This window comes from Mchenga conophoros, linkage group LG3 (assembly GCF_057382185.1).
Source record: "Mchenga conophoros isolate Kocher_MC1m ecotype Shallow Benthic linkage group LG3, M_conophoros_male_GT1.1, whole genome shotgun sequence".
In the NCBI taxonomy this organism is placed as follows: Eukaryota; Metazoa; Chordata; class Actinopteri; order Cichliformes; family Cichlidae; genus Mchenga; species Mchenga conophoros.
Window position 1 is genome coordinate 25,825,166 of NC_140528.1, and position 134,196 is coordinate 25,959,361.

At 40.2% G+C, this 134,196-nt stretch overlaps 4 protein-coding genes, 4 long non-coding RNA genes, 18 other non-coding genes and 1 pseudogene across 26 annotated transcripts; 14 read left to right on the forward strand and 13 right to left on the reverse strand.

Moving 5' to 3' along the window:
- Window positions 1-629: 629 nt before the first annotated feature.
- On the reverse strand, window positions 630-33,350 carry LOC146577872 (Fc receptor-like protein 5). The gene is made up of 11 exons (XM_085268486.1): window positions 33,314-33,350; window positions 32,187-32,222; window positions 31,656-31,922; window positions 31,017-31,280; window positions 8,851-9,117; window positions 2,182-2,457; window positions 2,000-2,101; window positions 1,901-1,916; window positions 1,060-1,127; window positions 885-935; window positions 630-783 (listed from the first exon to the last, which is right to left on the reverse strand). Exons 1-11 carry the CDS (start codon window positions 33,348-33,350, stop codon window positions 749-751), a joined length of 1,419 nt encoding a protein of 472 aa, XP_085124612.1. The 3' UTR covers window positions 630-748.
- LOC146577873 (uncharacterized) lies at window positions 13,894-14,889 on the reverse strand (annotated as a pseudogene).
- On the reverse strand, window positions 27,832-28,879 carry LOC146577874 (uncharacterized). Its single transcript, XR_014891458.1, has 3 exons — window positions 28,822-28,879; window positions 28,298-28,357; window positions 27,832-28,163 (listed from the first exon to the last, which is right to left on the reverse strand). It is a non-coding gene; the product is annotated as an uncharacterized LOC146577874 (long non-coding RNA).
- Window positions 33,351-40,421: 7,071 nt separating the features above from the next.
- LOC146577875 (uncharacterized) lies at window positions 40,422-51,173 on the reverse strand. Its single transcript, XM_085269424.1, has 8 exons — window positions 51,051-51,173; window positions 50,235-50,540; window positions 49,083-49,358; window positions 48,901-49,005; window positions 48,811-48,826; window positions 48,664-48,731; window positions 40,559-40,609; window positions 40,422-40,456 (listed from the first exon to the last, which is right to left on the reverse strand). The coding sequence occupies exons 1-8, from the start codon at window positions 51,118-51,120 to the stop codon at window positions 40,422-40,424; spliced, it is 927 nt and encodes a 308-aa protein (XP_085125550.1). The 5' UTR covers window positions 51,121-51,173.
- A 20,039-nt stretch (window positions 51,174-71,212) lies between these two features.
- Window positions 71,213-100,812, reverse strand: LOC146577876 (uncharacterized). Its single transcript, XM_085267730.1, has 11 exons — window positions 100,776-100,812; window positions 98,836-98,871; window positions 98,285-98,551; window positions 97,508-97,771; window positions 75,422-75,688; window positions 72,097-72,201; window positions 71,933-71,948; window positions 71,747-71,832; window positions 71,528-71,578; window positions 71,390-71,446; window positions 71,213-71,304 (listed from the first exon to the last, which is right to left on the reverse strand). The coding sequence occupies exons 1-11, from the start codon at window positions 100,810-100,812 to the stop codon at window positions 71,213-71,215; spliced, it is 1,278 nt and encodes a 425-aa protein (XP_085123856.1).
- Window positions 93,161-93,899, reverse strand: LOC146577877 (uncharacterized). The gene is made up of 3 exons (XR_014891460.1): window positions 93,824-93,899; window positions 93,522-93,572; window positions 93,161-93,181 (listed from the first exon to the last, which is right to left on the reverse strand). It is a non-coding gene; the product is annotated as an uncharacterized LOC146577877 (long non-coding RNA).
- Window positions 100,813-103,656: 2,844 nt separating the features above from the next.
- Window positions 103,657-109,052, forward strand: LOC146577878 (uncharacterized). Its single transcript, XR_014891455.1, has 3 exons — window positions 103,657-103,852; window positions 108,412-108,500; window positions 108,682-109,052. It is a non-coding gene; the product is annotated as an uncharacterized LOC146577878 (long non-coding RNA).
- Window positions 109,053-109,092: 40 nt separating this feature from the next.
- LOC146577879 (uncharacterized) lies at window positions 109,093-111,337 on the reverse strand. The gene is made up of 3 exons (XR_014891457.1): window positions 111,263-111,337; window positions 109,998-110,092; window positions 109,093-109,862 (listed from the first exon to the last, which is right to left on the reverse strand). It is a non-coding gene; the product is annotated as an uncharacterized LOC146577879 (long non-coding RNA).
- Window positions 111,338-111,398: 61 nt separating this feature from the next.
- LOC146577880 (prolyl-tRNA synthetase associated domain-containing protein 1-like) lies at window positions 111,399-113,100 on the forward strand (the record flags this gene model as incomplete). The annotated part of the gene is made up of 4 exons (XM_085267731.1): window positions 111,399-111,512; window positions 112,387-112,512; window positions 112,586-112,675; window positions 112,761-113,100. Coding segments are annotated over 4 exons (543 nt in total), but the record flags the coding sequence as incomplete, so codon positions are not given.
- Window positions 113,101-113,686: 586 nt separating this feature from the next.
- Window positions 113,687-113,760, forward strand: trnat-agu (transfer RNA threonine (anticodon AGU)). The gene has a single exon. It is a non-coding gene; the product is annotated as a tRNA-Thr (tRNA).
- Window positions 113,761-115,628: 1,868 nt separating this feature from the next.
- Window positions 115,629-115,702, reverse strand: trnat-cgu (transfer RNA threonine (anticodon CGU)). Its single transcript has one exon. It is a non-coding gene; the product is annotated as a tRNA-Thr (tRNA).
- A 110-nt stretch (window positions 115,703-115,812) lies between these two features.
- Window positions 115,813-115,886, forward strand: trnat-ugu (transfer RNA threonine (anticodon UGU)). Its single transcript has one exon. It is a non-coding gene; the product is annotated as a tRNA-Thr (tRNA).
- A 3,258-nt stretch (window positions 115,887-119,144) lies between these two features.
- Window positions 119,145-119,218, forward strand: trnat-agu (transfer RNA threonine (anticodon AGU)). The gene has a single exon. It is a non-coding gene; the product is annotated as a tRNA-Thr (tRNA).
- Window positions 119,219-120,161: 943 nt separating this feature from the next.
- On the reverse strand, window positions 120,162-120,235 carry trnat-cgu (transfer RNA threonine (anticodon CGU)). The gene has a single exon. It is a non-coding gene; the product is annotated as a tRNA-Thr (tRNA).
- A 110-nt stretch (window positions 120,236-120,345) lies between these two features.
- On the forward strand, window positions 120,346-120,419 carry trnat-ugu (transfer RNA threonine (anticodon UGU)). Its single transcript has one exon. It is a non-coding gene; the product is annotated as a tRNA-Thr (tRNA).
- A 1,984-nt stretch (window positions 120,420-122,403) lies between these two features.
- Window positions 122,404-122,477, forward strand: trnat-agu (transfer RNA threonine (anticodon AGU)). Its single transcript has one exon. It is a non-coding gene; the product is annotated as a tRNA-Thr (tRNA).
- A 943-nt stretch (window positions 122,478-123,420) lies between these two features.
- On the reverse strand, window positions 123,421-123,494 carry trnat-cgu (transfer RNA threonine (anticodon CGU)). Its single transcript has one exon. It is a non-coding gene; the product is annotated as a tRNA-Thr (tRNA).
- Window positions 123,495-123,604: 110 nt separating this feature from the next.
- On the forward strand, window positions 123,605-123,678 carry trnat-ugu (transfer RNA threonine (anticodon UGU)). The gene has a single exon. It is a non-coding gene; the product is annotated as a tRNA-Thr (tRNA).
- A 1,984-nt stretch (window positions 123,679-125,662) lies between these two features.
- On the forward strand, window positions 125,663-125,736 carry trnat-agu (transfer RNA threonine (anticodon AGU)). The gene has a single exon. It is a non-coding gene; the product is annotated as a tRNA-Thr (tRNA).
- A 943-nt stretch (window positions 125,737-126,679) lies between these two features.
- Window positions 126,680-126,753, reverse strand: trnat-cgu (transfer RNA threonine (anticodon CGU)). Its single transcript has one exon. It is a non-coding gene; the product is annotated as a tRNA-Thr (tRNA).
- Window positions 126,754-126,863: 110 nt separating this feature from the next.
- trnat-ugu (transfer RNA threonine (anticodon UGU)) lies at window positions 126,864-126,937 on the forward strand. The gene has a single exon. It is a non-coding gene; the product is annotated as a tRNA-Thr (tRNA).
- A 1,984-nt stretch (window positions 126,938-128,921) lies between these two features.
- Window positions 128,922-128,995, forward strand: trnat-agu (transfer RNA threonine (anticodon AGU)). The gene has a single exon. It is a non-coding gene; the product is annotated as a tRNA-Thr (tRNA).
- Window positions 128,996-129,938: 943 nt separating this feature from the next.
- trnat-cgu (transfer RNA threonine (anticodon CGU)) lies at window positions 129,939-130,012 on the reverse strand. Its single transcript has one exon. It is a non-coding gene; the product is annotated as a tRNA-Thr (tRNA).
- A 110-nt stretch (window positions 130,013-130,122) lies between these two features.
- On the forward strand, window positions 130,123-130,196 carry trnat-ugu (transfer RNA threonine (anticodon UGU)). The gene has a single exon. It is a non-coding gene; the product is annotated as a tRNA-Thr (tRNA).
- A 1,984-nt stretch (window positions 130,197-132,180) lies between these two features.
- On the forward strand, window positions 132,181-132,254 carry trnat-agu (transfer RNA threonine (anticodon AGU)). Its single transcript has one exon. It is a non-coding gene; the product is annotated as a tRNA-Thr (tRNA).
- A 943-nt stretch (window positions 132,255-133,197) lies between these two features.
- trnat-cgu (transfer RNA threonine (anticodon CGU)) lies at window positions 133,198-133,271 on the reverse strand. Its single transcript has one exon. It is a non-coding gene; the product is annotated as a tRNA-Thr (tRNA).
- A 110-nt stretch (window positions 133,272-133,381) lies between these two features.
- trnat-ugu (transfer RNA threonine (anticodon UGU)) lies at window positions 133,382-133,455 on the forward strand. The gene has a single exon. It is a non-coding gene; the product is annotated as a tRNA-Thr (tRNA).
- The last annotated feature ends 741 nt before the right edge of the window (window positions 133,456-134,196 follow it).

A 134,196-nucleotide genomic window follows, 5' to 3' on the forward strand; every position in this document is an offset into this window, starting at 1 on the left:
TAAAAAGAAGACAAACTTACATAATTTGTAAAGGTTTACAGAAATTTACATTTTAAACATTATAGTTTTCACTAGTTTTGTTAACAGTGGATTTTAACTAAATAAGCAGTCAAACGGACAGATGTGAGCAAATGCCAGAAAAGTTTTTTTTTTCTTTTTCAATTTATTGTTTCCTCTCAGAGATTCATAAGATAATTCAAACCAGGTCATATGAAACAGACAGGCTTACATGCAACTTTATACATTAAAAATGGTGTTATACCTTCAATGTTACAATGAGCTGTTTGTAATTATCCTCTTAAATCATCCAGTTTAAAAAAAAAAAAATAGTGGTCTTTACAGTGGAAGCTAATCAAAAGCTGTTTTCTTGTATGTGTGTCAGTGTTAAAGGTAAACTTGCACATAAACCACTATATTGGACACTGATGTGTCTCTCCATACCCTACAACCCACTGGTTGTTTAATGTACTATAGATGTATGACGTGTTACATTGTAATTATTGTTTTTTAACCCCTTCATGCATGAATTATGACAACCTCATTTAAGATTTGTTTCTTAAGTATTTTTATGCATCTTTTCATGCCTAAAGATGCATAAAAATACATAAGAAACAAATCCTGATTGAGGTTGTCATAATTCGTGCATGAAGGGGTTAAATAGGATGATTTGATATAATAATTGATAAAATAATTATATTTAAAATGAGGCACCCAAAAAATACCACAGACATGCAGAACTGCAGCTCGTCTAGTCTGATTTGATGCACTGTATTTGTGATCCACCTGAAATACAGTAAGAATAGTTTAAGAATAGTTTAAGAATGTCACAAATGAAATCCCAGAGTTCCCATTTATTACTTTGATGGCTCATCATTGTACTGTACTTGGTCCAGCATCTTCAGATCCTCTAACTGTCTCATAAACACAACGATCACCTGCAAGTTAATAACAGTTCAGTCAAAGTCACAATAATTAACATCTCCAAATGATCTAACATTGAATAATTCCTGAAGAATATAATATGACTGATGAAAGCAAGTAAACAGTGTTAGACCTGACCGTGGGAAAGAGCCGAGTACACATGCTGTTGATTTTCTTCCTGGATGATTGTTTCAGACTGTGTGAGCCTGAAATAATTAAAATATTTTTTATTAGTAGAATAAAAGTAGTTTTTAAATTCCTGCTGTTAATGAGTTTCAGCAACTGTAACGTCTGTGTTGGAGACGGTGTGGAGCGTGGGCCCACATGCAAACATAAGGCCGAGCTGCATTGAAAAACAATACAGAAACCTGAAACACAAAACCTTGAACTGGGAAAGAGAGACCTGAAAAAAACAAAAACAAAAAAACTGGGACTTGGGAGGTAAGAAGAAAGAGGAGAACAGAGGACTAAATAGACACAGATAATTCAATTCAATTTTTCAATTCAATTTTATTTATATAGCGCCAAATCACAACATAAGTCACCTCAAGGCGCTTCATAGATACAGAGAAAAACCCAACAATCATATGACCCCCTATGAGCAAGCACTTTGGCAACAGTGGGAAGGAAAAACTCCCTTTTAACAGGAAGAAACCTCTGGCAGAACCAGGCTCAGGGAGGGGCGGGGCCATCTGCTGCGACCGGTTGGGGTGAGGGGATGGGAAACAGGAGGGAACACAGATATGAGAACATAACTGAGTCGATGTGACACATGGTACACAGGAGAGGCACAGCATCAAAGCCTAAAGACTAGAAATCACAATCCTAAAGATAACTTATAGGGAGCTAGAAATACAGACGCCTATACCATGAAACACACAAAATCAAAGAATATGAGCTAAAAAGAAACAAAAAAAAACAAAACAACACACCAGAAACACAAACACCGGGGCCCCAAACCCAGGACCATGATACCAACCTTTTGTGACACAGACCTGTAAAAAACAAAACAGAAAGTATTATGAGATTCGGAGATTAGGAGAACAGTTTTAATAGTAGCATTAACAAGAAATCTTACCCTTTGACTTTATGCAGTAAAGCAGAAAGAGCAACAGTAGAGTGATCAATCCAGTAAACAGCCCAGCAATGAACATGAGAAGAGAAGAAGAACAGCTGTCCTCTGAAATCACAAACAGTAATAATAAATTATATAAACAGAGCAGTTACATGTATTCACAACCTCAGTCACTCTCCACATACCTGTTTCTTTTCTGTGTGAATGATCTTTGCTGCACTTCACTGTGTGAAATGCAGACTTCTCACTGACATGATTGGAAACTGTGCAGGTGACATTGGTCTCTCCATCCTGCTCCCTCATGATGTATTGTTGCCTGGGACCAGTTAGTGTTTGGTTTCCCACAATCCACTTGTAGCTGACATCACCAGTTGTGCTGCACTCCAGCAGAACTTTACATGATTCATTTGAGGGAATCCTGGTAGAACTGATTTTAATGACAGGCTGTTTAGTTATGGGCTCTAATGAGAAAACAGAAGGAGAGAGAGTCTGTGTCAGGTCACATGTTGCATCACAGATTAAAGTAGATGTTTGTTCAGTTCTGCAAATGTATAATATAAAATTAGGCCTACCAATGACAACAAACTTCATTAAATCCAAACAATTATTGTTCACTACTATATCAGCTGGTCACAAAAATACAAAATATAAAATAATATAAAATAGTATTATACAAAATCCTTATTTAACATTAATACATTAAGGTGGCTGAGAATTACATGATTCATCACAAGCCTCCTAGGTAGAATTGATTTTTATGACAGGCTGCTTAGTTATGGGCTCTAATGAGAAAACAGAAGGAGAGAGAGAGTCTGTGTCAGGTCACATTTTGCATCACATATTAAAGTAGATGTTTGTTCAGAGTACTGCAAATCCATTATATAAAATTAGGCCAGTCAATAACAATAAACTTCATTAAATCCAAACAATTATTGTTCATTACTGTGTCATCTGGTCAAATCTAGTTTAAACGTAAAAAAAAAAAAAAAAGCTGAAAAATACACCAAGCTATAAATAATAAAATCTAAAAAACAAAGACAAAAAGATATCATGTTATTATAAAAATCATCAAAAAAGAGAAAAGAAGGAAATAACAATAATACATTTTATTTATAGGCACCTTTAAAGAGCCTCAAGGTCACAGGTACATCAATACAGCAAAATAAAAACATAAAGTATACAATTAAAATCACAACTAATCAAGGTAAATATAGACTAACATCAAGTTATAATGAAGAGTAGTTCTGAACAGGTGGGGTTTGAGACATTATTTAAAAGTAGAATGAAAGTGACTTCCTGATCGTTAGATAATTGGTGATGAAAAACAAATAGTGTAGCTACAGTGGCTTGCAAAAGTATTTGCCCCCCCTTGAACTTTTCCATATTTTTTCACATTACAGCCACAAACATGAATCAATTTTATTGGAGTGCCGCGTGAAAGACCAATACAAAGTGGTGTACACGTGAGAAGTGGAACGAAAATCATACATGATTCCAAACATTTTTTACAAATAAATAACTGAAAAGTGGGGTGTGCGTAATTATTCAGCCCCCTTTGGTCTGAGTGCAGTCAGTTGCCCATAGATATTGGCTGATGAGTGCTAATGACTAAATAGAGTGCACCTGTGTGTAATCTAATGTCAGTACAAAGACAGTTGCTCTGTGACGGCCTCAGAGGTTGTCTAACAGAATATTGGGAGCAACAACACCAAGAAGTCCAAAGAAGTAAGTAAAAAAGTAAGTAAAATTTATTTATATAGAACACACCGGAAAGGTCAGAGATAAAGTTATTGAGAAATTTAAAGCAGGCTTAGGCTACAAAAAGATTTCCCAAGCCTTGAACATCCCACGAGCACTGTTCAAGCCATCATTCAGAAATGAAGGAGTATGGCACAACTGTAAACCTACCAAGACAAGGCCGTCCACCTAAACCACATGTGTCAAAGTCAAGGCCACATCCGGCCTGCGAGATCATTTTATATAGATGTACTATTATTGTTATGCATGGCCCGGCGATATGAGGCGCTAATATTAAACAAACTACAGATCCCATAATGCAGCGCTGCAGCCTCCTTGCTGAACGCTAGGCTAACTGGGAACATTCCGGCGCCAATCAAGTCAAACTTCTGTGTATAGAGATTGACAGACCACGTGACTTTTGCGCATTGCATGCCGGGAACTCGTGGCAAAACAATCCAAGTACCTGCATCAAAAGCAAACATTTGCAGCACTGCAAAACGTTCATTCTCCGGTTCCAATACCTTCTTGCTTTTTCTTTGCTCCCCAAAAAAGGTATGTACAAAACAAAGGAGAACAATGCCGGTCCGTACAAAGACAGACTTAATGAAAAGTCAAAGAAAGATACGAGGAAAAAAATCAAAGGAGTGAAAGTGTTAGATCCTTACGAGCACACAGAGTGGACAAACCACGTTCGCGTGCTGCCCAACTTTCACCACGCTAATTATACGGTTCTTGGAGTGAGTGCATACACTCATGAAGTTTAGTAACTTCAGGTCACTGCAACAAGCCCAGGTACAGTTTACCGACGGATGGGTACGGGACCTTGAAATGCACCGTGTAGAACGAAAGACCATACGTATCATAAGTTTACCAGTCTCACAAATCATCTTCATAAATACACATTCGTTAACCGTTTATTAATGGGAACTTTGAGCTAAACGGTAATTAATTAGTAGTAGAAATAATTTCTGGTACGTGTTACAGAAATGTAGCAGTGACAATGATATTGTATGCTGTAATCGTACTGGGCAATTAGTGATACAAAAAAACTGTTTTATCCTGTGAATAAAAGTATGTTTTTGTCAGTGTACCATAATAACAGAAGCGAAACGCAATATTGTGTCAGGACAATTTACTATTTATGCACAATAAACAAAGGAGCATAGCGTGACAACTTCTGTTCAGCGCCAAACTTGCTTGTAACCTATATCACCAATTATGTTAAGAAAAATGACGTATTAACTACTACAAAACACTAACCTTTGTGGGAATGCTTGGAGCAGACTAACCTGTGAGCTGGAGTGTTCTGGGACATTATATTTGGTCTTTGAATGGCTGCAATCCAGGCCATCCGTCGCGTCTTTGTTACTTCGGAAACACAGCTTGAACAATTTCTCTTCAACGACGTAATCCGATAACAACTGTTCTCTTTACCTTTCGGCTTCCCGTGGCTGTCATGCGACCGGCTATTGCAGTTAACAATACAACAGCTTCTTGCCATTTTTTGTTTCTTTTTATCGCTGTGTAACCGATTTCAATTGAAAGCCTGTGTGCGCTAGTACCTCTTGCCACGACTTCCCAGAATCCTTTGCGGTTTTACCCCTGAATGACGTCACATTTTCAATCTCTATTGCGAAGCTAGCTGCTGACAATGGTGGAGAGAAAAGTTGATTCTGAAAGCAGAGCCTATCAGCGCCAATGGGTGACTGAATATATGTTTACAGACATTGCTGGTAAACCCGTGTGTCTTATTAGTGGAGCTAATGTGGATGTAATTAAGGAATTTAATTTAAGACGGCACTACGAGACAAAACGTCAGGATGAGCTGAAAAACCTAAATGCAGAGCAGAAACTACAGAAAGTAGAAGAGCTAAAGAAGAGTCTGACATTTCAGCAGACGTTTTTCACCAGAGCAAAATCACAAAGTGAAGCTGTTGTGAAAGCAAGTTTTATTGTAGAAGAGTTGCATGATGAAGGTGTGCGATGTCTTGTGTCCAGACAAAACGCAGATTTTGGCAAATGTGAGGCTGAGCAGAAACACGATTGCTGATCGGGTTTGTGAGATGGCCACTGATTTAAGAACACAGTTGTGTGAAAGAAGCAAAAACTTTATTGCATACTCTCTTGCTGTGGATGAAAATACAGACATGATGGATATTGTACAGCTTCATCCGTGGAGAGGAAATATTGAACATTAAATTGTGGGACAACGACAGGAAAATACATTTTTTAAAACTTATGTCAAAGTGTAACCGACATGAAATTGCCCTGGGACAAACTTGTTGGACTTACAACAGATGGAGCGCCGGTGTTGTGCGGTGAAAAAAGTGGACTAGTCAGCAGGATGCGAGTAAAGATGCAGGAGGAGAACTGTACCGGTGAGTTAACAGCATATCACTGCATCACACACCAGGAAACGCTGTGTGGTAAAGTCCTAAAAATGGAGCATGTAATGATCACCGTAACGCAGACCGTAAATTTTATCTGAGCTAAAGGTTTAAATCACCGTCAACTGCAGTCTTTTATGTGGGAAATATATTCAGAGTTTGCTGACATTCCTCATCATACAGAGATCCGTTGGCTGAGTTGGGATAAAAATTCTCAATCGAGTTTTTGAGCTCAGCAAGGAAATCTGTCAGTTCATGGACATGACATGTATGATGCGGTGAAGGCATTTCAAGTGACGCTGTCACAAATGCACCAGTGCGACCTGCCTCACTTTGTTGAACCAAGTCAGCGGACTTTGCTGAACTGCACCTGTGCAGATTCAGATGGAGCTGCGGTGTAATGATACACTCGAGGGAAAGTACGACACTGAATGGCCCGAAGAGTTTATTAGTTCCATTCCTGAAGCAATGCCCAGCTCCGTCTACATGCGGCTCCAACCTTGTGTATGCTTTCATTTACTTTTTCTGGGGTTTTTGGCAGCATGTTCATATTTCTAACTTGCATAATTTTGACAGGATATATTTTTATGAAGAGCAAAATATTTAAAGTTAAAGTTTTTTTTAAAAGTTTATTTAATCTGGAATAATATTCCTGTCTGTTTTTATTCATATTTATGTATAAAATACATTGTTTTAGTGTTCAATAAATCTTTATCTTGTTTGGCCCACGACCTAAAGTGTGCCTTGAGTTTTGACACCCCTGACCTAAACTCACAGGCCGAACAAGGAGAGCGCTGATCAGAAATGCAGCCAAGAGGCCCATGGTGACTCTGGACGAGCTGCAGAGATCCACAGCTCAGGTGGGGGAATCTGTCCATAGGACAACTATTAGTCGTGCACTGCACAAAGTTGGCCTTTATGGAAGAGTGGCAAGAAGAAAGCCATTGCTAACAGAAAACCATAAGAAGTCCCGTTTGCAGTTTGCCACAAGCCATGTGGGGGACACAGCAAACATGTGGAAGAAGGTGCTCTGGTCAGATGAGACCTAAATGGAACTTTTTGGCCAAAATGCTAAACGCTATGTGTGGCGGAAAACTAAGACTGCACATCACTTTGAACACACCATCCCCACTGTCAAATATGGTGGTGGCAGCATCATGCTCTGGGGGTGCTTCTCTTCAGCAGGGACAGGAAGCTGGTCAGAGTTGATGGGAAGATGGATGGAGCCAAATACAGGGCAATCTTGGAAGAAAACCTCTTGGAGTCTGCAAAAGACTTGAGACTGGGGCGGAGGTTCACCTTCCAGCAGGACAACGACCCTAAACATAAAGCCAGGGCAACAATGGGATGGTTTAAAACAAAACATATCCATGTGTTAGAATGGCCCAGTCAAAGTCCAGATCTAAATCCAATCGAGAATCTGTGGCAAGATCTGAAAACTGCTGTTCACAAACGCTGTCCATCTAATTTGATTGAGCTGGAGCTGTTTTGCAAAGAAGAATGGGCAAGGATTTCAGTCTCTAGATGTGCAAAGCTGGCAGAGACATGCCGTAAAAGACTGGCAGCTGGAATTGCAGCAAAAGGTGGTTCTACAGAGTATTGACTCAGGGGGCTGAATAATCACACACACCCCACTTTTCAGTTATTTATTTGTAAAAAATGTTTGGAATCATGTATGATTTTCGTTCCACTTCTCACGTGTACACCACTTTGTATTGGTCTTTCATGTGGAATTCCAATAAAATTGATTCATGTTTGTGGCTGTAATGTGACAAAATGTGGAAAAGTTCAGCCAAATACTTTTGCAAGCCACTGTAAATGAGCTCAGCTTCTGTGTACAGTAATAATCGAATATCACACTAGATTTGACGCCAGGCGACTGTGGAATGGACTGCGCTGCATCACTGACAACAAGAACGAAAACACAGGCAATGTTCAGCCCACCGCATCTCTCACAGACGAGCTTAACAACTTCTACGCTCGTTTTGATGCAGACAACAAAAAGCAGATCCTCTTCCCTCAGGAAGACAGTGAGGCTGTAACTCTAACACTCAAAACAGAAGATGTGAGATGGTCAATCCTCACAAAGCTGTTCCTTGTTACCATCTGACAGGTGTTACAGGAGTCTGTCTGCTCAGACTACAAGACTTAAAAACAGTTTTTACCACCAAGTTTTTACTATTCGACACCTCAACCACAACACTTAAACACACACAACACACTCAACAGGAGACAGAAACTGTCCTACAATTTCACAGGTACATACTACACTCTGCACTGGTCACCTCATTTTTATTAGTATTTTCATAAAAATAAAAACCCTTATTCCATGCAATACTGTACTAACTGCCACTCAAAAATGTTGTACTGCTCAGTTTCACTCCTGCCACTTTATCCCCATCCCAAACTGAAACTGATTTGTCTGTGAGTCCTTAATAAACTGGCCACTCTTTAGGGTGTTTTATTATCTTAATATGCTAGCCTCCTGTTGTAGCTGTCTGCAGGTGACTGGGGGTGCTGAGGATGGTAGCAATAATCACAGTCACAGAGTAGCATTATTTTTGATGTTTTTTCTTGATCATTGCTTCTTGTTAAATATATAGATAGATAGATACACACACACACACACACACACACACACACACACACACACACACACACACACATCTCTCTCTTTCTCTCTCTGTGTGAGTGAATGTATATTTCAAACTAAATGACTGAACTCACTGGTTTTCTCAATGGTGACATCATCACTTCTATCAGTGTAGTAAACTGGGTTTCCTCTTGTTCCTCTGCAGCGGTAGATTCCTCCTTCAGATACTCTGATATCTCTGTTTTGTTGATCTCTGATTTGAACTTCAGAGGTTGTTTGGGTTCGTCTGAACCACTCATATTTCCATCCATCAGAGCTCTGCACAGAGCAGGTCAGTGTCACACTGCCCCCTACTGGTATGATTGTTGTTCCTGCTGTCAGTGTGGCCCTGGGTCTATATGCTGTTGTGATAGAGGAAGAAACACAATGATGCATTAAAATGTCTCTTCCTCATGTTTTGGTTTAGATAACAGAAACATCTTCACTTTAAACTTCATGAAGCTTTTGATGTTTCTTATTTTCCTTTAGAAATGTAATTAAATTTAATTTCATTCATAATTGCTGTTGTTAAAACTCACACACCTGCTAATGATAGATTACAGAGTCTGTCAGTATTGTAACACTGACTTTACTATGAACGAAGTAACAGGTACAGTGATCTTGGTTAAAGTTCAAATTTCAGTGACAAATTTAATTAAATGTTCTCTATTTTATAATTCAGTTGAGTATTTGAACAGGGATCATACATTTGTGCTGTCGGTCACTGAAGACTTACCTAATACAGTTATAGAGACAGTATTACTGTTCTTTATATGATGTGAGCTCACCAAGCTACCAGAGCACTGATATTCACCACTGTCACGTGTAGATATAATTTCTAATCTGAAGTCTTTGTCTGTGTTGTAGGCCACAAATTTTCGACCGTCCTTCTTGATTTCGTAATACCAGTCAGTGTCTTCTCCTTCATTCATGTCACATTTGAAGGTAACAAACTCTCCAATGAAAAAACTGGACCAGCTGGGTTCAATAGTTAACACAGCATCTAGAATCCAACACAACCACAAAGTTAACAAACACTTTTATGCATCTGTGACAGTATGTCACAGATGCATACACAGACACTGTTCATATATTGTTCATATATATATTTTACTATTCAAAACACAAACTGTGTTTATATTCATAAAATTATAAATTAGTGATGAACAATGAAATGAAAACAACAATGTGAAGTGCTTAAGACTGATAACGCAGTTAAGATGAATCTTTACTGAATAAATAAAAAAGAAAGAAACAAGAAAAGTAAAACTTTTCAGTCACCTTGAGCATGTCCAGTGCAGAGTAGCGTACAGAGCACTACAATAAAGAAAGAAATGTCAGACATTATCAAAGTGGTGACACTCAACTATGTGTGTGTAGGTTGTCAATCATACAGATCATGTTAGTGTGTTTGTGTCATACTTGAGTGTCTAAGGAGCTCGGTGAGAAAGTGACTGGACTTCTTTAGGATTCCTGAAGGTGTTTCATGTCTTTTCCAAGAAGCTTCTTCAGTTCTAAAACCAAATGGTGGAGAATCCCAGGTATTTAAACCCTAGTGGTGGAATCCCTTAAGAAGGCCGTTAACTCAATATTGATCCTGTGCCTCATCACATGAGCCAAGGTGTGAATAACAGTGTGGGTCATTGTCACTGGAGGTTTGACTTTTCTTTCTTTTTTTAAAAAATCTTGTCCTATCTGACAAGTCTTTGCAATGTGAAATACGATCTGAATAATTTTCTGTCAAACACAGCTATAAATTTTCTCCAAGCTCCCCTGGTTCATGTTTATTTGTTTATATTTTCTTCATACTTATTAGTTTTATTTCAGCTATAACATTCTATCTATCTATCTATCTATCTATCTATCTATATATTACTGTGGTGTGTGTGTGTGAGTGAGAGTGAGAGGCTGACAAGTCTGGTATGTATGTTTCTGTGTCAAGAAATGTACTTGATAATGAGGGTAGGAAGTCACAATAACACGCAGACAGAGATGGGAGAACTGTGCTATTTTCAGCCCTCAAGACTACCGAAGACCTGAGAGGTTTCAAAATTATTTTGAGGCCTTGCTTCACCCTATTATGTGGCCTTCTGACAACACCTGATGCTAGATGGGAGTACGGATTCAGGCTCCTCGGAAGGGATCTCAAAAATGCATTGTAGGTGGCAGACTGTAAGGGATGCCATGACTAGAGTTTAAATAGCTGCATTCCCCATGTTTTGGTTTTAGAACTGTAAAAACTTCTCGGTTGAGAGGTGAAACATCTCCACAAAACTTCAAGTTGTCTTCTTTCCAAGCTCTGTAGAAACTCAAATATCGTAGACACATGCCCAGAACTGATCAACCCATGGCGGAGAGCAGAGAGAGCATCAAAAGGGTAGAAAACCCAACACTAGAAATTTTATTGTGATAAACCTAACCAAGGAAGGTAAAAATAATCTAAAAAATGGCAAAATAGCTTTTGATAAAAGACTGAAACACCCTGTTAAGTTGAGGCATACAATGATGTGTCTCTCTGGTAAAGTTTCCAGGCTGCCACCCCTCAAGACTTTCTCCATTTGAATGAATGCATAATCAGGGATTGTAACTTCTAGTCCTTTTATTGAATCATAAATAAAACACTTGGAGTTTTACTGGTGTCTACTAAGATTTGTGACATTTTGTATTAAGATGTAAAATTAATATTCAATTAAATTCGCTGATGGAGAAACAAACCTTTCTTAGATAAACTAAAGCAGCTCCACTCTTATCTGAGTCAGTGCACTAAAATCTAATCCAGTCTACAAACAACCATGTTGGTAACAAACATGAGAGTCCTCTGATCACATGACCTGCAATGGTACAAATGACTGATGCTCTGTTCTTCTTACTAAAACATGTTTATGGATCAGTATGAATCAAACAATAGGAGTCAGTGATGTACTCACAGAATAGGCCCAGCTCACAGAGCAAAGTGGCTCCCATCCTCACATCCAGCAGTGACACGTCTGAAAACTTCTACAACTTTCTGTAAAGAGAGAGAGTGAAGCAGCAGCACAGCAGATACCAAAGAACTGAGAAGGAAATAAAGAGTTTTTTTTTACTTCTTCTCTCTGCTTCCTTCCTTTTCAACAGAACTAACACTCTTTAACAAGATCTGACCACAGCATGACGTGTTTATACTCTTTTATATTTATTTCAATTTTCATCTCTCCAGGGTGTATCCCACGTCTCATCCTAAAACAGCTTTGATCGGCTCCGAATCATCTGAGACGCTCAACTTTATAAACAATTAAGAAAATATTTAAAATAAAGTATTTCATTACACTAATGCAGATTTTTTTTAACATGAAAGTGTGGTTTGCTGATAAATTCACCCACATGACGTGAGCAAGCTCAAGCTAAACAGAAATAGTGTCGTTAACCAGAAGTAGGCATGAGGCAAGAGGAAGTCTTTCCCCCTCTCTCAGATTATATCTCTGTTACTTTAAAAGTGCTGCTGTGTTTATGGTGATGTCAGTTGGGCTGAGTTGCTGAGGCTCATGGGTCATGGTTTTGAAATCAAATAAACTTTAAACATGTGACAAAGGTGTAAGTGTGGCATGCTAAACTTCAATGCCACATCAGTGCCAAAGTTTCACACTTTGTACTTTATAATTTACAGAAGAAAAGGAAGAAAATGCAAAAAAAAAGTAAAAGCGCAATGTTGCTTCAGCCGCATTTACACCTCTTTATTTGTATTTATTTATTACTATTATTTTTAAATGGGTAACTACTATACACAGAGCACAGCCACTTAGCAGTGGGTGTTTCCCTTTTTCACACTCTGAAAACCTTTTACAGTTTTTTCTGTAGCAGGCATCATAAGGACATTTTGAAATGAGAATCGGTTAGTACAGTCACTTTGCACAAAGACTTGTAGCACTGCCGTATGCCAATGAGAAACACACCAATACCATTGATGTAAAAATACTGAAATTGTTACTTTACAGAATTGCTAGACGAGCAGATGCTGGGGCAGAGGAAGCATGTTCACTGCAGACCAAGAAACCCATATAGTCAATATGGCGATTGCAAATAATCCTATACTTGGAAATAAACACTTGTGTTTGTTTTGATGTGTTTGAATAAACACCAGTACTTGAAGTTTGGATCCCTCTATGCTTATGGATCTATGACAGAAGTATGAGCTCAAACTGACATAGCCTATTGTGCACAGAGAAAGCAAAAGCCAGATGTGTTTTGTATTCATACCATCAGCGTGCAGTTGGCGCATTGTGTGCTTAGTAGATGGCTTGTGTGTACTGTTTGATACGGGAACACCATTTTTACAAAGGTGTGAAGAGTTAATCTAGCTGTGTTTGCTTTTGCAAGAGAACTACAATGTTTTGATTATTGGGTGACAGGTTTTCTTATTTGTGTGGAGAGTTTTGCAAAATTAGCCAATAGTTACAAAAAAAAAAAATGTGCTCAAGCAATCAGAAAAAACTGTAATGATCAAGTATTTATGACATCCCAATATTCCTGTCTTTCGAAGTAAACATTGGGCTTGTTTGATCACAGAATGAAGGGAAGTGTTTAATGCACTATTAGCAGCTATATACAGTTTTTCTCAAATGCTAAAACACATGTCACAAACGTTACCACCAGGTCCCCCAATGTCCAAACACAACACCCTTATCTAAAGCTACATAAACACAACCACACCTTCCCACTGCAAAACTCAAACTCCCACACCAAGAGAGCAGCTCGAAGCTGTCAAAACTGTAAACACTATACACAGCATTACACACTACAGCAAAACAATTGAAAACACAATGCTCAATTTGTGAGAAGGTTCTTTGGTTCATAACTGCCAATGCATATTTTTATAAACTGTACAGTAACGGATCGTCATAGAACCCTGCAGAGGATTAGGCATTTAGATTTGTGAGTTTCACATGAAGACTATAAATCTATAAAAACATCCTGCATGTATGTACACTACTGTAACACAACTCAATGCAAAAACAGAATCTATCGCACACAACAGTACTCTCGGAAACATGATCAGGGTGTGAAGTCTTTTTTATTGTCTACACGGTCATTTTACAGTATTACACACAGTCATCATGTCGCCGAGCTGCATTGGGCCACATCACAGGCTATATTGTCCCTTGCTAGGCACCGCGGGAAAAACGCCCTGGAATGGCGAATCCATCCCTGGAAGGCCTCCACTGGGATGTCAGCACAGGCCAGCTCCATTGCCCGTACGAGGTTCTCTCTTGTGTATGGCTGTCTGTCATACACCTTCCATCTCCATGATGAGAAGAACTCCTCTATAGGGTTCAGGAAAGGGGAGTAGGGTGGCAGACAGACGTTTAAAAAGTGGTCACTGTTGGTGGTGAACCACTCTGATTTGGTGTGTTTTGTGGAAGCGGACGTTGTCTCAAATGATCACATACATGTGATGTGCTAGCCTAGGATGGTGTTGTTGACGGTCCAGGAGGATGTCTTTTAGCTCCTCTAGGAAGGTGAGGAGACGTTGGGTGTTGTAAGACCCAAGGACAGCATGCCGGTGGACAAGCCCCTCCGTACCCATAGCTGCACAAAGGGTAATATTACCCCCCCGTTGGCCAGGAACCTCAGTGATGGCTCTTTGACCAATGATGTTACGGCCTCTTCGCCTTAGTTTCTGGAGGTTGAAGCCAGCCTCATCCAGGAAGAGGTACTCATGGGGTCTGGCCATCGCGTCCAACTGCATTATCCTCTGTGAACATGGAAAAGCATACAGGTGTTCAGAACGGTCAATCAGGTAGCACAGTATTGTCCAGAAGTAATGTAGGCCACTAAGCAACACAGTATGTCCACTAACTGTACTGTGGACATGGATGTATACGTATTTGCACATACTCGTAACGTTGTCCTATGTGTCGCGCAGAGTTGCGCTCAAAGGGAACCCTGTAGACCTGTTTCATCCTCATCTGTTGGCGCCGGAGAACTCGGTCTATTGTGGACACGCTGACAGCATCAATGTTCTCAAAGTTTACATTATCTGCAATGACTTTGTCTCTGATCTCTCGGAGTCTAATGCAGTTGTTCTCACGGACCATATCTGCAATGAGGGTTTCTTGTGCCGCTGTGAATATGGCAACCCTCCCACCTCTATGTGGCATTCCTTCAGCTCTAAAGAAAGAAACATGTGTTGTCAGTTGACTGATTTATATGTAAAACTACATGTAAAGTAACAGACCACTTTCACAGGCCTGTAAAACTGTAGTGTGACAAAGAAAGCAATAGCGTACTATACCTGTTGTGTTGTCTAAATGCCTTGATAATGGTGGCCACGGTGAACCTACTCAGGTTTGGATGTACTCTTCGTCCCGCTTCAGCCATTGTCATGCCATGGACAATGACATGATCAATTACTGTTGCTCGCATATCATCTGTTATGATGGTGCGAGGTTGTCTTCTTCTCCCACCTGGACCTTCTCTCTCTTGTTGGCCTCCTTCTCTTCCTCCTCTACTCCGAACTCCTCTTCTTCTTCTTCTTCTTCTTAGGCCTTCACCTCTTCTTCCTCTGATCTCAACCCCTCTTCCTCTTTGGCCTGCAGCTCTTCTCCTTCCGCACGCTCAAATGCCTTCATCCATTGTGATTGTTTGGCATCTTCACCAAACTATGCTTTTATAGGTGGGGTCACATCATTAGCAACAGGTGTCTTCAATTTTGAGTCGTTGTGTGTAGTGACTGACGCCAGGTGTGTTCCCTGTGTTCAAAGATTGGTGACTGTGGCAAGCATTTTGCATCACATGGGCTTTCATTTGAGAATATGAGCAGAGTTGTTTTGCAACATGTGTTTTAGCAAGGAAAAATGTGTTTAGATTTATGAGTACAGAGGGTTGTGTTTTGTGAATTGTGTCTTCATGTGACATGTGTTTATGGTACTGGAATATGGTGGCTACATTTAGTAAATGTGTTTAGACTACTGGGCCCTATTTCAGGAAGCCGGTTTAGTGCAAACTCTGAGTAAGTATACGCTGAGTTAACGAAAACTCTGGGTTTTCGGTTTCACAAAGCGAGTTTAGATTAATTCTGAGCGAGTTACTATGACGACACACTCCATGAAGCTAACCTGCCCCCTAGCAGGTTTACTTCAACTAACCTTGACTTTCTCCGCCTCTTTGTCGGAAACCTGACTGTAGGAAGTGTCAGACATGGCGTGCCCCTTCCTTGAAGAGCCAGTAGATGTTGAAGCCCAAATTCTCCGCAGAGCTCTCCGCCGGGAGAGAGTGATTAGAGCGCGTTTGGACATTTTATCATTTCCTGATGATTTCCTGTGTGAACGTTACCGTTTTTCAGCACAATCTATAAGTTATTTGAATAACATCCTCAGGCCTAATATTGCTCATGTGACACATCGCGGACGTTCTCTCAGTTCTGTACATATTATTTGTATTGCACTTCGGTTTTTTGCAAACGGGAGCTTTCTGTATAATATTGGTGACGCTGAGCACGTTTCCAAGGCTACCGTCTGTCGGGCAGTCAGGAATGTTACAGTTGCACTGAAACGTCTCCTGTACTCGTCTGTGGTGTTCCCCGGTCATAGACCCACAAGATTTATCAAAGAGGGATGCCACAAAATTGCAGGTATCAGGATGAACGAAACTTAATTCATGATGTGGTGATACTTGAACTACTACTTAAATTTTACATTTATTCTCACGGTTCCCAGGCGTGATTGGCTGTATAGATGGCACTCACATTCCAATCATTGCTCCTTCAGTAAATGAAGGAGACTATGTGAACAGGAAGTCTTTCCACAGCATTAATGTACAGGTACATAGTTCCCTGTAGCATTTCAAACTAACAAATTATTTCATTATAGTAATGGATGCTAATTTGTGTTCTCTGCACTGTGAAGATCATATGTGATGCTGCCAACATTATCACAAATGTGGAAGCCAACTGCTCAGCCTCTGTGAGTGGTGGTGGTGGAGGACCTCCACCTGTTTTTCGGGCCTCCGCTTTTTTTCTAGTGGCTATAACGGGCCACATTTGAGCATACAGAGTAAGCAAATATGTACTTGTAATGCTCAGATAATTTCAATAAGTGCTTACAGAGGGGAAATTAATGTAGCCTCTAACTGCAATTGATTTACATGGGACAAACAGACCAAGCACTATGGCTCATAATACAATTACACCTTACCTGTTTGGACTATATTTTTATATTTCATTTTTACTTGCTGCCAGGAACGTTTGGGGCCTGTTGGGTTGCACCTGCGCTCACATCTCATCACAAAATAAAATGTATAAAATAAAAAATAAAATAAAATATAATAAAATAACGTGTTAAATGGGTGGAAATCCCTAGATCAATGTTTAAATTAACACTCACGCATTGACTCTGTCGGCTATGTTTTGCCATGCATGCTCCCTTTCTTTTGCAGCTGAGGCTGTGTTACTTTTTTTCTGCAAAATTTGCATGTTATCGCCCACCCCCGTGACATCACGCTCCAAAGCCCTATACTGCCATCAGAATTTCGGCCTCAAGCGCTGTACAATACATTGACTGCGCCTTCTTTCCCTCCGACTCCATGGTGACTCGCTTAATCTGTGCTCCACTAATCAGGGCTTTATGTATCCTCGTGCGCGCGCTTAACTTGGGGTTAAAGCAACTCCGCGTTGACTGAACTAATTGTTATCAGCCTTTCTGAAACCGAATATTCCGAGTTGGACAGTTCGGGGGTTATTCAACCCTGAGTATCGTTTTTCACTCTGAGTTTTCTAAACCGGCTTCCTGAAATAGGGCCCTGTTGTCTACATCAGCGGTCCCCAACCTTTTTTGCGCCACGGACCGGTTTATGCCCGACAATATTTTCACGGACCGGCCTTTAAGGTGTCGCGGATAAATACAACAAAATAAAACTAGTACCGGTACCGAAAAAAAGAAAATTTATTCATAACACACGTGAAAAGACCAAGGAAAACCGAGTAAACGATAAAAACAATAACAAAATAACGCTGAAAACCGATAAAACCCCTGAAAACTATACATTTCACACCTGAGCCTCATCTCTCTAGGCCCGGTACCAAACGACTCACGGACCGGTACTGGTCCGAGGCCCGGGGGTTGGGGACCATTGGTCTACATGGTGTGTCTGTGTTATCGTTAAGTCAAAGTTAAAGTCAAAGTAAATTTTATTGTCATCTCTGCTATATACAGTTCAGTATATAGAGAGATGAGAGGTCGAGGCTCCAGTTCCATACAGTGCAAAAGAACAACAATAAGTATAGGAGGAGTAAGAATAAGAAGAATAAATATATATACAGTTTGAGACTGAGGGAAAGGGACTAAATATACACTTTGAGGTAAAAGGGTTAAAAGCAGTCTAAAATTTACAATTCAGATTTAAAGTGACTTTGAAGTGGTTTAAAATGACCAACATAGCTTTACAGTTTATAATGTGAAATAAAGTGATCAACATGAGCAGGATTCCTGAGAGTAGGATTGTCCATAGAGCAGCATCTGTATTTACTAAGGCAGTGGTATGTGGAGTCCCATAGAGTTTGTTAGTGGTTTGTGTGGGTGTGTGTGGTGAGGGGGAGTGGGGGAGCTGGTAGTTTAGGAGTCTGATGGCTTGTGGGAAAAAGCTATCTCACAGTCTGGAGGATCAGGCCCCAATGCTGCGATAGCATCTGCTGGATGGGAGGAGGGAAAAGAGTCCGTGTGAGAGGTGTGAGGGGTCACGCACGATGCTGGAGGCCTTACTGATGCAGCGCTTGTGAAAGATGTCCTGTAGCAGAGGGAGAGATGTTCCGATGATCTTGGCAGCTGCTTTGACGATCCGATGTAGCTGACTGAGGTTTTTGCAGTTTCCAAACCACACGGGGATGCAGCTGGTCAGAACGCTCTCTATGGTGCCCCTGTGGAACATGGTGAGGATGGGAGGAGGGAAGTTGGCCCGATTCAGGCGTCTCACGAAGTGGAGGCGCTGCTGGGCCATTTTTGGTGATGGAGGTGGTGTTAGTAGTCCAGGTGAGGTCGTCTGAGACGTGAACTCCCAGGAACTTGGTGCTGTTAACAGTCTCTACCGTGGAACTGTGGATGCTGAGTGGTGTGTGGGTGTGGCGAGTCTTCCTGAAGTCAAAGATAATCTCCTTGGTTTTGTCCACATTCAGTGACAGGTTGTTTTCACTGCACCAGGATGCCAGCTGCTGAACCATATCTCTGTTAGTAGAACAAATTAAGAAACAGCACAATATGGGAGGATTATTAAAAAACTTATGAATTATGAATAATAAGCCCCAGAAACCTTACTTACTTGTAAGTAAGGTTTGTATTTTCTTTTCTTAATTTGTTGGTGTTTTCTAGGATTTATATTAGCATGACACAGCCCTAACAACATCTAGTCCTGGCATAGCATAGCTTTTGCACAGAGGAGTTCCTGTATTTTTGAATGTGATTTTTGGTCATTTAGCTGCAGATACTGAGATCAGAAGGTCAGCACAGTTAGAACATCATCTTTAAAAGGTCTTATTTGTTTGTTTTAAGCATGCTTGTGGGTAGTTTACCTGTGTTAAGTCTCCACACGAACCACAGCCTACACTATTAAAAGTCTCATCATGCAAGCACAGACACAGACTGCAGAAAACAAGAACACATGCACATTTTCTTGTTATTTTCCATACATAACCAAGCGCTTTTTTGGTGTAAGGGATATTAACACACACTTGTCCATGCAAGTCATTGTATTCCTCTTATCCATCCCTTTTGCAGACTGTATGTACATGCAGTATATGCAAACAGGGTCCTGTGAGGTTGGATATTCAGCAGTCACTGGGGTTTAATGCTTCCTGCTGAATTGTTAATATATAGTTACTCTAAACTCTGATGGTGCTTTCACATCTAGCTCATATACAGTAAATACAGAGGTTTTACTGCTAATGCAGAGGAGGAATGACTTTTAAAGACGAGGGATGGCTATTTTTTGATGCAAGTAGCATTTTGTGGTAGTCTTAAACATTTAGGCAACTCTCTTCAAAGTAATATATTTGTTACAGTAAACACGCAATGCTGTAATACAGTATTATATGTAACTTTGAGATTTAATGTGTTCTATTTGCCTACTTTAATCTTGTATATCAGGCCAGCTTATGCCTGATTTGTCTGTTTCTGTGTTAATAGAAACTTCCCCCACTCAACACAGTCTCTGGTTTTTTTCTGTGCTTACATGTGAAAGCACAGTTTGACAGAAGGAAACAGACCTCGTCCCTCTTTCCACAGCGACGGTTGGTGGTCAACGTTCTTATTGCAGCTACTTCGTTCACAGCATAGTGTTGCTACTCTGGGTTTGTTGTACGATATACTTTTTTACATGCTTATAAGCTTATAGTGCTTCTCATACAGTACAATTCTATGCAGTAATTGTTTTGACAGGAATGGGGATGTGGACGTGTTTGTAGATGTGTGGATTCAAGTGTTGCTTCTATTATGTTTAGAGTAGATATAAAAAAAAATTTAAGGAAAAGAAAAGAAAAAACAACAACAAGATATATTCATTAGAAAGGACAATGTAACTGATTATAGTGCTATCAAAAAAGCTGTGAGTCAGACACTAGCAACAGAAGCATTTCCTGATTATCTCCACTGTAGTAGCAGCACTGGCAAAAAGTGCTGAGCTCACAGCACAGAGGGCAGCTGCAGGTTTTGCCCATGAATTTGTGGTTGTGCCATTTTCTTTTCTTTCAGAGCACTATAGCTTTGACCATCACAAATTTCCCACGTGTGGGACTAATAAAGGTTATCTTATCTTAGACTATTGTTGTGTTAAAGTATATATTGTGATTATATATATATATATATTATTATTGCTACTAATAAACAACCGACTTTAACAAATACATTTTTTTCTAATTCCTTCCTGAACGTCTGACATTTAATTTCCACAAGTTCAGTTTGTTTATTTTCTGTTTTGTTTTTTGTTTTTGTTTTTTTGGGGGGGAGGGGGGAGGGTATTCATTTGTTGGTCTATTTTTATGCCAAAGTTACAAGATTATTAGTTATTCTTTTCCATATAGAAGTAGCAACATTAAAAATATCATTAGTAGAGCCATATTGTGTAATGATTTTTCCCATATTTAAATATATACGTTATGCCAGATCATTTATATTATAAATGTTACTTCACAGAAATTGTTTTTATTCTATAAATATACTTTTTTGTTGTTCTTGTTCTTGTTCTTGGATGAAGAATCACATTTTCCATACTATAACAAGAGGATAATGTTGTTGGCAGGCCATTTTTATCTCACTCCCTGACTTATAAATTGAGCAGTGCCTGGGTACACCAGGGTACACCTGGCCACTGCTCCACACAGAAAGGCCCTGGCCTGATGGTGGAACTGAACTCAGGGCCTTCTTGCTGTGAGGCAACAGTGCTAACTACCTTGCTGTCCTTTCACAAATACCCTTTCAGATGTGAAGACTTCCAGTGGAAAACGCGTCATTCATAAAAACGTTGGCGATACTGTGGAGCTTTCATCAGGCTTACCAACTGAAGGTGTGACCGTGGCAACGTGGAGATATGGAGGAATAAATGTTGCAGACAAAGATGTGGGTGTTTTTGAAAAATCTCCATTTAAGGACAGATCAGAGCTGAACCCTGAAGCCTTTCCTTTAACAGTGAGAAAACTGACTCTTCAAGATTCTGGTGATTTCATGTTTATCTCAGGCTTGAATAACAAGCAAAGGCCTTCAGTCACCATCACTCTGCAAATTCATGGTAAGACATGTTTCTTTATTATTAAAAAAGCATTTTGATAACTTTGATTTGTGAGTGGTTAATACATGATTTCCTATTATCTTAATAAGCTGGCTCTTCAACCTTTCTTTAGTTTGTATTCTTATTTGCTTTCTTTTCTGTGTATTCTCAGCCGACATTACATGATATTGTTAAATATTGATTCTGTGTAATGCTATTTAAACTGTTTTATTTTATATTTTGACCTTTGTGTCCTTATACTGATACCTGTAAATCTGTGTAAAATCCAATGTGACATTTTAAAAATAGTTTGTCATTCTTTTTTTTTTTTTCACTTTTTGTCTTTCAATGATCCTTTTACTTAAAAAATAATAATGACAATGAAAACATGTGAGATAAAAGCTATTTTATATATTTGATCCAATAGGAAATCCAATGGATTATACAGTGGCTTGCAAAAGTATTCGGCTGAACTTTTCCACAGTTTTTCACATCACAGCCACAAATATGAATCAATTTTATTGGAATTCCACGTGAAAGACCAACACAAAGTGGTGTACACGTGAGAAGTGGAACCAAAATCATACATGATTCCAAACATTTTTTACAAATAAATACCTGAAAAGTGGGGTGTGTGTGATTATTCAGCCCCCTGAGTCAATACTTTGTAGAACCACCTTTTGCTGCAATTCCAGCTGCCAGTCTTTTAGGGTATGTCTCTGCCAGCTTTGCACATCTAGAGACTGAAATCCTTGCCCATTCTTCTTTGCAAAACAGCTCCAGCTCAGTCAGATTAGATGGACAGCGTTTGTGAACAGCAGTTTTCAGATCTTGCCACAGATTCTCGATTGGATTTAGATCTGGACTTTGACTGGGCCGTTCTAACACATGGATATGTTTTGTTTTAAACCATCCCATTGTTGCCCTGGCTTTATGTTTAGGGTTGTTGTCCTGCTGGAAGGTGAACCTCCGCCCCAGTCTCAAGTCTTTTGCAGACTCCAAGAGGTTTTCTTCCAGGATTGCCCTGTATTTGGCTCCATCCATCTTCCCATCAACTCTGACCAGCTTCCTGTCCCTGCTGAAGAGAAGCACCCCCAGAGCATGATGCTGCCACCACCATATTTGACAGAGGGGATGGTGTGTTCAGAGTGATGTGCAGTGTTAGTTTTCCGCCACACATAGCGTTTAGCATTTTGGCCAAAAAGTTCCATTTAGGTCTCATCTGACCAGAGCACCTTCTTCCACATGTTTGCTGTGTCCCCCACATGGCTTGTGGCAAACTGCAAACGGGACTTCTTATGGTTTTCTGTTAACAATGGCTTTCTTCTTGCCACTCTTCCATAAAGGCCAACTTTGTGCAGTGCACGACTAATAGTTGTCCTATGGACAGATTCCCCCACCTGAGCTGTGGATCTCTGCAGCTCGTCCAGAGTCACCATGGGCCTCTTGGCTGCATTTCTGATCAGCGCTCTCCTTGTTCGGCCTGTGAGTTTAGGTCAGGGGTGTCAAAACTCAAGGCACACTTTAGGTCGTGGGCCAAACAAGATAAAGATTTATTGAACACTAAAACAATGTATTTTATACATAAATATGAATAAAAACAGACAGGAATATTATTCCAGATTAAATAAACTTTTAAAAAAAACTTTAACTTTAAATATTTTGCTCTTCATAAAAATATATCCTGTCAAAATTATGCAAGTTAGAAATATGAACATGCTGCCAAAAACCCCAGAAAAAGTAAATGAAAGCATACACAAGGTTGGAGCCGCATGTAGACGGAGCTGGGCATTGCTTCAGGAATGGAACTAATAAACTCTTCGGGCCATTCAGTGTCGTACTTTCCCTCGAGTGTATCATTACACCGCAGCTCCATCTGAATCTGCACAGGTGCAGTTCAGCAAAGTCCGCTGACTTGGTTCAACAAAGTGAGGCAGGTCGCACTGGTGCATTTGTGACAGCGTCACTTGAAATGCCTTCACCGCATCATACATGTCATGTCCATGAACTGACAGATTTCCTTGCTGAGCTCAAAAATTCGATTGAGAATTTTTATCCCAACTCAGCCAACGGATCTCTGTATGATGAGGAATGTCAGCAAACTCTGAATATATTTCCCACATAAAAGACTGCAGTTGACGGTGATTTAAACCTTTAGCTCAGATAAAATTTACGGTCTGCGTTACGGTGATCATTACATGCTCCATTTTTAGGACTTTACCACACAGCGTTTCCTGGTGTGTGATGCAGTGATATGCTGTTAACTCACCGGTACAGTTCTCCTCCTGCATCTTTACTCGCATCCTGCTGACTAGTCCACTTTTTTCACCGCACAACACCGGCGCTCCATCTGTTGTAAGTCCAACAAGTTTGTCCCAGGGCAATTTCATGTCGGTTACACTTTGACATAAGTTTTAAAAAATGTATTTTCCTGTCGTTGTCCCACAATTTAATGTTCAATATTTCCTCTCCACGGATGAAGCTGTGCAATATCCATCATGTCTGTATTTTCATCCACAGCAAGAGAGTATGCAATAAAGTTTTTGCTTCTTTCACACAACTGTGTTCTTAAATCAGTGGCCATCTCACAAACCCGATCAGCAATCGTGTTTCTGCTCAGCCTCACATTTGCCAAAATCTGCGTTTTAGGATTAGCCGTGTTTCCTCCTGCTTCCCATCCCCTCCTTATCCTTGTGTATTTATTCCTCTGTTTTCCTCTACCTGCTTTCCGCCCTCATGTTTCCCAAGTCCCAGGTTTTGCCAGGTCTCAAGTTCCTCGTTCCCAGTTCCAGGTTTTGTGTTTCAGGTTTCCCTTTTGTTTTTCTATGCATCTTGCATTTTTATGTTTAACTTTCTCCAGTTTAGGTTTCCATTAGTTTATCACAGTCTCCAGTCAGTGTCTCTTTGCTTTCTCTTAACATTCCTCTCAATCTACATTGTTTGCATTTGGGTCCACGCTCTCTCCACTCCACGCCATCTGCCACAGCAGATGCGACAGTTGCTGACATTCATCAACAGCTGTATTATATAAAAATACTTTTATTCTACTAATAATAAAATATTTTACTTATTTCAGGCTCACACTCTCTGAAACAATCAACCAGGAAGAAAATCAACAACATGTGTACTCGGCTCTTTCCCACGGTCAGGTCTAACACTGTTTACTTTCTCTCGGTCACATTACACTCTTAAAGACTGATTAAATGTTAGATAACATGAAAATGTTAATTATTGTGACTTTGACTGAACTGTTATTAACTTGCAGGTGATCGTTGTGTTTATGAGACAGTTAGAGGAGCTGAAGATGCTGGACCAGGTACAGTATGACAATGATGAGCCATCAAAGTAATAAATAGTAACTCTTCGATTTCAAGAATTTCATTTGTGACATTCTCAAACTGTTCTTACTGTATTTCAGGTGGATCAGAAATACAGTTCATCAAATCAGACTAGACGAGCTGCAGTTCTGCATGTCTGTGGTATTTTTTTTGGTGTCTTAAGTTAAATGTGATTTTTATGTCAGGTCCTATTTGTTTTTAAAAAACAGGATGATTTAAGAGCATAATTCCAAACAGCTCATTGTTACACTGAAGTTTTAACACCGTTTTTAATGTGTAAAGTGCTACAAAAGACTGTGTCTGTTTCATATGACCTTGTTCTTTTGAATCTTCAAGGGAAACACTTCTCTCACACCTGCTCATTTAGTTCAAATCCACTGTCAACAAAACAAGTTAAAACTATAGTAAATGTTTTAAAGGTTCATTATTTAATTGAAGTGACTCAAGGTGATTTTTTTCACATTATACTTATTCAAATATTTAATTAGAATATGCTATGATAGGCTCATTTTTTTTTTGCTTGGTGAGCTTGTTGCAAACTATACAGATCATGTGCTTTGGTTAAACAATCCTTATTATGGACAGTTGGTGTCATCAAGTTTTGTTTTTGAAGAGGAAAAATGTCTGCAATTTCAATAGACTTGTGCTCTCTACAGGAAAGGGCAGAGCAGGCTGCACCTGCTGCGGAGACTCAGGTTTTGGAGTGGAGGGCCCACTCCTGACACATGACTGCACCACATGACTAAAATCCGTCATTGTTTTAGAAAGTCTGCATTTTCGAACGTCCACACTGTGACGGGACAGCTCCATTTTGAAATGTATGCATTTTCGAGAGCGTTTTCAAGGAAAAACGCTGTCTCAGTGTGGACGGGAGGCCAAAACGGAGGCTGGGGAGAGTTCCACAGCTCAGGAAAACCTCCTTTGTTGTACCAGTGCCAAAGACTCCACGTCCCAAGGACCTCAACTGCTACAGGCAGGTGGCTCTGACATCCCACCTGATGAAGACCCTGGAGCGGTTGGTCCTGACTCAGCTTCGGCCCCTGATGAGCTCTTCACTGGACCCACTTCAGTTTGCCTACCAGCCTGGCATTGGAGTGGATGATGCCGTCATTCACCTCCTACATTGTTCCCTCTCTCACCTGGAGACCGCTGGGAGCACTGAGAGAATCATGTTCTTTGAGTTCTCCAGGGCCTTTAACACCATTCTTCCCACAGTTCTGAAGGACAAGCTGGAGAACTCAGAACTGTTCCTCTTCAACATTTACACCACAAACTTCTGCCTCAACTGTGCCCAGTGCTTCCTGCAGAGGTTCTCTGATGACTTCCTGATGACTCTACAATACAATAGTCGACCTCATCATTGATGGGGGCGACAGGGATTACAGAGAACTGACCCAAGATTTTGTGGACTGGTGCCAGCAGAACTACCTCCAGATCAACACTAGTAAAACCAAGGAGCTGGTGGTAGACTTATGCAGCAACCACTTAACATCCAAGGTATGGACATTGAGGGTGTGGAGAGTTACCGGTACCTTGGTGTTTATCTGAACAATAAGCTGTACTGGACTCACAATTCAGATCCTCTCTACACAAAAGGGCAGAGCAGGTTGTATCTGATGAGGAAGCTTAGATCTTTTGGAGGGAAGGGCCCACTCCTGAAGACCTTCTACGACTCTGTGGCAGCCTCAGCCATCTTTTACGGTGTGCCTTGCTGGAATAGCAGGATCTGTGCTGAGGACAGGAAGAGACTGAACAGGTTGATCCGAAGAGCCAGCTCTGTTCTAGGATGCCCTCTGGACCCAGTGCAGGTGGTGAGTGACAGGAGAACGGTGGCTAAGCTGTCATCCCTGTTGGACAACATCTCCCACCCCATGCAGGAGACTCTGACAGCACTGAGCAGCTCCTTCAGTGGAAGGCTGAAGGAGCTCATAGGAGGAGAGGATCACATAGGATCAAAATTCATGATGCAGGCTAAAACCACAAAAGGTGACACTTTCATTTGTGGTAAAAACAAAGTACACCTCGCTAAACTATGAATCCCAAACAAAAGGAGCAAGAATTGAAGGCGTGTCCATGAGCCCGCTAAGGTCTGCTGAGGTCTGTGTGAAGTAAACTTCATCATCAGATGGTGAGCCCATGCAAATGTCCTGCCTGCATAGATAAGTCTGTGGAGAATTCACATTGCAGTATAACAACTATGAATGCACCCTGAGAAAGGGACTTCAAAGAAGTATCACAGGAATGACTACTCCAGCTTTCTATTTACAATTTAGTGTAATCAGGCCTTATAAATAAGAAGATAAGTAAAGATTTTCTTTCAGTTGTAGCCCTGCTTCTATAAGTAATGAAGATGTGAAGCTTGGATAATAAAAAAAGGCATTTTAGTTTCTTTATTTGTCCTCCTTCATTTGTAAAAGCACAGAAACTTCAAACACAAATGAGTAGAAGTCAAAACTAGAATGAAGACTCTAAATCGTATTTCACTTTGAATCTGGTGAAACTTCCCAAGGAAAGCTGCACTATATATGAAGACACAAGGGGACGCTGTTTTACTAAGCATTTAAAGACACGCTAACACTTTGCTTCTAAAGGGCTCAGTAACTCTGCACATAACTTCACTCATGCTGTAACTACCACCACAAAACAACTATAAGTGAAAACAACATTGCAGCATTGGCAGGGACAGCAATAACAGTTACATAAACACAACAAATACAGTAATCACAGCTTAAAACTCAACATGAAACACACTGTTCCACAGGCACAGCAGGGAACTACACTCCAGCCACTCCCAACATGTCACAGTATATAAAGTGCATTTATATGGCACACAGAATCAGATAACACAATGAAAAATCTGCCTGCAGTTTAGAATTTTATAAAATTAAAAAATATAATTTTTCAAATGATACTTAATCCATTCAGGACATAGAAAACATCAGTACAGATACTGAACTGAACTCAAAGCCACAACATCACTTTCAGATAAAGCTAATTTATAATGAAATGGCAGCTTTTTAAAAAAACAGGCAAAAAACTTTTTTCTTCTCATTTCTTCTTTCAATGCTTTGTAAAATTCATATGGATTGTTCCGGAACAAGGATAAGTGGAAGCGAATGGATGGATGGATGTATAAAGTAAATTCTTTCCTGCATTCAACTGCTTTTGTTTGTTATTAATCTGGAAGAACATAATCATGATTATTCAATGGTTAAAGGTGATTTGGTAATGAATTTACTCAGTTTAAAACCTATTTGATAATCATTACAACATGAAAATTCCTTGTGTTTCTTGTGGTTTGATTTCAGAATAGACCGCTTTGTCACCTGCTTCAGTGGCTGATTTTCCTGCAAATAAAAAACATTTTTAGTAACATCTTGCTTCAAACTGACAACTTTACCCATTTATATAGTTTTCCCTGATGGGTAAATGAAATGTAAAAGAGAAGAAAATATGGTACCAATTTTATTGCTTTGCTTACTTTTGTTACTGTTGCATTCAGCCTTACTGTAGGTGGCATCTGCGTACAACAGGCTGTCATCTATGAGAGGATGGACAGATCATCAGGGTAAAATAGGATGACATTCTTACCTTTACAGTTACAAATCCACTTCCAACAGATCTGGGCTCTGTACAAATCTTAATGATAATAGCAACATCTCTCAAAAATGTTGGTATAGGGGCAACATAAAGCTGGAAAAGGAAGAGTTGCAAAAAAAAGCTAATCTTAGACAGGTACGATTTGCAAAAGTTCACCAATCTGCAAATAAATTGTATAGAAAATTTTGTTTTATTCTCTGTCATACTGCAGGCTTACTGGTGATTCATCAGATATTTAAAAGTCGAATGGAAAGCAGAGCCTTCAGCTTTCAGATCATCTGATTGTTGTGGTTTTCTCTGTATTACTGTAGGGCCTTTATCTCACAATAAAAAGCACATGAGTCAATTGTAATTTAGCCCTATATAAATAAAACTGGATTGAACTGAATTAACTTGAACTCTTACCTTTCTTAGTGAAGTTTTTAAGCTCAATCAAAGAATATGTGAAATCCCTGCATTCTGCTAAAATGGAGAATTAATATATAAAAATGGAACATAATCACAATGAGTCTGCATACTTATATGAAACTATAAATGCATTACCCTTTTCTCTGTCATCGTAGTCTCCGATTGATTCATATATACAAGCATCACCTGCAAAAACAAGTCAGTGATATATTAATAATGAAATTTCTATATATGAATTTGATTATCTTTTAAATAAAAAACTGCAAATATCAGAGTCAAAGTATAACATAAATAAATGAATAAATAAAGCAACAATAGCAAAACTTGTCATAGTTAAGGCTGACCTTGGAGATATTTATTTTGGCTGTGTTGAGCTTCATCCTGGTTGATCCTGTGTTGAGTCCTGGTGAAGCATAAAATGTAGTAAAATGTTTGATTTAATAAGAAACACAGGTTGTAATTCTAGTATGTAAAAATGTGAAGTAGAAGATTTGAACCAACCTGATAAAAGATTTATCTGTAAAAAAGACAAGTACATGTTTTTCTTTTACTTTTTCTGGTGCTGTGACATTACATGAAGTGTTCAGGATACATCTGTGATTCTGAATAATTAGATAATAATGGGATCATAATCAATCTCGTATCAGAAGGAAAAAGTCTCACCTTTTAACAGCTTTATGTAACACAGCAGAAGAAGAAGAAGAATCAGTAAAATTCCACAAAGAAGTCCAGTGATCAACAGAGTAGGAAACGTCTCAGTCCTGGACTGTGCTGTAAGAAAGAATAACATTAATTATGAGGTGAGGTGCAACCAGGTAGCGTCAGATGGACTAAAGCATAATGTCTCTTATAATATTATATAATAGAGCCTCACAAACACATGGAATAATCACAAAGTATGCATATTTAACTGTTAAAAGCTTCTTTAGGCTGCTCCCTTGTCACAAAGACTCGCCTGATATTGCAAAAATTTTTGAAGAGTCAGTTTAATATGATGGATACTTTGTGGTGTTTATGCCACAATATCCATGTTTGTGAAGCCCTGAAATCTGACCTGGCGCTTTGTGATAACTTTATCCATGCTTATTTTGAATGAAGAAGGTTCAGCTTTAAGTTAAAGTACCCTGTGACTTCAGCTGCTCAGTATTTCACTGTCAGTCTTAATCTCTCCTACAAACTTAGACTCTGGTCGGACATATATTTCACTATTCTCCTAATGTTAAGTTAGTTCTGTTTGCATCTTGTATGATCTAAATTACTTCATATTTTCTGTTCTGAAGGTAGTTCAGATCTACAGTGATCTATAATTTGTGTGGTTTCTAGTTATAATCTGGATTATTTTATGTTGTAATGTAATATATTAAGCTCCATAAATTTGTCCTGCTTTGTTATTGTTGTTGTAAAGTGTTGGTAGGTGTTGTAAAGGCGGTGTGTAGTGGGCCGCCATGTGGTGATGAAAGGTGAGGCAAGTAAGCATGGAGGAACAGTTTTCTGACCGTCATTGTGATAGTTGTTTCAGATATAATATCATAGAAATGTAAACGGAGCTCCTACTGGAGACATATGTTTTCTACTTTTCGGGTTTGCTACCAAAAGGCATACAAGTGATCTAAGAAAAGGACGAGTCAGAAACTTTACATCCTGCAGCGGCAAAGAAGGACCGAAGATTGCTGCTACACCATCTATGGCTAGTGTAAACCAAGGGTTTTACAACAGTGTGATCGCCATAGGATTGCACTGCCCGGATGTTGTGAGCAGTCAACATCAGTATACCTCTATTTAGGTTTCCAACAACAAATAAGAAGCAATAAAACCAAACTGCCATGCTATGAGTACATCCTTCTTTTTGATAACCACAGGATGGCAAAAAAGTCCAAGCTGTATTAATACTGATGTAATTCACTTTCCTCCACTCTGTCCTCTTACATAGGCTCATAGTGCATTTTATCCTTTCAGTGCATACATTTTTTTTTGCTCTAATTCATTATGATGCTTTATTTTATTTGTAAATTACTCCTTTCCATTATTTTATGTGATGTCTCCTTGCTCGACCACAACAACAGATTCACAAGAAGACAGAAGACTTCTCTTAATAGATACAAATAGAAACATGAAATCAGCAGAGAAAATTTAACACAGTATATTGATAATCATGAGTGAATGTATATTTCAAACTAAATGACTGAACTCACAGGTTATCTCAATGGTGACATCATCACTTCTATCAGTGTAGTAAACTGGGTTTCCTCTTGTTCCTCTGCAGCGGTAGATTCCTCCTTCAGATACTCTGATATCTCTGTTTTGTTGATCTCTGATTTGAACTTCAGAGGTTGTTTGGGTTCGTCTGAACCACTCATATTTCCATCCATCAGAGCTCTGCACAGAGCAGGTCAGTGTCACACTGCCCCCTACTGGTATGATTGTTGTTCCTGCTGTCAGTGTGGCCCTGGGTTTATCTGCTGTTATGAAAGAGGATGAAACACAATGATGCTTTAAATGTCTCTTCCTCATGTTTTGGTTTAGATAACAGAAACATCTTCACTTTAAACTTCATGAAGCTTTTGATGTTTCTTATTTTCCTTTAGAAATGTAATTAAATTTAATTTCATTCATAATTGCTGTTGTTAAAACTCACACACCTGCTAATGACAAATTTCAGCGTCTGTTAGTATTGTAACACTGACTTTACTGTGAACGAAGTAACAGGTACAGTGATCTTGGTTAAAATTCAAGTTCAATGACAAATTTAATTAAATGTTCTCTATTTTATAATTCAGTTGAGTATTTGAACAGGGATCATATATTTGTGCTGTCGGTCACTGAAGACTTACCTAATACAGTTATAGAGACAGTATTACTGTTCTTTATATGATGTGAGCTCACCAAGCTACCAGAGCACTGATATTCACCACTGTCACGTGTAGATATAATTTCTAATCTGTAGTCTTTGTCTGTGTTGTAGGCCACAAATTCTCGACCGTCCTTCTTGATTTCGTAATACCAGTCAGTGTCTTCTCCTTCATTCATGTCACATTTGAAGGTAACAAACTCTCCAATGAAAAAACTGGACGAGCTGCGTTCAATAGTTAGCACAGCATCTAGAATCCAACACAACCACAAAGTTAACAAACTGAAACACTTTTATGCACGACACAATCTGTGACAGTACGTTCATACACTGTTCATATATTGTTCATATATATATTTTACTATTCAAAACACAAACTGTGTTTATATTCATAAAATTATAAATATAGTGATGAAGAATGAAATAAAAACAAAAATGTGAAGTGCTTAAGACTGATACAGTAGTTAAGATTAATATTTATTGAATAAATAAAAAAGTTAAACTTTTCAGTCACCTTGAGTGTTTCCAGTGCAGAGGAGGATACAGAGCACTACAATAAAGACAGAAACTTCAGACATCAAACTAAAGGCACTCGCATATGTCTGTGTAGGTTGTCGGTCATGCAGATCATGTATTTATGCCATATTTGAGTGTCTAAGGAGCTCGGTGAGAAACTGATTGGAATTCTTAAGGTTTCCTGAAGGTGTTTCATATCTCTGCTGAGAAGCTTCTTCAGTTCTAAAACCAAATGAATCCCAGGCATTTCAACCCTAGTGATGGAATCCCTTAAGAAATCTGAATTCTTATCTGTTTATTTCTTCATATCTATTTGTGTTATTTCAGCTGTTACATTATATATGGTACACAGCACCTGGAACACAAAAATATGAAAATGTGGTGTATGTGTGTGTGTGAGAGAGAGAGGATGTCAAGTCTGAGTGTGTATGTGTCTTAGTCATGAAATGTACTTGATAATGAGGGTGGCAAGTTGCAATAACAGACAGACAGAGATGGATTGGGGAGAAGTGGGCCATTTGCAGCCCTCAATAGTACCAAAGACTTAAAAGGTTTCAAAATTATTTTAAGACCTTGCCTCACCCTATACATGTGGCCTACTGACATCACCTGATGCAAAATGTTAGTAGGGGTTGAGGATCCCAGGGAGGGATCTTTGAGCTGCATTGTAGGTGGCAGACAGTAAAGAAAACCACCACTAGGGTTTAAATACCTTCATTCTCAATCTATTGGTTTTAGAACTGTAGAAACTTCTCAGATGAGAGGAGGAGTGTCTTCACAAAACTTCAAGAAGTAAAGTTATCTTCTGTCCAAGCTCTGTAGACACTCAAATAGCTCATAAAAAACACTTGTGGTTGTACAAGTGTCTACTATGATTTATATACATCAAATTATCACTGATGGAGAAACAAACCTTTCTTAGATAAACTAAAGCAGCTCCACTCTGATCTGAGTCAGTCCACTAAAATCTAATCCAGGCTACAAACAAACATGTTGGTAACAAACATGAGAGTCCTCTGATCACATGACCTGCAATGGTACAAATGACTGATGCTCTGTTCTTCTTACTAAAACATGTTTATGGATCAGTATGAATCAAACAATAGGAGTCAGTGATGTACTCACAGAATAGGCCCAGCTCACAGAGCAAAGTGGCTCCCATCCTCACATCCAGCAGTGACACGTCTGAAAACTTCTACAACTTTCTGCAAAGAGAGAGAGTGAAGCAGCAGCACAGCAGATACCAAAGAGCTGTGAAGGAAACAAAGAGTTTTTTAACTTCTTCTCTCTGCTTCCTTCCTTTTTCACTGACATGACATACTTAACAGGATCTGACCACAGCATGACGTGTTTATACTCTTTTATATTCATTTCAATTTTCATCTGTCCAGTGTGTACCCCAGCTCTCACCCTAAAACAGCTGAGTCAGGCTCCAATCCATCTGAGAACCAGAACTTCATAAACAATTAAGAAAATAGATTCATAGAAGAATAAAGTTTTAACTGATGCTGATAAACAGAGATGTCAATATAAAACTAAAAATACATCTGAACTGACAAAGCTGAGCTTGACTCATTTAGTATTTCATTACACTAATGCAGATTTTTTTCAACATGAAATTGTGGTTTGGTGATAAATTCACCCACATGTCGTGAGCAAGCTCAAGCTAAACAGAAATAGTGTCGTTAACCAGAAGTGGGCATGAGGCAAGAGGAAGTCCTTCCCCCTCTCTCAGATTATATCTCTGTTACTTTAAAAGTGCTGCTGTGTTTATGGTGATGTCAGCTGGGCTGAGTTGCTGAGGCTCACGGGTAACTTGACAATTGTTGCCCACATCAGTGTGACAAAGTTTCACACTTTGTACTTTATTTTTTACAGAAGAATAGGAAGAAAATAAAAAGTAGAAACACAAAGTTGCTTCACCCACAGTTACACCTGTTTATATTTATTCTTAAATGGGCACCTGCTACACACAGAGCTTAATACAAACAGGAAAACTCACTGGCAGTCAGTGTTTTCCCTTTTCTGGCTTCTGCAAACCCTCAAAGTGACAGAAGCTTTAATTTCATTTAAAAAAAAAAAAACCTCACAAGAGATACCACAGAGTGGGAGTTTTGCAGTACACAGTTTTAATGACTATTAAAAGTTAAAAATGTAAGCCACATTTAAAAAGCTGTTTATTCTGTACAGTTTAAGTACTTTAAATTTCACTGCAATTCTATGATCACCACATAATGATGCATGTCGGTGGACAAATATATGATGCAGATGAGCTAAACGGCTTGTGTTGAGGAGCTAAATAAAGGCCTAATATAACTTTTATCTGGATCAGTCATATCAGATAGAAACTGCTACATCAACAGTTTTGTAGCAGATACATTCTTTGCTGTTTTTTTTGCTTTTGGCAGAACAGGAAGTCTTTGATGTGCAGGAGTATACTGAGTGTTAACAGGGCAAATTTGTCTAAACTAGCTGCTGGGGCAGTGCAGTGGCTATGTATGCATCCCGGGTGTTTGGATAGAAGGTCCAGAGTTGTACTGTCCCTGTATTGGTCCCTGTGCTGCCTGGCTGGCCTTGTGTGGCTACATGCGTTTTGGTTTTCTCTCTCTCCTCTCTCCTGCTAGTTGCTGCCTGGGCGGAGCTCATTGTGGGCTCCAGCCCTTGGCCCTCACACCTGCAAGCAATCACCTGTGGTTCATCAACTTGTCTGCTCTCACTACTTAAGGCAGAGGCTGGGAGCACCTGCCGCTAGGCTATTGTGTAATGCTTGTTAGTGTAGCTCTGGCCTTAACAAAAGTTTTGCGCTCTCTCTGTGTTTTCTCTTGGTGTTAATTATTCTATTCTTGTATATAGATCTTTCATGCTTTGTCTGGAACCCTGGTGACTGGAATCTGTACGGTTGTGCCGCGATCAAGTGTGGCTTATGTGAGGAAGGAGATTCCTGTGTGAAGTGAGCCGACAGTGAGGAGCTGTGTGAGAGAATTACTCTGTTTCCCTGATTCTCCCATGGACCCCTGGCAATTCTGGACACCCCCCCCCCCCCCCCCCCCACCTGTATTTAGTGTGCTGGAAATGTGAAAAAAAAGAATTGTTCATTGCGATTGTGATTGTCTGCCTCTGAGTCCATCCCACTTTGTTGTGACAATCCCATGTTTTAAAGTTTGCATACCGCTAAAAAGTTGGGTGAGTGGATTCCAGATTATCATTGTCAACACTTCTGTTCTCCTCAAATTTTACACCTTTTCAACACTAAAACCATATTTTTAATCTCTCTGCCACTGCAGTATAAAACCATTTAATTCAATTCAGGTATGTATATTTTTATTACATTAAATTTAAAGAGTGAAATGGTAGTATTTCTAAAGTTATTTATTGATATTTATATTATGAAAAGCAGGTTTTCGACATTTTAGGTCTTTCAAGTTTTTAGGTAAAATAAGCACACACAAAACAAAAGCAAACAACAAGAACACAAAGCTGGCAAACCCACCCGATTGACCAAAATCAACTCAAAATACTCCCACACACACAACAGAACCTCTCTTCCTCCGTATCTCTGAATAGAATGATCAGTGGTTTGCTGTCTCTCACCATCAAAACACTCCACAAATCCCACAAATGATACACTCCCTTATAAACCATTGAATCAGGTACTAAAGCAGTTAGGTTCTAAATAAAGCTTTGGACATCACTGATCACGTGACTCTGGCCAAATGAGTCAAGCCTTGACACTGTGCTTCTGAAGCAGTGGGTTGGTTTCTTTTGGTCGCATGCGCTGGAGCGTCAGCTTTAAGCGGGCCATCACTAACAGGAAGAAACCTCTGGCAAAACTAGGCTCAGGGAGGGGCGCCCATCTGCTGCGACCGGTTGGGGTGAGAAGGAGGAGAGGATAGAAGACATGCTGTGGAAGAGAGACAGAGATTAATAACAGATATGATTCAATGCAGAGAGGTCCATTGACACATGATGAGTGAGAAAGGTGACTGAAAAGGAAAAACTCAATGCATCATGAGAATCCCGCGGCAGTCTACGTCTATTGCAGCATAACTAACCCTAACTGTATGCTTTAGCAAAATGTTTTAAGCCTAATCTTGAAAGTAGAGATAGTGTCTGTCTCCTGAATCCAAACTGGAAGCTGGTTCCACAGAAGAGGGGCCTGAAAACTGAAGGCTCTCCCTCCCATTCTACTTTTAAATACTCTAGGAACAACAAGTAGGCCTGCAGAGCGAGAGCGAAGTGCTCTAATAGGGTGATATGGTACTACAAGGTCATTGAGATAAGATGGGGCCTGATTATTTAAGACCTTGTATGTGAGGAGCAGGATTTTGAATTCAATTCTGGATTTAACAGGAAGCCAATGAAGGGAAGCCAAAACAGGAGAAATATGCTCTCTCTTTCTAGTCCCTGTCAGCACTCTTGCTGCAGCATTTTGGATTAGCTGAAGGCTTTTCAGTGAGTTTTTTTGGACATCCTGATAATAATGAATTACAGTAGTCCAGCCTGGAAGTAATAAATGCATGAACTAGTTTTTCAGCGTCACTCTGAGACAGGATATTTCTAATTTTAGAGATGTTGTGTAAGTGGAAGAAAGTAGTCCTACATATTTGTTTAATATGTGCGTTGAAGGACATGTCCTGGTCAAAAATGACTCCAGGGTTCCTGACAGTGTTACTGGAGGCCAAGGTAATGCCATCCAGAGTAAGAATCTGGTTAGATATCATATTTCCAAGCTTTTCAGGGCCGAGTACAATAACCTCAGTTTTATCTGAATTAGAAGCAGAAAGTTAGCGGCCATCCAGGTCTTTATGTCTTTAAGACATTCCTGCAATTTAACTAATAGTGTGTGTTATCTGGCTTTATGGATAGATAGAGCTGGGTGTCATCTGCATAGCAGTGAAAATGTATGCTATGTCTTCTAATGATGCTGCCTAAGGGAAGCATGTATAATGTAAACAGAATTGGTCCTAGCACTGAACCCTGTGGAACTCCATAATTAACCTCAGTGTGTGAAGAGGACTCTCCATTTACATGTACAAATTGGAGTCTATTAGATAGATATGATACAAACCACTGCAGTGCAGTACCTGTAATACCTACAGCATGTTCTAATCGCTCTAATAGGATATTATGGTCGACAGTATCGAATGCTGCACTGAGGTCTAGCAGGACAAGCACAGAGATGAGTCCACTGTCAGAGGCCATAAGAAGATCATTTGTAACCTTCACTAAAGCGGTTTCTGTGCTGTGATGAGCTCTGAAACCTGACTGTAACTCTTCAAATAAACCATTCCTCTGCAGATGATCTGTTAGCTGTTTGACAACTACTCTTTCAAGGATGTTTGATATGAAAGGAAGGTTGGAGATTGGCCTATAACATGGGTCGGCAACCCTGGGCACGTGTGCCACAGCTGGCACGCAAAGAGTTAACTGTTGGCACGACCGAGATGGCCGCCGCTCCGAGTGTCAGGTGAACTAAACTTCAGGTAAGAAGTTATGACCTGCAATCTATCTGGGTCAGATATAAACCAAGTTTAGGTGGAGTTTATTTTCATTGTGCTGACTTTTTACAGTCAGTTACAATAACTCGTACTGCGTACTAGCTAGCATGACAGAGTTTCTATACAGCTGGGTGGGTGCTATGATGTTACTGATAGTGAACTTTATTTAATTCATAAGGTTAGCTAGTAGAGTTGCCAACCATTCCGTAAAAAACAGAATCGTTCCGCATTCAGAGAAATTATTACGCGTTTCGTACTGAGCTGAAAAGGAACACAGTTTGTCCTGTACTTCAGCTAGAATGAAAAAGACACAAAGCTGGAGTTATTCCGTCTTTTCACTGTCAGCTGCTTCTTTTTCTCTCTCTCTCTCTCTCTCTCCCTCCTGTTGCTACTTCAATCACGATCTGATCAATGATCAGCTGATCGGTATTTCTGTCGCAAGCCCCTCTCTCCCTTGTCTATCGCCCACTTTGCGCCAGACAGAGGAAACCAGCGGTCGCGCTAAACAGATACACAGATAAACAGATACATCGGTAGACTCGAGACAGAATTCACAATGTGTTTTCAGGATGTTCAGGTGTATGGACCAATGTTTTCTTTTCTGATCAAACCAGAAATCTTTAATGAGCAGCTGGATTTGTCTCGCATTAATTGGCTGAGTTAATGCCAGTTAATGCAACATCGAAATACAGCTGATTGAAATAAATACCTCGGCTCTGTGGGGGTCAAAGTTTGCAGAACTACGAACGCAGCTGGAATCCACAGCTGTGCGTGTTCGTGGAGCTTGAATTTTCACCTGCTGGACATCACTACCTGACAAGTTTAACTGTCTTCAGAACATTGCAGAGGCCTTATTGACAGTATTTGGCTCTACATATCTGTGTGAGCAGATTTTCTCTCACACAAAGAGTGTCCTCAGGTAGCCGTCTGAATGCTGGACACCAGCTCTGGGAGACCAGAGATCACATTAACATGTGTATCTCTGTATTAACAAACATGCCTTATTGGCCCAGTTTATTTTCTTATCATTTTTGTGAGGAGACCATAAATAGCATTTGTATTTTCTGTTGTACAGTTCATTTGCTGTTATGGAGTTCTTGTGATGGATAAAAAGTGGGGTTTTTTTGCTTCAAAATAGCTGATAACTATTCGCTGATAGCTGCCAACATCTGCGAACAAATATAATTCTATAAAGTGATTCTATATAGTGTGTAACTGTTCATGTAGAGCGTCATTACATTTATTGCTAATGCAATCATATGGAACACTGACTTCTGAGGATATTTTAGATGGCACTCATCATCAGAAAGGTTCCCTACCCATGCTGTAAGCTGTATAAGGACTCTGAAGCTGTGGGATTTTGTTTCTCTACAGGACACTGACCTGTGAAGAGAATATTTCTGTGGTAACCTTGTATTGTGTTTAAGAATGCTCTCACTTTCCAGGTGGCTTTATTCTTTTCTTGCTTATCAGAGAAATCAAGGTCATTTGTTAATTTAATGGGCTGCCTAATCTCCAAGAATCTGTCTGACTTGTTGAATTGGCTAAAACCAGGAACCAGTAAATTCAGATCTTAGTTTGACAAGTTATGTGGTGACCAAATATATGCTGAAGAATGTTTCACTTCCAGACTGTTTTCAGTTTTAATGCCAGCTTCAGAAATGTCCATCTCACACTTTAGTGTGTGTGTGTATATATATATAACATTCTGTAACTGTAACTTCTGTCGGTGCTGTGCTTTTGGAAACCGAATTTCCCAGAGGAACCCACCCGAGGGATTAATAAAGTTCTATCTTATCTTATCTCTTATCTTATCTTAGTGTGCTCTTAGCTTAACTCTTAGCTGCTGTGTGTGTGTGGTCAACTGAAAATGTTCTTATTTCCCCCTCTAGATATAAAAAAATCTGTGCAATTTCAGTCATCTTGTGCTCTGTGAGGCCACAACAAATGTGGCATCAATAGAGAGCCCATAATGTTCCCTTGACAGCACAGCAGGAATTATACATTGCATGAATGATGCTTGATGGTAAAGTCTAATTCGTGTGAACTATGGAAACCTACTTCGGAAGAGCATAAAAATATTCACAGATTCTCTTTAACCAAAGCAAATGATCTGTATAGTTTGCAACAAACTCACCAATCAAAAAAAAATAGCCTAGCATAGCACATAGTAAATAAAGATTTGAATAAGTATAATGAGAAAAAAAATCATTTTGGTCCACTTCAAATAAATCATTAATAAAATAATAACAGATTTTCAAATACTAAATAGCAAACAAAATTTGTCATATGTGTATAAATGGTGTGCCAATCTGGTCGGGTTCAGAGCTACAAAATCAGAGCCAACTTATATAAATTCTACTCATGATAGTTTATGGGGGTTACCTACATGCTTATACATAGAAGAAATAAGATTATAGATCATTTTTGAAGGTTAACAGTATTTTACATTTTAAACATCTACTATAGTCTGCACTAGTTTTGTTGACAGTGGATCTTGAACTAAATGAGCAGGCAAACAAAGATTCACATGATAATTCAAACCAGGTCATGTGAAACAGACACAGTCTTTCAAGCTATTTTATACATGAAATATGTTGTTAAATCTTCCATGTATGAGCTGTTTCTAGTTATAATCTTGAATCATCAATAAAGGATTATTTGATACAATCATTTTTAACTTAAGACACCAAAAACAAAAAAACAAAACACAGACATGCAGTACTGCAGCTCCTCTAGTCTGATTTGATGCACTGTATTTGTGATCCACCTGAAATACAGTAAGAATAGTTTAAGAAGGTCACAACTCAATTACTTGAAATCCCAAAGTTACTATTTGTTACTTTTATGGCTCATCATTGTCATGCTGTACCTGGTCCAGGATCTTCAGAGCCTCTACCTGTCTCATAAATACAACGATCACCTGCAAGTTAGCAACAGTTGCGTCATAATAAAGTGCAAATGGTCTAACATTTAATCATTCTTTCTAAACAGTGTTAGACCTGACCATTGGAAAGAGCAAAGTACACATGAGGTTGATTTTCCTCCTGGTTGATTGTTTCAGACTGTGTAACACTGAAATTATCAAAATACATGAATATTCCTGCAATGGAAGTATGTTATTATCAGTAGACCAAAAGTATTTTTGTACATTACAGCTGTTGATTAGCTGCACCAACCTGTTGCATATTTAAAAACATATTTTACCAATGAACATGATACGAGAAGAAGGGCTTTACTTTGCAATAATAAACAGTAATCATAGTTCAGAGTTTCTTACCTGCATGTCTTTTATTGCTATGTCTTTTATAGAGCTGCACTGAATATAATGACAAGTATCAAACATCCACCAGCTGCACCCAGGAAAAGGATCAAGCATTTTTCTGAAAATGATCACACTGTTCTTTAACAGCAGCTCATAATTAAAAAAAAAAATAACAACAATGGGAATATCATCAGCATAATATAAATAAATCAGATCCCTTCCACAGTTACTATCACATAGAGCTGGGCGATAGAACGATAATGATATGTATCGCGATATAACTTTTACTCGATAGAGAAATTAAGCTATCGCGATAGACCTCGCCGCTCTTGTCCTCTTAAAAAAAAAAAAAAAAAAAAAAAAAAAGGTCAGCCGATCCAAATTAAGTAGCGCAGAGCCGAACCAATCACAGCCGCAGCGTCACGTCGCGTGACTTGTTACGTACAGCACAAGTGCCAAGCCGCACGTGTGTTTGTTTGGGAAGCAGCCAGCGGGTAATGGAGCCAGCGTGTAATGGAGGAAATGAGTGTGCCGACTAGAAAAATCAACCGAGCGTGACCGAAGAGAAAACAGACGATGGTTCCAATGCCGGAGAGATTGTCGAACGGAAGAGCCATAGAAGTTCCGTAGTGTGAAGGTATTTCGGCTATTTCAAGTCTGACAAAAAACAGAGTAGCGTGCACTGTAAATTGTGCCGAAAGCAAGTCTGGAAATACAATAAACTGGTGCATGCGTCACACTGTGCGCCACGTTATTGTTTCGGTGAAATGAATTTCTACAATACTGTTACTGTTAATTCTACTCTCTGCAGTGTTTACATGCTCACATATACACACAGTTACTGTCCCTCCACACATACGACTCTGTTCTGCTTCTATGCCGCAGCTTTGTTTACTTTTTCCCACCGAGGCTTCTAGACTTCTGATTGGCCAACATTTCTGCACGGTTAGGAATCTAGCGCCACCTGCTGCTTTGGCATGTTCATAGCAGCGTTTTCCTTCATTTCTGCCTTTATGTGTGGACGGGATTATTTTTTAAAACGAAAACCGAAAATCTCCGTTTTCAAAAATACCCGTGTACGTGTGGACGTAGCCTCAGTCTCTGACTGGAAGCGCTAATTCGTCATTCGGCTTTTGTCAGACTAAAGTAACTGTTAAAACTGTTTGAAAAGCTCAGCTATACAACAAGGAGAGATTGAGAATTCCCTTTTAGTTCTCAGTTTATTTGATATTGACAAAAGTTAGTCAATTGTGTCTGTTCTTCTGTAAAACAAACTAAGATTTATTTTTAGAATTAATACTTTGTTTCTAAGTGGAATTGACAATTTAGTCTGTTTCATTTGTTCTATTTTGAAACTTAAACACTTTAGCGGCTGCCTTTTGTGTAGTTTGCAATATTTGCCTTTATTTATCTGAAAAAGTCTCATGCTCCAGGGTAGAGTACATCTACCCTGTTGAACTTATTATGGGAAATAAATATTTAAAAACAAGCTGCTGATTATTTCACATTTTACTTGTGAGCAACGGCACATTTAAATCTTACAAATATAGTTATTTGGCTTATATCGTGATAGATATCGTTATCGCCTGAAATGAAAAAAACATATCGTGATATGAAAAAATCTCATATCGCCCAGCTCTACTATCACATCATTCATGATCACTAATATCATAATTTAAAGAAACATTAAAAGAAAGAAAGAGGGAGTAAATATGCACACTGGGGGATGGGCTGGTTGCCAGAGAGACAGGTCGCCAGTCTGTCGCAGGGCTAACACATAGACACAGGCAACCAATCACACTCATATTCACACCTATGGGAAATTAAAGTTTCCAATTAACCAATCCCCACTTTTATATAATGTATTATATAAAATTAGGCCAATCAACCACGATAAACTTCATTAAATCCAGAGTACTATTAGTACTATTCTGTTGGTCATATTTAGGATAAAATGTGTTCAATAAATTAAAAAAAAAAAATGAAAATCAAAATGCATAAATAACATACATTAAAGTCAAAGGAGCTTGCAAAGAAAAGCATCTGGACTTCTTTAAGTTGCTTGAAGACGTTTCACCTCTCATCCGAGAAGCTTCTTCAGTTCGTCTGAAGTAGCGTCTTCAAGCAACTTAAAGAAGTCCAGACGCTTTTCTTTGCAAGCTCCTTTGACTACGATGACCTGGATGACTGAGAACCTTCACAGACAACATACATTAAAAAGATCTAACAATTAATTTTACTGTAAAAATAGATAATCAAATAACAGGAACAAAGAAAAACATCTCTGATTATTATATAACTGGCGATGAAAAATGAATATTGGTATTGTTGTAATCTACAGGGTTCATATTTGAGCAAATATAACAACTGGATTTTGCCTCAAGGTGTTTGTAGTGTTTGTATTACTTCCCTTATTTAAAAAAGTGATGGAAAGACAAAAAATGATGTGTAGTGTCAAAAGGATGTCACACTGAATTTCACAAGAACTTATATGCGAGTTGGTATATGTAGGTATATGTGAACACATATACATAATGTCATGGCTGTGTGCAGACAGGCAGAGAGGAAGGAGCCAAAAGGCAGGACTCATGGAGGCGAAAGTAAACTCAGAATAAACTGCTTTATTGCAGGCTGCTGATCGAACAGAAGACTAACTAAACTGGAAAATATAAACTAACAGGCAGGCAAAAACAGGTAACAACGGATGAGAGACAGGAAGGGAACACACCTGGGAGAAATCACAGCTGACGAGACAGGGGAAACATAAACTGTACACACTCACATAAAACAAGGACCTTCAGAAAAAAACAGGAAACTAACAGACACAGAGGACCAGACGAAACGTCATGGACAGACAGAGGGACATACGGGCAGAGAAGACTAAGCACAGGCAAAACCTAAACTAAACATGAGGGCAAGAGAACAAAACCTAACTGAGAAATAATAATAATAATCATCATCATCGGATAGCTAAAGAATCAGAACATAATTATAATGAGCATAATCTGGAAACACACCAAAATACAAGAAACTGAAAAAGCAGGGTCAAAATGACCCAGAACCGTGACACATAATTAGATGTGGTTTATCTGTCCTTTCTCGCGTTGGTGTGATTCTGGGTTTTCTTATGGTTGAACACATTCATGGTAATTATGGTTTTTTGTCTCTTTCCTGAAAACTACATTTTCTATGACAGATATTTCTCTTTCTTTTATTCTTCTCTAAAAATGACCACATTTTTATTCTGAACCAGTTCAAGTCAGTAACTGTTTCAGCCATCTTGACTTTGGGTAATGGTTTTAAAATGTTTCTGAACAAAACCCTGCACGCATGTTTCTGCATGTTTGCCATCATGTAATCTATATGGCTGAATGGATTTCAGCCATTTATCTTCTTGTGGGTGTCTCCTGGTTCATTTTACATTCCCAGATAGCGTGATTAAATAGCATCAGTGTCAATGAATTATCAAGTCTTAAGGAAAAGTGCAGAAATTCTGCACTTCAGATCCAGTTCTGTTGTAACTGGCTTCAGAAAAGTTGAAATAAAACTCAATAAAACAGCATCGTCTGTGCTGTGATAAATCAGTTAATGTATTTATTGAAGAATGTGCTACTGGACTAATAGCAAAAAGTCATTATTTTACACTATTTTTTTTCTTTCAAATACAGATTGGAAAAGTAGTTACACATCACATGTTTAAATTAAAAACAAAACAAAATAACAGTTTCCCGATGATGAATGAATCGCTGTCTGACATGGCTAAATTACCCCCCTCTCCTTCTTTTCCTGCTGTCCATGGCTCCTTTAGAAAAACAGATCGCTGTCATTCATCATCTTCTATGTCCTGCTGTCATGATCCTGCTTTTTGCTTTCTGTGAGTAGTTTTGGCTTCAATATCTGTGAATTAGAAAGAAAATTAAACTAATAAACAAACACGATAAAAGTTAAGAAAATAAGGAAAGTTTTGTCACAGTCTATATTATGGAAAATAATAAAAATAACTCTCCAGGAAAATGAATAGCCTAGCAGAATATGTGCCACACTGTTAAACACTTTATTGTTAAAATGTGGCAGCATTATAAACAGTGTTGGGTGTAACGCATTACTAAGTAACGTGTTACTGTAATTAAATTACTTTTCCACTGAAAAAGTAGAGCAATTAATTACTGTTCATTTTAAGGTATTTTAAATACAGTTACTTACAATGTACTTGTGTTACACTGTAAAATAATTAAACTCACTGAAAATCATTATTTAATTTCAATAATTTGTCTTCTAAACGTAGAAGTAAACTCTGCCGCTTTAACATCGCTGTAGTGCAGGTGCACGTCATTTCGAAGCGAGTGGCTGTTTTATGAAATGGACATATTGCCATCTCTTCACTTTTCTGAAACAAGCAGACAAGAATATTACAGTAATATGTAAAAACTATCGGCCGCTGTTAATAGCACGAGTAATCTACTGAAGCGCCTGACACGAGAGCATAGACGAACACTTCTGAGTGATCCTTGTTCATCATCCATGGATAACACCGCGGCAACTCCTGCCAAGCAGGCAAAACGTGATTTTACTTCAGCAGCACAGAAAGCGTCTGAAGGTGAGCTTAAAAAAATGATTGCAGGCTACATTGTGGAAGAGATGCTACCGCTGCATACTGTAGAGTCTCTGTCTTTAAAAAAAATGTATTTATTATTTAAAGAGTTTAATTTCTAATGTTTGTCCATTCAAGGTTCATAGGGATTTTAAGAAGTATTTAGTTAAATTACTTATTTAGTAATTAAGTTACTTTTCTGACACAGTAATTAGATAAGTAATTTGAATACAATATTGACTAAGTAATTAGTAATTACTAATTAATTGCTTTTTTAAAGTAACTTACCCAACACTGATTATAAATGACACCAAATGACAATCTGATGAGACAGCATGGCATTTTAATTTTTTTATAGGACTGATGTTGAGGAAAATCTCCAGGCAAGACTGCAGTTGTGACACAAGTTTGTATTTATGTATGTTAAATGTAAAACACTGCCAGGGTGTTTTTGTATTTGCTCTTTCATACATATTTGAAAAAAAGGCAATTTGATTGAAAACATTAATGTAGTGCTGGATAGTATTCACAACAGTGAGTGATCTAGAGTTGCATAGATTCAGCAAGATCCTTTCCCCATTTTGCAGACATTTTGCTTTATTTTGATATGACAGCATCACACAGTTGCTGTAGATTTGTTGGCTGCTCATCCAAATTTCCCCTTCAACCACACCACAAAGTAGTCTACTTCACTGAGATCTGGTGACTGTGGATGCTGCTGGAGTACAGCATTTTTTCCCCAGTCTTCTATCGTCCAACTTTCCAAGTGAGATGTAGTCTGAGTTTCCTGTTATCTCACATGAGTCTCATCAGGTGTGGTCTCCTGCTGTTGTAGCACATCTGCTTCAAGGACTGCTGTCTACTAGGTATTTTCTCTTTTCCAGACCACTCCTTATCAATCCTAGAGATGGCTGTGTGGGAAATGTCTGAAATACCAAGCCCAGCCTGCCTGGCACCAATAACCAAACAACTTCCATTGATCCTTCTTCCTGATGCCCAGTTTGAATTTCAGCAGGAAGTTTTGACCATGTCTATGTAACCCAGTGTTAATTTGGTTATCTGATATTGTGTGATATTCAGTATATATGTATATACCTATATTGGGTGTTATAAAATGTTCTTCAATGATTTTGAGTTTTTTTTATTGCTATTGGTTTGCGGCTGCTTTACGACAGTCGACTGTGGTAGTACATCCTAGCGGGAGGGGCTATGAGCTCACGTGGCTTGTAGCTGTGCCAGAGAGCAAGCTGGGGTGAGCTAGCGGGGAATATCGCCTTCTGCAGTAGCCTTGAAAAGGACTATTGTTCGTTCTCCTGCCAGGTAAAAATCTGTTTCGTATGTATATTATACTATTCCATGTGTTAGCTATGATGTGATGTGTAGTAATGGTTATTAAGGTGCTAATCGCTAATCGAGGCTAAGCTAGCAAGCTCGACAATTAGCCGCCATGCTAAGCGGACGTTGGTAGCCAAGTTCGTATGTCACTAAGGGGCTATGAGCTCACGTGGCTTGTAGCTGTGCCAGAGAGCAAGCTGGGGTGAGCTAGCGGGGAATATCGCCTTCTGCAGTAGCCTTGAAAAGGACTATTGTTCGTTCTCCTGCCAGACGCTTCGCTGCTGTGCTGCCTCGCTGCTGTGCTGCCTTACTGGTGCCATTAAAGGACAAGCGGCCGCCATCCCTTCATCCATCCGGACCTTGATTATTTGGACCGAAGTACTCACACACACGCCCGCACTCAGTGCCATACACTCTCTTTATTTTGCTGGCCAGCTAATACCATTTGTTTTTTTTTGTTTTGTTTTCATTCACAAAGACTATCCAAAGACATTTTGGTTATTGTCAAATAGACACTCTTTGATTACGGACTGAGGAGGTTGTGGTGTTACAACCCCAGGACTGAGAAAAAAGACTCTTTACATAATATATTCACTTGTCTCCTGGTTAGGAAAAGTGACTATTGATGGAAATATTTTTTCTTCTTCTTGTCTTTGTTTACATTGTATCCCAGAGAGGTTTTAAGTTGTTCAGGTTGAAACATTTGCACTTAAAGTCGGTTAAGTTTCCTTTGATATATCAGTGTCAAGCTGATGTTTAAGAGGGTATGTTAAGGACAGATGTGCTCCAGTCCATCAATCCTTTAAAGTGCTGGATACCGATGGTAAATTGCCATCAGACCCTAAATAAATTGTCCTCTGCTGTTATCCATATTGCTTCACTCATTCTTTGGTGAGTAGACGTATTGGTTACATCTACATGCCTGAATGCTTTAAACTGCTGACTCATGTTTGGATGATTAGATATTTGCATTAATGAACCATTGAACAAGCCTACTAATTCAACTGCTACTAAATGTATGTAGCATGAATTTAGTGGACTATAGTTTACTGATGCATTTAGTTTTGTGGACACAAGACTGATATGTATTGTATTTATTATAACTAGACCTCTTTTGAGAACATATGTTCATATTTGTTTCAACCGAAAAGCAATTTGATTGCTACCACTGACAGCATGTTACTGACAGAACGCACAAATGCAATGCTGGACAGTAAGTGAGTTGTGACTCGCAAAAGTACAAAAGGTTTTGATGAGGTGTCGGATTTAGATGAAGAATGCATCAACAGATATCTTTAGCAGTGAAGTAAGTGTAGAAACAAAAGCTGTGTGCACAAAAACAATGGGAAAGTCTAATGAATGTGGGGAAATTGCATTACGGATTTGAGAACTCCCTTATTATTGGTGAGAGTGAATTTTCTGATGTCAGACTTGCACCAAAGCAGTTGAGGATGCTAAATTAACAGCAGTGAAATACTGCAGCACCTCATATCTGACTTAATGTTACTGCATTTTTGATCTACCTGAAATTAAAAACATTTCAAATGAATTGAATTACGTGAAATCCCAGAGTCATTCCGCTACTTTCATGGCTCATCATTGTCATACTTTACTTGGCCCAGCATCTTCAGAGGCCTCATTGTCTCATAAACACAACGGTCACCTGAAAGATAATAACAGTGGCGATTCAGTCACAATAATTAGCACCGATAAATGATCTAACATTTAATAATTTTTAACAGTATAATATTACTGATGAAAGCACGTAAACAGTGTTAGACCTGACCGTGGGAAAGAGCTGTGTACACATGTTGTTGATTTTCTTCCTGGTTGATTGTTTCAGTATGTGTGAGTCTGAAACAATTAAAATATGTTATTACTACTAGAAAAAAAATATTTGTATATATTACTGCAGCTGATGAGTTTCACTCACCTTTTGGGACGTAGACCTGTAGAAAAAGAAAGTATTATGAGATTAGGAGATTACGAGAACATTTTTAATAGTAACAACAAAAGCTCTTACCCTTTGACTTTATGCAGTAAAGCAGAAAGAGCAACAGAACAGTGATCAATGCTCCAGTAAACAGCCCAGCAATGAACATGACAAGAGAAGAAGAAGAGCTGTCCTCTGAAATCACAAATAATAATAAATTATATAAACAGAGCAGTTACATGTATTCACAACCTCAGTCACTCTCCACATACCTGTTTCTTTTCTGTGTGAATGGTCTTTGCTGCACTTCACTGTTTGAAATGCAGACTTCTCACTGACATAATTGGAAACTGTGCAGGTGACATTGGTCTCTCCATCCTGCTCCCTGATGATGTATTGTTGCCTGGGACCAGTTAGTGTTTGGTTTCCCACAATCCACTTGTAGCTGACATCACCAGTTGTGTTGCACTCCAGCAGGACTTTACATGATTCATTTGAGGAAATCCAGGTAGAACTGATTTTTATGTCAGGCTGTTTAGTTATGGGCTCTAATGAGAAAACAGGAGACAGGAAGCGTGTCAGGTCACCTTTGGAATCACAGATGAAAGTAGATGTTTGTGCAGAGTTCAGCAAATGCATTATGTAAATTTAGGCCACTAAACAACAACTAACATCATTAAGTGCAGATGACTATTGTTCACTACTGTGTCATGTCGTCATGCTCGCTGGGTCATGGACTGAGGGTTGTGAGTTTACTTGTGTGATTCCTATTCTTCCTGTGTCACTATTATCTCCTCCGGTCTGTTTATACTTAATTTAATTCCATTTTACTTACATAGCTACAAACAACAACAGTCGTCTCAATGTGCTTAATATTTTAGGGTTTTGTAAGTTTTTCTTCTCTGGTTAAATTCTAGGTAAGTCCAGGTATCTTGGTTTTATTATACACTCAACAAAAATATAAACGCAACACCTTTGTTACTGCTCCCATTCCCCATGGGATGGACGTAGAGACCTAAAATTCATTCCAGATACACAATATAACCATCCCTCCCAAACAGTGGTCACAAATCAGTCCAAATGTGTGGTAGTGGGCACATCTGCTATATTGAGATAATCCATCCCACCTCACAGGTGTGCCACATCAGGATGCTGATCTGACATCATGAGTAGTGCACAGGTGTACCTCAGACTGCCCACAACAAAAGGCCACCCTGGAATGTGCAAACTAGAAACCATAGAATAACTCACACAAGTACAATAATACAAACATCACAAAGAACTAAAAACGCTGGGTCAGGAGAACCAGGACCGTGACACTTCTCTTTTTCTAAAGGAGAAAGACAAGCTCTTAGGCTCACAGGGTTTCTTTTCATTAACAGTAATCAGGAACCTTTTTTTAAAAGAAAAACAAAGTCTCTTACCATGAACTTGCAGAGTGATGCTGACCGAAGGCCTTTGCTTGAAAAACACCGCTGAGACAAAAATGAAATCACCAGAATCTTGAAGAGTCAGTTTTCTCACTGTTAAAGTAAAGTCTTCAAGGTTAAGCTGTGACCTGTCCTTAAATGGAGATCCTTTAAGAACACCCACATATTTGTCTGCAATATTTATTCCCCCATATTTCCACATTGCTTCAGTCACACCTAGAGTTGGTAAGCCTGACGAAAACTCCACAGTCTCGCCAACTATTTTGTGAATGACATGATTTCCACTGGAAGTCTCAACATCTGAAAAACATACAAAAAAATGAAAGTTTCAACATGTTAGTGGGTGTAAATTGCCTGAAACCGTATCGTCAAAGTGTGATAATTAACCTAACAACAATCAAATCAGACAAAAAACAAAATGTTTTTACATAATGAGAAGATCATCATACATAAGTGACATTTCTGATATGACTGCCTTGGCACAACAAAAATTTAAGCATAGCAAAAATATTTTTCTGTGGACAAACATGAAATCATAATTTTGTAATTTTCATATAAATAGAAAAGCAAATGAATAAAAATAAATAAATAAAATGTCAGAAGCTGTTTCTCAAGAATTCAATGAACATGTCTGCTATAGATAATTGTTTTTTTTTTTGTAGCAGTTAGAATAATAATAAATACTTTAGCACAACAATACTCTAAAATGGCAACGCTGCAGCTATCTTCTGAACTCACTTCTGTACCAGAGTTCATGAGGCAACAAATACAACACATGCCACAAACATCTGGAAGCAGAGGTGTACTTACTATGGAGACAGACCCAGAGCAGCAGCACAATGCTGTGCATGAAGCTACGGTAACATCGTCCAGCAGCCATCTCTGTGGGGAGAGGAACAACCTCTGTTTCCTCTTTTCATCTGTCAAACTGTGTCTTCACAAGTAACCACAAAAAAAACCCTAAAAATAACTGAGATTGGGGGAGGTTTCAATCAAAATAGAAGCAGAAGAAGCGGTCATAAGCTAAACATTTAAAGAAGCCCCAGTTTTGCTCTGTCATACAAGAGGAATCATCAAGCATTGGCTACAGCTGACATGTTTGTGGTGAATAAAGTCACTTTCACCACAGTCACCACTCTGCATGTACTGTACATGAATACTGAGATGCACAGATGCTGAAAAGAGCAGACCATGATCAGTCCTGTTTTTAAAGGAAATGGTTTTGGTCTAGAGCGATAGACTAGAGTGAAACTTTGTTCAGTGGATTGTCAAATCTGTTTACAGTATCTTCGTGCTGCTTCTTCATAGCTCTATATAGTATATAAATAAAATGTGCACATTTTCTTTTTTCATCTACACTACATTCGAGGAAAAGGATGACTTTGCTGACCTAATGAGCTGACTCCACTAGTCCATGCACTAGTCCAAATCCATTTATTTCACATAACAAACAATTCCACCACAATTCCACCCAGTGCTTCCTGCAGAAGTTCTCTGATGAGATGAGATATTATGAAACTTTTTTTCCCTAAATATGAGGAACTGGAGAGAATGACAGCATTTCTTTCTGCTCATATCATGAACACTCATCATTCAGCAGAATCAACTGAGCTGTTTGGACGCTCATTCAGGACTTTCAGGGAAACACATGTCATGAAACCCTGAGACATCACAGCAACGTATTTGGTGACATTTCAAAAGAAGTCATGCAATCCTAGTGACGCCATGCTGACCGACCAAGCTTTAAAGACACAGAGCGAAAGACAGACATTTTTAAGTACACTCCAGATGACAGGAAGTGATACAGCACTGATAACGTATGACTGAACAGTGCGTCAAGAAACAGAACAAGTACAGGGCACATTCACAGTCACCCGCCTGCTTGTCCAGGACGTCAACAGTCGCCTGCGTCATTCAGGGCCAGAGAGGGTCTTTGCGGAGATTCGCGGTCACCCCACCGCTTTGTATGAGAGAGACAATGGGCAGGGACTTTTCTGCTCCAGATTACCTGCAGGGAGTTGGTCATTCCTTGAGAAGTGTGTGTTAATAAGCAAAGTAAGTTTGTGATGTGTGAGTATAAGTGATAATAAGATGTTTTTGGGACTGTTCCTGAGTTTAGTGGGGAAATGACTATGTTTCCGTTCAGCTAATGGGTGCTAAACTAAGCTAAGCTAACTCTCCTGTCATGTGGTTGGGTATAACCGTGTACCGTGTTAGTTTTCTCAGTGAGTCTATACGTGAGGCGTGGGTAATATGGCCTATAGTATTAAAGGGGATGTTAGTTTATTTCTCACCTGTGTTTATGTTGGTGTATTCTTGAGTTATTGATATGAACACCTTAATAATATAGTATTTTCTTTCTGTTCTTTTCAGCGACCCCCCCCAAACACACACACACCTTAACCTGTATACATACCTGTTTCTATGACAATACCACTGTCACTCCCACCTGTGTGTGTTCTGGCCGACACTCCAGGGAGTGGTAGTGGCAAATCTGAACTAGCACCTTACAGTCCTCCCAGTCCAAGCTATCTACCCAACAGATACAGTTACAGTCATCAACCTTCACCGACAAGTCAAATATGATCGAACCACTGACCTTCTGATTAGTGGCTGACCTGCTCTGCCACCTGAGCTACAGCCACCCATAATGACAAAACTAAAACTATATATTACATCTATGAAAACGGCATGCCTCTTTTCACCAGCGGAAAATATTTCATACAAGATAAAAAGAAAACTATAAAAAACAAAATTATTGAGCAGTTTTGACACTATAATATTGTAGTAAATAAAAATGGGACAACATCCTTCTCCCAAAAGTCCAGAAACTGGTCTCCATAGTTCCCAGACATTTATGGACTGTTAATAAAACAAAGCAATATTAGTGGGCACGACTCATGTGGATACAATAGTTCTAACTCATAGTTCCTCTTGCAAATACATGTTCCTACAGTAGCATTACTTATACACGTTTACACATTAGATTTGGGGCCATATAGACCACCATAATTTAACATGTTAGCATTGTTATAATATTTATTTTTCACTATTATATGAAAAAATATGAGGCTGATTGATAATACAACCATTTTCACAAACTGCACTGGAGAATAATTTTTTTTTAATTTCTTTTCTTTTTCTTAGATATTTTCCTCTTGTTGTCTTTCTTCAATAACAAGATTGAAGCTCTATTCTCCCCATCAATGGTCCACCTGAAATGAAATATTTTTAAATTTAATATGTAATGTTTATGTAATAAGGATAAGCAGCAGAAAATGGATGGATGTTTATTTAATTTTTAATATAATGTAATCTATACCTAGTCCAGCATACTCAGGGCCTGATATGGGTTCTTAATCATCACTAGTCATTACCTACAAGTCAGAATAAAATATATAAACTATAAATATATATATCACAATAAATACTTTATCTTTCAAAACAACGTTATGATTTCAATTTCATGAGTTGTTTGTAATTATACTCTTAAATCTTAACATTTAATTTGAAATATTTAGTAATGTATTGTTCAATGTATTAAAAAACAGCAAAGCAAAGAAAGCACTACAGCACCAAGAAACTGTCAGTCAGTATCACTGATCACAATTTATCCTGCTGTTCCTCTTCCTCTTACAAACAAAGTTTAGTCTGTTGACACATCATGGAAAGAAGATAGACCAATAACCTTCTAATCCTGTGGCATATGTCATACTTTTTGTGCTTTTTTTGTCAGTTAGGGTTTGATAAACATCGTCATGAATTCCCTCTCACTTTGGTAGTTTTGCTGCCACCACGATAAAAATCACACTTCCTGCACTGCTCTCTCTCAGTGTACTTCAAGAGTCAAAAATCTCTATTTTTCTGTATTATTTGCTTGCTTATTACACACCAGTTTACCTTTGTGCATAGTGAAATTTCAGTTTTTACAAATGATGCCAAATTGCAAAACACTTAGCTGTGTCTCTAATAAAACCTCTGTAACTTTGCTCTGCTTCACTTCAGCAGAATTGGGGAATTTTCATATGTTGTTTCATGGTTTTCTTCCATTGTTGATCTACGGCAGAATATTTTTAAGGTGGTACTATAAAAAGCCAGGTGAGGAAAATCTCCCTTATATTTTTCTGTGTTTTATCCTCAATGACTTTGACATGAAGGCATCTGCTGTGGTACTTACACCTCTGATGAAGTCTCACAAGTGTCAGCTTTGTTTTTATAGCCTACATAGATATAAAAATAAGGATATGTACTGATAAATGATCATAATTACAGTATTTCTGAGTCAAAACGGAATTGAATCAAATCGAGACCTTGTGAATCAGAATTGAATCAGCAATAGAAATCAGTGACGATACCCAGCCCTACATCCCTTAAAGGAATTTATAGAATTTCCTGTAAATTGTGGGTGGACACTGGCCACCTGATTTCCTTTCCATAGCAAAGAGAAGCATTAAATTCCACATATCATGTGTACGCATCCAAAGTCACAGCACATTCTTTCACACATAACGGTAAAACTATGGTGGGAAATTAAAGGCCATGTGACCAGGGTAACTAAAACAAGTAGACAATATATAAGAACATGTCAACCATCAAAGTATGAATAATTTTTAGCACAAGGTTAATATTTAACAGATTTATTCAACTGAAGGCTATTTCCAGGTTTATGTGCTACAATTTCAAAATCCTGTTTGTCACTTGATTTGATCAGATGATTTGAGAGGCTCACTGTTGAGGAAGGTTGTTCTGATATGAAAGCATTAGAAAGACATTTTGTGCTTTGTAACTACTTCGTACATTTTGAAAAATAATTCTAAGTTTCACTGTTAGGCGATGAAGGAAGGCAAGAATAGCAGTACTGCACAATTGCTGTTGGCTATTAATGCTATTACACACTATGTGTCACATATTACTGCCGAAGGACATCCTACGTACTACCTGAAGCATCAGAACATTCTCAAATAGCTATGCAACCTTTATTTTTACATGTCAGAATCTTTTTTCGACTCTGTTTCTTGACAAGATCTTTAATCTAATTGATATTATTGCATTTAGTTGATAGTTCAACTAAAATAAAAATGTTATCCACATATATGCAAAAGCTTTTACAGATCAACAGTTTCATACTATACCTGGTTTAGCATCTCCAGAGCAGAACTCCAGTAAACAGCCCAACAATGACAGTGACAGGGGAAGAAGAGCTGGACTCTGTAATCATAAATAGTAATAATATATTAAATAAAGATAAAACCCTAAATCCATGTTTATCACTGTGTAGCATCCCCTCTTCTTTTAACAACAGTCCAATAACATCTGGGAACTGAGGAGACCAGCGGCTGCACCTTTTGCCTGTGTGGGAGCATATGTTGCTCTAAAACTTGTACTTTACGTTAAACATAACAATGTTATTGAACTGTTCACAAATTAGCTAAATTAGGTGAGCTGAAACGGGGTGAGATGGAGGAAGGTGATTGGCTGTCGTCACCCCTAAAGGGCGCAGCCAAAAGAAAAGGAAGAAGTTGCAATGCTCCTCCAGTTTTTCTTTAGTGTCACTCACTCTTCCAGCCTTTTGTTAAACTAATATTTCTAATAAAATATTAACATCTCTCAATTGAATCTTTTGACATGCTTCTATGTTCTGTTATTAAGAATATGATAATAAACCCATATAGAATATGGGTTTATTAATTTTTCAAACTGCCTAATTTGTTTTAACTTAAGTTTTAAACAGGATCCCGAGTTTCTTGGAATTGCAGTTGCTTATTACGTCTCATCTTACGTCTCACACTTCAAATCCTGTCTCCCCCCCACCCTGGACCCCCACCAATTCGCATACCGCCAGAACAGGAGCACAGAGGATGCAGTCTCCATCGCACTGCACTCTGTCCTCTCACACCTGGACAACAACAACACCTACGCCAGAATGCTGTTTATAGACTTCAGTTCAGCGTTCAATACAATCCACCCCTCACAGCTCATCAGGGAACTGACAGACCTGGGCATCAGTTCCCTCATCTGCAATTGGTTACTGGACTTCCTGACCAACCGGCCCCAACATGTCCGGCTGGATAACCACTGCTCATCTACTATCACAATGAACACCGGTGTACCACAAGGCTGTGTGATGAGCCCTTTCCTCTACTCCCTCTTCACCCACGACTGCAGACCGGCTGATGGTTCCAACACCATCATTAAGTTTGCAGATGACACCATGGTGATTGGCCTCATCAGTGACAACGATGAGGCCGCCTACAGGGAGGAGGTGGATCGTCTGGCTGAGTGGTGCGACACAAACAACCTGCTGCTTAACACTGAGAAGACCAAGGAGCTCATCGTGGACTACAGGAGGAATGCTGACCCACATCCACCCATCCACATTAAGGGGACGGCTGTGGAGCGTGTGAGCAGCTTCAAGTTCCTGGGAGTCCACATCTCCGAGGATCTCACCTGGACGACCAACTGCTCCAAGCTGGTCAAGAAGGCTCACCAGCGCCTCTTCTTCTTGAGGACTCTGAGGAAGAACCACCTGTCCTCAGACATCCTGGTGAACTTCTATCATTGCACCATCGAGAGCATCCTGACCAACTGTATAACAGTCTAGTACGGGAACTGCTCTGCCTCGGACCGGAAGGCGTTGCAGAGGGTCGTGAAAACTGCCCAGCGCATCGCCGGAGCACCACTTCCTGCCATAAAAGACATCTACAGGAAGCGGTGTCTGAAAAGGGCTGGGAAAATCATCAGAGACCCCAGTCACCCATCACATGGACTCTTCACCCTCCTGCCCTCTGGGAGGCGCCACAGGAGCCTCCGGACTAAGACCACCAGGTACCGGAACAGCTTCTTCCCCACAGCTGTCAGACTCCTGAACTCTGCCTCCTGACATCTGACCCACGTTAACACATGGACTGAACATACACACACCCACAATGGACAACTGTACCCTCAAACACACAATAATAACATGGACTGAACCACCACTCACAACCACCAGCACTTTATATAGCCTCTGTAGGAATTATATCTCACTTATCATAACTGCACTACTGTATAGCTCTGTAATAATCATTCTGTACATACGATAATTTTTAACCCTACAACTGTTTACAACTTGCACAGTTCCCATTTCTGTATAGCTGTATATCTCAGATTCTGTAAAGTTATTTATTTCATATTCTGTATAGTTTTTCATATTTATATCCTGTTCATATCCTGTACATAGCTTGTACTCACTACAGCCTGTACATACCTATAGTTATAGAATACTTCACACCGTGTACATTATAACATTCCATAATAGACCCATTTCTGTAATATACTCACATATCTATATTATTGCTAATATTTATTGTAATATATCTATATCACTAAAACACTTCTGGATGGATGCAAACTGCATTTCGTTGACCTGTACCTGTGCATGTGCAATGACAATAAAGTTGAATTCTATTCTATTCTAATTCTATCTATCATTGTCAGTTCTGATCACTAAAAATATGATTAAAAGTGAAAAAAAAAGATGCAAGGATTCAAAACTATAATCATGCTGCACATACCATTATCTTTGCTGCACGTCATGGTTTCAAATGCAGACTTCTCACTGACATGATTGGAAACTGTGCATGTGAAAGGGGTTTCTCCATCCTCCTTCTTTATAATGTGATGCAGCCTGGACCCCGTTTGTGTTTGACTCCCTGCAGTCCAGTTGAAGGTGACACTGCCGGTTGAGCTACACTCTAGCAGAACAATGCAAAATTTGTTTGAAGCCTTCTGGGTGAAATTTAGGATTTCCATAAGAGGCTGCTTAGTTATGGGCTCTAAGATAGGAAGAGCAAGAGGACAAGAGTTTAACAGTCAGGTCAAGTTTAGTAAATAAAAAGAACACACAATATTTTGAAAAATAACATTTATTTGCAATAAGCAGTCAAGAGGTCAAAGATCAAAATATAAAATATCACATTAATACCTTTTTAATCTGTGTATTATATCAGGGTATATTTATAAAATTAATGAGGATTTACAGAAAACACAAGCCAACCTCCTAAGCTTGTAGGTTATCATTTATTGATCACTCACTTAATGTTATCAGGATGTTTGTTTAATGACCTTACCCTGTGTCTTACCCTGAACTTGCAGTGTGACCCTCACTCTGCAAGCATAGACACCAGTAGTTTTCCCTCACTGTCGTGTCCTCGTGTGACGGATTGTTTTCATCTTCATCTAAACTAAGCACTGGTTGACTATTTTCATTCTCTCTCTCGGATTGCTCTGGTTCAAACTGGAAAGGTTGAACAGAAGCCATTTCCAGTGCTCTGCTAACTGTGAACTCGATGCGGTGCAACCGTGTGACGTCACTACCCAGAGTGCATTGAGAAGTAAATAACAATGGCGACCTACTGGTAAATCAAATTCAAATTCAAATTCAAATTTTTATTTGTCACGTACACAGTCATACACAGTACGATATGTAGTGAAATGCTTGGACAACTGCTCGTGACCTAAAGAAAACAAAAAAGGAAAAGGCTATGAATAAGATAGGAAATAAATATGAAAAATTAAAAAGGGTAAATTTAACTAGGAAGGAATAAAATATAAATTAAGGTTAAAAATGAAATAACTGTACAACACAAATTAGAATGAAGGGTAAATTTAACTGGGAAGAATAAGATAAAATATATAAATTAAAGTTGAAAATAAAATAACTGTACAACAAAATACACAATATAGAACTATATAAGAATGTATGAAGAAATCTAAATATAAATAAATATATACACAATAACAGCAGCTGTACAAGTATTAACCGGAAATGAAGAATATAGTGACCAGTGTTGTGCAAAACCAAAGTCCAGAAAGTCCAGTGTGTGTGTAAGAACTGTATGTGTGGGTCAGTACTGTGTGGTGGTGTGATTGAGAGACCGTATCGCCTGCGGGAAGAAGCTCCTCCTCAGTCTCTCTGTGTTGGTCTTCAGGGAGCGGAATCGCTTTCCTGACCTCAGCAGAGAGAACAGTCTGTTGTTGGGATGGCTGAGGTCCTTCACGATCTTCCTGGCCTTGGTCCAGCACCGCCTGCTGTAGATTGAGTGCAGGTCAGGGAGCTCGGAGCGGATGGTGCGCTCAGCTGACCGCACAACCCTCTGTAGAGCTCGTCTGTCCTGCATGGTGCTGTTCCCGAACCAGGTTAAGATGTTTCCCGCCAGGATGCTCTCTATGGTGCACGAGTAAAAGTTCCTGAGCACCTTGGAGGGCAGTTGGAAGTCTCTCAAGCGTCTGAGGTGGTAGAGACGCTGACGGGCCTTTTTCACCACGGTGTTGATGTGACAGGACCATGACAGGTCCTGCGTGATGTGAACTCCGAGGTATTTGAAGCTGTCCACTCTCTCCACTGGGCACTCGTTGATGACGGGCGTCTGGTAGTTCCTCTCCTGCTTAGTGCTGAAGTCCACTATCAGCTCCTTTGTCTTACTGACGTTTAGAAGGAGGTTGTTCCTCTGGCACCAGTTCTCCAGATTCCTAATCTCCTTCAGGTAGGCCGTCTCGTTGTTATCAGAGATCAGGCCCACCACGACGGTGTCGTCAGCAAACTTGATGATGGTGGTGGAGCTGGTAGTGGCCACACAGTCATATGTGTACAAAGAGTACAGCAGGGGGCTCAGAACACACCCCTGGGGGGCTCCAGTGCTGAGAGTGGTGGAGGCTGAGACATGTCCGCCCATCCTTACTGCCTGTGGTCTGCCAGTTAGGAAGTTGGAGATCCACTGACACATAGATGAGCTGAGTCCCAGATGCTCCAGCTTGGTGGTGAGTGTGGAGGGAATTATGGTGTTAAATGCAGAGCTGTAGTCTATGAAGAGCATTTTAACATAATTCCCCCTTCTAGTGTCCAAGTGAGTGAGTGATGTGTGGAGGAGATGAGAGATGGCATCGTCTGTGGAACGATTTGGACGGTAAGCGAACTGTAGTGGGTCCAGTGTGTCTGGTAGTGAAGAAATGATGAAGTCTCTGACCAGGCGTTCAAAGCACTTCATCACTACTGAGGTGAGGGCTACAGGGCGATAGTCATTGAGAGAAGCAGGGTGGGGTTTCTTCGGGACAGGAACAATGATGGACTCTTTGAAGCATGTGGGGATCACCGACTGAGATAAAGAGATGTTTATCTAAATCAGTTTTATATAAAATGCGCTTAAAAGGAAAACATATGTCATATTTTAATACCACGTATATGTTTTTGAAAGTACAGTGCATATTTTAGTGCAAACCTGTCTTAACAGCCGATGTTCCCTTTAAAGTAAAATCTTTAGGGTTCAGCTCTGATCTGTCCTTAAATGGAGAATGTTTAGAAACGCCCTCATCTTTCTCTGCCACTGTTATTCTTCCATATTTCCATGTTGCTGCAGTCACACCTTCAGTTGGTAAGCCTGACGAAAGCTCCACAGTCTCGCCAACTTTTTTTTTATGAATGATGTGTTTTCCACTGGAAGCCTCCACATCTTAAAAATTCAGAATAATAGATACAACAAATACAAAAAACCCTCCCTTTATGAACGTTTGTTGCTAAATTAATTTTTAGCACAGCATGCTAATGGTTTAACCTTTACCTTCAGTTCAGTTCAAATTTAGGTCAAACACGCCAAATTTTATTATTTTTGGCCTGAAATTTTCTCAAAGAGACTCAAAATACAGAAACATGTTTTTATTAATTAAGTATAATTTTTTGTACTGTTGCACAGGTGCTACAAAGTTTGCATACTGAGGCTGTTTTGGTCCAATCTGAGAAATATCATCTGAGATAGATTTTGTATTCATCAGTGTGGATCATGTGGATCATATCAAGGAAAACCTTCAGAGAATCTTAAACTGTGAAATTGTCTATGCCATATTTCTGTTTGTTTTTTAGGACTGTGGTGACAGATTTCAAGGGGTATTTTGACACTGACAGTGTAACATGTACTGATGATAGTTCAAGCATAAATCTATGCATATGCTTTTAAGGTTTGTTGCCATCTGCTGGTCACTTTTTAAAGTTTAGTCACAAGTCATCCACAGTGGAGTTAATAACAATGCATAAATTGTGTTGCTGCAGACAAAGAAATGAAGATTTTCATATTCCAAACCTTGTTATTGGGGTCAAACTTGGTTTGCTGGGTAACAGCAACATCATTCGCCAATTTTTTAAACTCTTACTTGTGGCTTTTGTGGTAGTACAGTTATTTATTTCATACAGTACAGTGCATCCCTTTCATGACAGGTTGAGTGATGTAAATATGGCTGTGGATAACATCACATGAGCTAAATTTTAACTGTATAATTTTTAAGAAGCTGCTTTTTTGCCACTTTGATACAAATTTCCCTTCACCCCTTCCCAAAGTTCCCTTCACCTTTCAATGTGACTTTAAGCAGTGCATTGTGTGAAGACAGTCTCTGTATTATGGACAGGCACTGGTGTTGCATACTCATTCAAAAAGGTCAGTGGGCCCTCTCAACTGAATTCTACCAACAATGAAGTCATACAGTTCAGTAAAGAAAATGTTAATTATTCGGATAAAGCTTAGAGAATCTGCATCTATTATAGCAGTATCAGGAGGACACTGATGAATCTCATGGGTCTATTTCAGACGTTGGTAGGTGGCTCTCTTATTGTATATATCTGGTTGGAACTAAAAAATGCCATCATGAACTCGTGAGGCTGTCTTTAAAACATGATTGAATGTAAGGTGTGTTTATTATTATTATGCATAATGGTTCAAGATGTGGTTTCAAATGGGTTGTTTATGTTTGAACTGGTTGTGCAGGCTCACAGAGGTCTGACAACTGACCAGCTGCCTGCACAAAAATACTTTCATCTCCCGTGTTGGAGCACCATCTTGTGAAACATTTAAGAATTGTCATATATCATTCTGTAGAACGAAATTAGACAGATTCAAATCCTTAAGAGGATTGAAATGTGGTTGTTTGAGGCCAGTTAAGTTATGCAACTTATTTACTTATTTCTTGTAATGTTCTTTTGTTCCTTTTGCACAAACTGCACCACACCTACTCTTCATGTACCATCACATTAAATATAAAATGAACTGCATCTCTTGCAACACAATCCCTGGATGTCAGCAGGGTTCAGGGCAGTTGTAACTTTTGTATTTCAGAGGGAGAGATGGGATATTTTGTAGCTTAAAACTGACAACTAACAAGAGACAGAAACCCAAATGATTATTCCCCCTGAGGTGGTATAAATTCTCAGAAATGCTGAGCACCATCTGGTATGGCATAATAATAATGGATTGAATTTATATAGCACTTTTCAAGACCCTCGCTGCACTATTCATTCCCTCTCATATTTACACACTAGTGGAGGCAAGCTACAGTTGTAGCCACAGCTGCCCTGGGCAGACTGACTGGCTGCCATATCGCGCCATCGGCCCTTCTGGCCAACACCAGTAGGCAGTAGGTGAAGTGTCTTGCCCAAGGACACAACGACCAAGACAGAGAGCAGGGAATTGAACCAGTAACCTTCCGGTTACAAGAAGAGCTTCTCAACCACCTGAACCACGGTCGCCCGGCATGCTTCAATCGTGAGAAAACTGTTGGTGTTCTGAATTCATTTACACTCATTTTTAATTTTAGAAGTCCGTCTATTTTTTTTCAAACGATACTAATGGTGCTATTAATTAGCTTGCATTTGCAAACACAGGAAAAACAAAAAAACAAAACAAAAACCCCTCTTTATCTGTACATTTTCAAGTTTTTGCAAGTTGCACATACCCTGGAGGCAGTCCCCGAGAAACAGCACCACACAGTATCTGAGGAAGGCGCTCTGGCAGTAAAGAACACCAACAACCATTTCCACGGGAAGAGGAACAATGACTGTTTCCACTTCTGATGTGTGATTGTGTGTTGACACGATAACACAGACAAAAAATAAAAAAATGGTGGAGAGTGGGTGAGCGTTTTGTCGGATAAAAAAGCAGAAGTGGTCAGACATGATGAACAGTGAGATAAGATATGCCAATACATTCTTTCACATTTGAAAAAGGCCGAAGCAAAACTGTTTCTTCACATACTTTTGAAGCACAATAAGCTGAATACTAATCGACTGTTAGGAGCAACTTTTGATTTCTCCACAAACCATTATTCCACGACGTCACTAAAACACAGTAATCAGTCTTTCTTTCAAATGAAAAGTCTGATTAGCAACAAGAAGAGACTTTCTGAAAAAAACATAATCAAGCTTCTTCAGTGAAAAGAAACCTTCATTAAACATTTCTTTACTTCGTGCCAGAAGTCATACAAAGACATGGATGCAAATATTATATGGACGCCAGCTTAGACATATAGCTGAATGCAGTTTAAGAATGCAAGTGCGGACAGACATTTTACAGCACTAATGTGAAACACCATATAACACGCTCAGCTTTATTTCACTCAAAATACTGCCTGTGAGCCCATCATCATCCATTGCAGCACAGAAAGCATCGGTTTGACAGTTAAATAAAATGACTTGAATAGGTTTGTGACTGACAATAGATAACATGCTGCAGTTATCTTGTGTAGACCAAGACAAGGAAAGAACAAATTTATCTAACAAAGATAAAATGATTTAATGGCTTTTTCATCTAAAGTCATAGTACGCACTTTCACATTGTTTGTTAAATTTTACACCATAAATGCTCTTCGAACTGCAAGTGCAAATGCACAAATACAAGAAGAGAAACTAAAAGTGCACAGCACTGACAAGAGACCAACAACATAAAGTTGGAGGAGCTGAGCAAATCAGCTGTATGTAAATCACAAATAAAACAATAATAAAACTTCATCAAAGTTTTCATTATTCTTGGTGCATACAGTTTATGTATGGGTCTTCTGTAGCTGCCTTGAAAAGGAAAACTTACAGTTAAATATGACAGATTAATTTACAAAATGTATTTTCTAAATATTGAAAACAGAAAAAAATGAAAATAGGGTTTTATTTACTCACATTTGTGTTTGACTATCAGCTTAATCCTGAAACGAAAAACAAACAACAACAATAAATCAAACAGCTTTGTCACCTGCAAAAGAAAAAGCCAGTCAGTAGTTCCACTCAGCATGTGTGCAGTTCCTCTACAAGAGCTTTGCTGCTGTGACAGGCAAACGTGTTGAGACCACAGTACACTCTGAGGCTGCAAAGTGGACAAACGCTGAGCAACGGTTGTGTTGTGTGTTTGATGTTACATAAACAACCACAGAGTTTAATTTACACGCTAAGTTAAAAATGAAGGCATCAGGGCCTCATCGACACTGCTGCTACTGCACTACTGTAACACCAAAACTAAAGCGAATGAAATAAACAAATAATTCTCCCAGTTTGTTTTTTCAATGAACATACTGAATGATAATAAAATAATTAATTAATTACTTTAAAATGTTTCTTCTTGGTTGGACATTTTCTCCATGCTAATTGTTAACTGGACTATCAGACTATGTTGCTTTCACAGGCAGAAGTCTACCACAGTAGACATGAGCCAACCTGCACTCTGACACAGTCCAGCACACAGCAGGAGGCAGGAAGTAATAATGTGTTTTACTGCAGATCATACGAGGAGATGACCAAAATGATGATCATGATGCAGACTAAAACCACAAAAGATGACACTTTCATTTAGGATGAAGTCCGGCTCACTGAACCATGAATCCCAAATACAAGAAACAAGAACTGAAGCCGTGTCAATGAGCCCGTAAATTTCATCATCAGACGGTGAGTCCGTGCAGATGTCCTGCCTGCATGGATAAGTCTGTGGAGAATTCACATTAAACTAAAACAACTATGCATGCGCCCCAAGCAGGGGAGAAGAATGACTTTTCCAGCTTTCTGTGTTTGCAATTTAATGTAATCAAGGCCTTATAAATCATTAAACAATAAAACCTAGAGAGCAACCCAATCTCAAATATAAATACACAAACACAGAAAAACCGTGACACTGTGGCAGCCACAACTGACAGGCATGACCAAATCACTATAGGAACATCTGATTCAGATATAGATTACAAGTCCACGTGTGAAATGGAAGTGGTTGCAGACTGAAGTGCATCCGATAGGTCTTATAATCACAATCAGAGACAGAGCCCTAAAAATGGTTCACAGTAAACACTAACCTTTAGTGACCTGTTTAATGTTTAAATTCAAATCATAACAGTTTTGGTTTTTTGGAGCTACAAACACTTTTCATTTTGTAAAGAAGTTTTGGTAAGTCGAATATCTTCACAGAGTTCAGTTATTTGTTTCGGTGTTTTTTATGCTTACAAAAATTAATTTCTCTTTATGGACCTGAAACAAACTCATAATAAACATCTGCAAAACAGGCTCATAGTGCTGACGATATATCTTTATATGTTTCTCTATATATGTTTCTTTTACTGAAACCTTTGCTTTACAGCACAGATTAGCAAAAGATGCCATAAAATAATCAAAAAGATGCTGAAGAAATACAGAAAGACATTATTTTTTATGTTTGAGGCTTCAGCACTGCACTCACTTTTGTTGTTTTCCAAGACTTTTCCAAGTAAAATAGTTTGCAGTTTTGTGCATGTTTAAACTTCAGACGTCTCTCAAAGTTCATACAACCTTGTCATCACTGACAATCACATTAATGAATCGCAACACTAAGTTTTTGTAAGATACAAAGAGCTTAAGTGAAACAAAGTGTTAAAAACAGTGAAAAACATCCACTGCATTTTTTGTTCACCGTTTCCGATTTCATGGCGGTCACTGCCTTCCCTGTTCTGGCCCACTTGTTAAACAATAAGGATTCATCAGATGGATACAGTGGTGTTAAACGGTGTTTGCCCCGTTTCCTGATTTCCATTTTTTTTAATTGTATGTCTGTCACATTTAAATACTTCAGATCATCAAGGTAAAAAAAAAAAAAAAACCCACAGCTACAGAAGCACATTGATCCAAAACACAGCAGCAAGTCCACCTCTACATGGAAAAACAAAATGAAGACTTTGGAGTGGCCCCATCAAAGTGCTGACTTGAATCCGATTGAGGCGCCTTAAAAACGTGTTTCATGCTCAAAAAACCCAACAATATGGCTGAATTACAACAGTTCTGCAAAGATGAGTGGGCCAAAATTCCTCCACAGTAGTGATGGGACGTTCTGTATCGAGGCTTCGGAGCGTGTGTCGAGTAATGGAGGGGGCGTTTCCGCGAAGCGCGTATCGAGGCTTGCTTCATTTATGGGAGGAGCTGAAAATGATGACGTCCGAAGCCTCGCTGCCCGGCTGTACCACGTGACTGGTTCATGAAGCGGTTCGAACTTTGCCGCAAATAATCATTTTCCATACTGCCAGCATAAATATACACAGTATACTGCCATCACTACAATATACATGTTTTACACACTCCTTTTGTTGTTGACATTTACAGGCTGTGTGCAAAATGCCACACTCTTCAAATTCATGCCAGCTATTATTTTTACGTCCAGTAGGTGTCCTGCTAGAGCAAATGAAGCTTCATGAAGCTTCGCGTTGGGGTGAACCAATTGGATGAAAAGCTCCAGTGCTTCATGGGGCTTCATCTGCCCATCACTACTCGACAGTACTGTGAGAGACTCCCTGCCAGTTATCGCAAACACTTGATTCTAGTTGGGGCTGCTAAGGGTGGCCCAAAGAGTTATTAGGTTTACGGGGCAATCATAATACATTCTAAAAATAAATCTGTTTTCTTAAAACAATCTTTTTTCTGATTTGTTTTAATGTTTGGTTTCGTACAGATTTTTTTTTTTTTTTGCCCTGCTTCTACACCGTTTGTGAATTTTGAGTAATGAAGATGTGAAGCTTGGATAATAATAAAAACACTATGAATTATTTTAGTTTCTTTATTTGTCCTCCTTCATTTATACAAGACCAGAAACGTGAAACATAAATGAGTAGAAGTTAAAAATAGAATGAAGGCTGCAAATTTAATCTTATTTAACTTTGAATGAAGTGAAACTTTAGTCCCATGGACAGCTGCACTATATATGAAGACAAAGGGGGACACGATTTTATTAAGCATTTAAAGACACTCAAACTTTGCCTCTAAAGGGCTCTAACTCTGCACATAACTTCACTCATGATGTAACATCTCTACTCCACCAACCCAACAACAATAACTGTAAGTGAAAACAAGATTGGAACAATAGCAGCTTTATTACTGTAACAAATACAGTAAACACAGCTTCTTTAAAACTCAATGTGAAACACACTGTTCCAGAGGCACAGCGGGGGACTCCATTCACCCGATCCCAACATGTCACAGTATATAAAGTGTGTGTTTATATGGCACACATAATCAGATAACACAATGAAAAACCTGCCTGCAGTTTAGAAGTTTGTAAAACTAAAAAAATATAATTTTTCAAATGATACTTAATCCATTCAGGGAAACAAAAATGTTTAGAAAAGACATAGAAAATCAGTACATATACATGTATCAATAATGCAGTTTAATAACTGCTCGTGTGAAAGTGAAAAAAAAAAGTGAACTTAAAGCCACATCATCACTTTTAGATAAAGCTCATTTAAACTGATTTATAAAAAAAAGGGGAAAAACTTTTTTCCTCTCATTTCTTTTTTCAATGCTTTGTAAAATTCATGTGAAATAAAGTAAATTCTGTACTGCATTCGTCTGCTTTTGCTTGTTTTGAAAGTACATAATCATGATTATTAAATGGTTAAAGGTGATTTGGTAATGCATTTACTTTCTTTAAGACCTATTTGATAACAATTACAGTCACAACATGAAAGCTCCTTGTGTTTCTTGTGGTTTGATTTCAGAATAAACCCCTTCGTCGGCTGCTTCAGTGGCTGATTCTCCTGCACATAAAAAAACATTTTTTTTCAACATGACTTTTAGTAACATCTTACTTTAAACTGACAACTTTACTCATTTATATAATTTTCCTTGATGGATAAATGAAATGTAAAAGAGAAGAAAATATGGTACCTATTTTATTGCTTTGCTTACTTTTGTCACTGTTACATTCAGCCTTACTGTAGGTGGCATCTGCGTACAACAGGCTGTCATCTATGAGAGGATGGACAGTTCATCACGGTAAAATAGGATGACATTCTTACCTTTACAGTTACAAATCCACTTCCACAGGATCTGGGACTCTGTACAAAGCCCACACACCTGCCTATCCCTGCCACTACTTAAGCTGAAGAAATGAAGCTACTCATCGCTGGATCGTTGTATGACTCGTGTCAGTGTAGCCCCAGCTCAAGTCTGTTCATAGTTCTTGTTGATTCTTTGCCCTCAAATCAAATCAAATCAAATCAAATCACTTTTTATTGTCACATCACATGTGCAGGTACATTGGTACAGCACATGTGAGTGAAATTCTTGTGTGCGAGCTTCACAAGCAACAGAGTTGTGCAAAATACAATAATGTAAACAAGCAAAATACCAGAATGGCTACATCTGAAACTAATAAATATATGTACAAGTTTGTACATATATTAGTACTAGTTTGTATATTCTTGTTCTTATAGAATAGAATAGAATAGAATAGAATAGAATAGAATAGCCTTTTTATTGTCATTGTACAGAGTACAACGAAATTGGAGTGCCACTCCCTTGGTGCAAGTTTCAATAATAAATATAAATGTAAGATATAAAAAGTACAAAAAAAACAAACAATCGTAAGTACTCAAACAATAGTATATACAATATATACAGGATAGCAGCATTAATATAATGACAGTATGAATAGCAGCATAATATAATGACAGTGACGGTATGGAATAGGTTCAATTGTTTTTGTGCTTATTTACTACGGTGATAGCTCTGGGAAAGAAGCTATCCCTGAATCTGTTTGTCCTGGTTTTATGTGACCTGTACCGTCGGCCTGACGGTAATAGTTCAAACAGTTGGTTGCTGGCGTGAGAGTGGTCCTTGATGATATTGCCAGCTCTGCTGAGGTACCGAGAGTTTGCAGTGACCTCCAGGCTGGGCAGAGAGCAGCCAGTGATCTTCTGGGCTGTGTTGATGACCCTCTGCAGTACTTTCCTGTCCGCAGCTGAGCACCCTGCATACCATGTTGTTATGCCGTACGTTAGGATGCTCTCTATGGTGGCTCTGTAAAATGTCACCAGCAGCCTCTCCTCCAGGTTGTTCCTCCTGAGCACTCTCAGAAAGTAGAGACGCTGCTGGGCCTTTTTAACCACCGCTGTAGTATTTGCAGTCCAGGAGAGGTCATCAGAGATCTGCACGCCCAGAAACCTCATGGAGTGTACCCTCTCCACACAGCTCCCGTGAATGTAAAGTGGGGCCGGGTCTGCTCTGCCCTTCCTGAAGTCCAAGATAAGTTCTTTAGTTTTCGTGGTGTTCAGTTGGAGGTTGTTAACTGAACACCACTCAGTCAGTCTGTTGACCTCATCTCTGTAGTCCGACTCATCCCCCCTTGAGATGAGTCCAACCACTGTGGTGTCATCCGCGAACTTTATGATGGTGTTTGAGAGATGGGTAGGGGAGCAGTCGGGTGTGTAGAGCGTAAACAGGAGGGGACTCAAAACACATCCTTGTGGAGACCCGGTGCTGAGTGTGATGGTGCTGGACAGGTGGGGGCCGAGTCTGACAGACTGTGGTCTATTTGTCAGGAAGTCCTTGATCCAGAGGCAGATGGGGGTGGAGAGTCCCAGGTGAGACAGTTTCTGGACCAGGATCTCCGGGATGATATGATTGAATGCTGAGCTGAAGTCCAGAAAGAGCATTCTCACATAGCTTCCTCGGTGCTCCAGGTGACTCAGCGCAGTGTGGAGAGCTATGGTGATGGCGTCCTCAGTGGATCGATTTGTCCTGTAGGCAAATTGGTGGGGGTCCAGAGTGGGAGGCAGACCGGCCCTGATGTGCTGACAGACCAGTCTCTCAAAGCACTTCATAGATATAGATACTGTATATTCTTATAGATTATCTGGACTTGTCCCTGTTTTCCCAGAGTGGATTTTCATGACCGAGTGGAGAGTGGCTGGCAGTCTATGTTGTGTGGCTGAAGAGGAGCAAGAGTGATTGCTCCTTGACAAACTTGACAAACAGGTCTCTACTGTGGTAAAAACTAGCTTTCATCAACTACGCCTAATCTCTAAGGCTAAACCCTACATACCACACAAAGATATGGAGAAACTCATTCATGCTTTCATTATGTCAAGACTGGACTATTGTAATTCTCTCTACTTGGGTCTACAATCTTCTCTTCTGCAGCGTCTGCAGCTGGTCCAGAATGCCGCAGCACGTCTCTTGACCGGCACTAGAAAGTTTGACTCTATCACCCCTGTTCTGAAAAATTTACACTGGCTTCCTATCAAATATCAAATTGATTTTAAAATTCTATTGTTTACTTATAAAATTTTGAACAATATGGCACCTGACTACTTAGCTGATCTCCTCTGCCTGTACAGCCCTCAGAGAGCACTAAGATCATCGGGCCAACTGCTCTTGGTGCAACCTAGGTCTCGGCTGAAGACCAGAGGAGACCGTGCCTTTGCCGTTGCTGCACCCAGGCTATGGAATACTCTCCCTCTTCATATTCGTGCGTCAGATTCCATTCAGTCTTTTAAATCACGTTTAAAAACGTATTTGTTTGATCTGGCATTTAAGGCGAATTAGGGTAATTTACATCTGGCTCTGTATTTAGATTATGTTATTATCTTATATTTTATATATTTGTAATTTATATTTTATTGTGATTTTATTTGTACTGCGATTTTAATGGAAAGCACTTTGGTGTACTTCGGTCTTAAAAATGTGCTATATAAATAAATTTTGATTTGATTTGATTGATTTGATTTCACTGTTTTCTTCCTCCCTTGGATTTCTTAGAGTCCCTACCCATGCACTCCTGTATAAAACACCTACCCTTGCACTATTGTGCATACACTTGGAACATTATAAATAAATTCTCAGTATTCTTCCAAGCATTGGAGTCCTGCACTTGAGTCCTCAGTTAACTGTGACAACAGGCTTACTTGTCGCTCCTACGATATTTAGAAGTAGAACGGAAGGCAGAGCCTTCGGCTTTCAGATCATTTGATTGTTGGGGTTTTCTCTGTTTTACTGTAGGGTCAATGAGTCAATTGTTGTTGTGATTTAGCCCTATATAAATAAAATTGAATTGAACTGAATTAACTTGAACTCTTACCTTTCTTAGTGAAGTTTTTAAGCTCAATCAAAGAATATGTGAAATCCCTGCATTCTGCTAAAATGGAGAATTAATATATAAAAATGGAACATAATCACAATGAGTCTGCATACTTATATGAAACTATAAATGCATTACCCTTTTCTCTGTCATCGTAGTCTCCGATTGATTCATATATACAAGCATCACCTGCAAAAACAAGTCAGTGATAGATTAATCATTAACATTTCTATATATGATTTTGATCATCTTTTAAATAAAAAAAACTGCAAATATCAGAGTCAAAGTTCACAATTTGACAATAAATAAATGAATAAATAAAGTAACAATAGCAAAATTGTTATGGTTAAAGCTGACCTTGGAGAGAAGTGTTTTGGCTGTGTTGAGCTTCACCCTGGTTGATCCTGTGTTTCATAGCAGAGCTCTGGTTTGTGCTCTGAGTCCTAATATAGTAATAAAATATAGTAAAACATTCAATTTGATAAGAAACACAGGTTGTAATTCTGGTTTGTTGAAAATGTGAAGTGGGAGATTTGAACCAACCTGATAAAAGATTTATCTGTAAAAAAAGACAAGTACATGTTTTTCTTTTTACTTTTTCTGGTGCTGTGACAGTGCATGAAGTGTTCAGGATACATCTGTGATTCTGAATAATTAGATAATAATGGGATCATAATCAATCTCGTATCGGAAAGAAAAAGTCTCACCTTTTAACAGCTTTATGTAACCCAGCAGCAGAAGAAGAATCAGTAAAATTCCACAAAGAAGTCCAGCGATCAACAGAGTAGGAAACATTTCAGTCCTGGACTGTGCTGTAAGAAAGAATAACATTAATTATGAGGTGAGGTGCAACCAGGTAGCGTCAGATGGACTAAAGCATAATGCCTCTTATAATATTGTAAAATAGAGCCTCACAAACAAGTGGAATAATCACAAAGTATGCATATGTAAGTGTTAAAAGTTTCTTTAGGCTGCTCCCTTGTCACAAAGACTCGCCTGATATTGCAGAAATTTTTGAAGAGTCAGTTTAATATGATGGATACTTTGTAATGTTTATGCCACAATATCCATGTTTGTGAAGCCCTGAAATCTGACCTGGCGCTTTGTGATAACTTTATCCATGCTTATTTTGAATGAAGAAGGTTCAGCTTTAAGTTAAAGTACCCTGTGACTTCAGCTGCTCAGTATTTCACTGTCAATCTTAATCTCTCCTACAAACTTAGACTCTGATCGGACATATATTTCACTATTCTCCTAATGTTAAGTTAGTTCTGTTTGCATCTTGTATGTTCTGAATTACTTCATATTTTCTGTTCTGAAGATAGTGGATAGAAACTTGTGGAGAGAGACACAATATCACCCAAAAATCCATAACTCCTGCCACATTACATAAATGTTATTGATTGACTTTGCATGCTACTCAGTGAAACATGTATTTGATCCCTAAGCAAACTGTGACTAAATACTTGGTGGAGAAACGGTTGTGGGCAAATGTAAAGGTATGTAGATTGTGGGGGTTGCCATATAGTGCCTTGAATGGCTTGTCTGAGAAAGGCAAGAGAAAATCAAAGAGAAGACAGAGAACCCGCACGCGCTCGTTTGTGCGTGTGGAGCCAAGGAGAGGAGAAGTAGCCGTCTCGCGCATGTTGTCACGGTCAGCCACATTAAGGAAGCCTCACGTTTCGGCTGAGCCCAAACGGGGGATCCGAGAGGTCAGTCAAAATTAAGTTGCTTGTGCGAAGCTTGGCTTTTTCTAGCCGCTAGCCACAACATGTGGTGCTGCAGGCCATCGCCGACAGCGTGGTGGTGGGAAGTCGGAGCGAAAGTTAACCTTAGCTGCACTTTTCTTTAAGACCTACCTCCGTTTCCAGTTGGATTAAGCCGAGTTCGGCCGTTAAGTGAATGTTCGGAGCTAACGAGTCTCTGCGAGGGCTTTAGCGACCTCACTTAATGTTGCCAGTTACTGGCCTGAGTTTGGGCTCTTTCTAAGAAACAAACACAAGAACAATGTGAGTCAGCGGTGAATAGGGTATGTGTTTCGTTCAGCTGTGTGTGAAAGCGTTGCCATTGCGTAGCCTGGTGATTTTCCCACGCAGTGTCACCCAGAGACAAAGGTATGGTTTCTATTTTCTTTGCTTTTGTGGACCCCAAACTTTATTGCTCACTCCGGCTGCTGTATCTTTGGTCAGCTTAACAGACTAGGATCCCACTGTCGTCTCCTGTTCACTACAGTTACACCTTCAAAGAAGACACTGTATATGGTTTCATATCCAAAGGACATTTTAGTTGGGACTGACTATTCCTTATGAACATTGTAAATTGTGTTATGTTGGTGATACAGTGTTAATCATTCTAGAGGGGACAGTGAATTGATGTAATCTGGAAACCCTTGGGTTTTAAAGGAGGGTTTCTGTAAGCGCTCTAAGGAGAATTAGTTCCTTTTATTTCTATTATGTTGTTCGTGTTGTGATTTTTGGACCCCTTCTATTGGAGCATAGACAATTCAGGCCAATATTTACTCAACTATATCGGGTCATATTTAAGCATTTTGTTATGACGTAAAACTTGCGTAAATTCTAGTTATAATCTGGATTGTTTTATGTTGTAATGTAATATATTATGCTCCATGAATTTGTCCTGTTTTGTTGTGTTGTTTTAAAGTGTTGGTAGGTGTCGTAAAGGCGGTGTGTAGTGGGCCACCATGTGGTGATGAAAGGCGAGGCTAGTACGCAGGGCATGGAGGAACAGTTTTCTGATCATTGCTGTGATAGTTATTTCAGATATAATATCATAGAAATGTAAATGGAGCTCCTACTTGAGACATTTTTTTTTTTGTACTTTTCGAGTTTGTGTAGAATAAATAAATGTTTTTCCTTTTTTTACATTTTCCTCATTTTTTGCTACTGAAAGGCATACAAGTACCATAGTTTTAGGTAAGCTGCTACTTTTTCCCCACACTGTGAACACTGCGGCTTATACTGACGTGTGGCTAATGCATATTTTTTTCATGCTGCCAAAAACATTTTGCCTGGTAACAGTAGACCAATCAAAATGATAAGTAGTATATATACGCTATATATTTTATCGGTTGTTAAGAAATGTTGTAATGTTGTTTGTGCACTGTTACATAAAAAAACCATAAGCAACGTAATTTGTGTGTTACCGATATGTATGTATACTTAAAGGTAGTCGTGTTACAGGCGCCGTTCGAGGAAAAAAAGCATTTGCAGTATGTATTTTTGTATGTTACCATAACGTTTATGTTACCATGTTGATGTTACCTTATGGATGGAATTAAACGTTAAAAATCCTCACGTGTAATATTTCTGTGTAAATATCTCATATTACAAGTGAAATGCATACGGCTTAAAATCCGGTGCGGCCTGTACAGGTACAAAATAGATTTTCTTTCTATAATTAGAGCATGCGGCTTTTAATCAGGTGCGCTCTGTAGCACAAGTCAGAAACTTTACGTCCTGCAGAAGTGGCAAAGAAGGACCAAAGATTGCCGCTACACCATCTATAGCTGGTGTAAACCAAGGGCTTCAAAACAGTGTGGTCACCATAGGATTGCATTGCCCTGATGTTGTGAGCATTCAACATCAGTATACCTCTATGTAGGTTTCCAACAACACATAAGAAGCAATAAGACCAAACTGCCATGCTATGAGAACATCCTTCTTTTTGCTAAGCACAGGACGGGAAAAGGGTCCAAGCCGTATTAATACTGATGTAATTCACTTTCCTCCACTCTGTCCTCTTACACAGGTCCATAATGAATATTATCCTTTCAGTGCATACATTTTTTTTTTGCTCTATTTCATTATGATGCTTTATTTTATTTTTAAATTACTCCTTTCCATTATTTGTTGTGATGTCTCCTTGCTCTGACCACAACAACAGATTCACAAGAAGACAGAAGACTTCTCATAATAGATACAAATAGAAACATAAAATCAACAGAGAAAACTTAACACAGTATATTGATAATCATGAGTGAATGTATATTTCAAACTAAATGACTGAACTCACAGGTTATCTCAATGGTGACAACATCACTTATATCAGTGTAGTAAACTGGGTTTCCTCTTGTTCCTCTGCAGCTGTAGATTCCTCCTTCAGATACTCTGATATCTCTGTTTTGTTGATCTCTGATTTGAACTTCAGAGGTTGTTTGGGTTTGTCTGAACCACTCATATTTCCATCCATCAGAGCTCTGCACAGAGCAGGTCAGTGTCACACTGCCCCCTACTGGTATGATTGTTGTTGCTGCTGTCAGTGTGGCCCTGGGTTTATCTGCTGTTATGATAGAGGAAGAAAAATAAATAAATATCTGTGATTCGTTATAACAACATATGAACACTGAAAAACAATACAGTTTATATTTTTATTAGTTGATCTCTAAATAGCCACAGCATAAATGTTTGTCTATTCTCTGTTGAAGGAAACATAATGATGCTTTAAATGTCTCTTCCTCATGTTTTGGTTTAGATAACAGAAACATCTTCACTTCAAACTTCATGAAGCTTTTGATGTTTCTTATGTTTCTTATTTTCCTTTAGAAATGTAATTAAATTGAATTTCATCCATAATTGCTGTTGTTAAAACTCACACACCTGCTAATGATAAATTACAGGGTCTGTCAGTATTGTAACACTGACTTTACTGTGAACGAAGTAACAGGTACAGTGATCTTGGTTAAAGTTCAAATTTCAGTGACAAATTTAATTAAATGTTCTCTATTTTATAATTCAGTTGAGTATTTGAACAGGGATCATACATTTGTGCTGTCGGTCACTGAAGACTTACCTAATACAGTTATAGAGACAGTATTACTGTTCTTTATATGATGTGAGCTCACCAAGCTACCAGAGCACTGATATTCACCACTGTAACCTGTAGATGTAATTTCTAATCTGAAGTCTTTGTCTGTGTTGTAGGGCACAAATTCTCGACCGTCCTTCTTGATTTCGTAATACCAGTCAGTGTCTTCTCCTTCATTCATGTCACATTTGAAGGTAACAAACTCTCCAATGAAAAAACTGGATGAGCTGGGTTCAATAGTTAGCACAGCATCTAGAATCCAACACAACCACAAAGTTTACAATCTGAAACACTTTTATGCACAAAACAATCTGTGACAGTACGTTCATACACTGTTCATTTAATGTCCATATATATATATTGTACTATTCAAGGCACAAACTGTGTTTATATTCATAAAATTATAAATTAGTGATGAACAATGAAATAAAAACAACAATGTGAAGTGCTTAAGACTGATAAAGCAGGTAAGATGAATCTTTACTGAATAAATAAAAAAGAAAGAAACAAGAAAAAGTAAAACTTTTCAGTCACCTTGAACATGTCCAGTGCAGAGTAGCGTACAGAGCACTACAATAAAGAAAAAAATGTCAGACATTATCAAATAAAAGACACTCAATATGTGTGTGTAGGTTGTCAATCATACAGATCATGTTAATAATAATAATGGATTGGATCCATATAGCGCTTTTCAAGGCACCCAAAGCGCTTTACAATGCCACTATCCATTCACTCTCACGTTCAAACACTGGTGGAGGCAAGTTACAGTTGTAGCCACAGCTGCCCTGGGGCAGACTGACAGAAGCGAGGCTGCCATATCGCGCCATCGGCCCCTCTGGCCAACACCAGTAGGCGGTAGGGTAAAGTGTCTTGCCCAAGGACACAACGACCAGGACAGAGAGCCCGGGGATCGAATCGGCGACCTTCCGGTTACAGATACGCTTCCCAACCCCCTGAGCCACAGTCGCCCTGTTAGTGTGTTTATGTCATACTTGAGTGTCTAAGCAGCTAGGTGAGAAAGTGACTGGACTTCTTTAGGTTTCCTGAAGGTGTTTCATATCTTTTCTGAGAAGCTTCTTCAGTTCTAAAACCAAATAATGGAGAATCCCAGGTATTTAAACCCTAGTGGTGGAATCCCTTAAGAAGGCCGTTAACTCAATATTGATCCTATGCCTCATCACATGAGCCAAGGTGTGAACAACAGTGTGGGTCATTGTCACTGGAGGTTTGACTTTTTTTTGTTAACACTAGAATTACTGAGCCTTTTTTTCCCTGGTGCAAGTCCCTACTACTAGATTTACTAGCCCTGCGCAGATTTGCGTAAATTCCCCCGACCCTAACACCTCTTGGAACCCCGCTGAGATTTTCACAGGTCTTCAGCTCCATTGTTCTCCTGCTTTTGTTGTGCAAACACACCCTCCCCCAACCATGAGAGATTCAGGTCTTTCCTTCCCTGCAAGGCTACTTTTCTCCCTTACCTGCAGCGTACACACGCACATCTATATCTACATATATATACACACACACACACACACACACACATACATATATATGTGTGTGTGTGTATATATATATATATATATATATATATATATATATATATATATATATATATATATATATATATATATGTACAGTGGGGCAAAAAAGTATTTAGTCAGCCACCGATTGTGCAAGTTCCCCCACTTAAAATGATGACAGAGGTCAGTAATTTGCACCAGAGGTACACTTCAACTGTGAGAGACAGAATGTGAAAAAAAAAATCCATGAATTCACATGGTAGGATTTGTAAAGAATTTATTCGTAAATTAGGGTGGAAAATAAGTATTTGGTCACCTCAAACAAGGAAAATCTCTGGCTCTCACAGACCTGTAACGTCTTCTGTAAGAAGCTTTTCTGTCCCCCACTCGTTACCTGTATGAATGGCACCTGTTTGAACTCATCATCTGTATAAAAGACACCTGTCCACAGCCTCAAACAGTCAGACTCCAAACTCCGCCATGGCCAAGACCAAAGAGCTTTCGAAGGACACCAGGAAAAGTATTGTAGACCTGCACCAGACTGGGAAGAGTGAATCTACAATAGGCAAGCAGCTTGGTGTGAAAAAATCAACTGTGGGAGCAATCATCAGAAAATGGAAGACATACATGACCACTGATAATCTCCCTCGATCTGGGGCTCCACGCAAGATCTCATCCCGTGGGGTCAAAATGATCATGAGAACGGTGAGCAAAGATCCCAGAACCACACGGGGGGACCTGGTGAATGACCTGCAGAGAGCTGGGACCAAAGTAACAAAGGTCACCATCAGTAACACACTACAACGGCAGGGAATCAAATCCCGCAGTGCCAGACGTGTTCCGCTGCTGAAGCCAGTGCATGTCCAGGCCCGTCTGAAGTTTGCCAGAGAGCACATGGATGATACAGCAGAGGATTGGGAGAATGTCATGTGGTCAGATGAAACCAAAGTAGAACTTTTTGGTATAAACTCAACTCGTCGTGTTTGGAGGAAGAAGAATACTGAGTTGCATCCCAAGAACACCATACCTACTGTGAAGCATGGGGGTGGAAACATCATGCTATGGGGCTGTTTTTCTGCCAAGGGGACAGGACGACTGATCCGTGTTAAGGACAGAATGAATGGGGCCATGTATCGTGAGATTTTGAGCCAAAACCTCCTTCCATCAGTGAGAACTTTGAAGATGAAACGAGGCTGGGTCTTCCAACATGACAATGATCCAAAACACACCGCCCGGGCAACAAAGGAGTGGCTCCGTAAGAAGCATTTGAAAGTCCTGGAGTGGCCTAGCCAGTCTCCAGACCTCAACCCCATAGAAAATCTGTGGCGGGAGTTGAAAGTCCGTGTTGCTCGGCGACAGCCCCAAAACATCACTGCTCTCGAGAAGATCTGCATGGAGGAATGGGCCAAAATACCAGCTACTGTGTGTGCAAACCTGGTAAAGACCTATAGTAAACGTTTGACCTCTGTTATTGCCAACAAAGGTTATGTTACAAAGTATTGAGTTGTATTTTTGTTATTGACCAAATACTTATTTTCCACCCTGATTTACGAATAAATTCTTTACAAATCCTACCATGTGGATTCATGGATTTTTTTTTCCACATTCTGTCTCTCACAGTTGAAGTGTACCTCTGGTGCAAATTACTGACCTCTGTCATCATTTTAGGTGGGGGAACTTGCACAATCGGTGGCTGACTAAATACTTTTTTGCCCCACTGCATATTCTTATAGATTATCTGGACTTGTCCCTGTTTTCCCAGAGTGGATTTTCATGACCGAGTGGAGAGTGGCTGGCAGTCTATGTTGTGTGGCTGAAGAGGAGCAAGAGTGATTTCACTGTTTTCTTCCTCCCTTGGATTTCTTAGAGTCCCTACCCATGCACTCCTGTATAAAACACCTACCCTTGCACTATTGTGCATACACTTGGAACATTATAAATAAATTCTCTGTATTCTTCCAAGCATTGGAGTCCTGCAGTTGAGTCCTCAGTTAACTGTGACAACAGGCTTACTTGTCGCTCCTACGATATTTAGAAGTAGAACGGAAGACAGAGCCTTCGGCTTTCAGATCATCTGATTGTTGGGGTTTTCTCTGTATTACTGTAGGGTCAATGAGTCAATTGTTGTTGTGATTTAGCCCTATATAAATAAAATTGAATTGAACTGAATTAACTTGAACTCTTACCTTTCTTATTGCCAACAAAGGTTATGTTACAAAGTATTGAGTTGTATTTTTGTTATTGACCAAATACTTATTTTCCACCCTGATTTACGAATAAATTCTTTACAAATCCTACCATGTGAATTCATGGATTTTTTTTTCACATTCTGTCTCTCACAGTTGAAGTGTACCTCTGGTGCAAATTACTGACCTCTGTCATCATTTTAAGTGGGGGAACTTGCACAATCGGTGGCTGACTAAATACTTTTTTGCCCCACTGTCAGAGGTTGTGTGTGGAGGCGTGGAAGAGATGACCCAAACGCTGGACTCACGGTGCAGAAGTGAAGAGGATTTATTGGAGGGTGAATGAACAAAGCAGGAACGATGGAGTGAGTGACTGACTGGCTGGCTGACTAACTGAACATACAGACGGAGGGACGACATGAACATGAACATCAACATCAATGACACGACCGTGAATGAGTGGAAACAGAGGGCTTAAATACACAGACTGATGAGGATGATAATGAGAGGCCGGTGAGTACACAGCTGAACATAATCTGGCTAATGACACGAGACGAGCTGACACAGGAAAAGCAGGAAGTGAGAACATGAACATGAACAAAACTGAAAACACTGGGTCACCGACCCAGCAACCCTGACACCCACTGTATATACATATACATGTATATGTGTGTACATTTTTATTTAGCTGCTTTTGTCTGGCACTGTCCACTTTTTTGCAATGACAATGCAGATTTTCCACTTGTGGGACAAATAAATTCAGATTTTCCATGTGTGTGTGTGTGTGTGTGTGTGTGTGTGTGTGTGTGTGTAACATTGGCATTTGTTTAATCAGATCCAAGGCAGGCCAAACCTCTGTGTTACAACCTACATACAAAAGACACATGTTCACAATATATGGGTACACAAGTCTGTTTTATTTCAAGGTGTTTCAAACTTTACAGCATTTGCAGACCCAGTGTCCATCACCCCTGCATTTAGCACAGGTGAATTTCTGACATGTTGCACAGGTAAACCTGCTGCGATTCCTGTTGCAGCTCTCTTGCACCTGGCACTGTGTTGTCTTTACAGTCCCTGGCACAGCAGCTGCAGCAGCTTCAGCAGCCTGCCTCTGTGCTAATATTTCCTTGTGCTGCATGAATCGGCAACGAAGTTGCTGAGCTAGAAAACTCAGAAACAATCTTCTTTTGCCCAGTAACGTTGTTTTGCGCTCCAGCAGTCTGTGCGACAGTGACAGTGAAGTAAAGAAATTGTCCGTTGTGACATTTCTCCCAACATCCAAAAACGGCTCCATCAGTTTCATGACCACGTTCTCTGCCAGCTTCTCTCCCTTCTGATGACTGGGGTCCTTTCCCAAGTAAGGAGATGCACTGCAGACATATTTGGTCTCCAAGTCTGTGGCCATCCAGAACTTGATCCCAAATTTGTCTGGCTTGGTTGCATTATACTGTGTGAATGGACAGCGAACCTTGGTAGGGGACAGCTGTTCATCTATGGTCATGTGTTCTCCTGGAGTGAAACTCTTAGCACAGTTCTCATTGAAGCGTGTCCAGATGTCGGAGATCGCCGCAAATTTGTCTGTCTTCACCCGTTCTGCCCGTGTGTCCCTGTCATCAAATCGAAGGTGTTGTATAATTGAAATGAATCTATCTCGGGGCATTGTCTCTTTGATTACTGGCACCAGAAATCTTTCTGACCAGCAATCCACAATGGCACCAACAGCACACATGCTTGCTCTTACAAACAGGATTGAAATGAATGCCATCAGTTCATGAACTGACAAATTCCAGTCCGGCTCTGTTCTGTGGGCTTGATGTACTGTGCACTCCCTGATGGTCTGCAGCATTCCCACGTCTAACAGGCAAAGGAAGCTTTGGAGCACACTTGTAATCTTACGCTGTCGGAAGATAAACAAATAGAGAATGGTAAATTTACATGAACCTCACTCTAAATGGGTTTATATAAATATCATATCTACTATGGCAGTGACAAACCTTAGCAGACTCTGTGGGTCCAGCTTGCGCAGTGAAGCACGAACGATTTGCTACTGCACTGGGCATTCCAATGTCCTCCTCAACCCACACAGTGCCGTCTTTTGCTGTGTGGCTCTGGCTGGGCTTCCCAGTACCACGGGGCTTCATCCGTGGAGGCATGTTGGGTTCTTGTTCCGTCTCCTTTTCAGATTCTTCTGAGGAGGTATCAGTGGCCAGCTGGACAAATGAAACCTCTCCGCCATCAGAATCTGCTTCGTCCATTTCCTGAAGCAAGGCCAAAGCCTGTGGCGCAGAGAGGTTCTTCCTGCGTGGCAGTGATATGGTGGCCATCCTGATGTGTATTCTCAGAAATGCGAACAAGAAATGATTCTCCCGCCTGGGTCGGTTTACTTTTATGCACAGCACTGTGCTGTAGTCAAGCAATGCCACTCCCTCACATACACAGTGACAATGGAACAATGGAAGATCTGTGCTGAGAGTCAAGGGAGGTGTGAATGTGTGTCTTTTATATTTGCAAGTCAGTCAATGTGTGGGATATTTTGTATAGATACGGCAGCAATTTCTGAAAGTTGTAACACAGAGGTTTGGCCTGACTTGGATCTGAGCAACTCTGAGTGAGTATATGCAAATGTGCCAGGCCTCAAGGATAATGGGTGGTTTGCACAACAAAAGCTGGAGGAGAAACGAGCTGACGGCCTGTGAAAATCTCAGCAGGGGTGATTAACACCTCGGAACTTGCACCAGAAAATAAAAAAGCCAGTAATTCTAGGGGGCAGGCACATGCAGGGGGGGGGGGGGGGGGGACTACAGGGGCTTGAGCGCCCACCCGTTTCCTGATGAGTGCCCAAAGTGCCCTTTTGTTGAGGCAGCTTTTTAAAAAAAAATTATTATTATTATTTTTTAATGTGTGTGTGCGTGCGGAGTCCTGTCTGTGCCCCTCAACAATAATATTTAACTATTAATCACAGTTTTGCTAAATAAAAGGATCTGGCTTGCATCAGTCACATGATCACATTTAACCAACGATCGCCCTTGACAGCAGAACGCGCTGGTTACGAGCCGGGAACGAGCTCACAAAGAGCACGCGCATTTTTAGCGGTCCGGAGCTGTAGGAGAAACACAAGTTAACTAAGAGACACAGACTGATGCAACAAAACCAGTAAGTAGGTGTACAGCGCACACTGTAGTGTGTAGCACCCAGGAGTATTAGCTTATTATGTACATGTTGGTATGTTGAAACAAACGAGCATGCTGCGTGTGCAACAGCGCGACAAACATTACCTGTCCTTTTATTAACTGCACAAGTAGCGCTGGTCATAGCTGCTGGCTACCTGTGTAAGGCTGTCATGGGTCTGTAGCTCTGTCACCGTTTTAGGGAACATATTTAGTTTTAAGGTAAGTTTCCGGGCTTTTCCTGCCTTTCTGGAAGGATTATATTTCACTAAAAAACGATCTAATATGCATGTCCACATAATTATGCATTATTATAATTATAATATATTAAAAAACACACGCTGTATTTTAAAGAACATACATTAAGAAGCAGATTATATTAGATTTATATTTTAAATAAGACAAAATTTGGATTTTACAGCAGTAAAATTATTGCATCTCTACAGTTTAAAAATGTAATAAGCTTTGCCCTGCACAGAGTGGATAGTGAAACAAATGGAACACACGCCTCCGCTGCTTAAATAATGATAATATTAGTGATATTATTTCATATTTATTACTTCCCCCTCCTCATTGCTTTATTATTGTAGCTCTAGTAATAAATAATAATGTAAGGATTCTGGATCAGCACTGTGATGCCCATAGTATATACAGTATTCTGAAGAAGGACTAAAATGTCACTGTGTGTGCATGTGTGTGTTTTATTTAGATGGATTTAAAAAAAAAAAAAATTACTCATGATATAACATTGGAGGTGGAGGTGGTCAACACATACAAGTACCTCGGGCTGTGGGTGGACAACAAACTGGACTGGTCATGCAACACAGAGCACCTGTATAAAAAAGCCCAAAGCCGACTGTACTTCCTCAGGAGGCTGAGGTCTTTAACATCTGCAGGAAGCTCCTGAGGATGTTTTACCAGTCAGTGGTTGCTGGAGTACTTTTCTATGCTGTGGTGTGCTGGGGGAGCAGCACAGCAAAGAGGGACTCATCCAGGCTGGAGAAACTGATCAGGAGGGCTAGCTCTGTGGTCGGCATGAAGCTGGACACTCTGGTGACAGTGGCAGAGAAAAGGACACTAAAAAAAACTGCTGGACATTATGAACAATGCTGGGCATCCTCTGCACACGGCCATTAACAACCAGAAGAGTCTGTTCAGTGACAGGTTGCTTCTCCCAAAGACAAGAACTAACAGACTTAAAAGCTCCTTTGTCCCACACGCCATCAAACTGTTTAACTCCTCTCTGGAGGGGAGAGGGAGGGGAAACAGGAGGACAAAGGAGGGGGGAACAACTAAGCTGTAGTGCCTCTTCACCTCACTGTGCAATACCTTTTTATGCAATACTTTTGTTAATAGTCAATGGTGCAATACACCTCAATACTTTAAATGTGCAATTCACTTGTATTTTTATTTTTATTCCTATTTATTCTATTTATCCCCTTCGTATATTTTATTTATATATGTCTCTGTATTTATATATATGTGTGTGTGTGTGTGTGTGTGTGTGTATATATATAATATTATGCTCACGCTCTGTAACTTCTGTCGGTGCTGTGCTTTTGGAAACCGAATTTCCCAGAGGAACCCACCCGAGGGATTAATAAAGTTTTATCTTATCTCTTATCTTATCTTATCTTATCTTATTGTCCAGACATGCCTGGTAAGGACATGAGGAGGAAACAGTAGGAGCTGTGTGAGGCTACTAAAGGCAGTGCTATAACATTTTTCTGTCATCATTTTATTATAAATTAAGTGCAAGAGTTGTTAGGTGTGGATAATTAAATTATAGTTTATTGCAATAGCAAGTTGTGCCTTGTTCTCAGATAGACAGCAAGTGGAGAGTAATATATGAAATGATGGGATGGAAGGAAGAAGAGAAGCAAGGAGTGATTCACAGGCAGAGCCTAAATTATTTCTCACAGTTTTTTGTGTCCTTATGGTTCCAAGCGCTGTCACCAATCTTTGCATTTTGTTACTATCTCATGACACTTGTTTAATCAGCTACCATCTCTCCTGTGGACTTTTTAATGTCTACAGTCTCAGATCAACACAGCCCTGCCCTCCAGCACTATCCACAGCAACCCCTCAACAGCAACATTGTACCCATCAGGTAAAACATCTGCTACGTTTGCTTTGCCTTGTTGCCCATATTAGATTCTTGATGAATGTGTGTTGTTGTTATTCAGCATGGTTCAATGTGCCCCTTTTTAACTTTGAGCACCCGCCCCTTTAAACCTCTCTGCACGGCCCTGCTAGGGGGTGTTGGGTTTAGGGAAGTTACGCAAATTTGCGCAGGTTTAGTAAACCTAGTGTTTGTTAATCATGTCCTTTCTGAAAGTCTTTGCAATCAGAAATACAATCTGAATAAACACATACAATACAAATACATTTTCTACGAGCTCCTCTGGTTCATATGTTTATCTGTTTTTTTCTTCATATCTATTTCTGTTATTTCAGCAATAACATTATATGTAGCAGCACCTGGAACATAAAAATATGACAATGCACAGATACATTGATAAAAAATCTTAATATGAGTGTCGAGTCTGAGTCTTAGTCAAGAAATGTACTTGATAATGAAGGTGGGAAGCCGCAATAACAGGCAGACAGAGATGGATAAATTCATCAAACTATCACTGATGGAGAAACAAACCTTTCTTAGATAAACTAAAGCAGCTCCACTCTGATCTGAGTCAGTGCACTAAAATCTAATCCAGTCTACAAACAAACATGTTGGTAACAAACATGAGAGTCCTCTGATCACATGACCTGCAATGGTACAAACGACTGATGCTCTGTTCTTCTTACTAAAACATGTTTATGGATCAGTATGAATCAAACAATAGGAGTCAGTGATGTACTCACAGAATAGGCCCAGCTCACAGAGCAAAGTGGCTCCCATCCTCACATCCAGCAGTGACACGTCTGAAAACTTCTACAACTTTCTGTAAAGAGAGAGAGTGAAGCAGCAGCACAGCAGATACCAAAGAGCTGAGAAGGAAACAAAGAGGGTTTCTTTTTACTTCTTCTCTCTGCTTCCTTCCTTTTCAACAGAACTAACACTCTTTAACAAAATCTGACCACAGCATGACGTGTTTATACTCTTTTATATTTATTTCAATTTTCATCTCTCCAGGGTGTATCCCACGTCTCATCCTAAAACAGCTTTGATCGGCTCCAAATCATCTGAGACGCTCAACTTTATAAACAATTAAGAAAATAGATTCATAGAAGAATAAAGTTTTAACTGATGCTGATAAACAGAGATGTCATTATATAACTAAAAATACATCTGAACTGACAAAGCTGAGCTTGACTCATTTAAAGTATTTCATTATACTAATGCAGATTTTTTTTAACATGAAATTGTGGTTTGCTGATAAATTCACCCACATGTTGTGAGCAAGCTCAAGCTAAACAGAAATAGTGTCGTTAACCAGAAGTGGGCGTGAGGCAAGAGGAAGTCCTTCCCCCTCTCTCAGATTATATCTCTGTTACTTTAAAAGTGCTGCTGTGTTTATGGTGATGTCAGCTGGGCTGAGTTGCTGAGGCTAATGGGTCATGGTTTTGAAATCAAATAAACTTTAAACATGTGACAAAGGTGTAAGTGTGACATGCTAAACTTCAATGCCACATCAGTGCCACAGTTTCACACTTTGTACTTTATACTTTACAGAAGAAAAGGAAGAAAATGCAAACAAAAAAACAAAAAAAATAGAGGTACAATGTCGCTTCACCTGCAGTTACACCCATTTACTTGTATTTATATTTATTTATTACTATTATTTTTAAATGGGTAACTACTATACACAGATCACAGCCACTTAGCAGTGGGTGTTTCCCCTTTTCACACTCTGGAAACCTTTTAAGAGACAAACGCTCATGTTGTCTTCATCTCAGTTTCACAAGAGATACCACAGAGTGAGATTTACACAGCACTTTTCTAGTTTTAATGACTGTTAAAAGTTAAAACTTCAAGCTACAAGCAGTTTATACTGTACAATTTAAGAACTTCAAATTTCACAGCAATTCTATGATCACCAGATAACCTGAGATGCACCTTCCTATTTTTATGCAGTACAAATATGATACAGATGAGCTAAACAGCTTCTGTTGAGGAGCTAAATAAAGGCCTTTTATAACTTAGTTAAGCAGAGGCTGAAACACAGTTGATAATGTATCTCAAACTGCCTGGATCAGTCACATCAGATAGATAAGTGCTACATTTAGAGTTTTGCAGCAGATAAATTCTTTGCTGTTTTTTTTTTTTTTTTTTTGCTTTTGGCAGAAAAGGAAGTCTTTGACATGCAGGAGTATACTGAGTATTAACAGGAGGAGTTTGTCTAATCTAGCTACTGGGGACAGTATGCAGTGACTATGTATGCATCCCAAGTGTTTGCATAGATTCTATGCAAACACTTGGGATGCATACATAGAAGGGCCCGAGTTGTACTGTCCCATGTCTTACGGTGTGTTCACACCGAATGCAATAGACACGAACAAAACGCGCTAGACACCCTTAATTTGACGCGTGCACATTCGCACTTCGACGCGTGTCCAATGCGAATCAATCGCGCATCAAAATATGCAATACACACATGAAGATTAGTCACAGTTCTCACAAGTTGATTCTCAAAGTGCAAACCTTTGTAGATTGCAAAACGTAAAAGTATTATTATGCAGCGTTTTGTCTTCACATGCCTGCCACTTTCGTGCGCTTTCTTCCCTCCTGGTGCAGGTGTGTATTTCCAAATGAAGGTATTAGTTATGGATGTTTTTGTGCTGTTTTTTCTATTGGACGTGATGGTTATCAAAACCAAACATGATAAATTTGGCAAGCGCAGGAAACATGACACGGAGGAGGTTTGTCAACCAGGCTGCAGAATGCAATGCTGTATTGTGCAATAAAAAAATCAGCGAAAAAGCAAAGCAGTGACGGATGAACAGCGGGACCACTGTGTGCTGTTTATTAATAAACAATAACATATATTCCTACATGACAACATCTTTCTGCTTTTATGCAAAAGCAGAAAGGTATTTGTACATCAGTGGCAAAATAGCGGCTGGATCTGCCCCTTTGACCTAGGTCAAGGCCACGTCACCAGGCTCCTGATTGGTTGTCGCTGCGCGAATTGACGCTGGAGTTCAGATTTTTCCAACTTGAGCGGTAGACGTGAAACGCGCGTATGCACAAAATGCAACACAAAAACTGACCCGCGTGGTTTTATTCACGAGTCAAACGCGCCAGACGCGCTGCTTTGACGCGTTTTTGCGAGGCAAATCTGCTTCTGAATTTTCACGGGACCCGCAATTGCGTGTCATCGCGACATTGGGGCGACCGTGGCTCAGGGGGTTGGGAAGCGTATCTGTAACCGAAAGGTCGCCGGTTCGAACCCTGGGCTCTCTGTCCTGGTCGTTGTGTCCTTGGGCAAGACACTTTATCCTACCGCCTACTGGTGTTGGCCAGAGGGGCCGATGGCACGATATGGCAGCCTCGCCTCTGTCAGTCTGCCCCAGGGCAGCTGTGGCTACAAACATAGTTGCCTCCACCAGTGTGTGAATGCGAGAGTGAATGAATAGTGGCATTGTAAAGCACTTTGGGTGCCTTGAAAAGCGCTATATCAATCCATTATTATTATTATCGCGCTTCTACATTGACTTTACATGTAAATCTGACGCTCTGATCGCATCTATCGCCTTCAGTGTGAACACACCGTTAAAGTCTGCATACTGCTGAAAAGTCGGGTGAGTGGAGTCCAGATTATCGCCCCCGGTATCGGGGGCAAAAAGGAGGCGACCACGTTTAATCGATTATAACACAGGGTGATAAATATAAGTCCAGACGTGTGGTATCCAGAGAAACCTCTGAATCTCAGCTAAAATCTCATATAAACCATTTCTACAACCACCAAACACACCGAAAACAAGCCATGATTAAAGGAGCAGTTACGTAAATGTAAGTCCGCTAAACAAACAAAACCGAACAAGAAATTCTTCAAACTTAATGTAACCGGCTAAAGAAAGGTTAGTTAGCTTCCAGAGCTATCACTGACCCCACACACCAAGTTTCACCACGCTCTGACCAAAATTCACTGAATGAGCCGCAAAAGAAGACCACAAAAACACATAGCGGCGCAAATGCGCTAAGACAGAAATTGGCTTACCATCCCGATTTCCTCCGTTATTTTCGCCAGCAGCTGGTAACCACATGATTATCAGTAGTTACCATGCCTACCTAGCCGCATGAGAGCCGTTTTCAGTCAACAACCTCCATTTTAGACACACCTACAGACACGTGACTGGACAGACGCCACATGCAGTAAATTTGGGCCCACATGGGTTTTGGCATTGCAACGTCCGATTGGTTGAAGTGATGTGAACGTGGCATCATTACTGTCATTCTATTGGCTCAAACGATTAAAAAGATGTGTCAATCATGCAAATTGACCAAAAGTAACCAAAGTTACAGCCCCTCAGAATTTAAAGGGCCAGAGACCAATTAAACGCTCCATGCGCTAGGCAGTAAAGGGCCATTGCCATGTAAATGTGTGGTAAATTCTTCAAATATATATTTTTTAAAAAAGCATTTTTAGGCCTGTTAATAAAATGTATTAATTTCTGCTCTTTAATACCTAAAAAAATCAACTGGCATGGTGTCCAGTTGTGTGCCAAAATTGGACATTTTTGTACAAGGTGTGGATATTCATGTATTGACAGTGCTGTAATTTTTCACTGTTTCACTTTAGAAACATAAATCTTTGCACAGATGATGTTTATATGTTGGTTACTGAATTTCTGAAATGAAATGTGAACCGAGTCATATTTTTAAAAGGGTTATATGCTAAAAATTAAAAAAAAAAAATTACAGTCTCAGTAACTTTCTCAGTACTTTGACACAGTAATGTCTGCTTCAATATTTACACCTCTGATGAAATTTCACAAGTGTTAGCTTTATTTTGATACCAAGATTGTAAGGACAGAGTTTGTAATTGCAGAGACATAATCAATTAAATTTGGGCATTACATTTTCGAGCAGGAAACTCAGAAACCCCCTTGGGGCTTAAGAGGTTATATTTTATACCCTTTCGTCACCTTCATGGACAAAAACTGAAAATGCACAAAATCTGCCGTAAAATTGGCAGAAAAGAATATATTTTTGTCTTTTTTTCATTAAGTTCTTAATCAACTTGAGGTCTTTTCAAAATGATCACACATTAAGAGATTTACAGCAATTTTCAGATGATTTAAGATATTTTAAAATGACAGTTTAAACATTTTAATTATTAATTGTTTGTTGAAGTGTTTATTTTGCATATAATACATAGTAGGGGCAAGGGACACTGGTGGTGATCCGAGTCTTGGACATGTCAAAGATCAGCAACAAAACTGATTTGATTGTAATGTTATTGTTTTGTGAAGTGCAATGGAGAATAATGCCCTGTTCATGTCCACTGAAACCACTTTTTTTATCTCTCCGCCAACACGGTATAAAACAATGCATTCTGTACTGTCAGCTTTTAATTTTAAGGAAAAGCATTTGACATTTTTTTTACTGTATTCTACCAGATTGAACCATTTTGCTACTGTAGGCCAATGCATGAAATTCTTGTATATTTGTCAGTTATATTATGGAGCCGTGTGTGTGTGAAACAATTTTCAAATCAATAGTTCAGATTAGTGTACAGTGTTTGCTGTAAGTGCCCATTTATTTCAATTATACATTAAGTTTTATAATAAAGAGTTGAATTTATATTTTAATGTGTTCAAGTATGTTTAGTAATTTATATTTTAGTAATTTAGTAAGTTCCATTAAGAGGGGACCCAACATATTTAAACATTTTTAAAAGTAACGCGATAGTTACTTTTCCTGGTAATTAGATATATTGTGATAATATTGTGACTCAGTTACTAACTTAGTTACTTTTTTGAAGAAGTAACTAGTAACTATAACTGATTACTTTTTCAAAGTAACTTGCCCAACACTGCTTACAGGACAGACACAATAAACATATGATTTAAAGAATATAATGCTGGACATTAAACAGAATATAAAGTATAAAGTATTTAATATGAGCTCAAATGTAAACATATACAGCAGTAATATTAATGCATCATGTGTAGTGACGTGTTTTCACAGTGTTTGATTGCATTTTTTTAAAAAAGGAATAGTTTGAAAAATTCCTACACCACTTGCCATTACTAGCTGATAGTAAATAATTGGTGGTAACATAGTAGATATTTGTCTAACTACAGAATAATATTTTACAATTCTTCAGCCACTTAGTACTGCCGAAGGTGAAGATTTCCATGTTGAGTGTAGCCAGACAGCAAAAATTATGTGTTTTTATTAGATCAAATTTAACTTGAAAATTGGTAAACAGTGAAGGAAGGTTTTTGAAAAACTGCACTGTAAAATAGAATACTATTAAATGCGCTTGTCACCAGCATCAATTACAACTTAAATAAAAAGGAAAGAGAAATTCTGAAGGTTTTCCCATGTTGTGCAAGATTATGAGGAATAAATATCGGGAGTTATCTCTGAACAGCCTGCAGAGCTGTCCACAGAACAGATCAGGATCATGATGCTCCCTGCTCTCTTATCTGCTATCAGTGAGGCCTAAGGTCTATATACTGTTCAGGTTGCAGTGTAAAACATATGTAAGGGCACTCTTACTACAGCTAAAGCTAGTATGATTCTCTTACTCTTTGTTCCCTTTTGATACAAGTTTAGTAAGGTTATTAATAAATAGTTATATTATGGTGCATGACCCACACTGAGTGTTGGGGCCACTTAACTGAAGCCCCTGCATCATTTTAACCTTGTCACACTGCTATGATATCAGAAAGATATAAACATGAATGAAGTACATATTTAGTGTGGCTGATCGTCTTTTCCATCTGATGTACCAGTGAATTAGTCATCAGTGGTCTTAGAAAATTGAGCAACCATGGCTTTGTTCACTGCTACTGTACATGTATGATCAAAGATTGACACTGACTAATACAATGAAAAACCACACTTATCCCTCATGAAAGAGCCAGAAGCACAGAACAATTCAATATACTTATTACCACTTTATTTGCAAATGCATTGTAAATTTGAATGAAAAAAAAAATAGACATGAAATGCATGATACATTCAAATCCATACAGTATGTATGAATACTGTAAGTATTCTTCATTACTTTTGGGATAATGTAGAAGATCTTATGTGTAAAAATATTCTCATTGTATGTACTGTAACACAGCAACAGCTGAATTTAAAGCCACATTTCACTACATACACTACATATAACACCTTCCAAACTTTCTGTTGTGACATGAAATGTTATACAAAAGTTTTAATAAAAAAAATTATGATGACACTAACCAACTTATTGTACAATGTTAGGGAGAAAATCACAAACATTAAAAATGAAAACACTGGAACAGTAATTGCATGAAAATCTCATTAATGAACCTTTTAGAAATTTGCCTCCCTTAGAACGTGATTTAATAATGTTTGCGTCATCAAAAATTCCTACTGATATTTCAATTATTTTTTTTTACATCAAAGAGAAGTTAAAACATATATAATATAAAAACAAAACATCAGCGAAACATTTATAAAACATATTTCAGATGTTTAGCTATAATGTTATACCTAAATACTTTACCAGAAAACCTTATTTTATATTTGTGCCCATAGATTGTAACTTGATGGTCCATGAATGGTGGGAAATATGGGGGAATAGGACGTGGCAAAGGTCTGATGGCTGAGAATGACAATTAGACTTCAGTTATGAGGAAAGGAGACACTCAAACTATTGTCACTTCTCATAGCTCACCCAGTTTGGGTAGAAAGAATCGGACCCACTGCACCCACATCACACCCAACTTCCTTCCAAGCCTTAGAAAATATGATGAAGCATATCTTGTCTTTGGCTTCACCTGGACAACGAAGATTTTCTTGTAAAACAAAAGGGGGTCTAGAAAAAAAAGTTTGGGAACCACTGAGTTATAGGAAAGGAGATGCTCATAGCTCACCCACTTTTGATAGAAAGAATCGCTTCCACAAGAAGGAGCCACTGGACCTACAGCACACAGGTCACCCAGCTTCATATAGAGCAAGGGCGGTAAAGCACAGATAAATTAATAAATTCACAATTCCAGATACATTCTGCTTTAAATGAGCACATTAGATGAATGCTCTCTTCCAGTGGATTCATGAACAACACTGAACTTCTGTAAAATATATTCAAATATACTCTCAGTATGAAACAGCTCTGCAGTTCATTATTATTATAGGTGTGATCACATTCTTGTGATTACAATATTAATTAAATAAAAAAAACCATTAGATTAAAATAATAATATTAGTATTGATATTAATAATAATCACTGTTACGTTCTAATCCCGGCTTCCACAATCTATATATTCAAGTTGATACTGTACCATTTTGAGTATTTCCAGAGCCTCTGATTGTTTCATAGACAGAACGATCACCTACAAGTCAGAGAAAATGAGTCACCACATAATGTAAACACAAGTATTCTTGTCAATAACATTTATATTAAGTTAAGATAAGCTTTCATGTCAGTGTAAGCACAAACATACATTGAAATTGGAAATTTTATTATTACTTAGAAATTTAAATGTTTAAATGTTGTTATTGTCTTAGCTTTTTTTAATTCAACAGTGTTAAAGGTGCAGCAGAGAAAAGCATCAGGATATTTTAAACAAGATAAAAAACTAACCATGAATGAGAGAGGAGTAGACTTGTTGTTGATTTTCATCCTGACTCACCCTCTGCTCATCGGCAGAACCTTTATTAAAAATTCAAAATAAGACACTAACGTTCACATAGTTTATTATGTTTTATATAATATTGTGAACAGTTTTCAGTTTTGGAATGTTGCATCTCCATATTTAAATATTTTAAAGAGTAAAATATGTAATATCAGAAGAAAAAAAAGTCTCACATTTCTTTCTGTAGACCTTTTTGTACAGGAACAGGAGGAAAATAAATATGATTCCAGGAATAAGTCCAGTGATCATCAGAACCGGAAATGGAGAACTCGGCACAGCTATTGCAAATAAGGAAAATGAACTGTTATGTTATTAAACGTAACCGAATTGCACAAAGTCAGAGTTAAGTCTTAAAAGTAAACTCCAATTTAAATATATAACAATATTATATAACCTCTTCACTGAATTTGGCACACTTGACAACCTTTTAAACACTGGCACCACTTGCTGTAAATAACAGTCATGGTTCCTTTTAGGTTTGTCAAGTGATTTATGTTTGTGTTGTGTTCTCTGTTTTTAGTATTTTTGCATTATTATTTTACCTGCCCAGTGTCACTTTTGTATATTTATCTTGTATTTCAGGTCTGATACCTTATATGGCTTCTTTATAGTTTATTTTGGGATGGGAAATGGGACATATAGTGGCTTGCAAAAGTATTCGCCCCCTTTGAACTTTTCCACATTTTGTCACATTACAGCCACAAACAGGAATCAATTTTATTGGAATTCCGCGTGAAAGACCAATACAAAGTTTTACAAATAAATAACTGCAAAGTTGGGTGTGCGTAATTATTCAGTCCCCTGAGTCAACACTTTGTAGAACCACCTTTTGCTGCAATTACAGCTGCCAGTCTTTTAGGGTATGTCTCTACCAGCTTTCCACATCTAGCGACTGAAATCCTTGCCCATTCTTCTTTGCAAAACAGCTCCAGCTCAGTCAGATTAGATGGACAGCGTTTGTGAACAGCAGTTTTCAGATTGCCCTGCCCTGTTTTGTTGCCCTGGCTTTATGTTTAGGGTCATTGTCCTGCTGGAAGGTGAACCTCCGCCCCAGTCTCAAGTCTTTTGCAGACTCCAAGAGGTTTTCTTCCAAGATTACCCTGTATTTGGCTCCATCCATCTTCCCATCAACTCTGACCAGCTTCCTGTCCCTGCTGAAGAGAAGCACCCCCAGAGCATGATGCTGCCACCACCATATTTGACAGTGGGGATGGTGTGTTCAGAGTGATGTGCAGTGTTAGTTTTCCGCCACACATAGCGTTTTGCATTTTGGCCAAAAAGTTCAATTTTGGTCTCATCTGACCAGAGCACCTTCTTCCACATGTTTGCTGTGTGGCTTGTGGCTTGTGGCAAACTGCAAACGAGACGGGATAAAGGATAAAGGAGCAGGGTTGGAATTGTGACATTAAAAAAACAATAATTGCCAAAAGAAATTAATTATAAATGCATCTAAGACGTTTTTTACTGACTTTATCTCTCTTCCACGATGTTATTTCTCTGTCCAACAGCATAGGTTACAATTACATTATCATGACCAATTAGTGACAGCTAGCAACACTCATGGTGACTCTGGGCGAGCAGCAGAGATCTACAGCTCAGGTGGGGGAATCTGTCCATAGGACAACTATTAGTCGTCCACTGCACAAAGTTGGCCTTTATGGAAGAGTGGCAAGAAGAAAGCCATTGCTAACAGAAAACCATAAGAAGTCCCATTTGCAGTTTGCCACGAGCCACACAGCAAACATGTGGAAGAAGGTGCTCTGGTCAGATGAGACCAAAATTGAACTTTTTGGCCAAAATGCAAAACGCTATGTGTGGCGGAAAACTAACACTGCACATCACTCTGAACACACCATCCCCTCTGTCAAATATGGTGGTGGCAGCATCATGCTCTGGGGGTGCTTCTCTTCAGCAGGGACAGGGAAGCTGGTCAGAGTTGATGGGAAGATGGATGGAGCCAAATACAGGGCAATCTTGGAAGAAAACCTCTTGGAGTCTGCAAAAGACTTGAGACTGGGCGGAGGTTCACCTTCCAGCAGGACAACGACCCTAAACATAAAGCCAGGGCAACAATGGAACGGTTTAAAACAAAACATATCCATGTGTTAGAACGGCCCAGTCAAAGTCCAGATCCAAAGCCAATCGAGAATCTGTGGCAAGATCTGAAAACTGCTGTTCACAAACGCTGTCCATCTAATCTGACTGAGCTGGAGCTGTTTTTCAAAGAATGGGCAGGAATTTCAGTCTCTAGATGTGCAAAGCTGGCAGAGACATACCGTAAAAGACTGGCAGCTGTAATTGCAGCAAAAGGTGGTTCTACAAAGTATTGACTCAGGGGCTGAATAATTACGCACACCCCACTTTTCAGTTATTTATTTGTAAAAAACGTTTGGAATCATGTATGATTTTTGTTCCACTTCTCACGTGTACACCACTTTGTATTGGTCTTTCATGTGGAATTCCAATAAAACTGATTCATGTTTGTGGCTGTAATGTGACAAAATGTGGAAAAGTTCAGCCAAATACTTTTGCAAGCCACTGTAAATGAGCTCAGCTTCTGTGTACAGTAATAATCGAATATCACACTAGATTTGACGCCAGGCGACTGTGGAATGGACTGCGCTGCATCACTGACAACAAGAACGAAAACACAGGCAGTGTTCAGCCCACCGCATCTCTCACAGACGAGCTTAACAACTTCTACGCTCGTTTTGATGCAGACAACAAAAAGCAGATCCTCTTCCCTCAGGAAGACAGTGAGGCTGTAACTCTAACACTCAAAACAGAAGATGTGAGATGGTCAATCCTCACAAAGCTGTTCCTTGTTACCATCTGACAGGTGTTACAGGAGTCTGTCTGCTCAGACTACAAGACTTAAAAACTGTTTTTACCACCAAGCCATTCGACACCTCAACCACAACACTTAAACACACACAACACACTCAACAGGAGACAGAAACTGTCCTACAATTTCACAGGTACATACTACACTCTGCACTGGTCACCTCATTTTTATTAGTATTTTCATAAAAATAAAAACCCTTATTCCATGCAATACTGTACTAACTGCCACTCAAAAATGTTGTACTGCTCAGTTTCACTCCTGCCACTTTATCCCCATCCCAAACTGAAACTGATTTGTCTGTGAGTCCTTAATAAACTGGCCACTCTTTAGGGTGTTTTATTATCTTAATATGCTAGCCTCCTGTTGTAGCTGTCTGCAGGTGACTGGGGGTGCTGAGGATGGTAACAATAATCACAGTCACAGAGTAGCATTATTTTTGATGTTTTTTCTTGATCATTGCTTCTTGTTAAATATATATATAGATACACACACACACACACACACACACACACACACACACACACACACACACACACATCCTTTCAGTGCATACATTTTTTTTTTTTTGCTCTATTTCATTATGATGCTTTATTTTATTTTTAAATTACTCCTTTCCATTATTTGTTGTGATGTCTCCTTGCTCTGACCACAACAACAGATTCACAAGAAGACAGAAGACTTCTCATAATAGATACAAATAGAAACATAAAATCAACAGAGAAAACTTAACACAGTATATTGATAATCATGAGTGAATGTATATTTCAAACTAAATGACTGAACTCACAGGTTATCTCAATGGTGACAACATCACTTCTATCAGTGTAGTAAGCTGGGTTTCCTCTTGTTCCTCTGCAGCTGTAGATTCCTCCTTCAGATACTCTGATATCTCTGTTTTGTTGATCTCTGATTTGAACTTCAGAGGTTGTTTGGGTTTGTCTGAACCACTCATATTTCCATCCATCAGAGCTCTGCACAGAGCAGGTCAGTGTCACACTGCCCCCTACAGGTATGATTGTTGTTGCTGCTGTCAGTGTGGCCCTGGGTTTATCTGCTGTTATGATAGAGGAAGAAAAATAAATAAATATCTGTGATTCGTTATAACAACATATGAACACTGAAAAACAATACAGTTTATATTTTTATTAGTTGATCTCTAAATAGCCACAGCATAAATGTTTGTCTATTCTCTGTTGAAGGAAACATAATGATGCTTTAAATGTCTCTTCCTCATGTTTTGGTTTAGATAACAGAAACATCTTCACTTCAAACTTCATGAATCTTTTGATGTTTCTTATGTTTCTTATTTTCCTTTAGAAATGTAATTAAATTGAATTTCATCCATAATTGCTGTTGTTAAAACTCACACACCTGCTAATGATAAATTACAGAGTCTGTCAGTATTGTAACACTGACTTTACTGTGAACGAAGTAACAGGTACAGTGATCTTGGTTAAAGTTCAAATTTCAGTGACAAATTTAATTAAATGTTCTCTATTTTATAATTCAGTTGAGTATTTGAACAGGGATCATACATTTGTGCTGTCGGTCACTGAAGACTTACCTAATACAGTTATAGAGACAGTATTACTGTTCTTTATATGATGTGAGCTCACCAAGCTACCAGAGCACTGATATTCACCACTGTAACCTGTAGATTTAATTTCAAATCTGAAGTCTTTGTCTGCGTTGTAGGGCACAAATTCTCGACCGTCCTTCTTGATTTCGTAATACCAGTCAGTGTCTTCTCCTTCATTCATGTCACATTTGAAGGTAACAAACTCTCCAATGAAAAAACTGGACCAGCTGGGTTCAATAGTTAGCACAGCATCTAGAATCCAACACAACCACAAAGTTTACAATCTGAAACACTTTTATGCATCTGTGACAGTATGTCACAGATGCATACACAGACACTGTTCATATATTGTTCATATATATATTTTACTATTCAAAACACAAACTGTGTTTATATTCATAAAATTATAAATTAGTGATGAACAATGAAATAAAAACAACAATGTGAAGTGCTTAAGACTGATAAAGCAGTTAAGATGAATCTTTACTGAATAAATAAAAAAGAAAGAAACAAGAAAAGTAAAACTTTTCAGTCACCTTGAACATGTCCAGTGCAGAGTAGCGTACAGAGCACTACAATAAAGAAAGAAAATGTCAGACATTATCAAATAAAAGACACTCAAAATGTGTGTGTAGCTTGTCAATCATACAGATCATGGTAGTGTGTTTATGTCATACTTGAGTGTCTAAGGAGCTCGGTGAGAAAGTGACTGGACTTCTTTAGGTTTCCTGAAGGTGTTTCATATCTTTTCTGAGAAGATTCTTCAGTTCTTCAGATCTATCTATCTATCTGTCTATCTCTATCTGTCTATCTCTCTCTCTGTGGTGTGTGTGTGTGTGTGTGTGTGTGTTCGTGTGTGAGTGAGAGGCTGACAAGTCTGGTGTGTATGTTTCTGTGTCAAGAAATGTACTTGATAATGAGGGTAGGAAGTCACAATAACACGCAGACAGAGATGGGAGAACTGCGCTATTTTCAGCCCTCAAGGCTACCGAAGACCTGAGAGGGTTCAAAATTATTTTGAGGCCTTGCTTCACCCTATTATGTGGCCTACTGACAACACCTGATGCTAGATGGGAGTAGGGATTCAGGCTCCTCGGAAGGGATCTCAAAAATGCATTGTAGGTGGCAGACTGTAAGGGATGCCATGACTAGAGTTTAAATAGCTGCATTCCCCATGTTTTGGTTTTAGAACTGTAAAAACTTCTCGGTTGAGAGGTGAAACATCTCCACAAAACTTCAAGTTGTCTTCTGTCCAAGCTCTGTAGAAACTCAAATATCGTAGACACATGCCCAGAACTGCTCAACCCATGGCGGAGAGCAGAGAGAGCATCAAAAGGGTAGAAAACCCAACACTAGAAATTTTATTGTGATAAATCATAACGCTGGTTGACTGATACAGCTGTCTCAGGGCCTCCTGGGGGCTGTGAAGTTAACCTCATGGTAGTGAAACCTAACCAAAGAACGACAAAAGAAAAGAAAAAGAAAAAAAATGCCACTCTTCTCCCCTCTGTTCTTTTTCTTTTTTCATTTTCTGAGAGGCAGTGGGGAGGTAAGAGTGTACAGCCCTATCCGGCGGGGAGGTGTGGGATGCCAGATCAGGTGCCTCCCTTCTGTCTCTCCTCTCTCCTATCTTTTCTCTTTAGTCTTACTTCCCTCTATCACCTTTTCTATCCCTTTGAAGAAGTGAGGCTCCATAAATATTAAAGAGGTAAGTATTACTTCTTGTTTTACAGTGACTTGATGGAAGAAAATAAAATGTAGAAAAATAAACAGAAGAAAATAGAAGAGAAACAACAATATAACATAAACCAGTAACACACCCCAGGGCCTGATCAACCCTGGCAGGCCCTCCTTGGATGAGGGTGTCTAGTGATAATGGCCAAAACACCCGATGAATCCAAGGTCCACTACTGATGTCACAAAATTTTATTTTATAATCTAGCTCAGATCTCTAATCCCTAACCCTAACCAAGGAAGGTAAAAAGAATCTAAAAAATGGCAAAATAGCTTTTGATAAAAGACTGAAACACCCTGTTAAGTTGAGGCATACAATGATGTGTCTCTCTGGTAAAGTTTCCAGGCTGCCATCCCTCAAGACTTTCTCCATTTGAATGAATGCATAATCAGGGATTGTAACTTCTAGTCCTTTTATTGAATCATAAATAAAACACTTGGAGTTTTACTGGTGTCTACTAAGATTTGTGACATTTTGTATTAAGATGTAAAATTAATATTCAATTCAATTCGCTGATGGAGAAACAAACCTTTCTTAGATAAACTAAACCAGCTCCACTCTTTTCTGAGTCAGTGCACTAAAATCTAATCCAGTCGACAAACAAACATGTTGGTAACAAACATGAGAGTCGTCTGATCACATGACCTGAAATAGTACAAATGACTGATGCTCTGTTCTTCTTACTAAAACATGTTTATGGATCAGTATGAATCAAACAATAGAAGTCAGTGATGAACTCACAGAATAGGCCCAGCTCACAGAGCAAAGTGGCTCCCATCCTCACATCCAGCAGTGACACGTCTGAAAACTTCTACAACTTTCTGTAAAGAGAGAGAGTGAAGCAGCAGCACAGCAGATACCAAAGAGTTGTGAAGGAAACAAAGAGTTTTTTTTTACTCCTTCTCTCTGCTTCCTTCCTTTTCAACAGAACTAACACTCTTTAACAAGATCTGACCACAGCATGACGTGTTTATACTCTTTTATATTTATTTCAATTTTCATCTCTCCAGGGTGTATCCCACGTCTCATCCTAAAACAGCTTTGATAGGCTCCAAATCATCTGAGACGCTCAACTTTATAAACAATTAAGAAAATATTTAAAATAAAGTATTTCATTACACTAATGCAGATTTTTTTTAACATGAAATTGTGGTTTGCTGATAAATTCACCCACATGTTGTGAGCAAGCTCAAGCTAAACAGAAATAGTGTCGTTAACCAGAAGTGGACATGAGGCAAGAGGAAGTCCTGCCCCCTCTCTCAGATTATATCTCTGTTACTTTAAAAGTGCTGCTGTGTTTATGGTGATGTCAGCTTGGCTGAGTTGCTGAGGCTCATGGGTCATGGTTTTGAAATCAAATAAACTTTAAACATGTGACAAAGGTGTAAGTGTGACATGCTAAACTTCAATGCCACATCAGTGCCAAAGTTTCACAGTTTGTACTTTATAATTTACAGAAGAAGAGGAAGAAAATGCAAAAAAAAAAGTAAAAGCACAACGTTGCTTCAGCCGCATTTACACCTGTTTATTTGTATTTATTTATTACAATTATTTTTTAATGGGTAACTACTATACACAGATCACAGCCACTTAGCAGTGGGTGTTTTCCCTTTTCACACTCTGGAAACCTTTTAAGAGACAGAAGCTCAGGATGTCTTCAAATAACTCATCAGTTTCACAAGAGATACCACAGAGTGAGATTTAAGCTATGTCCAAACTAGCCTGGATAGATTTGAAAACGGCGTTTTTGTCTGAAAACGCTCCGCGTTTACACTATCGTTTTCAGTCGTTTTCACAGAGTTGTGCGTCCACATTGAAACGGCCTAAAACGCTTACGTTCCAGTAGTGTGCATGCGTGAAATGCAAGAAGATTCGGCCTGTCCAATTTCTGTCTGCTGTTTATTTACTTTCCGGTGTTGTGCCAAAAAGTGATTGTCTGCCAAAAACTGATTTCCAATGTTTCTGTGTATTTTTTATGTGTAATATCTTTACGTATGTTCGTAAAAAGACTTCGGTGAACAGGGTTTACAAAGGGGTTATATAGAGAATTAAAACAATATCTGTTTTTCAAGTATCTTTACAACTCTCTGCTATTGTACTTACATTATAACCAATCCGGTCCTTTATCCCCACTTAAAATATTTTTACAGAAATATTGTAATATTTGCTGCCATGTCTGCTGTCCTCTTGGCCAACTTACTCTTACAAAAGACATTTATAATGTTAATGAGATTTTTTTAACTGTATAAAGTCACTGCCAAAAACTGATTGCGGCTTCTACCTTGTTACACGAATGTTGTTTGTGGCTCAAGATGACTTTATGGCATCCATGAGGGATGCATTTGACATATGTTTCACATATTATAGCCCAACAAGTTACTTATAGCAGTTTAAATACGAGCAATCAGTTTTTGGCAAATACCGGAAATCAGTTTTTGGCAGACAATCACTTTTTGTCACAACACCGGCTCATTGAAACATTGCGGCAAAATGTTGAGGAAAAGCAACACATTTTTTAAATGGACTAACAATGAGGTGGAGTTGCTGCTGCGAGTAACACAACAGTAAAAGGTTTGAAGAAAAGCTATCTGGAGCATGTACAAACTGATATTAATCTTTAATAGGGATGTGAAAATTGAGAGCAGACAAAACAACTGCTGTATAATGCCCTCCGCTATCTTTGTTAAATTGGTCACATGACTGCATCACATGACTAAAATGTGTCATTGTTTTCGAAAGTCTCCGTTTTCACTGTCCACACTGTGACGCAAATGCACCGTCTTCAAATTTATTCGTTTTCGGGAGCATTTTCAAAATGCTATTTTTTTCCTTGGGGAAAACGCCATCCCAATGTGGACGGGAGGCCAAAACGGAGAGAAAACAATGTGGACGTAGCCTTACACAGCACTTTTCTAGTTTTAATGACTGTTAAAAGTTAAAACTGTGTAAATGTATGCATTTCAATAAAAAGACTGTAAGCAGAGGCCAGAGCTGGAGTCATCTGAGGTTGGGTGCAGAGCTTGCAGCTTGCAATTAAAAATAGGCTGACCTTTAACTATCTTGCTTCGTTCACGGTGATAAGTCTCTGAACCAGCGGGGCCTGCGAGTGCAGACCTAACACACCTTAATGAAAAGAAAAAAGAAGTTCTGTAGGTTTTCCCATTTTGTGCAAGTTTATGAGGAATAAATATTTGGAGTTATCTCTGAACCTCCAGCCTTCAGAGCTAAGAACAGCTTAGGATCATGCTGCCCCCTGCTGGTGCAACTCTTTATCTGCTGTCAGTGAGGCTTGAGGTCTGTGGAATCAGAACGATGCCACCTTGAAACGAAACCGAAAAATGGATTGAAACCGAAAAAAAATATTGTAACTGAAATAAATGTACTGAAAAATCTTGTATTGAAACCGAAAAAAAAATTGATAGTGAAAAACAATTAATTGAAACTGTAATTTTTTTGTTTTCGCTTACAATTTTTTTTTCGGTTTCAATCCATTTTTCGGTTTCAATCCACTTTTCGGTTTCAAACCATTTTTCAGTTTCACTCTGCTGGCACTGTTTTGGTGTACGGGGGCGCGCTGGGGGGCGGGGATTCCGACCCGCATGTATTTGCATATATTATAATGCTGACCAATGACTGGAGAAAACACTGACGACGCGGCTGCGGTCACGGACAAACTCGCACGTGTCTGTTCGGGAATGGCAGATGCTGAGAGGTCCAGCGTTTACATTACCGACTATTTCAAAGTGACAGCCTGAGGTGTTCTTCAGTAAATTGGACTACCGGACAGGAGGACCTGAGGCCCCACCGCATTATTTTTGGTAAGTTAAATGTGTTTGTAAGCTAATCCGTAATTTAGGTCCTTAGCTAGCTACCTAAGGACCTAGCTAGCTAAAATGAGCACTCGGCTGTCGGGGAAACATGTTTTGTAAAGTTCGTTTAGCTAACCCGTGCAGGTGAATGAATTTACCCTGACTAAAGAAATCAAGAGAAACGCACCGGGCTGCTTGGTGACTAACCACGGTTACTGTACTTTTATTATGAGTATTATACTGTAAGAGCAACGGGCTGGACTCTGCTTCTGCTCCTGTGCAGAGCTGATTATTAAATATGTGCAAACAGCAGCATGTTTTCTGAGCAGAGTGAAGCTGACCCCCCACCCACTTGAAACGTAAAGGCAAACAGGCGGAGCGGTTAGTGCTACGTTTGTGCAGATTTCTGCAGGTAAAATTAGCGTTTGTGCTGCTACGGTTTCCGAGATATTAAACTTTATTTTATAGGTCATTCAAAGGTCACCATCCCCCCAGACTGCTCCAAAACAAACCAAAATGGTCTACTTTTTTAGTGCTACGTTTGTGCTGATTTGTGCAGGTAAAATTAGCGTTTGTGCTGCTTCTGTTTCCGAGATATTAATGAAAATGAAAAGGTCAACCAGCCCCCCCACATTACCCAAATCCAACAAAAGTGGTATCAAACGTTTGTGCTGGTTTGTGCTGCAAAGATTTTCGTTTGTGCTGCTATCATTTTAAAGATATTAATAAAAATTTCTAGAGGTCATCAGAGGTCAACCAGCCCCCCCACATTAATTAAATCAAACAAAATGGGTGTCAATCAACTGTGCCACGTTTGTGCTGGTTTGTGCTGCTAAAATTTTCGTTTGTGCTGCTTCTGTTTTAAAGATATTAATGAAAATGTAAAGGTCAAAAGGTCAACCAGCCCCCCCACATTACCCAAATCCAACAAAAGTGGTATCAAACGTTTGTGCTAGGTTTGTGCTGCAGAAATTTTTGTTTGTGCCGTTATTATTTTAAAGATATTAACAAAAATTTCTAGAGGTCAACCAGCCCCCCCATATTAATGGAATCAAACAAAATTGATGTCAAACGTTTGTGCTGGTTTGTGCTGCAAAAATGCTTGTTTGTGCTGCTAACATTTTAAAATGTTTAATAAAATAACGTCTTGATGCGTGCTTAATCATCCAGGTAAGTAAATCCCAAAAGGTTGATTCTGTTCATCTGGACATTTTCAGTTGGAGAAACGTTTCGTCACTCATCCAAGTGACTTCTTCAGTCTCAGCTGACTGCAGGTTTCCCCAACCTTATAAACACCCGTGAGTGAAGTTGCCCCCCCTACCTTCTTCAAATCGAACAAAATTGATGTCAAACATTTGTCCTGCAAATTATTTTGTTTGTGCAGGTTATTTTTCCCTAATTTTATAAACAGTACATGTACAGTGAGAGAGAGATGTTACATCTGTCTTCACTTGCATCCCAGTCATAGAAGCGTTGGAGGTCGTTCTTAAGAGATTACAGGATCATCCCAACCTCAGCAACAGGACCACTCTCAGCACTGATCAGTCGTGTTTGCTTTTGGAACTGTGTCTTAATTCCACCTATTTTGCATAAGGGTCAGTACAGGCAGAAATCTAGGTGTGCCATGGGTTCCCACAGGCCCCTGCTCAAAGTCAACAAACCAGTTCGTAAGCAGGTACAGGTGTGGCCAGAAGGGTCCTCAGAGGGACTGCTTTTCCACCACAGGCCGCCACACACGACAACACCACAGACTTTCAGGAATATACAGAAACTGTCACTGCCTACATCCCAAAATGCATCGATGATGTCACAGAGACCAGGACTATCACTGTCTGGGCCAATCAGAAACCATGGCTCACAGGTCAGGTTTAAATGCTCCTAAAGTTGAAAAATGCAAGCCTTCAGAGCCGGAATTAGGTGAGTCTAAGAACAGCAAGGGCAAACCTGTCACGTGGCATCAGCTACAGCAAAGCTTCAGCGACAGCAGAGATACTTGGAGGCAGTGGCAAGGAATACAAACCATCACAGACTACAAGCCCACTCTACAGACCGTGGTGACACAATCCCCAGACAGTGTGTGGAGATCCCTCCACCATCATTACTGAACCCAAGAAGTCATCTATCTCCTGCTTTAAGGACTACCGTCCTGTCAAACTCACCTCCATCATTATTAAGTTAAGTGCTTTGAACGGTTAGTCATGCATCAAATCAAATTATCGCTTTCCCCCAACCTGGATCCATTTCAGTTCGCATACTGGTCAAAACGCTCAACCGATGATGGAATTTCAACTGCCCCTCACTCAGCCCTCACACATCTGAACACTAGAGACTCATATGTCAGAGTGCTGTTCATAGACTTCAGTTCAGCATTCAACACCATCATTCCCCAGCAACTCATTCACAAACTGGATCTGCTGGGGATCAGCACCTTGCTGTATAACGGGCTGCTAGATTTCTTGACAGGAAGACAGCAGACAGTACGGGTCAACAGCAACACCTCCAGCCCAAGAACACGGAATACGGGGGCTCCCCAAGGATGTGTGTTGAGCTCCCTTCTCTTCACTCTGCTGACCCACGACGAGATCTACTATAGGGGTGAAGTTAACCATCTGCCAGAGTGGTACAGCAACAACAACCTGTCCCTGAATGTGGAGAAGACCAACAGTGACTCTACTTCCTCTGCAAACTGAGAAGCACAAGAGATCCAACCCCCATTATGAGCACCTTTTACAGAGGCACAGTTGAGAGTATCCTCACCAGCTGCATCACTGTGTGGTATGACTCCTGCATTGGGTTCTGCAGGAAAAAATGACAACTGGTAGTGAGAGCAGCTGAGAGCATTGTGGGGACCTCTCTTGCCTCCCTCCCCAGGAGATCTACTGCACCTGCCTCATCTGGAAGGTCCTCTCCATTACAGGTGACTCCACTCATCCCTTCAACAGCGTCTTCAGTTTGCTGCCATCAGGAAGGATACTGAAGAGCCTCCGGGCCAGAACCAGCAGACTGAGAGACGGCTTCGTCCATTGGGCTGTCAGGATGCTGACCATCTCTGAATCGAGAAGGGGGGCCCAAGGGTACATCTTTCGCCATCCTACAATGCTGTGATTGTAGCCATTCCCCACTTTCTGTGAATGGTACTCATGGCCATTGATCAATAGGCTTTGATTAGTTGTCATTGATCAATGGTCATAAGAATTTGCATACTAACAATCATGGAATTAACCCCCCGGCACATTGTTCATTCAGTGGCGCTAGTTTCCTTCACTATGCAAATGTACTGTTTATATGGTTGGGGAAACCTGCAGTCAGCTGAGACTGAAGAAGTCACTTGGATGAGTGACGAAACGTTTCTCCAACTGAAAATGTCCAGATGAACAGAATCAACCTTTTGGGATTTACTTACCTGGATGATTAAGCACGCATCAAGACGTTATTTTATTAAACATTTTAAAATGTTAGCAGCACAAACAAACATTTTTGCAGCACAAACCAGCACAAACGTTTGACATCAATTTTGTTTGATTCCATTAATATGGGGGGGCTGGTTGACCTCTAGAAATTTTTGTTAATATCTTTAAAATAATAACGGCACAAACAAATTTCTGCAGCACAAACCAGCACAAACGTAGCACAAACGTTTGATACCACTTTTGTTGGATTTGGGTAATGTGGGGGGGCTGGTTGACCTTTTGACCTTTACATTTTCATTAATATCTTTAAAACAGAAGCAGCACAAACGAAAATTTTAGCAGCACAAACCAGCACAAACGTGGCACAGTTGATTGACACCCATTTTGTTTGATTTAATTAATGTGGGGGGGCTGGTTGACCTCTGATGACCTCTAGAAATTTTTATTAATATCTTTAAAATGATAGCAGCACAAACGAAAATCTATGCAGCACAAACGTAGCACAAACGTTTGATACCACTTTTGTTGGATTTGGGTAATGTGGGGGGGCTGGTTGACCTTTTCATTTTCATTAATATCTCGGAAACAGAAGCAGCACAAACGCTAATTTTACCTGCACAAATCTGCACAAACGTAGCACTAAAAAAGTAGACCATTTTGGCCCGTTTTGGAGCAGTCTGGGGGGATGGTGATGTCATCAGCAAAAAATATAACTTTTAATATCTCAGATACTGTAGCAGCACAAACGCTAATTTTACCTGCACAAATCTGCACAAACGTAGCACTAACCGCTCCGCCTGTTTGCCTTTACGTTTCAAGTGGGTGGGGGGTCAGCTTCACTCTGCTTGTTTTCTGTCGCTTTCCACATGTGGAAGGACATTAAAGCCAACTTTTAAATTCCCCTCATTAGTCAATAGCTACAGATTAAATAGCAAAGCCCGATACTTATGTACTTTTTTTTTTTTTTTTTTTTTTTTTTTTGAGTTTGTTACAAATATTGAGGTTAAAAAACTGTCCAAATTATTTTTAATGAATTATGTTCACAAAGTCACATGTGCAGTACTCTGTACAGCTTGCATCCTTTAGGACAAATAATTTGAAACATTAATATTTCTTGTTCAATACTGAGCTGATAACACCTCTGTATGTTGTGACCAGGATGCAGTAGCAGACTGAACCTTGACTGAAACCTGCTCCATCATCTCATCTTTGCAGATGTCCATTTATAAAGCATCAACAACTCAAAGGTAAACATGATATTAGAAAATGTGTTAGTAAAGCCTTTAAAACAAATAAAAAAATAAACAGCTGTCGGCAGAACTGTAGGACTGAACAACTTCAGATCCCGAGTAGGATCAGCTGTATTTCAGATTTGAGAGAAACTTTATATTTCAGTTTGTGATGATTCTGTTCTGTTTGTGGTTACAGGAGCTGTCCTCAGATTCAGACCTCAGCACCACCCAGTGACAGCAGACAGATCATCCTATATCTTCAATCTTTGTAGTAACTCCAAAATTAACTGAAGAAAACAGTACAAAGGTTAAAGTACCACATGTGCTGTCAGTGAAAGCTGCAGCTGTTTTATTGATACATTTAAAGACAAAAAGTCACAAGGATCAATCACCCCTGTAACTGTGTCACTATACATCAGCATTAACAGTACCTCAGTTTGGTGTTTCAGAAAACTGCTGATCTCAGACCTGCACAACTTCTGTTTTAAACACTGAATGTACTCAGCTACATGAAGAGCACATGATGTTTTCTCTGACACAATTAAATAAAACCTGATTAAAGTCAAAGGTTGTTACTTGTATTTGAACTAAAAACTTGTGATCTGGAATTCTTTCACTGTTTTTTGACAATAGTGTGTTATTTATCATAAAGTAATTCAGAGACATTCATACCAGAGTAACCAGTGAGCACAACATATTTAACTTTCTACAGGACTTAAAGCTATTACTATAGCTTATAGCTATTACTTAACTGCACTACTGTATAGTTCTGTGTAAATAATCATTCTGTACATATGATTTTTAATCCTACAACTGTTTATAATTTGTATAGTTCACATTTCTGTATAACTGTATATCTCAGATTTCTGTAGTTTTTCATATTTATATCCTGTACATAGTTTGTGCTCACTACAGCCTGTACATACTTATAGTTATAGAATATTCACAACATACTTCATACCGTGTACATTGTAACGTACCATAATAGACCCATTTCTGTAATATACTTACATATCTATACTATTGCTAATATATATTGTAATATATCTATATCATGGCTAAAGCACTTCTGGATGGATGCAAACTGCATTTCGTTGCCCTGTACCTGTGCATGTGCAATGACAACAAAGTTGAATTCTATTCTATTATATTATGTAAAAGTCCAGACCCTCTGAGGATTATCTGAGTACTTCTAACATTACACAAAGCAAAGGTCTCCATCAGTGTTCATGAAATGCTGGGTTTATCCTTCTTGTGAGGGAGCTGCTGGTGAAGATCACGAGCCCTGCTTGATCCTGGCGACGAGTTTCAATCTTCCTGGTGTTTCTGAAATGATGCCTCCCACTGTGGGTCAACAGAACTTCTGGCACAGGACAGCTGTAATGAAAGAAATTGAAGTTTTGGAAAAAAAAAAAAATCTTGGAAATGCCCTAAATGTGAGAAGCAGATTTTGTATTTACTTTTCTTTTGCCAATCAAGATAAAGTATAATTTTCACCATACAATTACTAACCTTGTCATCTCCTGCACTGTCTGTTTTGGGCTCTGGGCTTGTCTTTCCCAGCGCTCATGAGACTGCTTTGCTGCACTGTGGTATGAGGTGCTAACCTGTTGACAGTGTTGGGAAGGTTAATTTTGAAATGTATTTCACCAAAGATTATAGAAGTAATGTATTCTGAATACTTTACAACTACATGAATGTGCTATTGCTGTGTGATTTATTACTATTACTGAAGGCTACTCGCCATACCAACACCAACTAGATGTTAAAATCTTAATATAAATGAGTAACAGTAGGTGGACATTAGGTAAGGCTGCAGCGATCTCATATATAAAACTATTCCGCGCGTATATAAAACAGGTCAGCGGCTCCGAACCGTAGTAAAGGGACCTCTGGCTAATACCTCCGGTTCGTGTCAGGCTCGTAGCTGAAAACTAGCTTTACTTTGTTGTCTGGGTCAAGTTTGCTAGCGAGAGACAGAGAGAGGCGTTGAAAGGCTGCTTATTGTTTCGGAGGAAAACACGAACACGGTGTACAGTCGAGTCTTAACAGCTTACTTACAGCTGGGCTCGTCAGGCACTCTTTTTGGCTTTAGTGGTTATTATTATATTTACATGCTTCCAGCTCCCGTTTCTGCTCCGTGACAGCTGTACTTTTCCTTTCTCTCCCTCCCTCGCTCACAGACACATAACGGGTATGGCAGTCCATTCTCCCTGCAGCACGGACTACACTGCCCATGAGGCTACATTGTTTAGGGCGATGCCTGTAACACTCTGCTATTGCCTTCATATTAAATCATTTTTGTATAATAATTTTTAGAGGCTCTTATTGCGTGTTTTGTTTGGGTTTCCACCGGTGTGGAATTACCAAAAATAGAGAGACCATAGCCTAACATATGAAACAGGTAAATACCGCCATGTAATCCATTTATTTCAACAAACTAACTGTATTCTCAATATCACCTATTGAACAGTAATTGTAACGGATACATTCTCATATTTTGTATTTTAAATACGTAACGCCGGTGCATGTATTATGTTACTGCCCAACACTGCCTGTTGAGATCCTGAGATCCGCTCCTAGAACACCGGCCTCCAACTCCTGAAGAGACACGGGTGTCCCTAAATTTAGCAAATATTAGCTTCAGGCTAGCTTGCTACGACGAATAGGCTAATACCAGCATTTTACCACAACTTCACCAGATGTAGCTAAAAAAACTAAACTAATGTCCAGCCCAGTGGGACAGCAAGAAAAGATGACAAAAAATGATTACTTACTTGCGGTTTGGAGGTTCAAGCTGAAATTGAAGCAGCCATTGAAAGACGGGAAGAGAGAAAGATGGCAGCTTGGTCAGCACTAGTGGCCTCTATAATTTATGCAAATACATGCGGGCCGGAAACCCCCCCCCCCCCCCCCCAGCGCGCCCCCGGACGCCAAAACAGTGCCAGCAGATTGAAACTGAAAAATGGATTGAAACCGAAAAATCGTCATTTGCACTTAGAAACATATAATCATATATGCTTAGAGGTATATAATCGTTTCCATATTGATAGAATGTCTCATCCTTAGTAGGTCTTTAAGACTCTGTGTACCATGAGATGGTAGGACGTACACTTCTTTTCCTGAGTGTTCTGGCATACCTCACACACGTCCTAAGGTCATAAGAGAGATTGTATCTTCTCTCTCTGATATATACAGTGTTGGTCAAGTTACTTGAAAAAGTAATCAGTAACTAATTACTGATTACTTCCCCAAAAAAGTAATCCCGTTACTTTACTGATTACTTATTTTCAAAAGTAATTAATTGCTTAGTTACTTAGTTACTTTTTTTTACTTTTTTACACTCGCTTACTTCACTGTCATAAGACCTTCTCGCAAAAAATCACCGTTTTAGTAACGCAGAGTTCCTACGGGAAAGTAACGGTAATCTAATTACCGTTTTTGCAATAGTAATCCCTTACTTTACGCGTTACTTGAAAAAAGTAATCGGATTACAGTAATGCGTTAACGCGTAACTGCCCATCTCTGGATATATGCTATGGCAAACACATCTGTATCTGTTTAAGTAAAAGAGGCTTTTGTTTAGGGGAACTGCTGCACTCTCTGGCCCAGCTATCTTGGGAATCATTCACAGGGTCATATTCCTTGTGAATAGATAAACCTAACAACTCCAAAAATGAGTCCAGTGATCATCAGAACAAGAAATGAAGAACTGGATACAGCTACTGCAAATAAGGAAAAAGAACTGTTAACTTTAATAAACTGAACTGAACTTAGAAGCTGTTTTAATGTAGGAAACCAGGAAGAGTTGCAGGAGGCTTTGATGTTAGTAATACAGTGAGGTACTACATGCCCAGCTTCCACAAAGAACCCGCTCTCACCCACTTTCCTCCTCCTGCAGGTGTTCACGGTGGAGGAGATGATGCCTCACCTGCAGGGCGTGAATGGCACCGTCACCAAGAACCTGTTCCTAAAGGACAAGAAGAAGAAGGGGCTGTGGCTGGTGTCGGCCCGCCATGACCGCCAGGTCAGCTCCTCCACATGACCTCTGACTTAAAAACTAAAGACTAACACCTCACTTCCTCTCGTTCCATCTGCAGGTGAACCTTAATGACCTCGCCAAGAAGCTTGGTGTCGAGAGTGGAAATCTGTGCTTCGCAGATGAGGCAGCCATGTTGGAAAAGCTGAAGGTAGGGAGGATCAAAACGGGGAGGGCCAATTATTGAGCTGGATTCACAGGTCACAGCTTTAGACTCCTCCTCCCCTCTCCTTCAGGTGGGTCAGGGCTGTGCGACGGCTCTTGCACTGCTCTTCAATCAGGGTCACAGCGTGAAGTTAGTCTTGGACCGGGACCTGGTGGAAGGAGGCCACAAGATGGTCTACTTCCACCCGATGACCAACGCTGCCATCATGGGGCTCAGACCGGACGACCTGCTGTGCTTCCTCAAGGAGACGGGACACGAGCCAATCGTGAAGTGCTTCGAGTAAAACGGACACCCGGGCCTGGTTTAAAAGCGACGCGAGGGCGGTCCTGGTCGGGCTGAGAGCAGGATACGGCCGTCTGCCGCCGAGGATCTTGAGAAGCTTCATGCTAGGCTCTAAGTGTAAAAACAAACATTTTAAAAACGTGTTTGTGTGGAGCGATGAAAATCTGCAACCTGAACATTAAACAGCTTCTCATGACATCTGAAGTTCACACGGACGAGCACACCGTTTGTCTTCTGTGCATCATTCGACGGTGGTGGTGGTCCTACTGCTCTTCACTAACAGCCTGTCATGTTTAGCAAAGTCTCCAAAATTAAAATTTATTCACTGAAATTTGACCCTGGATGTTATTTATTATCCTGCAAATGTAAAGCGAGAGAATAAAAAGCTTTGTCATCTCTGTTTGGTTTTAAATTAAGAGTTTATCAGAAATATGCTTTAATCTTTTGACCTTAACAAAAAGAAACAGCCTGTAAGAAGGTAAAACACGAGGGTCAAAGAGTTACTTATTTTAATAATTACACAGATAAGAATCAAGTTACATGGTTCTGACAGTATTTAAAGGGTTTGGTGAGTAACCAGGAGGCAAGCTAAGAATCCGCTTTAATTTTCAAGCACTATTTTCTGAATGCCAACAATAGTGCCCAAAAATTGAACTTGTCTCCTTCTGCAGTACCAGGTAAATCCAGGTAATATCGGGTTGCCTGACAGCAGGAGGCACTGTGGCTTAGCTGGTCAAAGCGCCTGTCTAGTAAACAGGAGATCCTGGGTTCAAATCCCAGCAGTGCCTTCCTGTTACCATTTGAAACCATCTTCTTCACAGTGTTGATTGCATTCGGGAAATCTTTCAAAGTCTGTGTATGTCCTCAGCAATGTTGCCTCTAATTTTTCATGTGTCTGAGCGAACACACAAACTCCCTGAGCGATCCCTTTGACCACTGTGAGCGACATCAGACTTGTGCACTGTGGTCACACCAGCATCTAATCCATCCAAGTTACATGGTTTATTAAAATAATCAAATTATAGCATTTACATTTATGTTAGACTACTTTTAATTAACTGCTTTAACCCTCTTACAATGAAAACTTAAAAAATTCTAGTCATTGACCTGTGTAGTATGTTAACACTATTGGAAGTAAAAATAACTTGAACTCCAATTTTGAAAACACAACTTAATTCTTTTTTAAAAATTTTATAAAGCTCTGACTTGTATTATAAGTCTGTGGTCTGGGAGAGAGTCCTGTAACTCTCTGTCTGCAAAATACAGTAAATAATGACCAATGTTGGGCAATTAATTATATAGTTACTTCTTCAAAAAAGTAACTGAGTTATGCAAATAAACAAAGTTTTTTGCAGCTATTTTTTTAAACGCAGCCAAGGCGTTTTTTTAAATAAACATTTTAAACTATTTACAGAACAATCAGCTGTTCTGCATCAAATCTGATGCCACACAAATTATTTGTGCCGCTCCAAAAAATAATTTCTGTCCACTATGAGATGAAGGAGAACAACAGCCTGATCCCTGCAGGCCTGACAACAGGAGATGTATCACTGCTGTAACACCTGTAACATTCAGCAGTCGCCTCATTGTTCTGACACACACAACAAAACTATTGACTACACTACACACTAACTACACAAGATTTTGGCTAAACATCGCAAATCTCTCACATCTCAAAACACCGCCGTCACTCCTAAAACTTCCCCCTCCCTTAACAACTAGATGCCACGTTGCCATATCATTTTTTGATTGGTCGAATGGTACTTTTTTGGACGAATAGGAAAGGGAGAGGGGGGTGGAGTTTGTCTTTGCTCACAGGCTTTCAAGCCTTTTTTCTTATGAAACGCCGTTTTTACCGTTTCTTCCCGCAGTAAATAACGATAGTATTCAGGAAGAAAAACAAACATTGCAGATATTTTTATCATAACTCTGGTTTTACGTGGCCAATCAACACAATTTAAAAACTGGTATAAAGTCAACACTTTTACACTTTTTCCGTCAATTGTTCCGTCTGTCCTGCTCACATCTCCAATGGTTGTACACGTTGTCATTAACGTGGCTTCACTCCACATCAGCCACGCCGCTTTGCTAGCTAAAACACCGGTGTCGGCACATAAAGACACTGTCATAGCCTGTCAATGACGTCGATTAGATGTGTAATGTGAATCGCATTATTGGCTGGACTATGGGATAAGGTGGCATCGTTCTAATCCCATACGGGAGCAGCTAGTCACTCACTGACTAACACTGCAAAACAGAAGTTTTAAATTCAATTCAGGTTAGATTTTTTTTGTGCGCAACGCAGATTTTCTGTGCGCAGAGACCGTGCCAGCAGTGCGCAATTGTGCACGTGCGCAGCTTAGAGGGAACATTGGTCATCAGTTATCCACCTCACGGTACTCTTGAGAGCTTTAAAAACTTCTTTTCACATCGTGATCCAAGAAGCTTCTTCAGTTCTAGAACAAATGCTGGAGGGTCCCAGGCATTAAACCGCTAGTGGAGCTTCTGAGGGTTGTTCACCCAATATTGATGTCTTGGGCGTGTCTAAATCTTCATTGTGTCCTCTTCTTGGAAACAAAGGAGAGAAAGAATAACTCCCAATGCTTCCCGCCATCAGCACTCGTTAATGAAATGTAATGGCATTGGTAGGGAGGTAAGGGACTGCTGGGATTTGAACCCAGGATCTCCTGTTTACGAGACAGGCGCTTTGGCCAGCTAAGCCACAGCGCCTTGAGCTGTGTGCCTCTGGCTACTGTCCAACAGCTGGTGGGGAAAAATGTGACGAACCGATTCAAACCTGTGTCTGCAGAGGTTACTTGGTTTTTCCCTTCCCTGAAGGAGGCACTGTAGCTTAGCCTGTCAAAGCACCTGTCTTGTAAACAGGAGATCCTGGGTTCAAATCCCAGCAGTGCCTGTTGAGCTATTTCAAAATAAGAAGTTCTGTGTAGGCAACTTTTCCTCAATGTCAAAATAAAAGAAAGTAAGGTGTTGAATCTCAAGTTTGGAGGCACTAAAGATTTAGCAAAGGGCACCACATGCAGATGAAAAACAATCAAAACTGAAAGTGTACTCAAACATGAAACTGCGCAACTGTAACAACAGACATAAATGGACCAGTATAGAAACTGGGTGAGGCAGGGTCATATTGAGCTTTCGTCCCAAAAGTACTGTCAACATTCTGCAAATCATTCGAGTTAGTGATAAGAGAAGGTAAGACTGTTAGGTGTTGTGTTAAAATAAATGCCCAAGTGTTCTCTATTACAGTTTTTTCTGATTGCTTAAGCACATTTTTTGTAACTATTGGCTAATTTTGCAAAACTCTGCACACAAATAAGAAAACCTGTCACCCAATAATCAAAACATTGTAGTTCTCTTGCAAAAGCAAACACAGCTAGATTAACTCTTCACACCTTCGTAAAAATGGTGTTTCCGTATCAAACAGTACACACAAGCCATCATCTACTAAGCACACAATGCGCCAACTGCACACTTATGGTATGAATACAAAACAAATCTGGCTTTTGCTTTCTCTGTGCACAAGGTAGGCTATGTCAGTTTGAGCTCATACTTCTGTCATAGATCCATAAGCATAGAGGGATCCAAACTTCAAGTACTGGTGTTTATTCACACACATCAAAACAAACACAAGTGTTTATTTCCAAGTATAGGATTATTTGCAATCGCCATAATGACTATATGGGTTACTTGGTCTGCAGTGAACATGCTTCCTCTGCCCCCAGCATCTGGTCATCTAGCAATTCTGTAAAGTAACAATTTCAGTATTCTTACATCAATGGTATTGGTGTGTTTCTCATTGGCATATGGCAGTGCTACAAATCTTAGTGCAAAGTGACTGTACTAACCGATTCTCATTTCAAGATGTCCTTATGGTACTTGCTACAGTGGGTCCACTGTAGGCTGGACCAATTGGCCAGCTACCCTCAGGGTCATTCCACGGTTGATTACATGGTCCACTATTGTAGCTCTGATGTGATCAGCAATTCTATTTCTTACTCTTCCTACCCTTCCTCTCCCCCCTCCTCATCTTCCTCTCCCCCCTCCTCGTCTTCCTCTTGCTCCTCCTTGTCCTTGTCGTCCTCTTCATCCTACTTCTCCACCTCCACGTCCTCTTCCTCGGCCTCCTCTACTTCTCACTCTTTCTGCTTCCTCCATTGTACTCCGCAAACACAGCTTACCTGTATTATAGTGCTTAGGCTGATTGCAAAGTGAACTAATTATCTAAAAAAGTTTTCACATATGAAAGTGTGCCAGACAGTTGGCAAATTGGTGTTAATGATAGCCATACATGTGTATACTTTTGCTAGGAGTGTGTTGGAAATTTGGTAATTGAGTGTTGTGCAGTGAATTGTGCCTACAGTTTTGCAAAGTGTCTGTTACAAAATTGCAAACTGAGTGCAAAGCAGTTTTTGTGCTTTTAGTTTTGCAAACTCAGTGAGTGGTTTTGCTATAAGTCTGGATAGTTTTAGAGATTGTGCTACAGGAATCACAGTTAGGGTTTAAGCATTCAGAAAAAACTGTAAAAACAGCATAAGGAGGTGTTCTACTGTTCTTGTTTCCTCTTATGTTATGGAAAAGTGTATAGGCAGCAGGAATTTGAGTCAGGTCTCGGTTTTTCTTGATGATGTCACTCCTTTCTCAGCTACACTTGAGAACCATGAGGAACGATCGCTGAAGGTCCTCCATAGGATGAAAGAATTTACTTTAAAGCTGTCGCCAGAGAAATGTCAGTTCTTCAGGACATCTGTCCAATATCTCGGCTATGTTGTATCATCAGAAGGGGTCAAAACAGATCCAGCTGCCCTCACTACTTGGCCAAGACCAGCTAACATCAAGTAGCTTAAGTCTTTCCTTGGGTTCACTGGATATTACAGGAGGTTTATAAAAGACTATTCCAAGCTTGCAATACCCCTTAATCACTTAAGTGCTGGTTGCCTCCCACTGAAGAGAATATCCAGTCTGTCTGGCAGAAACCACAAGGTTTCTACCAGTGCGGATCTCAAAAAACCTTTTCACGAAAAATGGACCCCAACCGCTGAAGATACTTTGAAGACATTGACTCTCAAGCTCACAACAGCTCCTGTTCTTGGGTTTGCAGATCCAAAGAGACATTATATTGTGCACACCGATGCAAGCGCCCATGTTCTCGGTGCAGCCTTATATCAAGAACAGGAGAACAAGTTAAGAGTCACTGCCTGTGCCAGTAGGGGTCTCTCCAAGTCCGAGCAAAGGTACCCTGCACACAAGCTTGACTTCCTGTCTGTGAAGTGGGCTGTCACCCAGAACGTTTTCCGCTATCTCTATGGAGCAAAATTTACAGTGATGACAGACAATAATCCACTCACATATCTTTTAACATCTGCAAACTTGGATGCAGTAGGGCATTGCTGGTTGGCCGTACTTTCCAGTTTTGATTTTGACATTGAGTATAGCGCTGGGAAGAACAACCAAGATGCAGATGGGCTGTTGAGACGTCCGTATCGGCATGCCTGTGATATATCTGATCAGAGTTCTAATGATGAGGAAAATGCCATTGAAGGCTTTACTGCACAGCTCTTGCGCCGCAACAAAGAGCCTGATTTTCCAACCGAGGCAGTAAAGGCAGTATGCAAGAGACATGAGTATTCCTCAACTCTTGAGGAGGAGGCAGCAGTATCATCGTCTGCACGAGTACAATGTTTGGCTATTGGAGCCTCTGCAATACCAGCAGATTTCTGTCAAACTGATGTAGCTGGGCCATGCCCCCTGAAGCAGATGTCTCTTTCCGATTGGCTACGTGAACAGAAATTAGATCTGGAGAGCTGAGAGAGTCTTGCAGAAAGCTACCAGTTAGCCATTGAGCACAGTCAAAAGAGTGCTTTGCGAAACAAACAAAGGTTTGACAGTCAAGTGCGGGAATCCACCCTTGCCAAGGGAAATAGAGTTGTTTTGAGGACTTGTTCAGACTCACCCTGTTGAATCAGTCTCAAAAGATTCTCCTTCACCTTATGATGTTTCCACTGAGGTCATTGAAGAAGTGAGGAACAGGAAGTTACTTGTTGGACTATTTGACCATATCCTACATTTATAGTGCACAAAGGTTAAAAAGATTGAACTCGTCTCCTTCTGCAGTACCAGGTAATACCAGGTATCACCGGTTTGCCTCACCGCAGGAGGCACTGTGGCTTAGCTGGTCAAAGCGCCTGTCTAGTAAGCAGGAGACCCTGGGTTCAAATCCCAGCAGTGCCTTGCTATTACCATTTGAAACCATCTTCTTCACAGTGTTGATTGCATTGTTAATCTTGGAGTTGGGAAATCTTTCAAAGTCTGTGTATGTCCTCAGTTATCCACCTCACGGTACTCTTGAGAGCTTTAAAAACTTCTTTTCACATCCTGATCCAAGAAGCTTCTTCAGTTCTAGAACAAATGCTGGAGGTGTCCCAGGCATTAAACCGCTAGTGGAGCTTCTGAGGGTTGTTCACCCAATATTGATGTCTTGGGCGTGTCTAAATCTTCATTGTGTCAAAGGAGCTTGCAAAGAAAAGCGTCTAGACTTCTTTAAGTTGCTTGAAGACGTTTCACCTCTCATCCGAGAAGCTTCTTAAGTTCTAAGGTCAAATGGTGGAGAGTCCCAGATATAAACCTAGTGGGAGTGACCCCCCACAGAGGGACAAAAGGACCCCCTGATGATCCTCTAATCGCCTGAGCCAAGGTGTGAAACTGGGTGTGGGTCCCCATCAGCCAGAGTTTCGGTTGTGTTCATTGTGAAACCTGGCCCCACCTTATCATGCGAATTCCTGAGGTCAGATGGCCCAGGATGTGAGTGGGTGTTAAGGCGTCTGGGAAGGGATCTCAAAACTGGATTATAGATGGCAGAGAGTTGGTGTCGTAAACCCCCGCCTCTGTTCAAAGATGGTCGCTCACAGTGGACATAGATGGCTTCTTTCACTCCTCTTTCAAACCATCTGTCCTCTCTGTCCAAAATGGCAACGTTGGCATCCTCGAAAGAGTGTCCTTTATCCTTAAGATGCAGATGGACTGCTGAGTCTTGTCTTGTGGAGGTGGCTCTTCTGTGTTGTGCCATGCCATCATTGTGTCCTCTTCTTGGAAACGAAGGAGAGAAAGCATAACTCCCAATGCTTCCTGCCATCAGCACTCGTTAATGAAATGTAATGGCATTGGTAGGGAGGTAAGGCACTGCCGGGATTTGAACCCAGGATCTCCTGTTTACGAGACAGGCGCTTTGGCCAGCTAAGCCACAGCGCCTTGGGCCGTGTTCCTCTGGCTGCTGCCCAACAGCTGGTGGGGAAAAATGTGACGAACTGATTCAAACCTGTGTCTGCAGAGGTTACTTGGTTTTTCCCTTCCCTGAAGGAGGCACTGTAGCTTAGCCGGTCAAAGCACCTGTCTTGTAAACAGGAGATCCTGGGTTCAAATCCCAGCAGTGCCTGTTGAGCTGTTTCAAAATAAGAGGCAACTTTTCCTCAATGTCAAAATAAAAGAAAGTAAGGTGTTGAATCTCAAGTTTGGAGGCACTAAAGATTTAGCAAAGGACACCCCAGCAGCTGTGCACCACATGCAGATGAAAAACAATCAAAACTGAAAGTGTACTCAAACATGAAACTGCGCAACTGTAACAACAGACATAAATGGACCAGTATAGAAACTGGGTGAGGCAGGGTTATATTGAGCTTTCGTCCCAAAAGTAATGTCAACATTCTGCAAATCATTCGAGTTACTGATAAGAGAAGGTAAGACTGTTAGGTGTTGTGTTAAAATAAATGCCCAAGTGTTCTCTATTAAAAACAGCATAAGGAGGTGTTCTAGTCTTCTTGTTTCCTCTTATGTTATGGAAAAGTGTATAGGCAGCAGGAATTTGAGTCAGGTCTCGGTTTTTCTTGATGATGTCACTCCTTTCTCAGCTACACTTGAGAACCATGAGGAACGATCGCTGAAGGTCCTCCATAGGATGAAAGAATTTACTTTAAAGCTGTCGCCAGAGAAATGTCAGTTCTTCAGGACATCTGTCCAATATCTCGGCTATGTTGTATCATCAGAAGGGGTCAAAACAGATCCAGCTGCCCTCACTACTTGGCCAAGACCAGCTAAGATCAAGTAGCTTAAGTCTTTCCTTGGGTTCACTGGATATTACAGGAGGTTTATAAAAGACTATTCCAAGCTTGCAATACCCCTTAATCACTTAAGTGCTGGTTGCCTCCCACTGAAGAGAATATCCAGTCTGTCTGGCAGAAACCACAAGGTTTCTACCAGTGCGGATCTCAAAAAACCTTTTCACGAAAAATGGACCCCAACCGCTGAAGATACTTTGAAGACATTGACTCTCAAGCTCACAACAGCTCCTGTTCTTGGGTTTGCAGATCCAAAGAGACATTATATTGTGCACACCGATGCAAGCGCCCATGTTCTCGGTGCAGCCTTATATCAAGAACAGGAGAACAAGTTAAGAGTCACTGCCTGTGCCAGTAGGGGTCTCTCCAAGTCCGAGCAAAGGTACCCTGCACACAAGCTTGACTTCCTGTCTGTGAAGTGGGCTGTCACCCAGAACGTTTTCCGCTATCTCTATGGAGCAAAATTTACAGTGATGACAGACAATAATCCACTCACATATGTTTTAACATCTGCAAAGTTGGATGCAGTAGGGCATTGCTGGTTGGCCGTACTTTCCAGTTTTGATTTTGACATTGAGTATAGCGCTGGGAAGAACAACCAAGATGCAGATGGGCTGTTGAGACGTCCGTATCGGCATGCCTGTGATATATCTGATCAGAGTTCTAATGATGAGGAAAATGCCATTGAAGGCTTTACTGCACAGCTCTTGCGCCGCAACAAAGAGCCTGATTTTCCAACCGAGGCAGTAAAGGCAGTATGCAAGAGACATGAGTATTCCTCAACTCTTGAGGAGGAGGCAGCAGTATCATCGTCTGCACGAGTACAATGTTTGGCTATTGGAGCCTCTGCAATACCAGCAGATTTCTGTCAAACTGATGTAGCTGGGCCATGCCCCCTGAAGCAGATGTCTCTTTCCGATTGGCTACGTGAACAGAAATTAGATCTGGAGAGCTGAGAGAGTCTTGCAGAAAGCTACCAGTTAGCCATTGAGCACAGTCAAAAGAGTGCTTTGCGAAACAAACAAAGGTTTGACAGTCAAGTGCGGGAATCCACCCTTGCCAAGGGAAATAGAGTTGTTTTGAGGACTTGTTCAGACTCACCCTGTTGAATCAGTCTCAAAAGATTCTCCTTCACCTTATGATGTTTCCACTGAGGTCATTGAAGAAGTGAAGAACAGGAAGTTACTTGTTGGACTATTTGACCATATCCTACATTTATAGTGCACAAAGGTTAAAAAGATTGAACTCGTCTCCTTCTGCAGTACCAGGTAATACCAGGTATCACCGGTTTGCCTCACCGCAGGAGGCACTGTGGCTTAGCTGGTCAAAGCGCCTGTCTAGTAAGCAGGAGACCCTGGGTTCAAATCCCAGCAGTGCCTTGCTATTACCATTTGAAACCATCTTCTTCACAGTGTTGATTGCATTGTTAATCTTGGAGTTGGGAAATCTTTCAAAGTCTGTGTATGTCCTCAGTTATCCACCTCAGGGTACTCTTGAGAGCTTTAAAAACTTCTTTTCACATCCTGATCCAAGAAGCTTCTTCAGTTCTAGAACAAATGCTGGAGGTGTCCCAGGCATTAAACCGCTAGTGGAGCTTCTGAGGGTTGTTCACCCAATATTGATGTCTTGGGCGTGTCTAAATCTTCATTGTGTCAAAGGAGCTTGCAAAGAAAAGCGTCTAGACTTCTTTAAGTTGCTTGAAGACGTTTCACCTCTCATCCGAGAAGCTTCTTAAGTTCTAAGGTCAAATGGTGGAGAGTCCCAGATATAAACCTAGTGGGAGTGACCCCCCACAGAGGGACAAAAGGACCCCCTGATGATCCTCTAATCGCCTGACCCAAGGTGTGAAACTGGGTGTGGGTCCCCATCAGCCAGAGTTTCGGTTGTGTTCATTGTGAAACCTGGCCCCACCTTATCATGCGAATTCCTGAGGTCAGATGGCCCAGGATGTGAGTGGGTGTTAAGGCGTCTGGGAAGGGATCTCAAAACTGGATTATAGATGGCAGAGAGTTGGTGTCGTAAACCCCCGCCTCTGTTCAAAGATGGTCGCTCACAGTGGACATAGATGGCTTCTTTCACTCCTCTTTCAAACCATCTGTCCTCTCTGTCCAAAATGGCAACGTTGGCATCCTCGAAAGAGTGTCCTTTATCCTTAAGATGCAGATGGACAGCTGAGTCTTGTCTTGTGGAGGTGGCTCTTCTGTGTTGTGCCATGCCATCATTGTGTCCTCTTCTTGGAAACGAAGGAGAGAAAGCATAACTCCCAATGCTTCCCGCCATCAGCACCCGATAATGAAATGTAATGGCATTGGTAGGGAGGTAAGGCACTGCCGGGATTTGAACCCAGGATCTCCTGTTTACGAGACAGGCGCTTTGGCCAGCTAAGCCACAGCGCCTTGAGCCGTGTTCCTCTGGCTGCTGCCCAACAGCTGGTGGGGAAAAATGTGACGAACTGATTCAAACCTGTGTCTGCAGAGGTTACTTGGTTTTTCCCTTCCCTGAAGGAGGCACTGTAGCTTAGCTGGTCAAAGCACCTGTCTTGTAAACAGGAGATCCTGGGTTCAAATCCCAGCAGTGCCTGTTGAGCTGTTTCAAAATAAGAGGCAACTTTTCCTCAATGTCAAAATAAAAGAAAGTAAGGTGTTGAATCTCAAGTTTGGAGGCACTAAAGATTTAGCAAAGGACACCCCAGCAGCTGTGCACCACATGCAGATGAAAAACAATCAAAACTGAAAGTGTACTCAAACATGAAACTGCGCAACTGTAACAACAGACATAAATGGACCAGTATAGAAACTGGGTGAGGCAGGGTCATATTGAGCTTTCGTCCCAAAAGTACTGTCAAGATTCTGCAAATCATTTGATTTACTGATAAGAGAAGGTAAGACTGTTAGGTGTTGTGTTAAAATAAATGCCCAAGTGTTCTCTATTAAAAACAGCATAAGGAGGCGTTCTAGTCTTCTTGTTTCCTCTTATGTTATGGAAAAGTGTATAGGCAGCAGGAATTTGAGTCAGGTCTCGGTTTTTCTTGATGATGTCACTCCTTTCTCAGCTACACTTGAGAACCATGAGGAACGATCGCTGAAGGTCCTCCATAGGATGAAAGAATTTACTTTAAAGCTGTCGCCAGAGAAATGTCAGTTCTTCAGGACATCTGTCCAATATCTCGGCTATGTTGTATCATCAGAAGGGGTCAAAACAGATCCAGCTGCCCTCACTACCTGGCCAAGACCAGCTAAGATCAAGTAGCTTAAGTCTTTCCTTGGGTTCACTGGATATTACAGGAGGTTTATAAAAGACTATTCCAAGCTTGCAATACCCCTTAATCACTTAAGTGCTGGTTGCCTCCCACTGAAGAGAAAATCCAGTCTGTCTGGCAGAAACCACAAGGTTTCTACCAGTGCGGATCTCAAAAAACCTTTTCACGAAAAATGGACCCCAACCGCTGAAGATACTTTGAAGACATTGACTCTCAAGCTCACAACAGCTCCTGTTCTTGGGTTTGCAGATCCAAAGAGACATTATATTGTGCACACCGATGCAAGCGCCCATGTTCTCGGTGCAGCCTTATATCAAGAACAGGAGAACAAGTTAAGAGTCACTGCCTGTGCCAGTAGGGGTCTCTCCAAGTCCGAGCAAAGGTACCCTGCACACAAGCTTGACTTCCTGTCTGTGAAGTGGGCTGTCACCCAGAACGTTTTCCGCTATCTCTATGGAGCAAAATTTACAGTGATGACAGACAATAATCCACTCACATATGTTTTAACATCTGCAAAGTTGGATGCAGTAGGGCATTGCTGGTTGGCCGTACTTTCCAGTTTTGATTTTGACATTGAGTATAGCGCTGGGAAGAACAACCAAGATGCAGATGGGCTGTTGAGACGTCCGTATCGGCATGCCTGTGATATATCTGATCAGAGTTCTAATGATGAGGAAAATGCCATTGAAGGCTTTACTGCACAGCTCTTGCGCCGCAACAAAGAGCCTGATTTTCCAACCGAGGCAGTAAAGGCAGTATGCAAGAGACATGAGTATTCCTCAACTCTTGAGGAGGAGGCAGCAGTATCATCGTCTGCACGAGTACAATGTTTGGCTATTGGAGCCTCTGCAATACCAGCAGATTTCTGTCAAACTGATGTAGCTGGGCCATGCCCCCTGAAGCAGATGTCTCTTTCCGATTGGCTACGTGAACAGAAATTAGATCTGGAGAGCTGAGAGAGTCTTGCAGAAAGCTACCAGTTAGCCATTGAGCACAGTCAAAAGAGTGCTTTGCGAAACAAACAAAGGTTTGACAGTCAAGTGCGGGAATCCACCCTTGCCAAGGGAAATAGAGTTGTTTTGAGGACTTGTTCAGACTCACCCTGTTGAATCAGTCTCAAAAGATTCTCCTTCACCTTATGATGTTTCCACTGAGGTCATTGAAGAAGTGAGGAACAGGAAGTTACTTGTTGGACTATTTGACCATATCCTACATTTATAGTGCACAAAGGTTAAAAAGATTGAACTCGTCTCCTTCTGCAGTACCAGGTAATACCAGGTATCACCGGTTTGCCTCACCGCAGGAGGCACTGTGGCTTAGCTGGTCAAAGCGCCTGTCTAGTAAGCAGGAGACCCTGGGTTCAAATCCCAGCAGTGCCTTGCTATTACCATTTGAAACCATCTTCTTCACAGTGTTGATTGCATTGTTAATCTTGGAGTTGGGAAATCTTTCAAAGTCTGTGTATGTCCTCAGTTATCCACCTCACGGTACTCTTGAGAGCTTTAAAAACTTCTTTTCACATCCTGATCCAAGAAGCTTCTTCAGTTCTAGAACAAATGCTGGAGGTGTCCCAGGCATTAAACCGCTAGTGGAGCTTCTGAGGGTTGTTCACCCAATATTGATGTCTTGGGCGTGTCTAAATCTTCATTGTGTCAAAGGAGCTTGCAAAGAAAAGCGTCTAGACTTCTTTAAGTTGCTTGAAGACGTTTCACCTCTCATCCGAGAAGCTTCTTAAGTTCTAAGGTCAAATGGTGGAGAGTCCCAGATATAAACCTAGTGGGAGTGACCCCCCACAGAGGGACAAAAGGACCCCCTGATGATCCTCTAATCGCCTGAGCCAAGGTGTGAAACTGGGTGTGGGTCCCCATCAGCCAGAGTTTCGGTTGTGTTCATTGTGAAACCTGGCCCCACCTTATCATGCGAATTCCTGAGGTCAGATGGCCCAGGATGTGAGTGGGTGTTAAGGCGTCTGGGAAGGGATCTCAAAACTGGATTATAGATGGCAGAGAGTTGGTGTCGTAAACCCCCGCCTCTGTTCAAAGATGGTCGCTCACAGTGGACATAGATGGCTTCTTTCACTCCTCTTTCAAACCATCTGTCCTCTCTGTCCAAAATGGCAACGTTGGCATCCTCGAAAGAGTGTCCTTTATCCTTAAGATGCAGATGGACAGCTGAGTCTTGTCTTGTGGAGGTGGCTCTTCTGTGTTGTGCCATGCCATCATTGTGTCCTCTTCTTGGAAACGAAGGAGAGAAAGCATAACTCCCAATGCTTCCTGCCATCAGCACTCGTTAATGAAATGTAATGGCATTGGTAGGGAGGTAAGGCACTGCCGGGATTTGAACCCAGGATCTCCTGTTTACGAGACAGGCGCTTTGGCCAGCTAAGCCACAGCGCCTTGAGCCGTGTTCCTCTGGCTGCTGCCCAACAGCTGGTGGGGAAAAATGTGACGAACTGATTCAAACCTGTGTCTGCAGAGGTTACTTGGTTTTTCCCTTCCCTGAAGGAGGCACTGTAGCTTAGCCGGTCAAAGCACCTGTCTTGTAAACAGGAGATCCTGGGTTCAAATCCCAGCAGTGCCTGTTGAGCTGTTTCAAAATAAGAGGCAACTTTTCCTCAATGTCAAAATAAAAGAAAGTAAGGTGTTGAATCTCAAGTTTGGAGGCACTAAAGATTTAGCAAAGGACACCCCAGCAGCTGTGCACCACATGCAGATGAAAAACAATCAAAACTGAAAGTGTACTCAAACATGAAACTGCGCAACTGTAACAACAGACATAAATGGACCAGTATAGAAACTGGGTGAGGCAGGGTCATATTGAGCTTTCGTCCCAAAAGTACTGTCAAGATTCTGCAAATCATTTGATTTACTGATAAGAGAAGGTAAGACTGTTAGGTGTTGTGTTAAAATAAATGCCCAAGTGTTCTCTATTAAAAACAGCATAAGGAGGCGTTCTAGTCTTCTTGTTTCCTCTTATGTTATGGAAAAGTGTATAGGCAGCAGGAATTTGAGTCAGGTCTCGGTTTTTCTTGATGATGTCACTCCTTTCTCAGCTACACTTGAGAACCATGAGGAACGATCGCTGAAGGTCCTCCATAGGATGAAAGAATTTACTTTAAAGCTGTCGCCAGAGAAATGTCAGTTCTTCAGGACATCTGTCCAATATCTCGGCTATGTTGTATCATCAGAAGGGGTCAAAACAGATCCAGCTGCCCTCACTACCTGGCCAAGACCAGCTAAGATCAAGTAGCTTAAGTCTTTCCTTGGGTTCACTGGATATTACAGGAGGTTTATAAAAGACTATTCCAAGCTTGCAATACCCCTTAATCACTTAAGTGCTGGTTGCCTCCCACTGAAGAGAAAATCCAGTCTGTCTGGCAGAAACCACAAGGTTTCTACCAGTGCGGATCTCAAAAAACCTTTTCACGAAAAATGGACCCCAACCGCTGAAGATACTTTGAAGACATTGACTCTCAAGCTCACAACAGCTCCTGTTCTTGGGTTTGCAGATCCAAAGAGACATTATATTGTGCACACCGATGCAAGCGCCCATGTTCTCGGTGCAGCCTTATATCAAGAACAGGAGAACAAGTTAAGAGTCACTGCCTGTGCCAGTAGGGGTCTCTCCAAGTCCGAGCAAAGGTACCCTGCACACAAGCTTGACTTCCTGTCTGTGAAGTGGGCTGTCACCCAGAACGTTTTCCGCTATCTCTATGGAGCAAAATTTACAGTGATGACAGACAATAATCCACTCACATATGTTTTAACATCTGCAAAGTTGGATGCAGTAGGGCATTGCTGGTTGGCCGTACTTTCCAGTTTTGATTTTGACATTGAGTATAGCGCTGGGAAGAACAACCAAGATGCAGATGGGCTGTTGAGACGTCCGTATCGGCATGCCTGTGATATATCTGATCAGAGTTCTAATGATGAGGAAAATGCCATTGAAGGCTTTACTGCACAGCTCTTGCGCCGCAACAAAGAGCCTGATTTTCCAACCGAGGCAGTAAAGGCAGTATGCAAGAGACATGAGTATTCCTCAACTCTTGAGGAGGAGGCAGCAGTATCATCGTCTGCACGAGTACAATGTTTGGCTATTGGAGCCTCTGCAATACCAGCAGATTTCTGTCAAACTGATGTAGCTGGGCCATGCCCCCTGAAGCAGATGTCTCTTTCCGATTGGCTACGTGAACAGAAATTAGATCTGGAGAGCTGAGAGAGTCTTGCAGAAAGCTACCAGTTAGCCATTGAGCACAGTCAAAAGAGTGCTTTGCGAAACAAACAAAGGTTTGACAGTCAAGTGCGGGAATCCACCCTTGCCAAGGGAAATAGAGTTGTTTTGAGGACTTGTTCAGACTCACCCTGTTGAATCAGTCTCAAAAGATTCTCCTTCACCTTATGATGTTTCCACTGAGGTCATTGAAGAAGTGAGGAACAGGAAGTTACTTGTTGGACTATTTGACCATATCCTACATTTATAGTGCACAAAGGTTAAAAAGATTGAACTCGTCTCCTTCTGCAGTACCAGGTAATACCAGGTATCACCGGTTTGCCTCACCGCAGGAGGCACTGTGGCTTAGCTGGTCAAAGCGCCTGTCTAGTAAGCAGGAGACCCTGGGTTCAAATCCCAGCAGTGCCTTGCTATTACCATTTGAAACCATCTTCTTCACAGTGTTGATTGCATTGTTAATCTTGGAGTTGGGAAATCTTTCAAAGTCTGTGTATGTCCTCAGTTATCCACCTCACGGTACTCTTGAGAGCTTTAAAAACTTCTTTTCACATCCTGATCCAAGAAGCTTCTTCAGTTCTAGAACAAATGCTGGAGGTGTCCCAGGCATTAAACCGCTAGTGGAGCTTCTGAGGGTTGTTCACCCAATATTGATGTCTTGGGCGTGTCTAAATCTTCATTGTGTCAAAGGAGCTTGCAAAGAAAAGCGTCTAGACTTCTTTAAGTTGCTTGAAGACGTTTCACCTCTCATCCGAGAAGCTTCTTAAGTTCTAAGGTCAAATGGTGGAGAGTCCCAGATATAAACCTAGTGGGAGTGACCCCCCACAGAGGGACAAAAGGACCCCCTGATGATCCTCTAATCGCCTGAGCCAAGGTGTGAAACTGGGTGTGGGTCCCCATCAGCCAGAGTTTCGGTTGTGTTCATTGTGAAACCTGGCCCCACCTTATCATGCGAATTCCTGAGGTCAGATGGCCCAGGATGTGAGTGGGTGTTAAGGCGTCTGGGAAGGGATCTCAAAACTGGATTATAGATGGCAGAGAGTTGGTGTCATAAACCCCCGCCTCTGTTCAAAGATGGTCGCTCACAGTGGACATAGATGGCTTCTTTCACTCCTCTTTCAAACCATCTGTCCTCTCTGTCCAAAATGGCAACGTTGGCATCCTCGAAAGAGTGTCCTTTATCCTTAAGATGCAGATGGACTGGTGAGTCTTGTCTTGTGGAGGTGGCTCTTCTGTGTTGTGCCATGCCATCATTGTGTCCTCTTCTTGGAAACGAAGGAGAGAAAGCATAACTCCCAATGCTTCCTGCCATCAGCACTCGTTAATGAAATGTAATGGCATTGGTAGGGAGGTAAGGCACTGCCGGGATTTGAACCCAGGATCTCCTGTTTACGAGACAGGCGCTTTGGCCAGCTAAGCCACAGCGCCTTGGGCCGTGTTCCTCTGGCTGCTGCCCAACAGCTGGTGGGGAAAAATGTGACGAACTGATTCAAACCTGTGTCTGCAGAGGTTACTTGGTTTTTCCCTTCCCTGAAGGAGGCACTGTAGCTTAGCCGGTCAAAGCACCTGTCTTGTAAACAGGAGATCCTGGGTTCAAATCCCAGCAGTGCCTGTTGAGCTGTTTCAAAATAAGAGGCAACTTTTCCTCAATGTCAAAATAAAAGAAAGTAAGGTGTTGAATCTCAAGTTTGGAGGCACTAAAGATTTAGCAAAGGACACCCCAGCAGCTGTGCACCACATGCAGATGAAAAACAATCAAAACTGAAAGTGTACTCAAACATGAAACTGCGCAACTGTAACAACAGACATAAATGGACCAGTATAGAAACTGGGTGAGGCAGGGTTATATTGAGCTTTCGTCCCAAAAGTAATGTCAACATTCTGCAAATCATTCGAGTTACTGATAAGAGAAGGTAAGACTGTTAGGTGTTGTGTTAAAATAAATGCCCAAGTGTTCTCTATTAAAAACAGCATAAGGAGGTGTTCTAGTCTTCTTGTTTCCTCTTATGTTATGGAAAAGTGTATAGGCAGCAGGAATTTGAGTCAGGTCTCGGTTTTTCTTGATGATGTCACTCCTTTCTCAGCTACACTTGAGAACCATGAGGAACGATCGCTGAAGGTCCTCCATAGGATGAAAGAATTTACTTTAAAGCTGTCGCCAGAGAAATGTCAGTTCTTCAGGACATCTGTCCAATATCTCGGCTATGTTGTATCATCAGAAGGGGTCAAAACAGATCCAGCTGCCCTCACTACTTGGCCAAGACCAGCTAACATCAAGTAGCTTAAGTCTTTCCTTGGGTTCACTGGATATTACAGGAGGTTTATAAAAGACTATTCCAAGCTTGCAATACCCCTTAATCACTTAAGTGCTGGTTGCCTCCCACTGAAGAGAATATCCAGTCTGTCTGGCAGAAACCACAAGGTTTCTACCAGTGCGGATCTCAAAAAACCTTTTCACGAAAAATGGACCCCAACCGCTGAAGATACTTTGAAGACATTGACTCTCAAGCTCACAACAGCTCCTGTTCTTGGGTTTGCAGATCCAAAGAGACATTATATTGTGCACACCGATGCAAGCGCCCATGTTCTCGGTGCAGCCTTATATCAAGAACAGGAGAACAAGTTAAGAGTCACTGCCTGTGCCAGTAGGGGTCTCTCCAAGTCCGAGCAAAGGTACCCTGCACACAAGCTTGACTTCCTGTCTGTGAAGTGGGCTGTCACCCAGAACGTTTTCCGCTATCTCTATGGAGCAAAATTTACAGTGATGACAGACAATAATCCACTCACATATGTTTTAACATCTGCAAAGTTGGATGCAGTAGGGCATTGCTGGTTGGCCGTACTTTCCAGTTTTGATTTTGACATTGAGTATAGCGCTGGGAAGAACAACCAAGATGCAGATGGGCTGTTGAGACGTCCGTATCGGCATGCCTGTGATATATCTGATCAGAGTTCTAATGATGAGGAAAATGCCATTGAAGGCTTTACTGCACAGCTCTTGCGCCGCAACAAAGAGCCTGATTTTCCAACCGAGGCAGTAAAGGCAGTATGCAAGAGACATGAGTATTCCTCAACTCTTGAGGAGGAGGCAGCAGTATCATCGTCTGCACGAGTACAATGTTTGGCTATTGGAGCCTCTGCAATACCAGCAGATTTCTGTCAAACTGATGTAGCTGGGCCATGCCCCCTGAAGCAGATGTCTCTTTCCGATTGGCTACGTGAACAGAAATTAGATCTGGAGAGCTGAGAGAGTCTTGCAGAAAGCTACCAGTTAGCCATTGAGCACAGTCAAAAGAGTGCTTTGCGAAACAAACAAAGGTTTGACAGTCAAGTGCGGGAATCCACCCTTGCCAAGGGAAATAGAGTTGTTTTGAGGACTTGTTCAGACTCACCCTGTTGAATCAGTCTCAAAAGATTCTCCTTCACCTTATGATGTTTCCACTGAGGTCATTGAAGAAGTGAAGAACAGGAAGTTACTTGTTGGACTATTTGACCATATCCTACATTTATAGTGCACAAAGGTTAAAAAGATTGAACTCGTCTCCTTCTGCAGTACCAGGTAATACCAGGTATCACCGGTTTGCCTCACCGCAGGAGGCACTGTGGCTTAGCTGGTCAAAGCGCCTGTCTAGTAAGCAGGAGACCCTGGGTTCAAATCCCAGCAGTGCCTTGCTATTACCATTTGAAACCATCTTCTTCACAGTGTTGATTGCATTGTTAATCTTGGAGTTGGGAAATCTTTCAAAGTCTGTGTATGTCCTCAGTTATCCACCTCACGGTACTCTTGAGAGCTTTAAAAACTTCTTTTCACATCCTGATCCAAGAAGCTTCTTCAGTTCTAGAACAAATGCTGGAGGTGTCCCAGGCATTAAACCGCTAGTGGAGCTTCTGAGGGTTGTTCACCCAATATTGATGTCTTGGGCGTGTCTAAATCTTCATTGTGTCAAAGGAGCTTGCAAAGAAAAGCGTCTAGACTTCTTTAAGTTGCTTGAAGACGTTTCACCTCTCATCCGAGAAGCTTCTTAAGTTCTAAGGTCAAATGGTGGAGAGTCCCAGATATAAACCTAGTGGGAGTGACCCCCCACAGAGGGACAAAAGGACCCCCTGATGATCCTCTAATCGCCTGAGCCAAGGTGTGAAACTGGGTGTGGGTCCCCATCAGCCAGAGTTTCGGTTGTGTTCATTGTGAAACCTGGCCCCACCTTATCATGCGAATTCCTGAGGTCAGATGGCCCAGGATGTGAGTGGGTGTTAAGGCGTCTGGGAAGGGATCTCAAAACTGGATTATAGATGGCAGAGAGTTGGTGTCGTAAACCCCCGCCTCTGTTCAAAGATGGTCGCTCACAGTGGACATAGATGGCTTCTTTCACTCCTCTTTCAAACCATCTGTCCTCTCTGTCCAAAATGGCAACGTTGGCATCCTCGAAAGAGTGTCCTTTATCCTTAAGATGCAGATGGACAGCTGAGTCTTGTCTTGTGGAGGTGGCTCTTCTGTGTTGTGCCATGCCATCATTGTGTCCTCTTCTTGGAAACGAAGGAGAGAAAGCATAACTCCCAATGCTTCCCGCCATCAGCACCCGTTAATGAAATGTAATGGCATTGGTAGGGAGGTAAGGCACTGCCGGGATTTGAACCCAGGATCTCCTGTTTACGAGACAGGCGCTTTGGCCAGCTAAGCCACAGCGCCTTGGGCCGTGTTCCTCTGGCTGCTGCCCAACAGCTGGTGGGGAAAAATGTGACGAACTGATTCAAACCTGTGTCTGCAGAGGTTACTTGGTTTTTCCCTTCCCTGAAGGAGGCACTGTAGCTTAGCCGGTCAAAGCACCTGTCTTGTAAACAGGAGATCCTGGGTTCAAATCCCAGCAGTGCCTGTTGAGCTGTTTCAAAATAAGAGGCAACTTTTCCTCAATGTCAAAATAAAAGAACGTAAGGTGTTGAATCTCAAGTTTGGAGGCACTAAAGATTTAGCAAAGGACACCCCAGCAGCTGTGCACCACATGCAGATGAAAAACAATCAAAACTGAAAGTGTACTCAAACATGAAACTGCGCAACTGTAACAACAGACATAAATGGACCAGTATAGAAACTGGGTGAGGCAGGGTTATATTGAGCTTTCGTCCCAAAAGTAATGTCAACATTCTGCAAATCATTCGAGTTACTGATAAGAGAAGGTAAGACTGTTAGGTGTTGTGTTAAAATAAATGCCCAAGTGTTCTCTATTAAAAACAGCATAAGGAGGTGTTCTAGTCTTCTTGTTTCCTCTTATGTTATGGAAAAGTGTATAGGCAGCAGGAATTTGAGTCAGGTCTCGGTTTTTCTTGATGATGTCACTCCTTTCTCAGCTACACTTGAGAACCATGAGGAACGATCGCTGAAGGTCCTCCATAGGATGAAAGAATTTACTTTAAAGCTGTCGCCAGAGAAATGTCAGTTCTTCAGGACATCTGTCCAATATCTCGGCTATGTTGTATCATCAGAAGGGGTCAAAACAGATCCAGCTGCCCTCACTACTTGGCCAAGACCAGCTAACATCAAGTAGCTTAAGTCTTTCCTTGGGTTCACTGGATATTACAGGAGGTTTATAAAAGACTATTCCAAGCTTGCAATACCC

What these genes read in the sequence shown, in the direction of transcription:
- LOC146577872 (XM_085268486.1), bottom strand. Translation starts at nt 33,350, where the DNA reads ATGGGAGCCACTTTGCTCTGTGAGCTGGGCCTATTCT. An exon ending in CTGTGAGCTGGGCCTATTCT is followed by an intron (nt 32,223 to 33,313) that starts GTGAGTACATCA and finishes TCTTTATTGTAG; the next exon opens with TGCTCTGTATCCTCCTCTGC. An exon ending in GTACTCGGCTCTTTCCCACG is followed by an intron (nt 936 to 1,059) that starts GTCAGGTCTAAC and finishes ATTAACTTGCAG; the next exon opens with GTGATCGTTGTGTTTATGAG.
- LOC146577875 (XM_085269424.1), bottom strand. Translation starts at nt 51,120, where the DNA reads ATGGCTGCTGGACGATGTTACCGTAGCTTCATGCACAGCATTGTGCTG. An exon ending in GTACACAGCTCTTTCCCACG is followed by an intron (nt 40,610 to 48,663) that starts GTCAGGTCTAAC and finishes GCTAACTTGCAG; the next exon opens with GTGATCGTTGTATTTATGAG. An exon ending in CTCTGAAGATCCTGGACCAG is followed by an intron (nt 40,457 to 40,558) that starts GTACAGCATGAC and finishes ACTGTATTTCAG; the next exon opens with GTGGATCACAAATACAGTGC.
- LOC146577876 (XM_085267730.1), bottom strand. Translation starts at nt 100,812, where the DNA reads ATGGGAGCCACTTTGCTCTGTGAGCTGGGCCTATTCT. An exon ending in TGTCTCTATAACTGTATTAG is followed by an intron (nt 97,772 to 98,284) that starts GTAAGTCTTCAG and finishes TCATAACAGCAG; the next exon opens with ATAAACCCAGGGCCACACTG. An exon ending in CTACGATGACAGAGAAAAGG is followed by an intron (nt 71,447 to 71,527) that starts GTAATGCATTTA and finishes TCTCCATTTTAG; the next exon opens with CAGAATGCAGGGATTTCACA.